General features: G+C 34.7%; 7 protein-coding genes across 14 annotated transcripts; 5 read left to right on the forward strand and 2 right to left on the reverse strand.

Moving 5' to 3' along the window:
- Window positions 1-7184: 7184 nt before the first annotated feature.
- Window positions 7185-17749, reverse strand: LOC128235018 (peroxidasin homolog). 4 transcript variants are annotated; one of them, XM_052949701.1, is made up of 12 exons: window positions 17601-17749; window positions 15839-15961; window positions 14711-14995; window positions 13312-13481; window positions 12284-12392; window positions 12098-12139; window positions 11811-12011; window positions 11453-11504; window positions 11134-11216; window positions 9945-9998; window positions 9722-9759; window positions 7185-9427 (listed from the first exon to the last, which is right to left on the reverse strand). In XM_052949701.1, the coding sequence occupies exons 1-11, from the start codon at window positions 17659-17661 to the stop codon at window positions 9752-9754; spliced, it is 1188 nt and encodes a 395-aa protein (XP_052805661.1). In that variant the 5' UTR covers window positions 17662-17749; the 3' UTR covers window positions 7185-9427; window positions 9722-9751. The 4 variants fall into 4 exon arrangements, with proteins under 4 accessions (XP_052805661.1, XP_052805659.1, XP_052805658.1 ...); XM_052949699.1 differs by having other exon boundaries at window positions 15839-16132; XM_052949698.1 differs by lacking the exon at window positions 17601-17749 and adding an exon at window positions 17222-17335 and having other exon boundaries at window positions 15839-16132.
- Window positions 17750-19752: 2003 nt separating this feature from the next.
- On the forward strand, window positions 19753-24397 carry LOC128233370 (uncharacterized). Its single transcript, XM_052947017.1, has 3 exons — window positions 19753-21023; window positions 22346-22516; window positions 22928-24397. The coding sequence occupies exons 1-3, from the start codon at window positions 20732-20734 to the stop codon at window positions 23596-23598; spliced, it is 1134 nt and encodes a 377-aa protein (XP_052802977.1). The 5' UTR covers window positions 19753-20731; the 3' UTR covers window positions 23599-24397.
- An 85-nt stretch (window positions 24398-24482) lies between these two features.
- On the forward strand, window positions 24483-37889 carry LOC128233368 (BTB/POZ domain-containing protein 6-like). The gene is made up of 5 exons (XM_052947015.1): window positions 24483-24608; window positions 32410-32548; window positions 32944-33062; window positions 33439-33625; window positions 36790-37889. Exons 1-5 carry the CDS (start codon window positions 24490-24492, stop codon window positions 37618-37620), a joined length of 1395 nt encoding a protein of 464 aa, XP_052802975.1. The 5' UTR covers window positions 24483-24489; the 3' UTR covers window positions 37621-37889.
- On the forward strand, window positions 26747-29031 carry LOC128233367 (uncharacterized). Its single transcript, XM_052947014.1, has one exon. The coding sequence runs from the start codon at window positions 26763-26765 to the stop codon at window positions 28806-28808; it is 2046 nt and encodes a 681-aa protein (XP_052802974.1). The 5' UTR covers window positions 26747-26762; the 3' UTR covers window positions 28809-29031.
- On the forward strand, window positions 34734-36560 carry LOC128233369 (leucine-rich repeat-containing G-protein coupled receptor 5A-like). Its single transcript, XM_052947016.1, has 2 exons — window positions 34734-34785; window positions 35149-36560. Exons 1-2 carry the CDS (start codon window positions 34776-34778, stop codon window positions 36516-36518), a joined length of 1380 nt encoding a protein of 459 aa, XP_052802976.1. The 5' UTR covers window positions 34734-34775; the 3' UTR covers window positions 36519-36560.
- A 2250-nt stretch (window positions 37890-40139) lies between the features above and the next one.
- On the reverse strand, window positions 40140-83286 carry LOC128234172 (protein Aster-B-like). Of its 4 annotated transcripts, none has more exons than XM_052948215.1 (17): window positions 82824-82948; window positions 77039-77061; window positions 74865-74957; window positions 70130-70541; window positions 69360-69444; window positions 67971-68074; window positions 64333-64509; window positions 63597-63746; window positions 58609-58795; window positions 57886-58029; window positions 55573-55890; window positions 51972-52025; window positions 49115-49309; window positions 47747-47819; window positions 46994-47110; window positions 45350-45470; window positions 40140-43939 (listed from the first exon to the last, which is right to left on the reverse strand). In XM_052948215.1, exons 3-17 carry the CDS (start codon window positions 74873-74875, stop codon window positions 43835-43837), a joined length of 2253 nt encoding a protein of 750 aa, XP_052804175.1. In that variant the 5' UTR covers window positions 74876-74957; window positions 77039-77061; window positions 82824-82948; the 3' UTR covers window positions 40140-43834. The 4 variants fall into 4 exon arrangements, with proteins under 4 accessions (XP_052804175.1, XP_052804173.1, XP_052804172.1 ...); XM_052948213.1 differs by lacking the exon at window positions 82824-82948 and adding an exon at window positions 79978-80001; XM_052948212.1 differs by lacking the exon at window positions 77039-77061 and having other exon boundaries at window positions 82824-83286.
- A 1612-nt stretch (window positions 83287-84898) lies between these two features.
- Window positions 84899-117336, forward strand: LOC128234805 (leishmanolysin-like peptidase). Of its 2 annotated transcripts, XM_052949325.1 has the most exons (15): window positions 84899-84919; window positions 95405-96855; window positions 99410-99550; window positions 103173-103252; window positions 104066-104177; window positions 104599-104774; window positions 105243-105348; window positions 108134-108234; window positions 108525-108642; window positions 109181-109288; window positions 111600-111676; window positions 112854-112964; window positions 113184-113316; window positions 113903-114346; window positions 114843-117336. In XM_052949325.1, exons 2-15 carry the CDS (start codon window positions 96748-96750, stop codon window positions 115020-115022), a joined length of 1995 nt encoding a protein of 664 aa, XP_052805285.1. In that variant the 5' UTR covers window positions 84899-84919; window positions 95405-96747; the 3' UTR covers window positions 115023-117336. The 2 variants fall into 2 exon arrangements, with proteins under 2 accessions (XP_052805285.1, XP_052805286.1); XM_052949326.1 differs by lacking the exon at window positions 84899-84919 and having other exon boundaries at window positions 94329-96855.
- Window positions 117337-118239: the final 903 nt, after the last annotated feature.

Raw genomic sequence — 118239 nt, forward strand, 5'->3', positions numbered from 1 at the left:
ATAGTAAACTTTTACAACTACTTTACTAAGGGGCCTATAATGATAGTCACATGAAGATGACACTATTTAGGAATAAAATCTCACAATCAAATGCCATATGTTCAGCAGAAGCTTAAAATTTAAATATGTTTTTATTTTATGGATATACAATACTTTTAAAATTGCTACAATATATACTGAAGGTCGACATTGCATCACGTTAAACACTGCAGATCTTGGTGCAATAACAATATACGTACCTCTAACTACCTTTAGGTTTGAATTAATTATTGTATAACATTGTAGGCTTAAACGAGTGTAGTTCCGGTGTAACAAAACATAACACCAAACGCATAGAATAATGACAGGGGGCCATGTTTTCTTTATTAAAACAAGTCACATCTAAAATTACTCCCCAACTCAATCGCATAGAACACTAAACCCCATGCCATGGGGACCAAATGCTCATAGACGTAAATATTGAATAAATGAAATAGAACTTGCATAATGACATTACTCTGATGAATATGATCAATGAGCATGGACTTTGTTTTATTTATAATGCATATTGTGTTTCGTATAAAAATATATTTGTACAACAAGTTACACTATATAGTAATTTAAAGTAACATTTATACGTATAAAACAATTGGCGAGCTGACAAGCTGTTTTAAATTGACAGGATGATATACAACTATTACCAAATAGTGTCTCTGATATTTCTGAAACAAATGTCATCCGATTATTAAAAAATATTAAATAATGTTAGCCATGCGTTTGTATAACAATATAGCACTTAAACTTATTTTAATTATATTTATGTATTAAGTGTATTATCTGTTGAAAATGTGCGGCTCTTTACGTGGTGTATATTGTATATAAATTTATGGTTATTTAGTGCCAAATTAACGGTTTTTGTTACACATATGACATCATGTCGTATTAGCATCATATATTTTGTGATCAAAATAATATGTCAATGTATGAACGGACTGTCTGTTTCGTCTGTGATCTTTTTTGAGTTACTTTACAGAAATGACAGTTTTTTAAACAAAATAACTGGTAATGTTGGAAATACACTAAATGCCAATATTGGCGTTTTTATTTGATCAACGAACAGACTTAAAATATCTGTCATGTGTTCCCGTTCCGGATAGTAAAATCCGACCCGAGTGCACCTAAATTGCCAGGTAACGAGGCATGCAGAGTTACAGGAAACACAGCGTGCTCGAAGGTCGGATTTTACTATACGGAACGGACACACAATGTGGAAAATGCATAGAAAAGCGCATTTTTTACATTTCACCAAAAGCGCATGCTTTTTTGACGTCATGTTTTAAAGATATATTTTTGTAGAGTTAATGTTTATTGAACTCATCTAATAAAATCTTATAATTATGTTTTCATTAAGAGTATAATAAAAGAAATAAACGAGGTGCCAGATGGAGTTATCCAGCACGGCTGAATTCACCGGATATGCCTATCCGGTGTGCTAGAAAAAATAATTTCATTTCTAACGTTTATTCACACACTTTGATTTAATTATATTCGTACACTTCATTTCAAAGGTAAATGAGTGTAGTTCCACAACAGCGAGATGTGTCGACTAAGGTGACCTTTTGCAATTTCCCTCATGGCGGTCTTGTTCTACAATAAACCCAGTTATGCAAGTTTAGCTTGTTTGAATGTTTAGATCGTTATTTTGGAAGAAAGTTTCCTGGTTTGGCTAATACGACTTTATTGGCTCAAGACTAAATGCAAGTCATCGTAATTCAATATAAACTTTTAAGTACGTAAATTGCCGAAATCAATGACAAGTTGATCAAATTCCACATCTTGCTGCTGTTTTGATTATTTATCATATTTTTTTTCCCTCCACATTTTCTCTTAATGTTGAGCATTGGCTACCAATAATGGTCTTTGCATTAATACAGTGCCCATCATTCAATGCACAATTAATGCCTTATGTATATGCAGTAAACCTGTAATTTATTTTTTAAAGATAATGTGGGGTATGTATTGTTTGTCTTTGTTTTCTGCGATATGTTTTCAGTAACATCACCAACAATGTATTTGGTAGAGTAAAATTGAACACATACAACTGTTTTCCTATGAAAATGAAGTATATGCTATCCTAGCGTGTGCTTTAAAAAAACAACACCGAAAACGACAGACAATATAAATCTACCTAAAACGCTTATCTACACAGTTTGATTTAACCATATTTACACTTTTCATTCCAGACGTAAATGAATGTAGTTCCGGCACAGCGAGATGTACTCACACATGTACCAACACACAAGGCTCGTTCACATGTTCCTGTAATAGCGGATATATGTTATTGAGCAACGGCAGAACGTGTTCCGGTTTGTTCCCTAAAATATCAAAATGTGAATTGAATAGGAATGAAATACTAGTAGTCATGCTATGTTGTGGCTTTTGATCATAGGCTTGGTTAGTGAACACGATGGACAATCTTTATCTGTTCACTGGTCATTTAAGCATTTTTAACATGTAGTGTATTACGGATGGAAGGCAACATACCTTATTGATGAAGACAGCTTGATGTGTATATAGTATGTCTGTGTTTACTGCAATATTGTTTCAGTAACGTCACATAATAGGTATTTTTATAAAACAAAATTGACCATAAAACACTAATTACACTCAAAACGAAATTTAAAGCCATCCTAACGCGGGTGCTTTTATTTGATAAGACGACTGATTTTTTTCATTTTCCTAATGTTTATCCAGACTGTTTGATCAAACAATATTCACATATTTTATTCTAGATGTAAATGAGTGTAGTTTCGGCACAGCGAGATGTAGTCACATGTGCACCAACACACCAGGCTCATTCATATGTTTCTGTAGAAGCGTCTATATTCTATCTAGCGACAGCAGATCATGTTCTGGTTTGTTATCATTTAGTATCACAATCTTTATTTGTATTATTAACTAAGGTTGTCATCCTAGACTTGGACTGTTTTAGAACTGAGTGTTTTAAGGAAGCTCAACTTGATTATCCAAAGCAATTCTAAATAACTTCTAAATTATACGTTTGTCCACAGAATTTGATCTAACCATATGCAAACATTTTATTCTAGATGTAAATGAGTGAAGTTCGGGCACAGCAGGATGTAGTCACATATGCACCAACACAGCAGGCTCTTTCACATGTTCATGTAGAAGCGGCTATACTTTATCGGGCGACGGCAGATCATGTTCTGGTTTGTTCTCAATTACTGTCACAATATGTATGCAAAAAGCTGCAGAAACAAGCTCAGTAGCAAACAGTTTAAACATAAACCCGGTTGAATGACACTGGGTAAACACCAAAGACATAGAACATAAAATCACAAACAAGCTGTACTTGTATTGTCTTAACTTAAGTTGAGATCTTTACAGACGCCTGCCTCACAACTGACATACAGAAAGAACATCAAAAAGAAGTATTCCAATCACTAATACATTAAGTTAATTCTTACATACATCAGCAATTCAAATCCTGTGAAGTGTGGCTGACACTTTTAACAAAACACTCTTCAAATTGACAGTATAACGTTTGAACTCGAACACAAATGGATGGTCACAAAACAAAGCAGTATGTTTTAACATTCCTTTTTGACTGAGGTATGTTTGGCGAAATATTGTTATGCTCTTGTTCTACAATTAGTGCAGTTATGAAAGATAAGATCGTCTGAATTGTTAGCTCGCCATTTTTTGAAGAAAACGTCCTCAGCAGGCTATTAGTATTATTTTTGCTCAAACGTTATGTCCGTTTTAGTAGAACAGAACAGAACAGAACATTTATTTCCAAGAAGGTTATAGACCCATCTGGCAAAACATGTACATATACAATGGCGACAAAAGCAGCAATAACACAATAAACACAAATTTATGAAATAGAATTCATATAGATAAATAATATAAATACATAATTATACACGTATAGAGAGGTACACTAACATTGTGTACCTATTAACAAACAAATAGACGACAATTACAACAAACCTTTACTCATTACATGGAATACAACGTAGTGTTTCTGAATTCAAATGCTTTAAAAATATAAACACTTACATTTTTCAGAATAGCTTCATTTTCGATATTAAAGAGTTCCATTAATTTATACATACTGGGACGTTGTCTGTAATACCTAGGAAGATATCTAACTCTGAGTTCAGTATACAATGTGCACTCTAAAACAAAATGATACTCGTCTTCTAATAAATTACAAATGGTACATATACGTTCGTTTAATGGTGTTGATTGCGGTCTATTCCATCTACCTGTTCCAATGCTTAATATGTGTGAGGATAGCCGCAATTTAGACATAGACTTACGGAACTTTGTAACATTTGATATTTTGAGGTATGGCTGAAGTCTAAAACTTGATACATTAATATAAAATCGAGCTCTACTCGATGCATTAAGTCTACCATGCCAATCCTGGATGTAATCTTTTAGCCGCTGTTTCACTTATGACAAAAATAATTCAACATTGCCTATTTTTTGATAAAACCATGCATCAAATAAACCTAAACTACAAAGAAGGTCTTTAGTAAGTGAACTTCAATTCGGCTTGTTTGCATTTCGCTCCATGTCATTTTTAAGCATAATATAAACCTTTCTTATGTATTTCTGATTATCTGTATACAATAGTTTTACCCAGTATTTAATTATATTCATATATCGAATTGTTTTAAAACTTAACCTTCCTAATTCTCCGTAAATAAAATCATTTTGGGTTGTCTTTTTGACACCGAGTATACGTTTACAGAACTGTAGATCAACTCTTTCAACTGCATTACCTTGGACAAAACCCCAAACTTCTCCTGCATAATTTAAAATTGGGGCAATAAGTTTGTCAAATAGATCAAGTCTATGCTTTACTGATAGACAAGTGAACTTATAAAGATATTTATTCATTTGGAAAATGGCTTTAAGCGCTTGGCCTGCTAATGTAGTTTGGGCATCCGAAAAAGATCCTCCTTTACTAAACACAATACCAAGATATGAAAACCCATTGGTGATTCCTAATTCCTCGTTATTGTAATAAAACTTTAAATCATTTCTCAATCTTCCTGCCTTACTAAATATCATAATTTTTGTTTTAACGGTATTAACAACTAATTTCCATTTATTGCAATATTCTAGTAGAGCATCTAAACTTAACTGAAGCTCATTTGCTGAGTTGGCAAATATAACAATATCATCAGCATATAAAATAAGGAATATCTTAAACATATCGACATCAATCCCATCTAAACCTTTATGTATAAAAATATCTTCTATGTCATTCAGAAACATCGAGAAAAGAAAAGGAGACAAACGTTTTCCTTGTCTCACACCAAGAGTACAATTAAATCCATCGCCTAAAACATTATTATGTTTAACCTTTGATTTGACCAATTCGTACATGGATTTAATTATATTCAACATATTACCCCTAATTCTAAGCTTTATCAATTTATACCACAGATTGTCTCTCACTACATAATCAAAGGCTTTTGTATAATCTATAAAAGCGCAGTATAAACGTTTGTTTTGATTCAACATATGAGTTATAATGCCATGCAGGACGAAAATATTATCAACAGTTCCCATACGTGATCTAAATCCCGCCTGAGCTTCTATATATACATTATATGTTTCTGCCCAATCAGTCAATTTATTATTTAATATTCTCGTAAAAAGTTTACCAACAGTACTCAGCAATGTGTTTCCTCGGTAGTTATTCTCATCATTGATATTACCCTTTTTATGCAACGGTATAACAAAACCCTCAGACCATGCCGGTGGAAAATACCCTATTTCAAAAAGCTTATTAAACAAAGTAAGAAGATGTGGCAACAAGACGGATTTCCCATGAATGAAAAATTCATTTATATGCATATCTGGACCCCCACTTTTGTTAGTATTCAATTGTGTTAAAGCATTTAGTAAACAATCAGAGCTGATGGGCATATTCAATTCTGCAATCATAACATCAAACTCATGTTTCTCATATCTATCTATAACATCAACAACATCCTCGTCTACGCAGAAAAAGGGATCAGTAGGATTATTCACACTCTTAAAATAGCGTTCAAATGTATCTATTGAAATATTAGTACTCTTGATATAAGCACAACCTTTTAACATATTCCAGTATGTTTTTTTCATTTTTAAATCTTGACTCGTTTAATCTCTTTGTTTGTAATTTATCATGATTTAACTTTTTTGACGAACACATATTTTATATTGAGATCTAGCAATTACCATAGTTTTTCGATTTCCCTCTGATTTATCTAATTTATACAGACTTAACATGCTATAGAAACTCCTTCTTTTTATATAACAATCCTCATCAAACCATGGCTTGTCAGAAGTAATAGTGGCATATTCATTATGACTTGTATCTGAATGCACATAACATTTGCGCTTAAAGGGTTTTGCTGAATCATATAAAATTGACGAAAAGTCAGAAATACATAAATCAATTTCATTTGCCGAGTTAGCCTCTTGTATCCTTTGATTACACGATTGTAATTTATCTAGTGTTTCCTGGTTTGATAAATTTTGCAAGAATGCATCTCTTTTATCACAATCCCAAACGAATTTACTATTAACTGAGCTACGAGTTCTATCTTCAATGATGTTAACTGAGATAGGTTTGTTAAATAGCAAAGACAATTTAACAGCACAATGATCAGAGAGTATGTTCGGTGATTCAACTACAAAACTCGATACATGCTTAAATAAATTCTGTGTTGTCAAAACAAAGTCTACAACACTTGAACCCCGACTTCCAATGTGCGTAAAATTGCCCTCTTTATCTCTATCAAATCGACCATTTAAAATACTTAATCCGGTTTCTTTACATAAATCTAACAGCATTAATCCATAATTATTTAGCCTCCCTTTATCTTTTGAACATCGTGTGAACGGTACATCAGTTATATAATTATTTGGTAACAAATCATTAAAGTGAATATAATTATCGTCTGTGACAAAATCCGGCCTATCTGAAGTATGAGCATTTAAATCACCACAAAGCACAAAATAAAAAGAGTTGACATTCTTAGCTTCAAGATCCGTTATAAATGAAAGTAACCGATCGAATGTGTGAGTTTCAATCAAACTCTGGCGACTATTATTTTCTGGTACAACATATGTTAAACAGAAATATAGATCCTTATCTAAACCCAACGACACACTTCTGATTTTTATACATAAAATATCGTCAATACTCGTAAATATTAATGTTTCATTTGTAACATAAGTGTTTCTCAAAAAAACAATTATGCCCCCTGAAGAACGTTTAGTATTTTGCTTATGTTCATGCCTATTTAAAACATAACATTCAAAATTGTCAATATGTAAATCAGAAAAGTCATTAGTCCAGGTTTCCGTCAAAAGAATTATATCATTTGATTGAAAAATATTTATCAACTCAGTAGAGTGTAACTTATTCGTTCGTCTGCTAGTGAGACCCTGTACATTTAACAGCGTACATCTCAGCGTGACCTTCTCGTCAGTACACTATGCGGTGATCGGCTGATCACGTTCCGCTGGTTGACCACCGCTGTCAACACCGGGTGTATTTTTAGAAGTGGGTAAAACCTGGCTATTGTCATTATCTCGAGATCTACTGACACTTAGCTTTTTATAAGGTTTCGCAGATTAAGACCATTTTTCGGACCTAGCTACAGCACGGGGGTACGGGATCTGCCTCGCGTAGGGGTGTCTATGTCACTATTTAATAATGGATTTCCTTCGTCACAATGCACAGTTTTTAGTTCAGTTTCACAAGTGGATTTCCTTACCGGTGCTGGAATCTGTGGTGCGGCCATGCCATGACCAACAGGCTTTGGTACAACAAACTTAGCTGGTGTGATGACGGTCTCCATGGGTACCCTGAGCTGCTGTCTGGTGGCCACACTCGCCTGTGTGTCCGTGGTGATGGTGTCTGTCTGCTGTGAATCGCACGATTGGGAGCTGTCTTGAGACGTAATTATCATGGGTTCGACACTAGAAGGTTCGTGCGTAGATACCGGAAGTAGAGACCCAACTTGAGCGGGGGTATCACTATCACTATCAACAGGATGGGCCGCCACCGGACAGTCGGAAGTGTCATTTAGTGCCGACCGATTTATGCGCGGGTTACTTATGTGACCAATATCATTCAATGACACTATCCGGTTTGCCCCAACTAAGCGATTCCAATCAGGAAACTCGTCACGTACGATCTGCCCATCATGAATTAGTTTTGCAGGATATACGATCTGCGCCCTAGATCTTGGATATTCCCTCTTGGTATCTTTAAGATGAGGCCACAGGCGGCTGCGCGCTTCCTGTATCTCGCGGGGAAAATCCATGTCTATGGAAAAGGGAGTGCCTTTAAGAAGACGAACATTGCCCATCACATGGTCAATATCCCCATAGTCTCGGAAATTTGCTATAACGGGCCTACTCTGGAAACGCCTGTTTTGGGCGCGTGCGATGTAGATATTCCTCGCGTCTATAGACAGTCTATTGTGAAGAAAATCTCGGACGATTTGGACACAATTCTCACCAGGATTTTCTACAAAGCCACGGAATATAAGATTATTTCTCCTAGACCTTGCCTCTAGGTCGATAGATTTGTAGGCTAAAGTTTTCAAAACGTCCGTTTGTGAATTTGTCGCACGAATCACTTGATTAAGTTTATCATTTACACCTGTAATGTTTTGTTGGAAGGAATGTAGTGTTATACTAGTGTGTACTTGCTCGTTCCTGATGAACCTCAGCTCATCGAACATATGTAACAACTTGCTGTCCAATGACCCATGAACAAAGTCTTCCCTTGAAGTGCTTGAACTTATTGATGTCTCTTTGTTTGGACATTCCCGCGTATCTAATACTTCAAACCGGTTATGAGTGACAATGTTCTCCATTTTTAAAGATCCAAAAACAATAAAACACTCCAAAATACTAGCTCTAGTTACTTAATAAATTGTAAATCCGTTTTATCCTCAAATAATGAGCAAACTGTTAAGATTATCACTAAAACTTGAATTTTTCAGCCCAGGTAGAAAAAGGTCTGACCACCTGCCGCCATTTTTAATCCCTTATTAATAAAGATAGTGCGTAAAAAAGCATGAAATAAAATATGATTTCAGTGCAAGTTCGTATTGTCATTAGTTGTCATAGAAAAAAGTATATTTTCATGAATGGCTGCCACTCGCGAAAATAGTTTTTTTACGATGGACTGGGGTGAAATAAAATACGATACTTTCACTGAAATCAACAAACATACTGTATATATATCACTGAAAACTTTAACGGAACACTTTCAATGGACTTTCAGAAGATAGTCCTTTCATATTCTTGTTCAATATGTTCATGCTCACAAATATTTGAATCAATTATCAATATCGAAAGACTCTTGCTCAGTTGACTGTCCAGACGAAGAATCAAGGCACTGAAATTGAAATGACATGATACATCATTATCATTAAAGCAGATGCCTCAAGAGTGCTTGTTTTGTGTTAAATAGGTCTCGTCATATTTTCAGGAAAAGTTATCACAGCGGTGAAAACAATTTAAGTTGGGACATCTTTTGCATGATACATTATCTGACTTTGATCAGAACTATTATTATTTTAATTCATACAAGTGAGTATTGGAAACGTAATTGATATAAGAATTTGTCATTATTATTTGATTGACGTTACGCTATTATGCCTTATACGTTTATAGTCTCGAAAATACTTACGAGAGGAACATAAGTACGTAATTTCTGTCGTTACACACCTGGATATAAAAAATGTTTTAACATTAACATGTTGTCTACCTCAGTAAGATATACTTAAACCAAAAGCATTTTACTTCACTTTTTATAGTCCAAAAACACAATGGTTTTAAAAGGATAACAGTGAGATTGTTTTCTTACACTAATTTTTTACTTTGTTATCGTATATTTTTTTAAGTTTGCATACTCGTGAGGTAGTCTGGACTGTTCTGATCAGAGATCGGCTCAGTGTAGTGGTCCGCTGTGGACGAAAGAAACACTTAAAAAATATTGTTTAAAAGTCAATAACATAAAATAATATTCGATATAAATAGCAGCACAACACTTTTGTTGTCTTACTGATAGTATGCTTATAATACCTCTATTTACAGTTTACGAAAAGAAAGCCTTTCTTCTTTTTGGCATATTTTAAAGACATGAACTTGTTTATTGCAATATTTATAGTTTAATACCATTCTTTCATAGCAACCATACAGGTTTCTCACTTTTAGTTTAATGTGTCTGAGTATTCGTGGAAAGTGCTTGCTTTGAACCCATATATAATGTTTTGGTTTCACTCGTGAATATTCTTGGAAAGTTTATAAAGAATGGCAAGATCATTGAGTAATTTTCATGATTACCTTATATTTAAAATCCAAGCCATACCAACCTATTGTATAATAGTTGCAGATGTATATTATGAATGTCAATAAAATGTCTGTCGGTCTATATTGAACAAAAAATCTTTACGCCAGTACCAATTAGCTGCTATAAGACACCAAGGTTACGGTCACATTATACTTTGATTTCCTTGTAGTCGACGACTTTTTAGTACGCTCGTTTCTAAAACACTCTTTAAATCACCCAATCAAATATTCCGTATATCTAGTAAACTGACAAGGTACCCACGGTTATCCTTGGATATTCCTTCTTCTATGTAAACTATATTTGTCAGATATGTAAATAGATATTTATGCCATGGGAATCAGTAAAATTGATCAATACATTTTATTCAGCATTACTTATCAGAATGAGGGCATTTTGAATAGGTGCGACATACACACTGCAGAATCATGAGGACTATGTTTTCATTTTGTTGTTATGGTTGTGTTGTTGTTGTTGTTGTTGTTGTTGTTGTTGTTGTTGTTGTTGTTGTTGTGTTGGTGGTGCTTGTGTTTGCGGTGATGATGATGATGATATTGTTGTTGTTGTTGTGGCGATGGTGTTTGTGGTGGTGATTTTGATATTGCCATTGTTGGTGGTAGTGATGGTGGTGTTTGTGGAGGTTGTGGTGGTCATGGTTGTGATGATAGTCTAATCATTAAAAAAATATATAATTATGAGAGCATACAGTGCGTGTTAATTGAGCATATAATTTAATTGTCATCCAAATTTACCATATAACTCTGTATAAGGTGAGTCTGCGACCATTTCCGGCTCCATGCGATTGTAGGGCGGGACAGGAAGCTGTCTATCCATGCTAATAATCCATAAAATGAACAATGTTTATGTATATTTAGAACTGTATTTTGCAGTGGACAGGTTGCCAAAATAGTTACAAAATACATGTTATGGTCATAACGCTTACAGGTATAATACGTAATAACGTAATATTTCTAAAAGACATGGTTTGCGGACGGTCTTGGACAAAATAACATTTTTTTCACATATAACCTAACAGACTTCATCCTCTCGAAATATGCATAAGTAGTTTACCTTGGGTGAGCCAACGAATGAATGTCATTCTTCGCATGTGCTTTTGACGATTCTGTAAAGGTGAATTCGACGGATCTTCTTTTATGTTATTAGGTGCATACAAACTATATTAAAGTTAACATCAATATTGGATCTTAGCATAATAACATGGCAGCGTTCTTGAAAAGGCTTTGCTTGTGTTCACCAAAATTATTTTGTTTTATTTGAGGGAACATGCATGTGCATGTAATATCAGTAGACTAAACATTGTAGGCCATATCTCAAACTTAAAATGAGAAATCCAAATATATTATTGTTTTGAGAAAATATATTTCAATTGCATCACTTAGTTACTATACTTTGAAGGCAATATTTTTACCTTGCTCAGCTGTCTTTGTAATAGTTGACGACTGCCGATAACGTAGGAAGAACAAAAGACCGATAGCAAACAGGGTTGCAGCAAGCAGCCAGCCAATTACAGTAGCAACTATTAGTCCTTGGTTTGCAACAGAGGGACAAGCAACTGTCGCCGAGGTGACAGTGTTTGATGGTGTCGTCGTAGTTATTTTGAAAGTCAGGTCTAAAATTAAATTGAAATTGTATTACTTCGAAGGAAATTTATAAAATTTATCATGCAAAAGAGTAAATCAAGGTTAACAAAAATACCTGGATTGAAACATTCCGCGCAGTCACCCGGAAAGACTGGATCTGAAAACGCAAACATATTTCTTTAAAGTGAAAATGAAAGTGAAATGTATCTAAATTGAGAGTATTTAGCGGAAGAAGACAGAAAAATTATCATATACAGTTAACTGAGATGCAATGATAAACCATAGGTAATATAGAACATACTTTCCACATTTAGTACAAAATCTCTGGAGTCCCTGGTATCGCGACTTTCCTGACCAGAAGGCGTCATTGTATTTTGGGCATTGCAAGTATACATACCAGCATCGTATGCCTGAAATGTTAAATTTTCAAAACAATTTATATTTGAGTATAGGGTTGGGATGAACCTATCTTACACGACCGGCCATGGTAGATGCTTTCTCTCCCACCTCAATTAAACAAAATAAAGTTAACATATATTTTTTCCGCTGGAACTCTTTTGGCATAGGGGGGTGCCAGATGAAATTTTCCAGCACGGCTGAATTCAACGGAAATGCCTATCCGGTGTGCTAGAATATAAGTATTTTCCATGGCCGAGAGTGTAAGATAGGTTCATTCCGACCCGAGCGTAGGGTGTTTTGCGGATACAAGGTTTACCGAGTTTCCGCAAAACACCCTGCTCGAGGGTCGGGATGAACCTATCTTACACGAGCGGCTACGGCAGATGCTTTTTCTCCCACCTCAGTTAAACAAAATTAAGAAAAAAATGTATTTTTTTGCTGGAACTCTTTTGTGCTAAGTGAAAATAAAAGCGTATGGATATGTGATAATTCGTGGTTGTCATGGATATGCGCGCAGTTTTTCGGGTTATGTTAACAGTCAAATCGATATTTAAATAGTTCTGAACAGAGTGAGGCATTACTTCTTGAAATGTGCGCGAAAACTGTTTTATAGTGACATTTGAAGCGAGAAATAATCAATTAGCGACCTAAATATTGCCACAAAGCAAGGTTTCCATGATGCTACCTACGACAGTCTTCAACAAGGGAGGTAATTACAATGTGGCGACCATTAAAAGGAGTTCCATACGAGCATTTTATCTTCGCCCGTGGGCAAGATAAGAATTTCTAGCATGGTTAAATTATTGGATCTACCTATCTGAGGTGGGAGAAAAGGATTTCCAGCATGGTCATATATTTGGATATTCTTATCTGGAGTGGGAGATATGTTTGTCTTATTTGTATGGTGTATATATTTCTCCCTCAATGTACCTGAACGTTCTGTATGAAGAGCCTCCCACCCTGGTATGCAAAACTTGAGTTCCCTGCCTTTGTCCACCAAACTTGAGGTGCAGGGGCACCAGCTACCTTGCATTCGACATCTACGGTCTTACCGACAACTGACCGCACGTCCTCCGGTAGAGACCAGATGCCGGTTTTCTCTGTTTGTTTATTGAGAGCACAACATAAATGAAAGATAACCTTTAGCTCAAAAAATTATCGACAAAGAAAATATAACGTGTTTTTTTTCAAAAACTGAAAATCTCATGGAAATTTATTCACATTTCTTTATTGTCGTTTACACAACGGATTGGACTTGATCAGGGGTTGTATTCAAAATGCAACTTAATTTATTATTATGGTCATACATCACTAACTGCATTCATTGTATAGGTCCATCATCTATATCACGCAATCCGATTAGCTACATCGTTCTTATATCAAATTAAAAACAAAATCGAATTCCACCCAAGGATAATGCCAGTAATTTTTATGTATAAATCAATGTAAGACGTTTATTTATCACTTCATGTTTATATATGTTATGTGTAAAGGAATAATAATTCAAACTTTATTTTTATTAAAGTGAATTCGGTTTGATTATAGAAATGTGTACCAAAACTATTACTTTTTGAAACGCCCGCCAAACCGATAGACTGGCCGAATAATGGATCGGTAATACCCCCTTAAACTTGGCGTGTGCTCGGTCGTGACAATGTTATGTGTAACGATCGTTTATTTTCACATACGCTCATATATAAATATTGACTGCCTTGAGGGTGACAGTGCATATTGTCAACCTGAGGTAAATACTGTCGACCGAGGCGAAGCCGAGGTTGACAGTGTTTTCCGAAGGTTGACAATATGCACTGTCACCCTCAAGGCAGTCAATATCTATTTTATTATACCGAACAAAAACTGTAGTATTTTAAAGACTAAAAATACCATTTTCACTGACAGCTGCGAATCTTGCTGCCATTTTGGCAAGAATTGTCGGCTGGTAAACAAAGCGCTCAGGTGATACAGACTTTAAGTAAAATACTATCACTAAATCCCGTATTCGTACCGTATTGCCAATGTCATATGTTCTATAGAAGTGAGGTTTTATAATTAGTGTATTTTAAGGTTGCAACGCCATTTTTATATTAATCATATTTTTTCACATACAAATCCAACATGGCGGCGTATTTGTAGCGTATTTTCAATTTCATGACGTCAGAGGGTGACAGTGCGGCAGAGGGTGATAGTGCGGGGTGATAGTCGAAAATATTGCCCTGGCGTTTTAACTATATGTTCTATAGAAGTGAGGTATAATAATAGACTATATCATTGCAACAGTTAACAATTAAACATATCTTATACGTTATACATTTACGGACGAGACAAATACCTTGAACAATCATATTCTTTTTTTCAAAGATGGAATGGTGTTGCTGTGCTCCAACGGTGGGGAAAAGTGTCACCTCTGCGTAACAAACTCGCCAAATGGAATAAGTACTAGCAGACTGTGTGTACTTATAAACCCGTCCTCTCGCCTCTATGACGTCCACGGTATGGGTCGCTACCTTCCAGTAGTAGTTTGGTAAAGGAATACTGTCTGCATAGCAGAATAAGGTAAACGACTCTCCCAAAACGACAATATCTGGACCGGAGATAACTGGTCTCGAGGGTGGATCTTAAGTAACAAATTCGGGTTTATTAATTTAATGATATCGTATCTATTTTTAGCAAATACATAGCTTGTCACAGGCTAAAAATGTTATGCGGCCAGTTCGGGGATCGAACCCGGGACAGCCTGATTGCAAGTCAGGACATCTACCAACGTAGCTAACCGGCCTTGATAACTGCATACTGTGATTTGTATGAGACAGTTCTGTGACATGCATCCCCTCTGTGGTGGATTTGACACCGAGTTCCAAAAAAGAAACATACATGACCAGGGTGTGTTTCGATATCACCCAGGTCGTAAGTCCCTCTCATGTACTGGACACTTGTCAATGCAACATGTTGGGCGCCCAATGCCACAGGTTCAGAAAAATATGTGACCAGTCAGGGGGTTGCTTGCAATTCAGACGCTTTACCAACTGAGCTTCACGTACAGTGATAACTTTTTTGCGACAAAAACAATTCCACCACCAAAAAATTGCTTGAATTAAACTTATTTCGTCAGTTGGAGATTAATTTACAAGAATGTTTTGTAAGAGTTATACTTACACGCCATATGATCATTTAACGTGTAAACCAATTAATTTATTGAATTACATAAATATTTTATAACATATTCAATTTATTTTACGATAATATCAATGTTTTGACTTTAAAAGTCCTTTAACTTTGTATCAGTGTCTAAAATATCGTAGATTAAATATACGTGATGCAAATAGTGGTATATAATGTTCCGTATTCATTTATTTGCAAGCGCACTGTGGATATGAAATACTTTGTTTGTTTGTTCTTCATGCGATCGCCAATAAATGGGCCCAAAACCATTGCATATTCTGGTATACGTGTTACTTACATATAACACTGAGGTCGACTGAGATTGTGGCGCTTTCAGCTGTGCCGATGTTGCGTGCAGTACACGTATACCGACCATTAAACCGACGTTGTATGCTCGTAAACACGAGAAAGGCTCCGTCAACTGTAAATAAAGGATCGCCGTCTTTTGCCAAAGAGTACTTGATTTGGTCAAGGGGTGAATGGCAACTCAAATTCACCGCCGTACCTTCTATCACGTTAACGGTACTAGGAGCCTCGTTGCCATTTTCGAGATAAATCGCAAGGTTGTCTTGTAGCACGATTGCTTGTATGACTAAAATTATATAATACAACTAGTGTTGATATTTTTTTAATAGAATAGCATGTTTTATGGAAATATTGAAGATATCGAATAGGGCAATATTGAATTGTTGGTAGGTAGAACCCAGATGTCCGTTCCGTCATCAACTTGGGAGGGGGTGAAACACGAGGTTTAAGTGAACTTGTAAGTGTTGATACATGTGCATGTACATGTAAAGGTTGCAGTGCAGTTTAAGGCAGTCCACAGTGCAGAAGTCGATTAAAGGACCAAAACATAAATATTCTAAATGTTTCATGGTTTAATTAGTTTTAGATTACATATTCAGCAAGCAGAACACATACATGTAGTGCGTCATGTATAGGCGAAGTAAGAAATTTAAACTTACAAAATAGTATTTTATCAGATTTTCAATAAAAAAGCATTGGCATTTTTTCTTTATACAAAATGAATATGTTTACAAATAGTTAATACTTCCGAATCAACAATGTCGTTTAGCTTTTTGGTGTTGCAGCTAGCCTATTTTAAAAAGTAAATATAATCAACTATTTTCAGTACTTTATTGAATATCTTTCCACTTATCACCAAGAAGCCACAATACATTGTTGATTGGGTAGTCTTGGACATTTTGACACAAAAAACATAATTATATTGTCGACATACTTTTCTGGAAAAAAATGCAAATGATTTTTTTATCCCAAATCTCATATCCTTATTGCCCCAAAACACGTTACAAAGGATGTATGTTCGACTCCTGAAAAAATTGTTCCTCAAAACTAGATAAAACATAAACTTTTAAAACATTTAAATTTTGGACTTCCCCACCCACTTCGGCACTGTGAAAGGCCTTTAAACGCGTTTGCATTTATATTTGAACTTGTGCTTGTTTATCCCTGTTGTCGCAAAATTCACTTTCGTCATGCTATTATACATGTAATTCTAAACTTTTACAATGTACACACGACTGCGTGACGTAGAACACACACACTAGTGTACACGTACACCTCTCGAATATTAAGCGGTTTTCTTCTTTCATTTGATAAGGCAAGGGATCGTACGCATTTATTACACATCAAATAGCAATAAATTAATACGTGGACAAACCTGATAAATACGTAATCCAGAAACAAACACCTGTCATAAATATACAAATATATAGATAAAACATAAACTTTTAAAACATTTAAATTTCGGACTTCCCCACCCACTTCGGCACTGTGAAAGGCCTTTAAACGCGTTTGCATTTATATTTGAACTTGTGCTTGTTTATCCCTGTTGTCGCAAAATTCACTTTCGTCATGCTATTATACATGTAATTCTAAACTTTTACAATGTACACACGACTGCGTAACGTAGAACACACACACTAGTGTACACGTACACCTCTCGAATATTAAGCGGTTTTCTTCTTTCATTTTATAAGGCAAGCGATTGTACGTATTTATTACACATCAAATAGCAATAAATTAATACGTGGACAAACCTGATAAATACGTAATCCAGAAACAAACACCTGTCATAAATATACAAATAGAAGGAACCATTTTTAAGTTTGTAGTATAATTTAGTAAACGCGAACACTAATTTCACTATATACACACATGAAAGGATAAAAGTTTAAATTTAAGTAAGGTTACCCGTCACCATTGACTGAATATTTAGATCAAGTCATACTAAACGGGTAAACAAGTAAAAGTAATCATTTCTCATCATGTTGTATTAAAGAGCGTGGTGCGATTCATAAATATGATGTACATAGCATTTTTTAATACCAAACCGTTTACAAATATGCTAACTGACAGTTGGAGAACAGATCATTCTAAAGAAGTTCGAGAATCTTTACAGTCGAATACTTCATTTTAAGCCACGAAAGGCGGTTGAAAAAAGACAATATGAACTTAAAGCTGCACTCTAACAGATTTTGACACTTTTTTTTTTTTTTTTGAAAGAGCATTTTTTTGCGTTTATATCTGCAAGCCAGTGATTTAAGATTGTTGACAGGATAATCAGATCGTGAATTTAAGAAAATGCATAAAACATCAATTTTTGAATCTGCGATCTAATTTTTGTCAACATCCTTATATCTCTGGTCTCCATGAATTTTCGCTAAGTTTTGCTCGTTCCAAGACAAAAAATAAAAAAGTTGTCAAAACGTTCAATCTGTGAGAGTGCAGCTTTAAAGAAAACGAAATGTTGCAATGCTAACAGCATGATCAGCAGCTTGCGAGATACCTTCGGCCTCATACAATAATATCCATGGCATCCCCTTATAAAGTACAGAAAACATTGTATCTGAATCATCTTTTCCCTGCTGAATTTACATCATGGTTCTCCCATAGCTTCAGACAATGTTTGTATAATTAGCAAATTTATGTTTGAGGGTTATATAGTACACGATAGGAATTTTGGTTCAGTTAAAATATTAATAGATGATATGTGTATTTTGCTTTTAATACTTTGTTGTTATTATATGTAGGTGTATGAACTGTTTTATTTGCTCCCTGATGTCTATATGAGTCTTAAGCTGTTGCTAGCTAATCTTTGAAACATTTATTTATTAAGTTGTTTCGATGTATTTGTTAATAAAGAAACATCCTTGCATGCAACTGTGTTTTTTTTGTGGGTTTTTTTGTATTTGTTTTTGTTTGCTTTACTATTGCCTCGGCATCGTGCATGTACTTATACAAACATGGAATGACACAATGACTTACATACTAGTTTTCCCTACATCTTCTCTATGAACATTTAACTTTCATGCAATGGAATGAATTAAATTTCCATATTGAACATAGTACAGAACAGAGCAGAAATATTTTGTTACCCGTAAACTTAAAGCTGCACTCTCACAGATTGAACGTTTTGACAACTTTTTTTATGTTTTGTCTTTTTGCCATTTTTGCGAAAATCCATGGCCACCATTAATGTAAGACTGCTGACAAAAAATAAGATCGCGGATTTCTATATTTAAGTTCAAATATTGATGTTTCATGTATATTTCTTAAATCGTTAGTAACGGTTTAAGCCATAAAACATTAATTTTCGAACGGAAATGTAATAATCTACGATCTGATTTTTCGTCAGCAATCTTGTATCATTGGTTTTCAGATATTTACGCAAAAATTTGCTCTTTCCAAGACAAAAAATTAAAAAGTTGTAAAATGGTATATCTGTGAGAGTGCAGCTTTAACAGTTGCTGGTATTACATTTACATATAAATATATCAACATTACAATTATACAATCCAGTGAGCAACTTATATGCTTGAAATATAAAGGATGAACTGGAAATATTACTATTGAAAATCATCCAAGAATAAGAATATATTGTCGTATACATTCACATGTAAGAACATTCACTTTCAATATATCAAACTTTTGGGGCCTATAAGTTCTACGGTTTACCATAATTACAGAATTTACATAATTCAAAACTTTACTTCAATCTACATATGATATGTGCATATCTCAGTCGTATCATTTTTTTAAAAAATGACAGTTAACACACTTTCAAATCTGATTGTTTCTGAAATAAGAAGTATCATACAGCCAACTAATTAACATAAGCTCGTGAAACGCATAAATTAAGTGATATCTTATCAAGCAGTCATATTTGGAGGGAAATGGAGAAGTGTCGTATTACATTTTCACTTTCCAATCTTCGTTGTTTGTCAGTAAACAATTGTTTGAACTACGCATGTATTGGTAATCAAAAAGCTCGCTTAAGTTTAATGCGACTCACATAAAAGCTGGACTACACTGTTTTAATTTGGATTTAATGGACACTTAACATGTGCTTTCATAGCTTTGTTTGTTTGCTACTGTTTGTGCTTTCCCTTGATCTTCGGTTTGGACCTTGGTGAAATAATGAAATATTCGGAAGCCATAAAGGCGTTGTGTTTGATGCTGCTTCAAGAACAGAAAACATAGGAGAGTATGACTTCTGTAAATATTTTTTGGGGGTTTGTTCAAACTTGACACAAAGCGTCATTTGCAATCGAATGTTAATAACAAGAAAATGTTTCCCGTATCTTGAAACGTGACAAGCTACATATTGACAGGTTATTGAAGGCAGTGTAATTTAGTCATCAAATTTCTTCATTATTGGATTAAATGTATCAAGCTTCGTACAAACAGAACATCGTTCCATTGTTGTATACACTTGGATGTTTACGAACGAAAGTATTACATTAAACCAACGACATAAAAAAACTCAAAATTGCATTCTTTTGCGTTAGATACAAATTGGTTATGCCATAACAATTGTCGACTTTCTTAAAATGAAAAAGAACAGAACTTGGTGAATAGTAATGTGTTCGGAGGAAAATGAATGAAATAATTAGTATATTTTGTGTTTAAGAAAAAATATGGCATTAAATGGGAAAGCGGGTGTTTCTACGATTTTGCGACTCTCTGCCAGTATCTAAGAATTGCTTTATAATAATAATAATAATAATAATAATAATAATAATAATAATAATAATCATATAAAAATACGAACAATCCAAGGAAAGAGCGCGGTTAATACGCAGACAAAGGTATCGTAGAGAGTCTTTCCAAATATCGCAGAAATATTCGAAATTGTACTTGGCGCCCGACTTTGGTCGCATATAGCGAGATGTCTACAGACGACGCGAGAAGACACGACGGTGGCCCACTAGAAAGAAGCCACATCAAAGATATGGTGCTCCGGAACGCGCTCGAAAACGCCGCGCTTGTCAAGACATCCAGACGCTTAGAGAACCAGAGACGTGCGTTCGTGCGACAAAGCACGCGGGATGAGGAGGAGATGCGCACGCTGCTCACGCGCCTTAGCATCGAGCAGTCCGGTCACCATGGCAACGCGGGGGAGGCGGGAGAACATGGCGGTTTTCATGAGACATATACTTGTTTTGGGGAAAATGGACGAGGTAAGTAAATAAGTTTAATTGTAACTTAACACCTTTTTGCCATGATGGCTGTGTGACGAATGGCTTATTGTCAATGAGTAACATGAACGACAATTGTAGTTGTGCTTTATTTTATCTATAAGTTTATACACATGAATTACCGTAGCGTCCAGGCGTTGTGTGAACTTTTCTATATCATCGCCACGACTTATTACTTGTAGCTTAAAAGAATGACCATAAATAGTTTTAAATGCAATTTGCACAACCAAGAACAAATGGAAATATTTAAAGGAACATTTATGTTAAAGACCATTTGATAACAGTTGTGAAGATATCTTGTAGATCTACAAAGGTTAATTCTAGCCTCTAATTACATATTGAAACACTCTTTCCTCTAGTTTACTAATTAAAAATTGGCACATGGGTATGAATGTTACAGAAAGAAATGTAAAACATTCAAATTAAATGTAAATGTAACTTAATACATTAAACTTATCTTTGATTATAAGATAACAAAATAACAAAGAGACCAATATCGGTCTATTAGAAACGCGATACTTTTAATTGTAGATCGATTTGATCAATTTAGTCATTTGATCTAACGTGAACTTTTATGGCAAAGGTCTTAAAACTGAAAGTATTTATGTTTACAGCCTTATACGATTGTACCAGCACAGTTATTACAAATAGTGAAGAATTGACCAGATTCCATTAAAACCTTTAGTAATGGATCACTAGCGGGTCCAAGGGAGGGTGAGCATACGCCCCCCCCCCCATCCACGCCCAAAATGCACCTTTCCGGACCAGAAATTGACAAAATTTTCAATTAGCGAGTACTCCCCCCCCCCCAACGCCCCTGCAAACACCTATGAATTTCTGTTCGGAGAGAGGGGCGCTCATCAAAATGTGCGTCCCTAAGTTACGTCCCCTCTAACGTCAAATCCTGTATTCGCCCCTGTATATAAAGGGTGTTGCTTATACTTGATAAATGAGTACTTATAACCTTTGAACTAACTTGTATTATCCAGCATCTGTTAAAATGTACCGATTAACCTAATTAAAATCAATAATCTCTCACTGTTTACGAAAATAAATGTACGGTGAATTTGAAATATATATATATATATATATCTCATCGGACAGAGCATAATTTTTAGTGTCTAGCACAGACATAAAATCAAATTCATGTACTCACATATGATCTGCAAATCCGGGCAATTTTGTCGACTCGATGTACTTATTTATATACGGGTAGCTCGCCTAAGTATGCAAAGCAGTGTTTGGTAAGTTTTAGATTTGCCCATTATGATATAATTCTATATTTGATTCTTCTAATACCACAGACTCACAATATTTTGATGAGGTGGATGGCGGGTTTCGGGCCGGCGGGGAGACGGAAGTTGAACATGAGGTGGAGGTGGTCGCCAACCCTTATCCCGTCACTATCATACCACGATTCGGAGGCCCGCCGACAAGAAAACAGTCCGGAATTTCTGGAAGACCGGTATCACACAGTACGTATGACCTCTTGTCAAGCTAAAGTATACTGAACTTGGTAGTGTGTGTAGATGTTGCTGTTTTGTTGTTGCTGATGATGCAGCTTCTGCTGCTGCTTCTGCTGCGTCTGAATATGGTGAAGATGATGATGTTGCAGATGATGATGATGATGATGATGATGATGATGATGATGATGATGATGTTGATGATAATGATGATGATGATGATGATGATGATGATATAATGATGATGATGATGATGATGTTGCAGATGGTGATGATGATGATGATGATGATGATGATGATGATGATGATGATGATGATGATTTTGATGATTATGATTGTTAACTATTTTTATTTATATTTTGAACTAATCAAACACTAGATACGAACTATGCCGAAAACAAGTTGTGTTTTAATTTTTCACAGGTTCAAGTTGGTCACGACGAAAGTCTATTGAATATGAAGACGTTCAAGACTCATTACTTACAGTGAGAACTTCCGGAAACCCAGCTTCCAATATATCCGAACAACAGATATCCGCGTCTACGTCAAGTATATCACGTGATCAACACGCTATCGGCAATTGGCTTGCAAGTCCTGACGCAATATCGTCAGTGCGGCGCATGCGCAGATCAGTAAATGAACAATCTCACCGGAAGTTGATGCGAAAAGCTAGTTGTGAGTCGCGAGTTTCCGATGATTCTCCAATTAATTCTGGAAGCTCGTCGCCGATTCTACATTCGAGAAACAATTCACTGAAAGAACGAAAAAGAAACACTTCCGGGGATGACAGCGCATTGTCACCTAGAATTCGAAAGTGGTCCCGTCGTGGCGGTTCCTTAAAGGAGCGAAAAACGAGCAAAGGCGAAGATAATGAGAGTCTTAAACCTCTCGCGAAATCATATTCCATCCTTTCAAAAGATACAACGAGCTTGGGCGACATTACTGAAAAAGAAGACACTCCGGCATTTAGACCCAAATCTGAAAGTGTTAGCGGTAAACCGACTAGAAAGAATTCAAAGAAGGGACAGAAGCAGCCTCTTCGTAGAAAGTCTAGCACCGACTCTGTCGCTTCCGGGCCAGTGAGCGTTCCTTAGAAAGCACGAAAAGCGGATGTATAGTTGGTGCAGTAAACTACTGCTTGACTCTTGATATCATGACACTTTGATGACTTTGAACACTGTACACAATTCTTGTTTGAACGCTTGCATTCGTAGAATCGGGTTTGGGCATTCGGAATGGAATAAAGCATTCGGCTTGCTCCACCGCATGACCCCACCTGAACATTGGACCTACCATAGAAACTAAACACAATTGCAAAAATGAATGTTGTATTGGTACCACTATCTATTTTCATTCTTTTTTCTCATGGTATTCGTAAAAATGTATATTTTTTTAATTAATTAATTACATCAATTAACATATAAATGTAATTTGTCCTGCTCCCGGTTAGATTTCTACTTTCCCAACTACATTTGGGTGGTTGCATTACGTCTGTATTTGTTGAATATAATATGTTTATAGTGTAGGTGACAAGATTACCTCTCTATGTTATGTTAACTCAAACAATTGAATTAATTACCAATAAGTATACGTCTCCCTCTGTCGGCGAATGTAATTTGAATACAATTGCAACGATCCATGAGTGGTTTTGTCACCGTTCCAGACTGTTTTACGTTTAAAACTGCAAGCATATATCAATATTTGGTGGTTTAAGCTATTAATGAAAAACAATTACTGAAAATGACACTTTTCGCCTAAATATTTATACATAATGGTTTGTAAATAAAATCATTATTGTATGTGATAATGGTCACAATCAAATTCAAATACTTTTTAGTGTGTGCCAAAGAATTACCTCATTTCCAGGATATTTTAAAATTCTTACTCTGGATTTTCCGCATTGATAACTGTTAATTCTAAGAGAAATACTTACATCGAAACTAAATTAAAAATTCTCAAAAAAAGAAGAAGTCAAGACTGTCCATATGTCTCGGAACAACTCATTTTACACGCCGAGGTCGAAACCGGAAGTACAAAATTCATTCCGGAAGCCAACTGGCCGGCCACCAACCAATAAATCGAACAAGACGACAAAGTCGGTCGGGTGCGTATGTTTTAATTCATTGTTTTACTATGAAAGTGTTCCATAATAGTGGTATTTTGTTTCGAACATAAACCGTTCCGACTGAGTTGATGTCCCGATGATGTAAACTGTATGTATGGTATGTCATTGAACTCGTAGATGTGTACGGTCGACCGTATTTAGCGTACCGTGTATGTTTCTATTACCTGTTTTCGCAGGTCTTAGAATTAAATAAAGAAAATATACTAGGCGAAGTCAAGGGGTGTAGTTACCCTGTTATTTTTTGAAAGCCTTTTGAAGCGTTTTCTCACATATCTAATCCCCGACTAAAGGGCACATTTTCTGAAAAAGAAGTGATGCCCAGGGCGTGGAGTGCTTACTTGGAGCTACGCCAGTGAGTTCAATGCGTGTTTTTTCGAGCGCTAATCCTTGCGTTGAACGTAGAATCAGTATAGTCTCACAACTGACACCACGCCGATAGCGATAAGGCTACGCCTACAGTGTCACGTGAAGCCTTAGTAGAGGCCCTCCCTCAAGTACGCAGAAGCAGACGATAATAAAACAGATGTCATACTAAACACTCAGATAAAAATAGCATGGAAAGTGGTAATTCGTATGATTAAAAACAAGAAAAAAAATTGGTCATAATTACTAAATGAATGCAATGAATATTTCAGATAGAAATAATATAATGTCCAAACTTGAGAATAATTTATTTCTATTTTATTACATAGGAATTTTGATACTGTAGAAAGGCTATAAGTTTACTTTAAACTAGTTAATTTTACAACGATTGTGAAGTATTGAGAGTATTTATTACTCTCGTTGGCACGGTGTTACGCGAGAGAGTGGTCTTATGCTGTGGGGAAACCGGAGGAAACCTACTTCTCAGGTTTAGTGACCACAAACCAACTTCACATGCACCCAGACCGGGAATCGAACCCGGGTCGCCTTGGGTAGGGAAACAAAACGTGTATTAATTTCCTTGACGAAAGCCAGCAAAAAACGAGGTTTGTATAGATCAAATGTCAAATCTCAATGGATCTCGCTGTTTGCCTTCCTTTCTCCATTTACAAGTTTAATGAATTATTATTATCGATAAAATTACCTTAATGTTTCTCTCAATGAATGAATATATTAACTGAAATCATTTTAACTGTGTTGTCTTTTCCGCTAAAAGTATGTCTAAACGATCAATTGTATATGCATCGGATTTAAGACTTTAGGCTACAGACCTATTTATGGTTTATAGGTCGGTGATACTAACAATGGTATTACCTATTTTAAGACTTATGGAAAAACAGTTGAAAAACACAGCAGTCAAAATAGCGATATAAAGCACTTTCATGAAAGAAGTATAAATCAACAAGTTACGAGATTGTTAGGAAAGTTGTACACACCAAATATCCCGCGTTTTATGTTATCTTGTGCGGACTGTTTTTGTAGGCATTTGTGAAACATTCAACATAAATATGTGAGATAACATTTGAATATATTTTGAAAGAGTTAAACTTTAGCATATCATAAGATCTGAAGAGTATTCAAAGTAAACGTTAAATATCCAATGTAAACTCCATGGACAGTCGGCAAAATTTAACAATACCATGTTTACGGGCGCAAGATTAAAGTCCGAACAGGCCTAACGGACAATAAGCGTCATAAAGAAATAAAGACGGACTAGATATTCCATTATGAGATCCCCTTTTAAATGGTTTAGTTTTAAATTCAAGTTTAACGTAGATCTGTAATATAAAAGTAAATTGTATACAGTACAGTAGCTCCAATGTTATACAAGTCACTATTATAAATATTATATGATATTATTTTCTTCAGAGCATTGTTTAAACAACTATTTTGTGCCTTCTCCTTATCATGTATTTGTTTTTATCATCGTAAATATTTGTAAATATTGTGTTTGTCCTCATGGGCCGTTTGGCTCATCGGGTGTGAAATAAATCTTCTTTTATAACGTTAGATATTTACAAAAAATGTGTATGTGTGTGTGTTTTAAATACGGACACGTAATCACTTCTCGAGCAAGTGGCGAGCTTATCTCTGTAAGCGAAGTCCTTGTTAGCGTTATCAGTCGATTATAATGGGCTACAGCATGTGTCCTTTAAATGTCTAGGTCACAGTTATATCAGGTGCTCTTACGATTCACATTTGTAAGTCGACATGGAGAGCAACAAGTGTTCTGAGGAATTGTCCGTCCAGCCGTGTGACCCTTGTAACTACGACAACACGCCGCGGGATTCTAGAGGATACTGTTTCGATTGCAACGAATACCTTTGTAATGAGTGCATTCAGTTTCACCGGAAGTTTCAGGCCACGCGAGGGCATCCGATTGCTACAGAGGAGTCCATGCCAAAGACGAGGTTGGCCTCTGACGGCGAAAAGCTTTCCATATTATTATGCGATGATCACAGAATGAAACAGTGCGAGTTTTATTGCAAATGTCACGATGTTGTCTTTTGTGGACTTTGTAAAGCCATGAAACACAATGAATGCAGTATAGAGACGATTAATGACATCTGCAGTGAAGAAGATACGATTCGCAAACAATTTACAGAACATTGCGACCAGCTTAAGAAACAAACGGAGGTGTTAAAGATGAATAAATTGAGCATTTCTGACAAAATAGATCAAGCAAAACAGTCTATCAAAGAATGCAAAGAATCTGTACAAGAGAAAAAAACTAAGGTTTTGGAGCTTTTCTCCTGCTTGGAAACTGTTATACAAGAGTCGGAGGAAGAACTGCTTGAACATTGTCTAAAAACTCGACAAAGCATACAACTATACGATGATATGATGAATCATGTTAATGACACAAATGATAAAATACAGCAAGCCGAGAAACAAAAGTCTCTCGCAGCGTTATTCATCATGAAGATAAAAAGTCAGAATGTCCTCAAAGAATGTAAATACGCCGCCTGTCTATTACAGGGGCAGAAAGACCAATTGTTCACGATATCCTTCGAAATAACTTCAGATTTGACGACTGTTCTTGAAAAGGCAATAAATCCAGGAAAAATCATAAAAACAAATCTAAAAACGCAAAGTGAAATAACGGAGACTAACAATGAAAATGCGAAAAGACCCAGTAATGATTCACCGGATAATACACGACAATCACTTGTTGTACAGAAGGAGGAAACCAAAGTTGAAGCTACATTGGAAGTGGCCGCGGCTAAAACAGATATTCCGGGGACAAATTCGCGTGATACGAGTAATCAGCCACGCCCAACGTCAGTTCTTGAACTTAAGTGGAGAGATAAGTTGATATTTATGGATAAACACTTTCGAGATAACACGGCGTTGCAGCAAAGAAAATTTCAAAACAAAAAATACGTTTTCGATCAGATGACACCAGAAATAACAAAAAAACTTGATGTGAATGTCAGTTCTGATAAAGACAAAAGCTACATCACCGGAGTTGTTGTACTCCCGTCTGGCCGTGCAGTGCTATGTGATAACAGTAATGGAAAACTTAAATTGTTAAACAATCAGTTTCAAGTTGTATATGTTCTTAAGGTTTCGAGCAAACCATTTGATGTATCAAAACGAAATGCAGAGGAGGTAATTATTACAGTGAGTAACGACCGAGTGTTAATGTTCGTATGCGTTTCAGAAAATGGTTTAAGTTTTCACAAGAAACTTGCTACAAAGCGTTTTAACTGGGGCATTGAAGTCTTACATGAGAATATATTTGTCACCCAACACAATAATCCTGGACAAGGTAGCCTACAGGTCAGAAAGATGGACGGTCAAGTTTTGTTTGAAATAAACTTTAGTGACTGGTATGGATCGGACGTTTTGCAGGCGCCATGCTATATTTCAATTCATTTCTCAAGAGAGGCATTTCTAGTATACGTGACCGGAAGTTACGAAGATGGGATGGTGAAAGTAGATTTAATGAAGGGCAATATTGCATATATTGACTGTAAAGGGTTTTCTTGGCCTAAAGATATGATAACAGATGCGAATGGCAAATGTCTTCTGGCAGCCCGATTTTGCCATAAACTTATACTGCTGGAAAATGATCACCGCGAAGTAGGCAAGAGCACCAATGAAACATCACTCCGTTCGCGCTTGCTGTCAAGGACTGTGACTACTTGGTTATCTGAAATAAAGGACCCACAATCAATTGATATAAGACCATGTGATAAGACAGTTCTAGTTGGAACCAAAAACTCCGGTGTTTATGTTATACAGGCGGTATGAACCGCAGTTTTGATGATAACATTCAGAAAATTGTGTAAAAAATATAAATAATATGTTTGTGTCTTTATTTATATAATGTTTGCTTACATTGGTTATGAGTTCGATTGTCGTTTGCAAAACACCTGTTCCTTGTTTACTCACACTAGGGCACTGGAGCATTGGCAATTTCAATGTCAAATAATCATAGGAAAACGCATGCGTTTACGTGTAGTCGATAAACTCACAGGGCTATGATGCTTTTGTTATTTTTTCCCCTGTTGGTCCAAATACATCAACGGTCATCGAACGCATTTAAGAATAAGTGACCATTTTTGGCATGTTAATGCTAGATATCATGAATTATGCATATAGGTGCTAGATCTTAAAACTAGTCAATCCATGTTTGTTTGTAAGAGTTTATGAAGGTCTGCCCGCGCCCATTGGCTATATTATGATTTCATCCAACCATGACGCCAATACCACCCTAATTGTGATAAAATGTTATAGATGACATAAGACAGAAAAGATGCAATTCCTAGTCAACTCCAGATATTAGAAAATTTTAAGAAACTGAGTGGGATCGAAGAAAGTTCTTTTCGACACTCTTGCTATATGTCAATATATCTATTGGTTCCGGTGAAAAGCACTAGCACATGGGGCACAACTTTACTGGGCTTAAACAAGTACTGACTACATCATTTCCCAGTACTATCCTTTTAGTCGAGTTCCAGGAAAGGGAGCTACTGGTACCATATATAGCATAGTTAACGTTTTCCGGTATGATACGGCCGGTGTGTTAAGTTGCGATGCTTCATAACCATGCGAGTACTCTACCACTAGCCAAGGAGACAAAATGTGATGCGCTAATTGGTTGTATGACGTCGTAATTATCAGATCAAAACATAATGCTTATTCAAACAATACTCATCGACGTTCTTTCATTTTTTTAACATTTATACAGGTATGTTGTTTGTACATGATCTAGCTGCATCAATTTTTTGTTGTTTGTTCTTATTACAGATTGTAAAATCGTGTATTCGTTCACAATAAAATAAAATGATTTCTTCTCTCGAAAAATGGACGACTTCAAGTGATCTTAATTAGGGAACGGAATGACCCACTTTACTAGCAATGCACATTGTGAATGGGGTCCCCGATAAGATTGACAAAATAGATTCCGTTCGCGATTATCTAATTGATCGTTGCTCACATGATCGTTCCGTAACGGTTCGGAACCTAAGATATATTACTGAAATGAGCCCCAGTTTGTGTTTAGGTATACTTCCTGAGAAACTATGATTCATCCCCCCACAGGAACCGATAAAATGGAGTGTTGGCCTATTCGTGTATTTCGTGCATAGTTTGTCCTAAAATGAGCTGAGCAGTTTTATGGAAAGTGTTTAACGTAACAAGACTGGATGAAACGTGTAAATGAGGCAAGACAATCTGTTTTGAAATGCAAAGAACCAAAAGAGGAATAGTGAAAAGATTCTAAGAAATTTAAAAAAACAAACTAAAAAAACAACGAAGTGAATGTTAACGAAAAAGATAAGTAATCACGGGAAGTTCACGAGCGTACACATGTGATGACATGATGAGGCTAAATGACTGACTGCCAGTTGTATATCGCTCGAAGCAGATGATGAAATCTTTGAAATATTTGAGCATTACGCCTTTTTGCATCCTCGGCACTCCAGCGTATCATAACTTATTATTAAAAACCAATGCTTTCCAACCAACATTAATTACATTGCTAGATTTGCATCTCCGCCCGCCCTCTCTCATTTCCGCCGCCCCTAAAATAGTAATGACTCAAATAAAATGTAGAACTAGAGTCTGTATTTGTGTACCGGTCTGGTTCTGTCCGGAAACGGCATTTTTTCATACCTACGCCTACGGTGTCGATGTAGAATTTCACATATTAAAAAAACTGAGATAATTGTCACGATTGTGTTTGTGGTCGTTTAACACATGCATATTTTCCCTTATGCAAAACGAAAGAGCATGAACACATATTCAACGGTGAAACAGTCGTCTAAGAAAAATAGAAATATCACCCGCGTCCTCATAAAAAATAGATGAAAATCTAGTAATTAAAATTGACCTTTATGCACCAGTCGATTGTAACCACGCCCCCCCCCCGGTCCGGGAGTATACCGGAGAAAGCTGGGGATATGGGCCGTGTTTTTACCTTTCAGTGCCGGTTGAATGCGGTGGTTTTTTATTCGCTTTAAAAATAGCGGGGAATGGGTCTTACCTAGGGTCCCTGGGGTGCAGGGGCATTTGGCAGGGATTTTACCATCTGTTCGTCCCCGCAGGGCGGGGATTTTAGGCGGGGTTGGCTGGGCCGAAAGTCAAAGTCCCCGCTGTTCCCCAGACCTGGGGGGGATTTGGTTACAATTGACTGGTGCATAAGTAGTAGACTATTACAATACTTACCATTGTACTTGTCCTTTGTCTGTAATTTTAAAGTATGGTATTCATTACGTGTGTTTTGAGACTGTAGTTGGCTAACAAATGGTAGAGTATGGTGTCATAGAGGATTCATGTCGATCACCTGGCTACTTGACTCGAATATAGAATAAGCTTTTGTTTCCTCTAAATGTGGAGATTATAACATACATACGGGAGAATGAACAATTTCAACGAAAAATAGAGAGGTGAACTTTGTTTGGTGTATGTTATTCCGCGTACAAAAGACTGATGGACCTTTTCGATCTCACTCAGTATTTCATTTCCCAAACTTCAGAAGCGTAGCAAAAAAAAATATATAGAATTACTGTAATTGTAGGTCACCTGGTGAATCAAGATTTTTTATTGTTCTGGATAGTAGATGTAGAGCTTTATTTGCTTGTTCTATAATGTGATTTTGGATAAAACTTCCTGAGCTTCTAAAACAATATCTAGGTATTTACATTTAGTTGTAGTTTCTATTCGTTCATCTCCTAAATAGAATGTTTATTGTGAGTGTTTATTTTTACCAAATATAACTACATGTAGTTTAGCTTCATCTGCAATATGTATTAAAGATAGTTAATGTTGGCTGTGCAGCTCATTTCCATTCTCTGCTTACATAACCGGGTCATCAGTGTAAAGTTGTATTCATAAAAAAACGTTAATGTCTGCATCTTCTAAATTAAGTTCAATTCCCATACTACCATGTGATAGTTTGATGAGATGAAGTAATATCTTAATAGTTAAAAATGCGCATAGAGAGCAATCAGGTCATCTAACTGACATTGAATACAAAAATTGGCTGACACATTGTCAACGCCAAATCTAACACGGGGGGGGGGGGGGGGGTAAATGAGTGGCAGTAGACCCGCGAAAGTCTTATTGCTTCAGCCTAGTACTCGACCTGTGCCTATATGCAAGATCATTGGCAGAAAATGTAGGTTGTATTCTTACGTGAGTTTGCATATCTGACCTTGTGACCTACTTCATTCAAATATTTTAAAGAGAGGCATACAAGTTTCATAGAAATTGCGTAGAACATTGTGCCTATAGAGTGTTATGAGTTACGTGGGTTCGTGTACCTATGCCCGTATGGCGTAATGTTATGGATGCAAACACCGGGTTATACCCATATTTGTTCACTCCAATAATTATGTTTTCCGCACAGATTTCGGCTGGACCACGACTGGCAGTCGGAGAAGACGCAGGGCCAATGCCTGAACGAGATGTTACAGCACGAGGTTCTCGCGGATGTGGAGTTTGTCGTCGGTGGAGGGAAAAAGACAGAGGTCATCAAGGCACATAAGGTTAAAAGGTTTTATTTTGAAACCGTTTAGTGCCAGAAACAGACGTCACGCGGCGGTCAATTTAATGTGTAAAATACAAAAATGTGAAAAGATCTTTGTGTGGTCTGTTAAAAAAATCCATAAGTTTTCGGGGTTTGTTTTGGCTCCCCTTTTCTTCAATGAAAGAAGGCGAGGTATCCTCATATCCTTGGTGTGGTCGTTGGCATGCAAAAACTTAACGGAGTTCAATGTATCCAAATAACATTAGTAAAACACATGTTGCAAGAGACAATAGACACATATATAGTAAGGCCACTAAATCTGACATTGATATGTTTTGGGTAAACCCCCTTTAAGACTGAAAAACAACAGACGAGTGTTTGGGTTCGCTCGGCGACGCTCTTGTTATTCTTCAGGTCATCCTAGCCAGTCGAAGTGCGGCGTTTTTTACCATGTTTATGCGAGATGAGAGGAAGGATTGTGGACAGATCATCGTAGATGATATAGAACCAACTGCCTTCAAAACCATTCTGAGGTACATTTTACTGTTCGCTTACGTACATATGATTTATGGTGACCGCCTGACTGATGCATTGCCGACGTTCCTGACGAAACAAGAAATACTTCTAAATCGTAGGTGGCAGTATTAGTCAGTGATTATTATTTTCGTCATTTAACCATGTACATAGTAAGGTCTCCACGACTGTTTCACTACTCACCGAACAAACCTGAATAGTATTAAACAAAAATGGTGGGAATATTTAAGTCAATGTGCCTTGAAAAGCTTGAAATTTACGAACACTTTTTACAGCATCTGACTGATACGGCCACTTATATTCTAAAATAGTTTACTAGCTAAGTAAACGATTTACGTCTGTACGGATTAAAAAGTGCATTACATCTCACATTAGGTACATATACACGGACCAAGCGGAAGTGACGACAAAGACGGCGACGGCATTGCTGCATGCGGCCCGGAAATACCAGCTTGGCGCCCTAACGAGGCTCTGCAGCCAGAAGCTGGCGGCCGGGGTCGCCACAGATACCGTGTGCGCGTTGCTTGAACAGGCACACCACTTCCGGGACGAAGAACTGAAGGTGATTTTGATTGAGATTATCGATAAGAGAAAAACGATTTAGTATATGCTTTCCGCAGAACATCAGTGACGTGAAATAATATTTCACTATTTCAACCTTTGAAATAACATTTTGATAGTTTTAACTGTTTGTAATTTTAGCGAGCCCTCATTCCAAATCAAACTTAAGCCCCCACAGGGCTTAAGTCATTTTCGAAATCACACTATGTTCACATAGAATTTAGCGCGCTTTTCTGAAAATCTGCAGTTAAATGCCATTTTATAAATTTTAGCCATTAAATTAAAATAAAGAATATCTTGGTTACTTGTAACATTGCAATATAATTCTGATGAATCCCCCAGATAAATATTTCACTCGTTGCTACGCCACTCTGAGCGCTCACTCAGTGAAACATATTACCATCTAACAAACAGTTATCTCTGTGCCCTTGGCATACGAATCACGTTATGTAGTTCTAATGATTCAACAATGAAAGACCCTTTTTCTCCCTACCAAGACAGTGGGGGCGACAGCGAAACGATGATAACTAATGACAACTAAGCGATAAAGATGTCGTTATGATCTGTTTGGTGGTAGTGGTGGTGGTACTGGTGGTGGTGAGGACAGTGATGTCGATGATGTTGGTCATATTAGTGATGATGATATCCTATTCAAGAGCAGTTTTACGTGAACTCCCTAGATACAGTTTTGCCAAACGCAGAAAATGTTGGATTCCCGTCGACTTCGGGATAGAAAACGTATGCTAGGACTTCACGGTGTCCGTTCATGTGACACACTATCATGTTGGTGTCAGGGATAAAAAGAGTAGAGCAAGAATATGTAATGAAATACAGAAAAATATTTTTGCCTTGACCGAATGTAAAATAGGTCATTTCACGTTCGATTTCGGTTGAATTAAAGAACAAAATCATAAACTGCTATTAGTCTATATTTTATTGTTATATTATCTATATTTATTTTACATGTTAGCCATCAGTAACAAATCCCCTTTCAAATGGCACCACAAATTAGATGGGTTCACTAAAATATTTGTATTTCAGACATTTTTTGATAACGAATTTAAGTGTGCACCTCGGCCTTTGACCTTCATAGATAAGATTTCGCCTTACATTGGAGAAATAAAAACGAGATATTTTCGAATTGTACGAAAATGCTCAAAAGTAAGTTCACACTTTAAGTTATTATTTAGTTTTACTTTTCTGAAATGTTACTTTCATTTACATATGTTGATATTCCTTAAAATAAATCATGCATATATAACAAACATAAATGTCGTTTCTATATAAAGGGAACTAACACGCGTTCTGCATAATACTTAAGCATGGCCAACAAATTTCGTAAAACGAGTTGAATTGTTTCTTTTGTTTAGTTTTGTGTTTTTTTTAAGAGATTTAAATATATAGTATTGTCTGTTTCAATATGTACATCAATAATATGAAGTATACAAAAAGCAAATCGGTTTATACTGATTCAAGCAGCTACCTGCAAGATATATAAAACAAAGGTCTTCATTTTATTTTCAGTTCTGATATTCACAATATTGACTGCCACCCTGGGGCGTGGTTTCATCTTTAACGACCCTTGTCCTGCCCCACCCCCTTGCCGTTGCTATGGCACCGTGGTGAACTGTGTATACAAGCATCTGACAACCGTACCCCTGTTCAACTTCACAGCGCTAAATCACCGGGAGCTGACATTAGATCTCCGGACGAATAAATTCACGAGCGTTCCTGCGCATGCGCTTGGAAATATCAATGAAACCAACATAGATCGAATCACAATATTTCTACAAGAGAACCGCATTGCTTCAATCAACGATGACGCCTTTGATGGATTTGGTAACAGTTCTGTAGAAATCAATCTGTCAAATAATAATTTGACCTCGTTACCAAGAGCTTTGATGAAAATAGCAAACCTGGATAGTCTTTGGCTGCTTGACAACCACGTGGCTTACCTGAGTGACGGAATAATGACCCACATCGGCCGGACGTTAAAGACGTTTCACATTGATATGAGCGCTCTGGCGATATGGCCGCGGGCCATGAACCATCTCACAGAAGTGACTGAACTTCATCTCACTAACATCCCCTTCCGAACGCTTCCTGATACTGCCTTCGGCGGGATGCTCAAAATTGAGCGTTTTGAAATCGAGAAGTCCAAGCTGAACGGAATACCCGCTGCAATTTGCCAGCTGCGTAGTCTAATTCACCTTGAGTTTCAGTTTAACACTCACATTCCGAATACCGCAACTCATCTAATGTCGACGTGCGCCGTACCTTTGAGTAACGTAGGGTATGTTAGTCTGAATTATAACAATCTGTTCTTCTTTCCTTCAAATGTGTTTAAAGTGTTCCCTAACACGACGACATTAGGCCTGAGTAATAATTTCATTTCGGAGATTCCTGCTGATGCCGTGCCTACCGGAGCCCCTCTGTATTATTTCTACATCGGACACAATCAGTTCACACGATTGCCGTCCGTTATATCAAAAATGCCGGAACTTTTAACGCTTATAGCCAGTGGCAATAAAATGACATCTATAGATGGGACCACCTTATCAAATCTAAAAAAGCTACGTCAGGTGACATTAAACGACATTCCGTTGGCGTATATTGATCCACACGCGTTCAGCACTAGTTACACGCTGCGAGACCTCCACTTAGAACGTACTAATCTGACGTCAGTCCCCGCGGCCATCATGCACACTGCCGACCGGTTTTCCGCGAGTCTTGTCGGATCTCCGGTCGTTTGCACGTGCAGTAACCTAGCGTTCATCCGTGCATGGCCAGCGTCCAGTTTCCAGTCACACGAGAAAAGAATCAGGGGAGATTGTGTTAACATCAACTCTAGTATACAGGACTTCATTATCAATATGGAAGTTTCATGTCCATAGACGTGCTCATTCCTTGCTGTTTTAATGAATCAAAATTTTAATAAAAAACACATCAAATTACAGATACCTTGTGTTGTGGTTTTCTTCTTCTCTTTCGAATCAAAAGGCAAAGAATAACCAGCTGGCAACGCTTGATTAGATAGCATCAATATCTTTCGTACGGACCTTATGTTCAATATGACCTTGGCCTTTTAATTTGAAAGAATACCGATTAACAAACCCTGTGAGTTATTGTGTGAATAGTAACTTCGCATTTCGTATTGATTTCCAGAAAACCTGCTTGAACTATATATACGAGAACGCCAATGCTGTCCTTACATCACCAGAGTTCGAGAAAATTTGTGACCGTTGCCTAGCCACTGTGTTGGCTGCAGACGAACTGCGAGCAGACGAATCTGTCGTCTACAAAGCCGCCGTTACCTGGGCAACGAAGGCATGCAAGAAGCAGCGACTACCGGTGAACGGGGATAATTTGAATAGGGTACTAGGAAATAACAAGTTCCTAATAAGATTCCCCGTTCTTGATATCGATTTCTTTTCTAAAAATGTTGCCAATCAAGGTCTACTTTCGAAGGACGAGACAATAGCTGTCTTTCAATACCTACATAGTAGAACATCACCTAATGTTGCTAACTTCATAACGAGGCGACGAGCAATGACACGCGCCTATCGATTTGACATCACTTCCGGTGCCTGGAACGTGGGAAATTATTACTGTGACGCAATTCAGTTTCAGTGTTCCAATCAGGTGGTACTAGATGGCGTGGTAGTTTACAGTTGTTACGTCGGCGAGGCGTCTTATGACGTCTCGGTGAGAGTTCTAAGCGAAAAACTTGAGCTCATTATCAAACATGACGTAACCATAGAAACCATGTCTCAAGTGGAAACTTATGACGTATTGTTTCACAACGGATTAACCCTTAAACCAATGACGTGGTACACAATAGCACTGTACATGGACGGGCCTCAGACTAAACGAGGAGTTTGTGGGAAATCGATGGTTTATTGCGAAAAAGTGCAGTTTTTCTTTAAGACGAGTATTGTGGCACAAAACTGTACCACAGAACGCGAGGGCCAGATACCCGGCATTATATTTCACTAAACAACTTTTTTTTTATCCTCCATAATGATGCAATGACATGTGCATGGACAATGCCAGCAGCCCAGTCTGATCTTATACCACATGGGCAAATGGTCAAATGTTGTTGTTGTTGTTGTTTTTATATAAATTACTTTAAACTGTTTTTTGTCATATGGAATGTAAGTATTATATTATACATCGGAAAGGACAACCCAGTATCAAACATTCCCTTATAACCTGTTCGAGGTACACCTCACGTAACAAAAATGCAATAAAGTGGTGTCAGTTTTCATCTTTTGCATACGGTTCGAACATTTTACCATACGGCGCCGAACACCCGACATCGTCGAGAGTGTCCATTATTATTTTAGTTAACGTCACTATGACCTTGACCTTTGACCCCAATGCAATAGGGGTCATTTAATGACCAGGACCAATGTGCTTACCAAGTTTAAAGACACTACACAATGCCACTCAGAGTTGTTGATCTGAAACGGCGGAGAAAGTAATCCCTCTTTCTGCAAAAAGAACAAGATGTGACAATGGCCTTTAGCTTTGAAATTGTTATACCCAAACCCTTAGACCTGATGTATCAAATCACATAGTAATGGCTTAATGTATTGTTAAAAAATCACTGTTGGGCTGCCCACCAAGCATGACCTTGATTATTAAGCCAAATTGCAATGATATGCCAAAGCAAACTTACTATGGTCCTCTTACTATACTTACTTTTGGTCCTCTACATCTATACTAAGTTTGACTAAATTCCATATAAAGGAAGAATTTTGACAAAATCCATATAGAGGAACACGTTTGACTGAACTCCATAAAAAGGAACAAGTTGGACTGAACTCCATATAAAGGAACAAGTTTGACTGAACTCCATATGAAGGAACAAGTTTGACTGAACTCCATATGAAGGAACAAGTTAAACTGAACTCCATATGAAGGAACACGTTTGACTGAACTCCATATAAAGGAACAAGTTTGACTGAACTCCATATAAAGGAACAAGTTTGACTGAACTCCATAAAAAGGAACACGTTTGACTGAACTCCATATAAAGGAACACGTTTGACTGAACTCCATATGAAGGAACAAGTTTGACTTAACTCCATATGAGGAATCAAGTTTGACTGAAATTCCTATAGAGGAACAAGTTTGACTGAACTCCATATGAAGGAACAAGTTTGACTGAACTCCCTATAAAGGAACAAGTTTGACTGAACTCCCTATAAAGGTCAAGTTTGACTGAATTCCATATGAGGAATCAAGTTTGACTGAAATTCCTATAGAGGAACAAGTTTGACTGGACTCCATATAAAGGAACAAGTTAAACTGAACTCCATATGAAGGAACAAGTTTGACTGAACTCCCTATAAAGGAACAAGTTTGACTGAACTCCCTATAGAGGAACAAGTTTGACTGAATTCCATATGAGGAATCAAGTTTGACTGAAATTCCTATAGAGGAACAAGTTTGACTGAAGGACAAGTTTTACTGGACTCCATATAAAGGAACAAGTTTGACTGGACTCCATATAAAGGAACAAGTTTGACTGAACTCCATATAAAGGAACAAGTTTGACTGAACTCCATAAAAAGGAACACGTTTGACTGAACTCCATATGAAGGAACAAGTTTGACTGAACTCCCTATAAAGGAACAAGTTTGACTGAACTCCCTATAAAGGAACAAGTTTGACTGAATTCCATATGAGGAATCAAGTTTGACTGAAATTCCTATAGAGGAACAAGTTTGACTGAACTCCCTATAAAGGAACAAGTTAAACTGAACTCCCTATAAAGGAACAAGTTTGACTGGACTCCATATAAAGGAACAAGTTTGACTGAACTCCATATAAAGGAACAAGTTTGACTGAACTCCATAATTATAAAGGAACAAGTTTGCCTGAACTCCATATAAAGGAACAAGTTTGACTGAACTCCATAATGATAAAGGAACAAGTTTGACTGAACTCCATAATTATAAAGGAACAAGTTTGACTGAACTCCATAATTATAAAGGAACAAGTTTGACTGAACTCCATATAAAGGAACAAGTTTGACCGAACTCCATAATTATAAAGGAACAAGTTTGACTGAACTCCATAATTATAAAGGAACAAGTTTGACTGAACTCCATAATTATAAAGAAACAAGTTTGACTGAACTCCATAATAATAAAGGAACAAGTTTGACTGAACTCCATAATTATAAAGGAACAAGTTTGACTGAACTCCATATAAAGGAACAAGTTTGACTGAACTCCATAATTATAAAGGAACAAGTTTGACAGAAATCCCTATAAAGGAACAAGTTTGACAGAAATCCCTATAAAAGAACAATTCCGAAATTAGTGAGAATGGTTTGCATGCCTGTCTAAACATCATGTTTTATCCCAAATATACAAATGTGATTAAATGTGAGATGTGACATACATGTAGGCAATACACATATAGGCCTCAAATACTTATAACTACATCAGTGGGTCTGTGATAGTTCATGTTCAGGACGTATAAACAATTCAAACAGTATAACCTATTTTTGAAGTTTTTAATAATATGCTTTAAATCTTTCAATAACCTCCCTACTCATGATTCATAACAGAACAGTTGAAAATAAATATAAACTAACATTAACAACACAATGAGTCAACAGTCGTCTGTATCATAATGGACACCAAAAATGAGATAAAACATGTAAGTTTGTTCAATAAATATCTCATAACATCCAATTTTTCTGAAAGGTTACATATTATTATGGATGGTATGTTGAGGGAAAATGCCTTGGGTTTCTGAGCAAAACCTCCTGGGAAGCCTTCCAGGAAGTGGCATGTATGAAATATTGGCATGTGTTTTAGAAGTGTTGCAATTCTATTGAGATAATGATACAAGTCCATGGGGTGGTCTCAGAAATATGGCATGCATGTTATCTTATAACCAAAACGCTTCAACACATTCATGGTACTGTTTTAGATGAACTATTTTATTTGTCCATAGTATTTATTCTAAATTTCAAAGGACAGCGAGACATGTTCTGTCAGAAATCAACATCAAGGAGTGAAGGCAAAAAGGTTCTAAATGACATTAAGTAAAGAAGCAACTATAACCTTTTAGCTGTCAACCCTCATGTAGGAACATGCCCATTATATATCCTCGACATCATTCAAGAAGTTCTTTGTGCACTTTAAAGACATCATACAGTTCATAAACAATGTATAACAGGTGATAACAGTCTAGTGTATTGCACCAACACATAAACAATTCATCTAACAACAAGAGCATGCATGGAATATAACAGCTGTATTATGACTTAGAGTATAACAAACATGATGTAGAAATAAATAAATCAAGGGAGATATTCAACATCAATCTATGATTTCTCACAGAAATTATAGTACTATAGAGCAAGAGACAATTAACCTGGAAAATACATTTCAAACTTAAATCGGATTTTATCGATAAAACTGTCTTTTTTTCACCTTTCTAAACAAAGGCTGCTACTTGTTACAATGTCACAAATGTTTCAAATGAATAAGTTGAACAAAGTTTTTGAAAACACGTACAGTACAGTTGTTCAACGTTGTAACATCGGCTTATAAATAACTGACTTTGTCAGTAACAATGACAATGTCATGCATTATCTATTAGTTATAATTTGTATGATTTTAGAAGAAGATAAGGATATTACATTGATAATGTTCAATTCATTTTCCATAACATGAAGAAACATAAATTATTCAACAACTAATATGCTTACAGTATACTCAATGTTTCATCTATCGGTGTATACCGTCTATCGATGTAATCCGAAACATGCCGAATATCGATCACGTGAACGGGGTACCTGCACTTCATATTGTTTATATTCATTCGAGAGAACTGTCAGCTACAAACAAAAAAAGATCATGTCGTTTCTACGCGTAAGTATTCCCCCAAAATCAAAAAAAATATACGTAATTACATTTTTTCTATATTCTAATTCAACTTTCTAAATGTAAGCCATTGCTATTGCTAGAATCTCGCAAATCCCAGATCGGATTTTCCCGATTTCATCTATTTATATATGCTGATGACGTCACAGACAGGTGCTTCTTAACAATGTGCATATTCGCGGTCACGTTACCTCCATGTTTGGTATTGTTATCTACTGAAAATGTCATATACACCGGTTGATTGTACATACGTCACAAAATAAAATGGCCGACCCCTATGTCAACAAATAGGTCAGGTGTCGGACATTTACTATAGAAATACTTTTATGGCCACATAATTTTAAAGGTAATTAAATCCTCAACATATATGTATTAAAAATTATACATTTATATCAACTTTGATTTTACAATAAGCAAAGGAAATCTTAGTACACCGATAGATGAAACACACAGGCTATATAGTTTATAACACATAAAAAGAAATCACTTTATAAAGTGCGACTGCAAAATCAAGTCAAGATATTATACTTTTTGAGACATTATGGTTGTCATGATACTTCCATAAGCATTACATTATACATGTAGAGGTCATATTCTCTTCAAACTGTTTTTGCTATCAAGTTATCAAATGCAAAATCTCATTTTTTAAAACAACATAATTTATCATAGTAACATTCATACAGCCTTGACATTCAAGGTGAAATCATTTCATTTCAACAATAGAACGCAGCTCTGATAATGGAATGATTTAAATGGAATATGGAAAACATGTATGGAAAGAAGTATATATGGCAAATGGTCAGGGAGAAGGCACTTGGGACATACAGTGACCATACGTCCGAATTGGTGTCCTTAAAAGATTTATCTATTGGTAGTATATGTAAAACCTTCAGCACTTTGTGCAAAATAATTTAAAATCAAATCTCTGTATCAAATCAGTGGTACTAAAGGACAACAAATGAATAAATAGCCAGCTGAAGCAGTATTCATCTATTGGTAACAAAATACACCCCAAATGTTTGTTTTACTTTTTAAATATTCACACAAAATTCATAATAACTATCAAAATCTCGAGGCACTTAAGTGCTTTTATACATCTGCAAGCCCCATCAGGAATAAATCATTAAAATATGCTCATGAACTGTTTGCATAAATCCACTTTATGATGCAGTATCAAAAACCACCTCAGATATAATCACTAATAATAGAATTCCAATGTTAACTTAAATATACATCTCATTACGAATTATTTTGAGCATTGGACAAAAAGCAACAGTAATACAGTTGAAATATGGTATAGAAAGAAAGTGAATGCCCTGGGTGTGAATATGTATTACATTTATATGAAAATACACCTTTGAGGTTATACTGTTGTTTTGCTTTTACTCCCTTGGATATAAGAGTTATATCATATTTGAAACATTTATTGTATGAAAAGATGCCAACTTGCCATTGGTTTAGTATCTGTGCATTACAAAACTGAATCACAGATAAACAAGCACAATCATGAGTTCAACACAGTATTTATCAACGCATCAAGAATCACAGTACTGGGTACTACATTTGTTCCTTAAATATAAACATGTAACACAGAACTATTGAAAAATAACAGAAAGCGAAATTGTATTACATGTACTTATTAATAACATCTAAGGTATGCTTTTCAACTTTGCATTATTAAAACATTCAAGATAATGAATATTATGCATCATTGCACAATGCCCGTCATGTAATATAGTCATTCATTTCCAGGTCTTAAGATATAGTAAGTCTGAAACTCTGTATTGTAATCACTAATGTCCAGTAATTTCAATAAAGCTTTAAGTCTAAGAGCAAAACAACATGTTCCATCAGTTGATTCCTACTCCTACTGATAGCAACGTCCGATCTTACAAGCTGCTCCAATAAGGCTGCAACAATTCAGCACTGCACACTAAATCTTGCACCAAGAAAGAAGGTTACCAATGCATCATCCCCATGGTAACCAAAGGTAAAGGTTACTAATGGTAAGGAATGAGATTTATATCTCGGTAGCAACTATTTCAAGGTTAAGGTCACTGCAATGTGCAAGGTCATCTTCATTTCAGGATTCCAGCACCAAAGCTTTAGTTCTGTACTTATGTAGATTTGTATCACTTTAGTGACCAAGGTTGATTGTTAAATGTTTGATGGCTGCCATGGAAACTTTAACCAATCTATCTGCAATAATCATGGGGCAGCCCATTATCAGTAAGTTATGTTTATTGCCCCAACAGACTAGTTCATTAACCCAGTCATCTATCCTACAGCCAAGGTTGTTGCTATTCTTCAGAAGTAGCTTCAGAACTCATGGATGGATCACTGGAGGGAAAGGCAGACACAGACAGTGCCACATGTTCTTTAAGATTGACTAGAGTCTGCTTCATCTGTAAAAGAAGATATGTAACGTTAGGCATTATATCATCATAAGGTTATCCTTAACGAATTGTTTGAGTGGCCCGAATCAGACTTGTTTAAGTGGGTCAGTAGGTCAGAAATTATCACTCATTAGATTGAGTGGTGACTTGGAATAAAACAAGACAACATCTTTGCTAATTCCAGGTAAAAAAACAACTTAAAAGTCAACCAAGCCACTTCATATAAAAAAAATACAGAACTGATGATAAATTTGGATTATTTTGAAGTATGTTTTACAGGTTATAAAGCAGTCATTTTTCCCTCAAACAAGCAGTCAAAATGGTAAAAACTTTCAGGGATAATCATGATCGATAGAGAAATATATTACTTACTTCAACTTTTTTTAATAACGTTTCTTGGCTTTGAGGGAAAATTATTTCATTTTTCTCAAAAAAAAATATCCACACCAAGAGAACCTCAAGGGAAAATGACAGAGACTTACCAGAAGATAAAACCCCACAAATGTAAAACTCTTTTCCAAATATGAGAGGATAAGAGGTTTTTAAATGGAATAAAAAAAAAATCATTTCACATAAACAACTCCCTGGTTTTGAAGATAAAAATAGTACTAAAAGTGCATTACAAAGTTCATCTGTTTTTCTTCAGTCCAATAAGTGGAACAACTAAACAAATACTAGAGCCAGGGTATTTTGGGACTTGCTACATAAATATTATGAGCATTGTGAAATTAAACATGTGTACCAAGTAACATTTCAATATCTTAAAACTATTTTGATGATTTTGCAGCCAAACAAAGACACAAGGCAATACAGTGAAGAACAGATGAGTTAAAAGAGTGGTCTGGTGTTATGGCTGTAATCGCCTCCCTGCCATGAGATCGTGGGTCCAAGTCCCACTAAGGGATCATTCTTGTAGCTCCTCACAATGGACACCAGACCCCAATATCACGAAAAAAACTTGAGTCAAATCTCAATCTCTGACTGAACTCATTTTACCACATAAAATCATATCATATTAATTTAAAATTCTGCATAATTCTGCATGTCTTTATACTTTTTGAAAACATACTTTTTATTGTAATGTGTCGATAAAAGAATTGTCAATATTTCGAAGAAAAAATGTTTCTAGAGCATAAGAATATGCAAGAGTAATAGTTCAAAAATAAAGGATTGTACACAACTACTTTTTCAGCTGTTTCATATTTTACCTTTAGAACCTTGACCAAATGTTTAAATCAACATATTCTATGATAGAATGCGCTCTTAAAAGGTGTAAAAACAAATATGATGTTATTTTCGTGATATTGGGGCCGGATATGGTTTCTACCCAGGAAATGGACTATAGATTGATTTATATCAGCTTACAGCTATCTTCACAACTGAACTAAAATCAATATGTCTGATCTAAACTACTCCCACCTGATCAACCATGGATATAGAAGCAGCAAGCAGGTCCTGCCACTTGTGCATCTCAGCCTCATGTAGGTGTTGTTGTTGCTGTAGTAACCGCACCCATTCTTCCTGACTCTGGGGCGGATGTCTGCAATAGTGACAAACATAGACATGAGTGCCTGGTGGAAATAAAATGTCTCTTCCACATGTTATTGAGTTTCAAAAGCCTGATCGGTCATAATACTTAGCTATTTTAATTTAAATAACAACACTCTTTACCTGTGGTAATTGGCTTATTACCAAATCCAATGGGGACATGCACAAAACGTTAGGTAATCGTAATGGCTTATTAATTGTTTGTTGGACATAAATCATCCTCTTTCTGTTTAACTGTATTGAGTATTTATCTTGAGGCATAATAATTCATCATGAATGTGAGCATATTTGCAAATGAACAACTATGGCTCTAGGGGTTGTACAGCAATATTGATTGCTTCCTTCTTACGGAAATGATATAACTGTGCATATCAACTTTTTTGCAATGAAATCTAACATGATAATGGATTTACTGCAATTTTTTCCGCACAATTCACACTGACAGATATCAAAAACTTCTCAACAGCTAAATAGAATTTCAACCCCATACAAGAACTCGGTTAATTATTCAAATTAGGCAGTTCATAATAGAAAAAAACACAAAAAAAACGCAGATTTCTGTAATTAATGGCCTCATTATACCACTGTAAATGTCAAAAACCTGGTTACAATGCATGCGTTGAGTTACTTAATAAGAGGCATGTGAATGATCTTGCGTATTAATCTCAATTATTACCAGTAAAAAAATCAGTGATATATTTGATCAGTCACACAGTTCTATATTTCCGGGAATCTACTGACAAATAAAATACAGAACTGTTCAATTACATCCCAAACAATTCTTCACATATACACAATCAGCTCCATCTAGCCGACACATGAAAAATGGCGTTCTTGGAAACAGGCATCAAATTAGTGCTAACTGACTCTCAGGTTTGCCCTTATGAATAGGATTATGTCAACAGCAGTAAGGTTTTGGTTATAGTTTAGTTTTTCTGTTTTCAGGATAATGCAGTAACCTGATTTATATCATTGATATAAATCAGGTTACTGCATTATCCTGAAAACAGAAAAAAATAAACTATAATCATTGAATGAACTTAATGATGAATTTTGTTAAAAAGTAGCAAGATATGAAAACATGTAGTCCGGTTTTTTAACACAATTATATTCTCCTATCCTGTTTTATAGCTGCACTCTCACAGATTGAACGTTTTGACAACTTTTGTATTTTTTGTCTTGGAACAAGCCAATTTATGCGCAAATGCATGGAAGCTAGTGATATAAGACTACTGACAAAAAATCAGATCGCAGATTTCATATTTAAGTTCAAAAATTGATGTTTGATGCATTTTTCAAAAACCGTTAGTAACGCTTTTAGCCATTAAATATTAATTTTCGAACGGAAATATGAAAATCTGCGATCTGATCTTTTGTCAGCAGTCTTATATCACTGGTTTGCAGATATTTACGCCAAAATTGGCTCATTCCAAGACAAAAATTTAAAAAGTTGTCAAAACGGTAAATCTGTGAGAGTGCAGCTTTAATAACATCTGAGCTGGTACAAACCCATACTTGTGGAGGGATGAGAAGGTGGCCCCAGAGTCAGGGAAGTACAGAAGGTTAGCGGCTGTCTCCAGGGACCAGAGTTTGTAGAACAGCAGTGCGTTGAACATGACCAGTAGCACCAGACTGAAAAACAACATAGAGCTTATTAAAGGAAGTGTTTCTGAACATTGTAGGCAGAATATAATCTAGAGTGCTAGGCTTTGTACACCAGGGGGACACTATTGTGTAACACTTTGGGTCCAGGACAAAGCCCTCGCCATGAGCTGAGGAGTCTGAAACAGCCCTTGGACACTTCCAAGAAAACAGAATTTCAATACACGCCATTCATTTTGCACCCGTAAACTTGCAAATATTTTTCTCTCATTTTTAAATAAAAATATAGGGATAAAGCGTAGTTGTTCTTCATTATAAAGTGAATTTATGCCCTTTTAAGGCTGGAGACAAACATTATTTCTCCCTTGGCTCTGACAAATTTATGAGCATTCACCATTAAACAATAACACCATGCTGATTTTTGTCTTCCAAAAATGCCCTCAGTTGGAGACATTTTTATTATCTTCACATTCTATGAGAGACATTGTAACAGTAAATTGCCAACCTTTATTGATTGCACCACATTGCAGTTAAACTGACAACCTTGAATTTGTTTTATCGCACAGACAAAGTAATATTGCATGTCCTTTCATTTCAACTAATGTTATTTATAAGACAATGTGCCGGTGTTTATTGTGCAGACAGAGTAACAAATTGCAGACTCACATGCAGCAGACAATGCGAACCAAAGTGTCAGCATTTAGGTTCAGCAATTTCTCCTCTTTTTGGACAGAAAGTGCTGAAAATAGAGGAAGATAAAACATTGAGATAATGTTGCAGTGTTTTGTTTATCTAATAATGCCAACCAAGCTTAAGTCCATTAAACATTAGGCCAAATAAAAAGCAAGCGTGGTTCCTGTACCAAGCCTGAAAAAAGGAGGGTATGTAGGATAGATTATTAGTAAAATCTTGTACAATTCTTTTTTATGCATCTCTGTTCCATGTATGCATTAGTTTTTTATTTGACACAACTTGTTCTGAATAACGCACATTCATACACCATATATAATTCATTTGTACACTTTGCTTTTTCTTTTTTTAAAAAATAAGGGTCAGCCATTACTTTTTAGTCAGGCCAGGCCATCAAAACTAGACTCTCTTTTGTTTGGGCGTTAGTATTGTTTTCATCTACAGTATACCATATAGTTCACTGAAGTGTTGTTTATGTCTATGTTAACAAAAACATGACAAACACGTACTTTGATAGATCATTAAAGCCTGTTTTATTTCAAGAAGACAACTGCAATCATAAAACATCACTTAAACATCACTCAACTTTGAGAAGCAGACTGATTTTACTATCAAGCGTGATCAGAATTAATATCAAATAATACACAGAAGATTTCAGGCACAAAACCATGTTCAAAGTCGTTAAACAAGAGAGATGTGCTCAATTTGATAGAGATCTACCTTCAGTGTCAACACATTCCCACTTTAGGTTTTATCTTAATAAGGCAAAGAAATCATTTCCCATTGTGTCAAACAATGCTCAGGTTGATTTACATATTGGCGCTGCTATCGAGGACGATCAATATTCTAATTTCGACATAAAAATGATACCTATAATACACAGCTAGGGCATGTTGAACAATGAATATAAACTACTGATGGGGACATGAAGGGATTCATTCACATTTGATATGGTTTGACACTGAAAACATTACTTTCATGAAAAATGTGAAGAAATTGCTTGTTTGAATGATATTGTTTCAATGATATATAACCATCAAAAGTGCTCTGTTTTGTAGAAGATCATTAATAATGCTATTGAAGATTAACTATTTTAGGTTTGTAGTTACAAAATTCTGTTCAAACAAGAATTTGCCAGTTGATGTTGGTTAAAATGTTCATAACAGTTACATGTAAAGTAACTCAATTTAATTTTGATAAAATAATGTTTCCAACATTTAACCTGTCAAAAAGTTCCTTTAAGCATCAAACTGAGTATTGAACTTATTATTTGATTTAGTTCCATAAATTCATTTTACTTATACAGTAACAGAGTAGAATGTATTTTTAACAGCTCAGACTCACTTCTGCTAGGTGCAGCAGGAGGCGCCATTTTATCTGCCTGAGATCGTGACATTTGTCGTGATGTCGAGGAAATATCCCCCGGTGTGAGTGTTCCTCGCACGCCATGGGAACGACGTTTCCGTAACTTCCGTTTTGACGCCAACGGGAGTCCTTGATTTTTCTGGTGTTTTTCAGACTCTTTCCGTAAGTGGATGCCTGGAATTCCATCATAAAAGTAACTCATGGTTGCACATGTATATCAGTACACTAATTGGTTCAAGTACTTCACATTTTATCAAATATAATTGTAGTTCAAAGCTCATAATAATCTAACTTTAATTCAAATTATTTTTTTACAGTTTAAGAAGGGTTTTTTCTCTGGATATCAACAAGAATATTAAGTCAAAGCTGTTTTTCTTTTTTTCAGATTTAAATATTTAAGTATAGGCCATTTTTTTTTGCTTTTGATGCCAATAGGATAAAGTTAAGCTCAGATTGAAAGGGTTTATCTTGTTTGTGAGATTTAAAATTTATTGAAGTTTCAAATCACAACTTTAATAAATATAGACAGACAGTTAAACTAGCATGTTGAAATCCATTTTTGATTATAGAACAGACAGGAATGTTGGCATGTTATATCTCAAAATGCTATTTTCTTTCCAAATTTGAAACAAACACAGACCATTTTCATTTACCCTGGTGCATAAACTTTATTCAATGGTGAATTATACAAAATCTTTATCTAGTTAACATGTAAAGAGCTGACGTAACAATGCTAAATTAGAAAAAAAAATGTATTTCCACCCGAAAGCACTTGGGAATACTTCATTAATCAGCAGATAAGAAATAACAGGGAAAGTTGAACTATACATCCTTGGGTAATTAAAGATTGTATCTTGTTTAGATTGCAAACCCTAGGATAAACACAATCCTGAAACTTCAAATTGTCTGCAAATTTTGAGAAGTTTGTGTAATGTCTTGGCCAAAGTAACAATGGGACATAACTCAAGAAATGTCTTGGCCAGAGTAACAATGGGACATAACTCAAGAAATGTCTTGGCCAGAGTAACCATGGGACATAACTCAAGAAATGTATTGGCAAGATAATCAATGGGACATAACTCAAGAAATGTCTTGGCAAGAGAATCAATGGGACATAACTCAAGAAATGTCCTGGCAAGAGAATCAATGGGACATAACTCAAGAAATGTCTTGGCAAGAGAATCAATGGGACATAACTCAAGAAATGTCTTGGCAAGAGAATCATTGGGACATAACTCAAGAAATGTCTTGGCCAGAGTTAAAATGGGACTTAGCTTAAGATATTTCTTAGCCAGGGTGACAAGGGTGATGACTTAAGAAATGCCTTGATCTAATCTGACACTTTTTCACACAAAAAAACACAAGGAAACAGAAGTTGAAAAAATGAAATCTTAATGCTAAAAGAAACCATGAATACAATCATTCATACGATCCTAAAAAAATATGTAAGATACCTCCAAGACAAAAGTTCCATGACACTTTAATTCAAAGAAATTCTTGTACCCTGTGAACAATTTTCATTGTAAGTCAAGTCATTAACATGATTGCTATACTCTCTGGTTTTAGAAAATGAAAAATAGGCCACTTTCATATTATCCATAAAACCAAGCTTTTGGTTGAACTATGTGAGAATTGTTTATTTTATTTTTATTATTATTTCAATCTTAAAAATGGGAAACAATATTAAAGGTTTATAGCTAACAATACAAATGCATTTGAATCAAACTTATTTAATCAAAAAAGAGTTTCAAAACAATCACAGCCCAATCACTCATCTAGTTCTTTATGACAATTTCAAGGGGCATCTAATTAATTTCATAAATGTGAAAACATGTTTATGATCCATGATATCTGTGAATATCATGTCGGTTTTTAAGTAAAAAAAATATATTGTTGCTATGTAATGCATGAATGTTTTGTTTTGCTTGATAGACCAATTAATCCTGTTAATAAATAAAACCGGTTTTGTTTTTGTTTTTTGTTTTTAAAAAACTAGCAAGCTAAAAAAAAAATATCACTGACTGAGACACTGAAAGTAGTTGAGTACTCACTGGACAATGACAACTGAGTACTTACCAAGACACTGAAAGTAGTTGAGTACTCACTGGACAATGACAACTGAGCACTAACGAAGACACTGAAAGTAGTTGAGTACTCAATGGACAATGACAACTGAGTACTAACAAAGACATTGAAAATAGTTGAGTACTCACTGGACAATAACAACTGAGTACTTACCAAGACACTGAAAGTAGTTGAGTACTCACTGGACAATAACAACTGAGTACTTACCAAGACACTGAAAGTAGTTGAGTACTCACTGGAAAATAACAACTGAGCACTAACAAAGACATTGAAAGTAGTTGAGTACTCACTGGAAAATGACAACTGAGTACTAACGAAGACACTGAAAGTAGTAAAGTACTCCCTGCAACTGACTACTGAGTACTTACCAAGACACTGAAAGTAGTTGAGTACTCACTGGACAATGACAACTGAGCACTAACGAAGACACTGAAAGTAGTTGAGTACTCAATGGACAATGACAACTGAGTACTAACAAAGACATTGAAAGTAGTTGAGTACTCACTGGACAATAACAACTGAGTACTTACCAAGACACTGAAAGTAGTTGAGTACCGGTACTCACTGGAAAATGACAACTGAGTACTAACAAAGACATTGAAAGTAGATGAGTACTCACTGGACAATAACAACTGAGTACTAACAAAGACATTGAAAGTAGTTGAGTACTCACTGGAAAATGACAACTGAGTACTAACAAAGACACTGAAAGTAGTAAAGTACTCCCTGCAACTGACTACTGAGTACTTACCAAGACACTGGAAGTAGTCAAGTACTCCCTGGACACTGTTCCGCTCTATCATATCTGAGGAATAAACGGTAGACACCATCATGAATTATATCACATCATATCCCATCCACAAATATGAAAGATATCACTTCCACAAATAACGTATTCCTCAATCTCTATAAATAATAACACTCGTCCTTCACAAATAAGTGTTTAAAACATTAAATCATGAAGTACTCAATCACTGTGATGTGTAGGTGTTTTCCATGATTCACTTTATCACGAAGATGTAACATATTTTTTTGGCAATGATGCGTTTTTCAACAGTTTTATGTCTCTTTCAACTATCACTGATTAAATATAATTACATGTGTATGATCGGAAGTGTATGTACCATTCATACAGTTAGTCATCACTTAATAAAGAGTATAAAACTACAATTATATCACACTTAAGTGTATCATCATTTCTGCCTATAAACCACTGTTTAAGTACTTAGAATAGCTTACAGTCTTCGTGCAAAAGTTTCTCATTAAAACTTTAAAGTCACTGCGACAATTCTCAGTGTTTTTTTTTGTATTCTCAATAGCGTGTTTTCCTCGTCATTGAGAGAGACCAAGTGAAATTCCAATTAAACATGTGGGAGGGTTTCCATATTTTACGCAGATTTGAAACATCACAGAAATTATCTCACTGAATATTGAAACATTACAGCCATTAGCGTTTTTTTGTCATGGTACATGTCAATATTCCTCTAGAAACATTTTTTTTTATGTGCGATTAAATGACACTTTTTTTGCTATAAAAATGCTTGCGTCATATTTCCTGGTGGGTTTAAAGTGCTGGCAATGATAACATTTTGTAACCCATAGATTCTAAATGATTAATTGCACAATTAATTCCAAATTCATTGACACAATATCAAATTTTTATCAGTTTACTGTTTAAACACTTAAATTTATAACACATGGCACGTTTTATGAAATTCTTCTAACACCCACACCGTAATCTTACTTCTAACTTAATTTTGTTTCTGTATTAAATGTTGATCTCGCCCACGACAAGCCGAGCTGGTATGTATATGGTAAACTTCATTTGCAATTCATCACTTACACATTACACAACAATCTAAATAAGAATCGCAAAACAACCCTTAAGGCAAATAAACCACTTGTCTTCATTTATTATGAAGTAAACCATTTAATTTGTAAACACAATGAATCTATTCATTCAATATTCATTTTCAATTAATTTTGTTTTGTAGAAGAATTTTTTTTTTAATATAATAATACGCAAAATTAATTAAACCAACTAAAACATGTATCAGGAGGTGAAATGCTAATTTTAATCCAATTTCCAGTTTTTCAGAACTTTTATATCCCTGGTTGAGTGGCATCCAGCTCAACTGGCGCAAATCAATAAAGAAGACGTTATTGGCTGTCTGTTGTCCAAAAGTACTGGTGATGCGACATTTCTCCCCTCAAATAGAAGACATTACTCCCTTGTAATGAAATGCAAATGAATTCTTCACCAAGACTGTCATGGTCATATTGATGTATTACCCCGTTTTCTAAAGATGTGTGATGCCATATTGGTTTCCATTCCAAGCTTATTGTTATATTACGAAAGGAAAATCAGTCATGTGAATATAGATTTCTTTCATATATTGTTTCGTAAACAACTAATATCTAACAATGCACTGTTTACGTGAACCATTAAAAATGCAAATTAAGGGTGTCACATAACACTTTTCATTAAATTATGCAAAATTTAATTGTGGCAGGCATAATTTCAATCAATTCCAAAGTAATGTTTCCTTTATTTCCTTAAATTTATCACAATACACAGATTTCATCTTGAATGCACAGCATTGATTATTTATCATTTATATCTGATGTTGTCATGCTAAACTACACTTAGTTTAAACCAGTAGGAAGCAATGCTGGTTTATTTATATCTCACAGCTATTGAGTTTTTTACATCTCACTTGCTTTTAATTAATACACAAATATAAATAAACACTTATTCTGAGTTTTCCCAGTAAATTGACTCTTTTTTATGCTATTGAAACTACTTAGGTCTATCTGTTAACTATCAAAGGCAAACAAAAAAGCTCCCATATCTATGGAAACTGATACAAAAGTCTTAAGTGCTTTTCCATTAAATACATTTAAGGCCAAAGAAAACATATTATAATCCTCATCCCCTACTGGACAGTTCATGTTTAACATATAATCAGCTTTAGCAAATCAGGAAAATGGACACAAAATTTAAATGTAACAGCCGCTTTTTTATATAAAAAAATCTGCAGATCTGCCACATTTTTTCAAACAAAAATTTAAATGAGAATCTAAAAACAATTTTTGCCTTAGACCGCATTTTTATCTTCCTCATTTCATTATTGTTTAACATTTATTCACAAATCAGTTTGAATTTTTAGCATTTACATTGTTAGACTGAATATTCAGGCTATAAATTTTCATTCATTTTATGAACATGCTTTCATGCACAATATTTTCGCTAGCCTGAACCATGGTTACCAGCAATGAATTAGTTATGATCCTGACATCTTAAACAAGCTGACTTCATGTTGTATTGCATAATCATGAATTAACATCAGAATAGGCTCCTAGCACATTATGAACATGCAGTTGGTGGCATAATGGATTAATCACCATTATAATATACAAGGCTTTGGTACGGTGTAGCGTTGATCCCATCTCTTTTTATTTAAATCTTCAGTCAGTTCTTACATCATCAATAAACTATTCTTATTTTCTTTGATTTTGCATACATCAAAAGGGTCTGATGTTAAGAACATTTTAAATAAACACAAAATTTCCGTTAATGCTTATGCACTTCAACCTCCCACGTTCTGTTATCAAGTTTAATGAGAATGAACAAAATTTGAATAATGACAACCTGAATTCAAAACTGCAGTTTGATATTGTTGGTGAACAAAATTTGAATAATGACAACCTGAATTCAAAACTGCAGTTTGATATTGTTGAAAATGTGAAGTACAAATAATAATTTCTCCTGAATAATCAATCAAGATTTATGCTTCTCAACAAATTCTATTATCATTTATGCATGAAAGATTTTAAAATTTTGAAGTCATAAAACATTTACACGATAAACTACAAATTATATACTATATTTATACATAAATAAGTGGTGCCTTTTTTGTAAAAAATGTTTTTAAAGGCAACAAATAACCAGCAGCCAATTGTTAAAAGCTGGTCAAGTCTTTGATTTTGTCAAGGATAGCTGAAACGGTTATCAATCAGTCAACATTTATTAAAAAAACAAAACAATAAAATAAACTAGCCTTCAGATAACCTGTGGACAACTGATCAGTCAGCTGCTGGTGGATATCTAGTCATTTTTTATGGTAAATTTCATTGGGATTCAGTTAACAATTCATACACTGACTTTGGATTAATTAAAAAAGAATCAGTTTATGCATTTCAAATAAATATACCTAAATTTGGCAATTATGATAATGCTTTTGCTGATGCTAATGCTGTGGCAGGTAGCAGAAATGATACTGCTACTGATGATGGATGATGATCACTAAATTAACTTTCAAAGATAACACCTGGATTAAAAACATACTTACTTTTGACAACTCCCCACAGCGATTTACGGTATTTCACTTCACTAGTTACTCGTAACCGACATTTTCCCTTGGACACACGAGTGAGACAGTACCGATTCATAACATAGAAAGCGTCTGAGTAAGGAATTCCTAGGGGAGTACATTCTGCGTCTATCAAATACATAACACCAGGTTGACTCTGTTTATAGCACATGTGTTTTTCTATAGTGTTTGAAGTCTTTGGTCCGAAGGGTGCGTTGAGGGGTATGATATAGTTTGCCTCCCGTACACGACCTATATTCTCCCCTTGTTCGTCTCGCCATGGTGATAATGTCACATCTGTAAAAAAAAGAAAAGTTGTTTACAGTAATTAAAGCTTATTTACAGTGTCACTGTGGTTGTCAATTGACACTAACCTTTCATTCTTTTGAATTACAAGAAACATGCAATAAAATTTGCACAAGGGACACAATTCAAATATGATGGTAGAAATTGACATTGTAGAGTTATCTTTAATATACATACACATCCTGCTAAGAAAAGTGGGAAAAAAACCTGCATTTCAATTTAATAATTTTAAGTGCTGTATTTATCCTGACATATTTTTATCAAATCTTCTAATCAAGTTTCTACATCAGAAGATAAATTATTCTAACCTTTGATTTTTAAGGGTCTGATGTTAAGAACATTTGAAACAAACGCAAAACTTTCATGAATCCTTATACTTTCCGACCTCCAACATTTTGTTATTAAGTTTTATGAGACATTTTTGTTTAATAATGACAACACAAATTCAAAACTGCTGTTTGATATTGTTGGAAATTACTCCCTGAATAATCAATTGAGATTTATGCTACTCAAGAAAATCTAATATCATTTATGCATGTAAGTTTTTGACAGTTTAAATAAATTGCTATAGATGACTGATGTTATTGTAAAGAAAGCTCAATTTTGACTTTTTACTAGTTATGGCAACTGTTTTTGAACGACTACCACCATAACAATACCAAGGTTACAAAAATGTCTGGATGTCTTTTCTTTAAATACATTCGATAGATATCACTCATAAGTACACAATACATGCAACATCTGAAACAGAAGTCCAGGTTTGATTGAGAGCGTTAATCTACAGCAATGGTATTTGAAATTCTTCCTCATTTTCCAAGAATTATATTTTTATTTCATGTCTGATTTCAAAGGACCAAGAAATATGACCTACATTGTCAACAAAGTACAAACACTTGACAAGTCTAAATAACAAGCATTGAACAACCGTCAGACAGACAGGGGCATTTTTTTGCAGCGCCAGACAGACAGATGTACAGTCAGATGGAAGGACACAAGACTTGCAACCAGGGTGGTTATTATAGTAAAAAGAACTGTATAATAAATAGCGAATACTAGGTTAGTACCGTGGATGGAGGAAGTTTATCTGGCAAGGTGGAGGAATTTATAATTTATAAATTCTGCAGCCGAGCTAGATAAACTTTCTTCATACACGGCACTAACCTAGTATTCTATTTATCCTGTTACTTTGTTTATTTAAACACTATAAATAACCTTAAAATTATTAAGTAACTTTAAAAATAAGGGGGACAACTGTTTTTCCCCTGCACACTCAGTATCCATGTTTAAATCTCCCCCAAAATAGTTCTCAAAACTGTTCAACTTTTTCCATATATGTTTATAGTCAAAGTCACTGCATTTTAATATGTCAATATCAATTCAAAACAAAAAAGCTTTAAAAAGTGCATGAACACGGATCAGTCATCAAACATTATCAGATGATGTAACAATTTCTCCGCAAGTCACAGAGTACAGTAAACAGGTCATGGTTCAAGATCATGAGTGTTCACAAGCAATCACCACATGTTAATGGATTTCATTCGTGTTGATACTGTTGGATGTTCAGTACTGCATCGGCAAAGAGATAATTCATTTCTGTTGTAAGTGAGATTTTTTCATTTACCACAGAAATGGAATTAACTATCGTTGAATGCTGCACAGTTTCCAGCAATTGTGGGTGGGGTAAGATTTTCACATCACATGTAGATTTTCTGGTCGATTGTTTTGCCTGTGTCATTTGTATGCAGAGTTATGGGATGTTATCGGTGAGTGATTGTTGAGGTCCGTTGTTGGCCTACTATTAATAAGATACTGAAACATAATTCATGCTTTTCCTCCGACATTTTAAAATAGAAAAGTCCGTTTTCGCGGTCACATGACCAACTGACTGTAGATAAACATCACATGGTCTACTGTCCTAATAAACTAAAAGTTACACGGCACCTTGTTATTGGACCGATCTGTATGGGAGTGACAGGATAAACCAACCTGTATATTTCCTGGCACTAATGAATGCTCGGAAGAATTCACAATCGGTGAATAGCAGTTCAAACATGGTATCAACAGGTATATGGTAGACTTCGTTATGGGCCAGCTTGGATAGGTGGTCATGTTCCGAGCACACAATTTCTCCTGGGAAAAGAAAGCCAGGTGAAGTTCAAAGCTATAAGACTTATCAGAATGCATGTAAAACATGAAACCAAAAGGCTTCTTCATTATTCATTAAGCAATAATCACTGTTAATTTTTGCTTTAATAAAGTTTTTATGTTTAAGTTTTTAAGCAACAATAAACAATAACCATTTAAGTCTAAGTGTCTCTATATTAACATATAAGCATGCACTGACTAAATGGTATTTCACGTGTCATTTTGCCACAATCATTCTGATTAAATCAGAATCAGGCTTTCTCGTTCGCAGAGGTATGAGTTAAACACTAAAATTGCTCATTCCTAACAGTTGCAGCCAATTTTGTTCTCCATTAATGTTCAGCTAGATATGGTTGTTAAACACACAGCAATTTAGAGAGATAATCATTTTGAGCAAATTTCAGGAAAAGCAAAAAAATTATTCTTTTGTTAGAAAGACTTGAACAGCATTATTTTGCATAGTCACAGATTTGTTTGAAGCAGTAACACGTATGGTAAAAACTGTATTCCGCTGTTTGCAGCAGCTGCTGTATCCTACTGTGCAATTCATTGGACATTCCCTACCTTCACTCATGTCATCCTCCGTGGTATCACTGAGGTCGGTGGGCTGCTGTTCTTCAGGGTCTTCAGGCGACCCAGAGAGGAGTGGGGCGGAGCAGGAGTCCTCAAGGCTCAGGTCAGCCTGGGTGGAGTCCCCATCATCCATGTCAGCCCCTAGCTCTGAGGTGCCTAAGAGCTCTGAGGAATCACCCTAGGAAACAGAAATTATTTAATTAAGTGTTTTGTGGATGAAATTTGAAATGATCAGAGAAATTGGTTTGGTTAAACTTATGCAATACTTGTGACGAAAAAATTACAAGAATAGTATAACATACGATATAACTATTCCTCATTAAATACATGGCAACACTCTTTGAAAGTTACTTTTTAACTTGTTTTAATCCTAATATTCAACAAAAACAAATTATAAATAGAAATAAGATTGTGCTTTGAAGTATACTAATGCTGAAGTCACAGTAAACATGAAATAATGGTGATAACAGCCCTAAAATGAAAATAACAGTTTGCAAAAAGCCCCTTCCGATACAATAACAAGAGCATTTTGGCAAGTACTGAATTCAAACCTAACGCAAAAAACTATATATATTATTTCTGAAATAAATTGCATTGTTACAAAAACATTCAAGTAATATAAACAAGTTGATTTGTGTTGCTGGCAAGATTCGTGTTCAAATGCGGTAAGTTGTCTTACATCAACATACATGTATAATGTACTGCATGTCAATGGTAACCCAATGAAATGTCAAAGAAAATCAAACTTAGAAACAGTCATGTAACTAATAAAACAACAAGAAGTACCGCAACTGTCCTATTAGATGTACCGCATGTCTTTTTAAGATCGCTCTGTGCTAAATAAAAAACATTTTCCCCATTCTAAAAAGATCTTAAAATCTGTTAACTGTGATAATTAGTCATGTTTGGAGTCATGAATATTTAATACTGACAACACTTGTCCAATATCCACTGTTTAGAAGTATACACCAAATGTGTGATAAATAAAAACAAGAGCTGTCTCAGAGACAGCGCACTTGACTATTCCGCCGCTTTTCAGTGTAAGGATTGAAAAAATTTGGCGAAACATGCATGGATCACTGTTAGACTAGATTTCAACGCAATACATGATGTGCTGAGAGTAGAGATAACTAGAGGTATCTTACTTGGCTAATTAAGTAGGTTGGATGGTTGTGTACCATTGTATCAAGTCTAAATGCAATTCCTCAAGTAGTTGTTGAGATATTAACCTGTGTGTGCTTGCATGCAAAACCTTAACCAGAATTTCTAAGTCGAATAATAAAGGGCAATTATTTGCATTAAATGCAAACTAGAGTTATCTAACTTGGTTAATTAAGTAGGTTGGATGGTTGAGTACCATTGTATCAAGTCTCAATGCAGTACCTCAAGTAGTTGCTGAGATATTAACCTGTGTGTGCTTGCATGCAAAACCTTAACCAGAATTTCTAAGGCGAATAATAAAGGCGTATTATTTGCATTAAATGCAAATTAGAGTTTCCATCTTGGTAAATTAAGTAGGTTGGATGGTTGAGAACCACTGTATCAAGTCTCAATGCAATACCTCAAGCAGTTGCTGAGATATTAACCTATGTGTGCTTGCATGCAAAACCTTAACCAGAATTTCTAAGGCGAATAATAAAGGCGTATTATTTGCATTAAATGCAAATTAGAGTTTCCATCTTGGTAAATTAAGTAGGTTGGATGGTTGAGAACCACTGTATCAAGTCTCAATGCAATATCTCAAGTAGTTGCTGAGATATTAACCTATGTGTGCTTGCATGCAAAACCTTAACCAAGGTGTGACGCCGACGCCAACGCTTGGGTGAGTAGTATAGCTTAAAATAGTCGAGCTGAAAAAACGGTCCATTGAACATGTGGCTTTGATAGATCAATACAATACCTTCAGCAAGAATGACAAATGGTTTAATCTGTTATCAATGTAGGTTGTGTGTAGCCTAAATTATATGATAGGGTATTCAGGTGCGCTGGAAACAAATGGCGCCAATGTTATGCTTTTTAAGGGAACAAAAAAAGTTTCAAGTTTAGTGTTAAAGTGAGCATTGTTCAAGTGGCAGAATTGGAAAATAGAGCAACGAAAAGATAATGAGACCCATGAAAGACTCTGTCTAACAGGACATTTACGGTACATGTAACGATTGCAGTTAAACATTAAAGCCTCCTTTTGCAGCCTTGTCAATAACAAATGTGCAATACTATCGACTGACAGTCAAATCTTCCTTTGCAAAGCCAAAAGGGGCATAAAACTAGCGGCACCATTCTTACATCACTCTGGCTTCTCTTGTGTTTTTTCCTCAACTTGGAGAAAGAATTGCTGATTTTCAAGTTTGCTTTCCCCGTATAGTTCCTCCCAAATGAAATCTGCTTTATCTTTTTCCAGCGGCTTTTCTGAGTTACATGGTTCATAATTCAAAATAACAGACACTTTCAAACATTGTTTTGTTTGTATATATATATATATATATATATATATATATATATATATAACTCACATCATCAAATAAAAAGTACTCATATTTCAACACAACCTGGAGGATTACACTTTAACACACATATACACAGTAATATATATATTCTCATAAATCCAAGTTAAATCCTGCACTAGTTCACATTCCTATTTTGCTTACTAACTGACTCCTAACAAAACAGAAAGTAATGAACATGTAGGGTTCATGACCTGTTAAGTAATGGGGAAATTTAGGAAAAACAAAAACAATCATGGGGTGATATCATTGTTCAATGAGATTTACTGGTTATGTTTCAGGTATGGTGTGAGCAGTCATGATTAGATAATACAGTTTGAAACCACAGTATGGTGATCATTTGTGGGTACGGGTAACACGACCCATATGTGAACTGCAGTGTTGTCCACAGTGACTCAAAATTTGGAAATAAAATGTAAATATTGACAATAAATGTGTTGTAACCACAATTATTTTGTTAACTTCTTTAATTATCACTTCCATTGTAACCACAAACAAAGTCATTGAGTATTTTGTTAAGATTTAAGTGTTCAAATAATACAAGCTCTCTACTGGTTTTGGAATGGCTTGCTTCTTCACATGAGACATGTATAACTACTAGTATCAGGTACACCTTTATAGTGGTTTTGTTTTTGCGCCAAAAATAGCGCGGAATAGGCCATTGCTTTGTGCTGGGAAATCTCGTTCCTTTAAGGAGATTTGTCAGCGTTTAAGCCAAGCTTTTCCCAGAGTTTAATGATATCAAAACATATGCTTTAGATAAGCACATTATAATAGGCCTTACATGTCTTCGGGGTGTGGGGGCATTTGGCGGGGATTTTACCTGGGATTGGCTGGACCAAAAGTCAAAGTCCCCGCTAATCTTAAGACCTTAAAGGGCCGTGGTTACAATTGACTGGTGCATTACATACACACTGACAGATTTATAACATATCCAGTGATTCCTGTACACAATATTGTTCATCAAACAAATATAAAACAATATGGTACTTCTTACATTTATCGTTATAAGAAAAAAACAGTGATCAACCACAAAACAAGAATACCATAGACGCACAGCAAAAGTCCATTTCCTCACACTTTTTACAAACTTAAGCCCTGTTTAGAAGCACAAGGCAATGGCCCAAACGACAATGAACTAGAGACACAAACGACAATGAACTAGAGACACAAACGACAATGAACTAGAGACACAAACGACAATGAACTAGAGACACAAACGACAATGAACTAGAGACACAAACGACAATGAACTAGAGACACAAGCGACAATGAACTAGAGACACAAACGACAATGAACTAGAGACACAAACAAGCCAAAAATCAGAGACAAATATGAGTGTCATATAAAAAAACTGCTCCAGATGGCTTCGATATGACATCTTAATCCCTTACCTTTCTTCTAGCTCTGTCAGCGTACAAGACCAGGTACTGAGAACCCTCCATTTCTTTTAATTATTGTTTTAACTGACAATTTGTTTTCCATTAAATCCATATACAATGCATTTAAAATTCAGCACAATGATTCACAAGATAACATAGAGATAAAGCATAGACTCCACTGACCTAAATTTTCAATCCATTGTTAAATTATCATGTTATTAGGTTTAAGGGTTGTTGAACTATTGATTGAACACTTTTTTCATGTACTACCTTGACAGAGAACACCGAAACATGGGTACTTACAAACTGATGTTATCCATACTATAATCAATCAAAATGGACATTTGAAATAAACCCCTTCATTTTTTTTACATTAATATAAAAAAATTCATGTCAAATCTAAAAGAAAAGGTATCCCATTTTCACAGTTAACCTTATTTTGTAACAGAAACTTAAATTGATGTTTTTGTGCCTCAATTATTTGGTGATTGTATGTAAAGAGAACTGTTTATGGAAACATGAATGATATGATCATGCATAAGTCCAGATAAAGTCAAAGTTAACGCATGTAGTTTAAAGGGAAGTTACTCATACCTTTGTTTCTTAATTTTTTGCTACATGATTATTTCCTTCCACGAGACAAACAAGTGAAGCTGTCAACTAAATGGATATCATCTTTCAGCTTTTTGTTTTATAATGAAGCTTGATTTTGAGGACACCATGTTTTTGCAAGGAACTGTATCTAGGACTTGAATAAAAAAATATTCTTTTTGAGACAAACCAAGGCCATCATCACAGCAGCAATGAAACAAGATTGCAACGGTGATATTCTTCGACTTAGATAAAATAGTTTCAAAATTTACAATGTTTGTAAAAGGCATTCGTATTCATCAGAGGTTTGCTAATGATATATACCAATAGCATCAACGCTCTGGTGTATGATAATAGTATTAAGCCTCTTGGTTGATAAGAAGTCCTTTCCTTCACCATTACACAGGGCTGGTTAATAGCCATCATCACATGAGTTCAGGCCAGGGTCATCACCATAGCAACTGTGATATCCTTAAAATCAATTGAAATAGCTGAAAAATCTACCTTGCTAGTATTAGCACTCTTGATTGATAAGAAGTCCTTTCCTTCACTGTTACTGAGGGGAGGTACATAGTCATCATCACTTGAAGTCAGACCAAGGTCGTCACCATAGCAACTGTGAACCCAGTTCCACATTTCTTGAGGAGGGAGTGGCTGAAAGAGAGAGTTCAAAATCCAAGTGGTCCCAATAGAGTATAACATGCATGGGATAATAACTCAACCTACTAAGTCAATATACAAAAGCAAGAGCATCATTCAGCAAACACATGGGGCATAACTCCATTTAATACAGCGGGGGTCATGGGCCTTGATGTACATGTATGTATTGTCTATGGCAACTGAATTTGAATATCTTGAACAGTAAATGAGTTTTGGCCAAGGTTAACTTTTCTGCATTACGAAGTGGAGGACGCCAATGCACTAAGGCTATCATAATACCCCTATGATTTTTTTCATCGAAGATAAGAGCAGCTGAAGTTTAACAGAGGTGTTTCAGCTGCATATTGCAATATGCTTCATCTTTTTACCAAAAATATTATAAAGAAAATATTAATATCAAACTCAATAATCTTATTTCAGCTCAATTGAGCTGTCCCAAAACTTACCTTCCCTAGAAAAAGCACACAAAAAAGTTCATTTTACAGCTTAACAAATGACCAAATATGATGTAAAAATGATCTTCATAGAGGTGCAAAATATTTTAAGCCACATGTAACCATGTCACCATAGTAACAAGTACCTGTTCCATGAGTGCATTCTGCCACAGACGGAAGAGCATGAGGAATGTTTTGTCTCGAGCCGTGAACGACGTAAAGAAGTACTTCTCGCGATCTGTGGTCACCTGAAGGGCGTTTGGAATCACGCGTGCTGTCTTTTCCTTGGTGAGTGCGGACACGTCCTTGATGGGGATGGTAACCTGGTATGATGGAGAAAAAAAAAACAGAAAAACTTTGAGTTAAAACTGTATTTTTGATTTGATTGACAAACTTAATTCCAATAGGTATGAATTACTGTAAGTGAATGTCAGTCTTATTTTTGATGTTTGTTCTTTTTCTGCAATTTTATTGCTAACTGGTGTAGTGCTTATAGATATATATAAGATAATATGTCATTTATTCATTTTCTTAGGCCTAATATGAATAAACAAAACAACATCATTTTATTAATTAATCAGTGATCAATATTAACAATTGGCTGATGTAATTGATATGCCTGTTCTTTTTTTTTAACCCCATTGATTTTCAGTACGTCTGATTTTTGTGGCATTTTTTGTTTCAAAATGATTCGAGGGAAACGACATGAGGGGACATATATCAGAGAGGGAGAGAGAGAGAGAGCAAACCAGTCCTAAGTGACATTAAATACACAAGTAGATAAAACTATTTTGCTTTCACTCTCCATAATAACACTGTGGCAGAATTCCAAGAATGGAAAGCAACTTACAGCTGTGACACAGACGTACACATACATGACAATCATATGAATGTGTACGTAGGATTTAACATTGGCTTAAAGGCAATGAGGCAGTTATGCACCAGTCAATTGTAACCACGCCCCCCCCCCCCCCCCCCCAGGTCCGGGGGTATGCCGGGGATATGGTAGAACAATTATGCACACATTACAGCAAAAAGCAAATTTTTGGACTAAAATTTACAATGATGTCATACTTACTAATGGGATCCTTGAACCAATTCAGATAAACAATTCAGACGGTCTCTGATGAAAAATAGTCAACAAATTCCATATATGATTATTTTAGTCATTCAAGGGATTGAATTTAGTGGGTGTTTCAGTCACTGAGATTAATAGTTTCTAGAACAAGTGTGAATACTATAATGTTCATATTATTTTAGGATTATAACCCACCAGCCCAAATGTAACAAAACACAGATATTTCACATCAGCCTGTACTGGTCTAGGTTGGGGCTTGTGTAAATGTTCAATCACTGGTGGTTTAGAAGTTGTGCATGAGTAAAGGCTTAATTAAAAGCTATTGCAAAAATACTAAATATTAAAAATAACAGTAACAGTTTTTATTAAGTATACTACTAACTTTCGTAGTGTCAGCACAGGGCTTTTTTCTATAGTACCCACGGGTCCGACTATCAGACCCATTCCCAAAGCAAAATATAAGATATTTTTCCCAATCTTCAGAAACAAATCCAAATCAAATTTTTTTTTTTTTTTTTTTTTTAGTAAGTCTTTTTATCTGTTCTGGTTCATTTTCAACATCCTTATACATTATGTGATGTAAAGTTTAATTGATAATTGAACTCGGAAATCATTGATTTTCATCCCATTCAGAGATCAGTATGAAATATTATCTGTCATGTTTATTGCAATAGATATTTACACCCCAAGAATTTTGGGTCTTTTAAAGGGAAAATAAACTAATATTAAATCATTTCTTAATTTGCAGGGGACTAGACAGCTTTTTTTTTCACTGTAAAATTTCCCACTTTCGGCATTTTCATGACGCAAAATTTCACAAAATGTCTAGGGTCTTTTTCCCAAAATGGGCAGAAAAAGCCCTGCAGCACAAAAATATCTCCTTACTTATTACTGGCATTGTGCATAGATCAGTAAATTACAAAACCCATTTGGGCAATGGTTTTTCTTCAAAGATGCCGTTTTTAGAAATAATATTTTTGTCTGACGATCCCGCTGGATTATAGATGAGGTGCACTAAGAAGCAATAAGAAAGATGTTTATTTAAGGTCCAGTAAGCAATTAAGCTGACAGCTGTTCTTGGACATGCAACGCCCACTGAATATTTTGGAAAAACAAAAATAAATACTAAGTATTACTTCTTTCATTGCTATGAAACTCTCAACATATGCTGCCTATCAAAACCGTATCTAATATGACATATTCTTCATTCATTCAGTGTACATGTCCGTATTCTACTTCCAGGGAACGTCACCATAAAATTGTGACATAATAATCTCATAAACAGAGCATTATACAGTGAATGACATAAATTGTATAACAAGATAATTTTCATTGAACCAGCATACAAGATAATATTTCAATGCAGCCGATAATGTATTTTTACTGTGCAACACATGTCATGGTTCATTATTTGCGTATATTTTTGTCCGTCATCAATGTAAAAAATGTCAGACTTATATAGCAGTCTCTTGATAGGCACAGCATAATTTTCAATACAGGTCTGATGAAAGAAAAATGTTCAAGTACATCTGTGGTAGCTTAAAGGCACACTATATAGGTTGAATTTTTTTTTTTTAATTTTAATGCATTATCATGATTAATTCATTTGCCTTTTATAGTGATAAAAACCAAAAGAACATATGACTTAGGAACAGTTAAAAAATATTAAAGCATCTATAAAAGTTTTTTTTTTTTTTTAATTTAAAGCTATGTAACCCTAAATTCCTTAGATAAAAAAGGGCGAAAACATTGCTAATATTTTTTTATCTGTACCTTAATCATAAGCATATTTTTGTTTTAATAAAGGCAGTCAAAGAGTTAAACATGGTAATATAATAAAAACCCAGACATCAACCGATATTGTGCCCCTTTTATTCACTTCAGTGCCACATTTGGTTTGGATGTAATTCTTACAAACCTCTGTAAATACAGACAGACAACTGTCGATTGAAGGTATCCAATGTACACTAATGGGAATATAAGCTGCTTGGTAAACCAATTTTATTTTGATATCATTTCTTCAGGGTTTCATATGCAGGGAATGAATATGTTAAAACATATACTTTTATTTCAAGCAAGCTTTTCTGGCCAGTACAAAAACGCAATATACAGCATCTAGTGACTGTTAAGTTGAAATGAAGTGCAAATATCTTTATCTGGGGCGAGTTTTATCAATAATCCCCTTTCAAATGAAACCCAAAATTTATTGGGGTCACCAGGCAACAAAATGTAACAGTATCACCAATTGTTCGAGAAAATGACAAGCTTAATTGTACACCTGATACCTTAAGTCAGGGAAAGTCAGAGATTGTATGAACTTTCATTGGAAATCCAGAATCCATATTATGCTGGGAAAATCAGTGATATTTAGTAAAACGTCTCAGACATTTCAGCTTTTAGAAATGGGCTTTTATCAGACCAACAATGGTGAATTTAAGCTTTCTTAAGAGATGTCAGCAAGGAATACCAGCTATAAATTCTATGAAAAACTGTATCATTTTATCTTAATCATCTATGTACATAAGACTCTGTCATTCAAGTTGTGGTGTTTTATTTTGCTATATAAGTCTATAGTTTAATGTCCTAACAATTCAGAAAAGGACATATCACTTAAAAGACAGACAACTGTTATAATTTACATCTTATGATCCCCAAAAAATTCTGCTGTTCAACTTAATAAAAATGATAAATAATAAATACACTTACAATTGTTTCCCATCTGAAGATATTCGCATAAAAACAAATCCAGTTTTGAGTGACGAACATCCTACCATGCACCAAAATCTCCTTTTGAAGAGCGCAAGAATAATCTGCAATAAAAGAAAAATTGATAAAGTACATTTTTTCCCCAAATTATGTATTTATGGAAACAAAACTTTGTAATTCATTCATCATGATATGATAAGGTAAGCTATCTTTAAACAACTAGGACTAAACAAATATTCACTCAAACTCGTCCAATCCCACTAAACTAGAAAAGGCCAATCAAAATACTTATAGATATAACAGGTGATAATAGTGGCTATTACTTACTAACTCACAGTTGTTTATATTTTAAAGCAGGAAAGTCTGAGGTCTTTGAGATAATGAAGTCCTGAATCCTCTTCGTAATAAACAAATCATTATAATTCTAAAGAAGAGCACCACAAGCACATGTCAGCGCCTTTTTTGTCCCACTGCTCAATAAGGGCATACAATAGGAGTTATAGGTCTTGCCACACATATGAATTGTTCGAAAACTTTTATAGGGGACATCTTCTTGTCATGACCAACTGGCATACCAAGTATGAATTTTCTGGGTGCATGCAATCTTAAGTTATTGTGAAGGACCCATTTTTTCACCAGGACCTTGACCTTTGACCTACTGATCTCAAAATCAATAGGGGTCATCTACTGGTCATGACCAACCTGCATACCAAGTATTGGGGGGAAACGAAGTTGATGTACAGACTGACCGACTGACGGACATACAGACAAGGCGTAATCAATATGTCTCCCCCAACCAATGAGCAAGATTTTTGGGACTTACCGCACATTTGAACAATGTCAATGAAATTCTAAGCTCTATGTGAGTATCATTGATTGAAATTTACCTAGCCTTTTGTGTCATATTGTATGAACCGCAAGAATTTATGACATCTTTGTTTATTTTAACACTGTGCTATGACCGGATAATTGGGGTCATTTAACCAATTGAACACAATGCAACAGTTGTCAGGTGTTTTTTTTATACTAATGTATATTGTTGGAAAGCTTTCTCGAACAACCAACACTCAACTACAGAAGATTTCACTCCTTTTAAATTGTGATGAATAAGTACTTAAAATGTAAATATAATGATTGATCACATTTTTAATGTGTTCATGCAGTTATTGAATGCAGGAATGCTTGCTTGCAAATTCTTCAAAAGCACTAGTGCACTTCATGGTACTTGCTCACATGCCCTCCTGACTTCATAGACCGTGAACAAATGGGATCAAACCTTATTACTTTTATCTAATATGACACTACCACAAATTATCTAAGAAACCACAAGAAAGCTAAATTGTATATATTGAGGGAGTGTTATTATATGATGGCGGTTGATTTTCTCACCACAGATCAATCGCTCATCTGGGGGAATTTCCTTAAACTGTCGCTTGAAATCCTCGCTCCGCGATTTGTAGGTGGGACTTAACATCTGCAACAGAGAATACAATCATGTATTTTGAGGGGTGTGTTGAAATCTGCAATTCAGAATGAAATTAACAAAGAACGGAATTTTAAAAAATGTCAATATAATTCAGAGTAAAATTGAATGAAAAGTTATCTTTTAACTGCATCATTTCAATATTCTATAATAGAAGCAAATAAATTAATTTTGCCGTAAGCTAACCATTATAACCATAACCCTATCAAAGCAGTATGTTTGTTTATTATTTTGCCTAGCAGCAAATCAAAACTATAAAAAGTAAAGAAGATAAAACAAATGACATTAAAAGGTAAACTGATATATAGTTATATGTATGATGCTATACTAATAATAATGAAATGCATGAAACAAACAATGATTTTTTCATTACAGAAAGGGACATTGTACTCAAAAATATTAAAGCCAGAGTAATGGGCATTGCTGTACATGTGCATATTCTTTCTGGCAACTTTTGTTTTGCTGGAATATCAAGAACAGTTTACGAATTAGACCATGGTTAGTAAGAATTTGGACAACAAAGACACAAACGTTATAACAATACATGTACCTCATTTTTCTTGGAAAATCAGACAAGCTAAAAATGATTTCATTTGTACATTTTCAAATATTTTATCAGTTTATAAGAACTATATATACATGTATTATAGTCAAGAAATCATTTTGTTAAACTTACGCTATACCACGGAGTACTTTTCTTCTTCCTGTCAGATCCCGACTTTTTCCCATCTTCCCTCCCATCACTGATGACCTCCAGTGATGTCTCCGAACATTTGTTCAAAATCATGTTGAGTGATGACTCGAAACTTTTCTCCCCAAGGTCAATACTCCCATCCCGCCCTTCCCCGCCTTTCTGACTATCACTACTATCAGTTGATTTCCGGGACGGCGTTTTTTGCAGACCAGATCCCCCTGGTAAGGAGTCTGTAATACTGGATGAATCGTCTGCGAACATGAACGTCACATTTGGAGAAGATTCCCGCTTAAAAGAAGAGCTGGATGCTTTGCGGCCAAGTAAAGCTTTGCCTACTTCCGGTGAACTTTCTTTGGATTTTGCAGAATCCGTGCGAGATAATCCACTACTTCTTCTGAAAATTATTCAACAGTTTGAATTATCGCATTAACAAAACCAAGTTTGATAACAAATTTCATATTGCAAGGAAATGAATTGATCCTCTTCGCCCTTTATGTATGCGCAATGAAACAGATTGAGAATGGTGACGTAAAATATTGATACTATAAATATATTATATATCCAACACATATTTTGTTTGTAATTATAGACACTGCTTTCTGGCAACAGGTGAATGAATGCCTTGAAACTAGTTACCATGCTTTATAGTGACATTCATCATCCTCTCCTTAGTTTATTGTCTCCAACATGAACAGCTGGTGTTCAATTATTATACTTCTAATTATATATTTTATATGTTTATTTGATTTTGTTGGATATAAAATATCAGTGGAGAATACTTAGTACATTACTAAATTCAGCCACACATGATATCTGCTTTTAAAGTAACTCTCAGTATCTCTAAATATCTCTTTGAAGTTCTTAGTAGCTTTTATTGGCTTTTAGCAGGACAGCAAGATAATGTTTATTGGCTTTTAGCAGGACAGCAAGATAATGTAATGCTGAATGCTACATTCATGTAATTAACGACATGCATGTCCTAACTCTATCTTCACAGTTTCACAATCCAGCACAATTATGATTTATAGTTTTCTAAAAGGAAAAAAACATGAATTCATTTATTTGTAAAGATTTGGCAATCTCAGCAATATCACATAAAAAAAAATTCTAGATTAATTTCCCTGGAATATTTTCATGTAAAGAGCTTTTGTTATAAATATAGCTTGCAACTCAGTGTAAAAAAACTATATCATGAAAGTGTATGCATTTGAAATGCAGACATGATATGTAAAGCAATGGGGAGAATATAAAACATGTATGTGAATATTTGCCAATACTCGGGCCCTGCCCATTGTATAAGTCTGAGCCTGCCAATAATTGCTTTTATCAATTGCTACATATAAACACTACATTTCTAAATTAGGTAGCAGTTATATGGCAACTTTTTCTATCCTTTCTCTTTGAAGCGAATAACTCAGTTTTAAGGCATGTTCTTCTTTAATCTGTACACTATCATTAAATACCTGTATGAAGATTGAAATTAACATTAGACACTGACATAATAACCTCAACAACTGATGTACTTTTTTTAATTCTTCAATGGCTATATAAACAATACCATTTAGTTGTTCTTTTTCAGATAATATTTATTATACATAAAATTATAGACCAATTACAATGACTTTGTGGTATTTTAATCATTTTAATAGATTTTTTTATTCATTGTCTTAAACAGTAATTTAAACCCATTCTTCTGTTTGAAAATAAACCTAGCAAAAGTGCTTGTCAATCAGTTTAACAAAACACAATCACCATACCATTTAGCACCGAAACAGTCCATTTGTGCCATCCCCAATGGCAGCTAACACTCAATTTCAACTCTTTTAAAGTGTATCATTTTTCATTCTTGTGAGTGTAATAAATAGATGTCATTTAATTGGTCAATGGAGACGAAACAAATGCAAAAGAAGCATGTATGGATATGTGCCCGCCTCTTCAGTCACTGAGTGTATGTAAAAGAATATGCCAATTCGCTGATGGCAGCAAATGTGTTTCTTTATGTGTGATTAAGTTGATTGACAGATTAAAGAATTACCACTTGATTCACAATTCATTGAGTGGTTTAGGGCTGAGCATGATCATTCAATGCTTCTTGGAAATGTTAAGTACATTTGCAAACAATAGTTCATAATTTCAGAACACAGAGAACTTTATTAAATAAAACAAAGGTGTACAAATTTACACTTTATAAAATAACATAAGGGATTACTAGTGATGGGCCGATTAGCGGGTATAATCAATTAACGGCTAGAAAAGCCCAACCGATTCCGATAATCGATTGTGTTTTCTCCGAGTCGATAGCGGGTACGAATACTCACGGGTACGAATACTCACGGGTACGAACGAAGATTTCCGAATGGGAAATAACTCTGAAAGCGCGCAAAATGGCCGCTCTAGCAGATGGCAATAGAGAGTCGGAGATATTTAATCACCCAGGATCCAAAACTAAGTCTAATGTATGGAAAGTCTTTGGATTTCAAAAGATCGCCCTGAATTTGCCACCAACGAAGGACAATTTGAATATGAACATCGCCATTTGTCGTCTTTGTAAAAAGACTTACAAAAACACCGGTTAGTTGAATCTTTTGAAATTTCCCGTCCGGTATTTTAATGTCAGGCTTCAGCATTATATTTTGGAACTCAAGAGCTGTGTTTGTGTAATCATCATTAATGTTTTGCTAATATATTGTCCCCACTTTAATAGAAAGAACGCGTGCCTGTCCGAAAGTTTAAAGCATCCGAAATATCAGACATGATTAATGCTTAACGGTTAAAACCGAAGTATGCCGGCAAATGGTCAGCCAATGAAGCGTTAGTATTTCGTTGCAGTTATCCAATGAAAATTGATTTAACATCGTACAGTTAGGCACAACTGTCAATATGGCAGCGCCCATAGCGTCAAAAAATAAGTTCGAAAGAATTAGCAAAACTTTGATAGATTTTCGTATTTTATAACGGTATGTCCGATTGAATCTATCTGTCGACAAGAGACAAAAATCAGGGCTTTTTCTATAGTACCCACGGGTCCGACTATCGGACCCATTCCCAAAGCAAAATATAAGATATTTTTCCCAATCTTCAGAAAAAAATCCCAATCCAAAAAAAAAAAAAAAAATTTTTTTTTTTTTTTAGAAATTCTTTTTACCTGTACTGGTTCATTTTCAACATCCTAATAAATTATGTGATTGTAAGTTTTTTTGGTAATTGAACCCAGAAATCATTGATTTTCATTACATTCAGACATATGAACTATTATATGTCATGATTTATTGCAATAGATATTTACACCCCAAGGATTGATATTTCAGCCATTGTGGGTCTTTTAAAGGGAAAATAAACTAATATTAAATCATTTCCTTATTCACAGGAGACTAGACAGCTTTTTCTTTTCACTGTAAAATTTCCCAATTTCCGCATTTTCACGACGCAAAATTTCCAAAAATGTCTAGGGTCTTTTTCCCAAAATGGGCAGAAAAAGCCCTGAAAATGCTGTGACATTTCTATATCCATTATTATGTAATATCGGTGGAAAGAACTTAGTTTTTTATGCAACTTGATTTTTTCAGTGACTTTCAATGTACATGTTAAAGGGTAAAACAGTTTTTTATGTGAATAATGCTGATGTTTGTACTAAATATCTAGAAAAAAATTATTATAAATAAGTTGTAAACTGTCTTTGTGTTTAAATTTGTTGTTTGTTTTAAATGTTTTTCATAAATAAAAAGTATCAAACTTGAGATGTAAGGGTGTAAATAGAGCATGTATATAAAGCAGAATCAAGTTTGTAAAGGCCTTGTAAAGTTACGGCATAAACAATAAAGAATGTAAACATAAACAATAAACAAAGTTTTACTTTGTAATGTTTCTAAGTTTTGCAAGTTAAGTGAAAATGTGTTAATTACTTTGAAGTAGTTTGCCAAGCTTGAAATGTTTTGTATTTTGCCAAACAATTCAGTTTGTTGCGTTTGTACAGAGATATTTACTTCTAGTCTGTTGCAAAGTTCTAGTTTTAGTAGTTTAAGCTGTAGCTGTTATGTTACTGAATTCCTAATAAATTAAAAGAAATGTGTCATTTCTAAAAGATGTCAGTTGATTCATTCTAGCTTCTCTTAAAATCAATTAGTAATTTTTTGGTAGTAATATTATAATGTCTGCCTAGCAACAAGCAGTAGTAACATGGTGCAACTTATCACTAACGTAACCATTACAATAATATTACCAAAAAATGACTATTTTCTTCCAGACGATCACAGTTTTATCATCCAAAGAAACTAAATATTTGTACTTCCTTGCTGTATGCTAGATATGTACATTGTTACAGAGGTATATACCACTATAATACCAGTCAGTTCTCACAAATGCCAGCTTTGTATACACCAGATTGTAATTTAAGTTCTTTACTTTTTCAAAAGATCATTAGAATTTAAGTAAAACAGTCACTTTTAAGACATAAATATCTGAATAGAAAATTATTAAAATAAATAACATTTAACCGATTATTATTCCGATATATCGCATCGGTTTGCTAACCGATTCCAACCGATAATCAGTTGCAGTTCTCCAACCGATATCCCATCACTAGGGATTACAATACATGTCAAGTAAGAAGTGATCTGTAACTCTGGTTCTATATCAATATTTTAACCATTGTAACATGACCCTTGATTATTTCAGTTGAGTGTAGATGTGTTAATACTGATACAAGAAATAGCCTTACCGATTACTCATATTTGAAGGGTCTGTGTGCAACACGGACACAGAATCCTGGTTAGAAGCTCGGTCCAGAGAGTCGAACGAACGAGCCTTCTGGCTGCAATACACACAAAACATTAACATTGCCCATGTTAAAATAATTGTTAGCACTGCATAAATGAATAATGAATAGCATATTTTATAAGCAAAATATGTTTGCACAGTTACCATTTCATCAATATTGGATAACAAAACATTTCAGATTTTATGAAAATATCATATTTTCAAGACTGAAAAGAGAAGTATATTTTTTTAAATTATTGTAAATTACATCTTTCATATAAAATCTCAAGCGAGGCTATTTATTTTAGAGAGTTTCTGTTAAAGGGACTGGACACCAGATGATATAGTTGCAAGTAAAAAAGAAAATTATCAAAAACGTACAAAAAATTGATAACGTTCAGTTACTGATGTCTATCACATCGCTAACAACACATTTATCTTCGCAGTTTTTGCATATTTTTCCTTTGGAAATTTACTAGGCTTATGTACCATGTTAATCCTAGTAAATTTAAAAATAGTGTCGGTAAATGTATCATGTGACTCTTACATGCTAAATATACACTCTATAAATTTGGAAACCGTTACACGCTACTTTTAAACGGGTAAACTCAGCTGAGACAGCGACAAAAGACTCTTTTAATCATGTAAAGTGATGTATTATTTGGCTCATTCTAGCTTGTATTGACAATTCTAGGACTGTTTTGAGGAAATACTGTAATTGCCAATTTTGGGACCATCTGGTGTCATTTGTCCCTTTCACAAGTTAGTACAACTTTTGTCTATATAAGTTAGATCCTATTTTATGTGCAGGAATAATAACAAAATAGTGGAAGCCCTCAAGTCATGCAATGGTAAAGTGTTTTCCAGACTGACCCAAAAGTTGAACAGCTTATTGTATCTTCTTAACATATTAAAGCATTCACTTACGGTGAATATCTAGATTTGTTGTTACAAGTTTGATGGCCATTTATCAGTGAAAGTCAATCTTCCTTTAAGATGACTGTTACATGCTGGTTACCAGGACTCGCTCATGTTTTTGTTAAATGCACTTTTTTATATATATGACCAAATCAAGTGTGGCAAACAATCATTAGTAGTGGTATAACTAAATTACTGACAGCTGGAACGCTTCAACAAATGTTGATATATGCTCAAATATTGTCTTTGAAGTTCGCATTTTTGAATTTTGAGCGTAAGTAATGTATGTGATTCAACAGAAGGCTTAAAGGATAAGTTTTGTGTACTTGTGGGTGTGTGGTTTTGTTGTCAGTTTTCCCATTTTTCATTGCCTGTATACCGGCATGCCTTCACTACTCATTAAAACATTTTTTTTTACTTAATGTGTATTTCTTTCTACAATTTCAGTATCAAAGAGTAAAATAGTTTTCTGATGCATTACCTGGAAAAAAAATTGGCGCCAAAACATGAACGAGTCCCAAAACTAGACTACATTCCTAGGCATACATGGATTTTTATGTTGTTGTTTTTGGACTGGATAAAATATATAATCTCATATATTGTGGAGTACAACATGTTGGGTACTAAATTTTCAAACAGCAAAATGACTAAACTAAGGGGAAAATTACATTGCAAGATATAACTTCAGTGAGGATATTTTTAAGTGCATTTTTTGGCAAAATATACAACTGTGATTAACTAGCAGCCTATACAACTATAATAAATATGATTTCAAGGCAGCCTTTTTCTTGGAAAGCAAAATGCGAAATTACTACCAAATTCACAGACAAAATCTGCATAAATTCTAGAATTTGTGTTGAATCAAAACATTATTGAACAGATGCTTGCCAACATGTTTTGAACAAATCCTCTATAATCAACCAAAATATTACCCAGAGTTCTCAATAAGTTTCAGTTGAATTGTCTCAAATACTGAAGTGATCAAATCAACATGAAATTCAATTAATTTGCCAAATTTAAACCAGCCCAATTGCAATTTGAACGGTACATTTTGGCCAGCAGCCCGTTCTTATTGAGAACACTGTTACCATTATTCACATGTTAGTTCACAACATTATCATTCTAATATTTGCCAAATACTTGACAAAATGAAAGGAATGGCAAAACATTGTTCCAAGAAAACATGGAAGTTAAGTAAATATCGCAAGGCACCATTACCAATTCCTCACAGCTCTGAGCACCTGTAATGCAATTAAAATCTCATTATCAAATACAACTTATCACTAATGAATGTGTTTTAATGACAATACACTTGGGGCAGCTTCACCTAATACTGAACTGTTGCATTTTTTCCAAACAGCATTGGCATATTTATAACTAATATTAATGTAAATTTAAAAAATACTACGGTTTTGCTCTATTGTGATTGAAGACTGATTATACTATTTTAAGCTTATTGAATCATGAAGGTCAGTCTTTTCCCTGTAAAGGATGAATTAGATTCAGTATCGGTGTCAAAGTTTGGAAGGTCAAGAGAATGTGAGCCCCTAGTAAGCATCCAACCCACCACCTCTTGGGTGGACACCTATTGGAGGAGGGAGGGTAAAGAAGGGGAAGTGTAAGAGCTATTAGCATGCAGTCTAACATAATTTGGCAGAGATTTACTTTATTTAAAAGAGATGATTAAATGTAACTAAATGAAATGGTCTCCTCCTTTGTCACTTTTTCCACCTGATGTTTTAAAGAGAATGTAGAGCTTCATAAATAATACCATAAACTGTTCAGTTATTTTTAGAAAGTTCTTTCATTGTCTCATTTAACATGGTATTATTCACAACTGTAAATTACTTATATTAAAAAAAAAGTTAAAATTGAAAATGTTAAAGAAGTTCTGCAATTAAAAATAGTATTTAACATTGTAAGTCTGTCTGACATCTAAAAAAAATAATTCAACTTAACTATCGGAGACTGTCTATCTACTATTTTAAATAAAACTGCTACCAGTAAGTATAGAAATCAGTGTATATGTAACAGGATACTGTCAGATTGACTTCTCCATACACTTCAATTCACTAAGCACACAATAAAGTTTACACAATATCACACAAATTTACACAATTATAGTAATATAAACATACCATAATTATGTTCACATCAATTTGAGTTTCTAGACAAATTATTAATTAAGGCAAATAATGTTAAAATGAGTTTAAAATCAAACTATAAATGATAGCTTATTTCTTCTTAACAAAGCTTTTAATAAAAAAAAATAAGCAACCCAGACATCAAATCTTTTGTACATGCTGATCCTGTATGATTGTTGACATGTTAACACTAAATGAATGAAGATGATCGTTTATGTGTTTAAACTAAATGAACAAAGAATTAGAATTAACATATAAATCTTATACTTAGTTAGGCAGTAATTTCTGTTTTTATAAACATTTTAATGAAAATTACTGAAAATTGGTAAAATAATACTGAAACGGAAAAATACCCCCCAAAAAATCTTACCGCATGATTTTTCTCCATAAACTCATTTTAACTGACAATGTTTAACTTTAACAGGAACTCCTGTTTTAGCTTGCAAACTTTGATTGTTAAAATCAGAAACTAGATCAGATAACAATAGTTAGTACTATCCTGGGCATTAAAAGCTTGACATAGCACTTAAAAAACTATAAATATTGTAAGAATTTAGAACATTCTAAATTGCTTGTATGCGTATATAGTAAAATATTTCAAAATGTTCTTTTCATGAATTTATTAATGCCTATGAAATGATGTTTAACACTTTGAAGTCAGGAACCATTAAAGTCCCAGTGTGTTTAAGAGATGTAAACTTTTTTTTGTATGAATTATATATCTAAATGACTTGTCATAACCTTGTTTCACAAAATATGACCCAGAATGATAAAAAATGCATTAATGGCAATAACAAAATGCAACATTACAAAAAGTATGACTCACACCATGTTTGTAAAATCTGCACATCACACCTTTATTGATGTTGCTTATATACTTATGATTTCCACTTTTTAAGTAAGAAGTTATTGGTTTAAATATAATTTAATACAAAATAATCTTACTTACACTAACATGTTCTTAAATATTGCAATTGAAAGCTAGATTATATTTAACCAAGGAAAAGGGAGGTAATAAGACAATAAGCATTCACACCATTTAATTTGCAATGGTTCACTAAACCAGATTAATAATTTTTCAATTGTAAATCTTTGCATCCCATTGATTTAAGAAGCTTATTTTTTTTTAAATGAAATTTCTCTAGTTATTTCTCCTGTCTAAAACTGCAAAGAGTACGGTATCTGCTCAGGTACTGTTTGCAAAGCCCCTATGCTCTGCCCCCTTATCTACCTCATAAGCATTTATTGAGTCACTGGTCTAGTTTCCCTTGTTAACATCCACCAATTTCTGTTTAATGCGCATAGAATGACGCGTCAAAATTAAAGATGACATTAAATGCAGTGCAAAAAGCATAGTAACCAAGGATGGAAAGACTCATTAATCTAAGCAAGAGAATCTGTCTTGTTTTTTATTTAACATAAAATCAGTAAAACATTTTAAATTTGAAGCCTTTTATCTTAATTGGGTCTTGTCATAACTTGAGCTGTTCTATTTCTTTGGAAATTCATTTTTTAAGCGAAAATGCATATTTCCAAGAAATTTTAAGAGTCACAGACTGTGAAAAACAACCGCTGCTATGTCAAGAGAAATAGATGCAATCAATTTAAATCTTCAGTTTAAGTCTACAGTTTTATATCATTTGATCAGATTTTCAACGTGATTTGAATAAAAACAAAATCCCCACCTACTGCCTCATCTTTTTTTTCAACATGTTACAAGAAACAGACAGTCTTTATTGGCATTTAGATCTATTTTCAGCTTGCCATTATATACTTATATTAAAATTGGGTTGGGAAAAGTTATAAAGGTTTTTCAAAACTTCTTTAAAAAAAAATCAGGGTTAGGTTTTTAGGGCGATTTTTATAGCCCGTATTCGTTCATCTTTCCAATGACAGAAAGGACCTTTTTTCCAATAAAAATTCCCTACCAGAAGCTCGAGAAAATTTGAAAGAAAGACGACAAAATTTTTGGAACAAAATAGTTATTTGCCTTCCATGCCAAGCATCTCTTACCAGAGACATACAATGCTGGTAATATATCCAGGTCCTAGTTCAATAGTAAATATGCAGGTCCCGATACCTTAGTAGACCATCTTTCAGTCTTCGACGTAACCCACTCGACCATCGACCGAGTCGAGCTGTTTTCCGCTCGGTCGACTGAAAAAATCAAGTCACTAGCCCGCCCTGTCGAGTGATTTTTTCCCGAAAAATAATTATCCGAAAAAATACGGTATCCGTATCTGTTACAACAGGCTACCTAGACGCTTATTGAAATGCGCTTAATAGACGCTTGCACTATGACTGGTTTACCGCGATTCGCATCAGATCGATAAATGCTTATTCAAAATGTAACATTTCGTGTACTTGAGGGACGCTTGAAAAATTGAGAATGGGATACAGTCTATTCGTGTAGCTGTCATTTCTTCACACTGAACGATGTCGCTTCTACGTTAATTCTAAGGAGCTACCCCGAAAAGAAAGGCTCCTGGTGACAAGCCTGATGCTAAAATGGAGGTAACTAAGGTTTACGAAAAGGCAAGAAAACGAAAGTTCCAGTCAAGACCAAGAGAAGAGGACGACTTGGAAACACTCGACTGAATGATTTGATGGCTATCAAGATCATGTCTCCAACCATCGAAGAGTTCGACCCTAAAGCAGCCATCGCTGAATGGATGGTAGGTTAAATACAGCAGGAATTAATATAGTCATTAAAAAGTATATGAAACTTTATGAATTCAAAAGCATGACAAACAATAATTGAATAATCTAGATATGTTTTAATAATACAATGTACATGTTCACAATGAGTAGGAGAGCGTATAAAGCAGCCTGCCAGACCCAAGGAGGTCATCACCCATGCAGACTCTGATCTCGACCAGGCAGATGAGATGGACCAGGCAGACGAGATGGCAGACACAAGCTCTCAAAGTACCAGTGAAATCCAGGTATCACAATCAAACAAAAGATCTCAGTTACAATATAACTGTTTGTACTGAATTTTACAATAATTAGTAAATACTATTTTCGGTTGAACAGTTATTTTGACAAATCAATTTTATGCCATTTCATGCATTACTTTCAGTCAACTACGACATCGCTGGTGCAAGAGAAGATGATGTATGATGGAGACGATAGTGACGGAGAAAGCGACTGCGAGATGTCAGGAGACCTTGTGTTTTCATTGTTGATGGAATACAGTAGAGATTAAAATAAGAAAACAGTTTACTGGTGTTATAGCTTTATTACCTTACACATATATTAAAATATCTCTGTTAAAAAGTTATTTTGGTTCGGGCTAGTGAAACTTGATTCGGGCTAGTGCTTTTTCCAGGCTGCTAGCCCGACTGGGCTAGTGCTTGAAAAAAAATAGTGCGAAGACTGATCTTTGGCAGTTTTCTTGTCTACTCTATAATACCACTTTAACATCTATTTTATATAAATAACAAACAACTAAATCATAATGTATTAACATGACTTCACTGGTGTTGAAATAAATTTTCAAGTTTTCGGCCGGACAATATGTTGTTTTTTCATATTATAAAAAAAGGAAGATGGGAAGTAAACTTTACTGAAAGATAGCATCTATTGAATTTGATCACTTCCTATAAATGTTGCACAATGAAAAATACTATAGGAAAAAAGGGGAAAAAGACTGCTCAATAGTTTCTTTAAGCAGTCAGCAATTAGGATGCATTATCAAGTGCAACATTCTCTGAGCCCAGATCTTGTTGATCTAACATTATTGACTTCCTCAAAGGGTTAAAACAATGGGATTTAGCTCTGTATGGTATTAACTGAGTCAGTGCATATTACGTTGCAAAAATATAAAATTCTTTATAATTATTGATGAAGAAATACCCAAATTTGCCAAAGTGTTTATCATATTCCTAAAATACCAGAAAAAACAACGGAAATTAGTTGACACATTTTCGTTTGTTCCTGTGCTAAGCTTTCATGGAACATATCCTTATGCCTAATAATGGGTGTCTAAATATATATATATATATATATATATACCTATACAGTTGAACACCGCTATTCCAAACACCGTTTATCCGAAATTATTGCTATTTCGAAATTATTTTTCAGTCCCGATTTAATTCCTTCTTAATTAAACTAAATTTTCAATCTATAATCCGAAAAAATCGCTAATTCGAAGTAAAATTTACGTTCCCGTTTTTACAACTATTTATCAATCCTGAATTTGAACTTGGATCGTCTCATAGTTTTTCACACCATACTGCAATTGCACTCGGGCATTGGCTTGAAGTGACAATGGAGCACAATTAATTGATGCCGCATAACTCACTTGAACTGCTACCAAACAATCTGGAGCCGGGCCATGTAACCAACTGTGCTATGTTCCGAATGCATACATGTGCTGTCATTTTGTGTTGAGTGTTTAATATTGTTTTTAGTAGTATTAAAATAATTATTTCTCATTTATTTAACAATAATTCAACAAACACGTATACCAAAGATCACTCAAACCGAATGTATCATATTGGTAACATACAACTGACATGGCAATCTTCAGGACTTAATTTTTCACGCCATGTATAATTAGTGAATGCTGTCATTTTCTGGAAATTGTTAATCCGAAATATCGCTATTTCGAAATATTTTTTGGGGTCCCTACGATTTTGGATTAACAGAGTTCAAAAGAGTTCAACTGTATATGGGTTTCTTAGTTCATGTCAGAATTTAAGGCTTTTTCCAAGAAAGCTGACACCTGCAATAAGACGACATGTGTATATATTATTATATATTTAGCGTATATATATAACATTGCAGTAAGGAAACTCAACATCTTTTTTCAGATAAAAAGCAAAGAAAATAATAAGAGACAAAATATTTACTCTTTAGTCAATGGAGAGGTTGACCATTTAAAGAAGCTATTAATAGCACCGGTAACTGTGTTGACAGCTTTGAGTCCATTGGAATGTTCGGCCTTGGTTTCCAAATCACTAGCTGTACGATTGTGCCTTAGTCTTATACTTGATGAACGTTTTGGTTCCTGATCAGCACTCATAATGGATGCCTAGGTTATAATGGCAATCCTCCTTAACTAGTCATTATATATTATAAAATGTCATCCATACGATGAGTGTCACATTTACGAAGTATAAAATAACACAAAATATACTAATTCCACAATATCGGATGACAGTTGAAGACAGTGCTCATTTTCGAATTAAATACGTTTTAGAAGCATTTCTATTATAGATGTAATTGTTAATAATAAATCCATGTAATTAGTGGGAATTTAAGTGCATGAAATAAAAGCAGGATATTAGAGGCGGTAAATGGGTGCGAGGGGAGTATGCGAATCTGCGCCTAAACTGATTATTCTGCGTTCGATTTGTTAGTCTTTTACAACCGAAAAAGGCTACAGACCACTATTACACTAAAGCGAAAGATTTCGCAATGTCCAATTTTTATTAAATGATCTTAGAGCAATAACATTTTTAAAATCGATTTGATAATTTTAACGATTTTTCTCATTTTCTAGGAATAAGATAAACTACCCTTTTATGGAAAGTTAATGGTCTTTAAAAGCTCTTTCAATTGTAATATATGATTGTGTACGCAAAGGCGCAGAACAAACAATTCGCAATTCGAGCAATATTTGGGGAGGGTGTGAGCTATTGAAATAACATAAGTACATACTATGTCAATAAAATTAATATATCTTCGCTGATGTAAATCTAGGACCTACTCCCAGTGCTAATTAATCGACTGTAAAACTATCATATGGATCCAATGTATATAATATGAGCTAGTCTGTTGGTAATCATGGCAGTACTTAATACAAAAAATGTATGTGAAAAACTACAGAAACAAGCTCATAGCCAAAAGTTTAAACATAACAGGCCCGCATGTACAAATATAAAAATGTGAATATCCCAAATACCTCGATCAATGCTGTTAGAACGCCCTTAAACTCAAATGGACGTTTTTAATCATTTTAAGTCAAAGCTAGGTTACTAGTAGAACACCATGTATATGTTGATATGTAGCTGACAATACTCGTTCTGAATTATCAACTAGTAATATTTACAAATAGTAACAGCTAGAAGTTACTTTTCATTAAAAACATACTAAATTAGATAAAAACGATTAAAATCCAACCACAACTTCAAAAAACAACTCGTGTCCTTACGTAAGGTCATCCAACAAGACAAAGCATTTTACATCTATAACGAACAAGTCTTAATAATTTGAACGTATTTCTATGATATACTGTATGGCTTAAGCCAATTTAATCCAAAAGTCTCTTTGTTTGTTTGGCATCAATAAGTTGAAAGAAATATATTTTTCCCCATATAAATTTACGAATGCGCCCATTTTCACAGCAGTATCATATCTTACTCTTCAAATACACTCACATTTTGGACGTTTACAAATGTTCTCGAAAAGATGCGCGTTGCCTGGTTTCTACATAAAGGAGATGACTGAGGACATTTTTTTCGATTGAGTCCGTAACGTGCTCGGTTGGCCTCCTTTAACAGTAAACCAGTCAATGACATTTCTTTATTTGAAACTTTTTCAAGAAAAGCAAGTCTACTTTTGCCAATTTGTTTTCTTTGCCTAATATATCGACCATGCTGTATTCCTGTGAGATGTGGTATATACCTTGGATAAATCTTTTCACAAATCACAATTCAGGTGACAGAATAGTGAGGTGTGTTAAAACTAGTCTTTGCAATGGCCCCTATACCAAAACATTCAAATAAATGGAATCACTTCTCCAAATTGACTTCTACAAGTGAAACCACCGGGTTTGCTCACAACAGGTGTATTTCTTTTTCATGTGCTTTAATAGATTTGCCATTTAGTTCACTCTTGATAAAATTGTAATGGCTTGTGGTCGTCGTCAGTAGCTTATTTATATCGTTTGTCTGTTATAATAGTGTGATGTAACCCACATAATTTCAATCGAGGAAACCATAAGGTAACTGTCAATTAATATTATTAAACTGAATTTAGTTATGTATTTATGAATAGTGAAAACAGTAATTGATTTTAAAAAAGGAAATTATTTCACAAACTCTTTATGTTAATATTTACTCCAAACTTATTACTTCAATACTTGTTGCTATTTTCTTAAAAGTTTACCTACTTTCGGATATTTCGTTTTGGACACATTAGTGATGTCCATTTCATCATTGATTGGTTTTATTAAATGAGTTGTTTAAAAACTCTTCCATGTGCATGCTAATATTAAGGCAACTGCGGGACATTTTCTGCTGTACATTCAAAAGTAAGCATAGAATTCTTGGTCATACTAAAATTCAATGAACGACACTCAGGTCTGTGATTTTGTTCCGACTTTATTTAAAATCATGTCATTATTCATTGATTATTCATAAAATTAAGGGCTGACAATTATCTTAAATATCCAAAAATTATGTTGTTTTTAAAGGAGACTAACTCCTCTGTATGTACTTGATAACCACACACTGCAGAGAGCGTCAACCTGGAATACATTCAATGACGTCACACCAGGCAGTGCACGTCTATACATGAGGAAATTGTCTATTTATTGATAAAGCAAAGTTTTGTATTTAGTTTTGTTTTTAATTGGACAAAAAATTGATTAATATATATATGATATTACCACAGTGGCAGTGTTTTTATCTGGTGACCCAGCGGGCTCCCTAGCAAATTGGCTGTGGTAATCCTGTCACTGGGTTACCATTTGTGTCCACCCTGCATTAGGCATAATAAATAACCTTTGATAATTGTGGATTAATTAATGTAACTCTTAATGAAATGTGTATTAAAAAACCTGCAATAAAGGCTGTACATCATCCACTTGTATATACTCAGCCTGATTTTAAGAAAAAAGTAGGTTTTTATTTTTTATTTGAGAACAAGAAAAAAATGAAAGGCAAACAATGTCCAAAATATTTGCATTATATAGTCAGCAAAATTTGAGCTGTATTGTAAATAAACAGGAATTGTCAGCCCTTTTATAACTGTATGATTTAAATTTAACAGTTTGATAATTGACAATCATCATTTAATGATCAGCAGCAAAGCAGTTTGTTATGGGACTTACTGAACCAGTTTCAACAGTTCTTTAATGGATAGCTGAATGCACTTTGTTTAATTATGTGTCTCTCATGAGTTTGGAAAGATTACAAGCGTCTGACTATTAAAAGAATTTATTTATCATACCCCAACAAATTAAAGCAGCTGGTTGCATTGCTTGTCATTCTTATTGGGGGTATTTTGGGGATATGTCAATGACAAACTAGGTTCCTGAATTACAATTATTACATATTTTACTGACTTGGCCATTTTTTACTAAAATTATAAAAGAGGAACAAATTTCAGACCATTTTTTTTTAACCATTTTCTGTTACTGAAATCAGTCCAAAGTTGTCAAAATCAGTCCAAACCTGCAAATTGTTGAATTTTCGAAGCCGTAAGTATAAAATATGAAAATAAAATTTCATAAACATAAACTTTAATAACAATAAACTCAAGTTTTCTACATAAAGAATTGAGGTTTGGGAAAGGAAACTTCTTAAAATCCAAAACACGTTCAATTTTCTCAGTAGGAGTTAAATCAGGTTTAACTTCGTTTATCAATAAAGTGAAAATCAATACATGCTCTTTAAGCTCATGTAGAATTATTTGTTTTAGCGACAAGTTTCTTTGGATTTTGGCGCCTTTAAAAGCATTCTTATTTCAATGAATGCCTGATTGTGTTATATGTTATAAACCTATATTATCAACATTGTAATGATATTACTCACAATTGTACAGACAGAACATGAATTATGGTAATTGTAACTAAATTTCAGCATATTTGAACTTTAATATTCATGTATTAGCTCGACTATTCTTATTTATTTATTATTTTTTTAATAAAAAAACTTCTATACCTTTCATTCAATGCACTTCATAAAATGCTAAATTATTGACGACCATCTTACAACAAGAAACATAACTCCATTTTAACCCTAAATACAAATTATGGCCCTTGATTTTATTTTAATTTCTTTTGAAAGGCACTTTTTATATTTTTAACCACATTTTCATAAAGGGAAAACAAGTTATTTGAATGACTTGCGTCCTTGTTCGGGCGGGCTGGTGGGAGGGCAGCATCAAAGTCACCTTATATTGTATGGAATGATTTTAGCTAGGTTTGAAATAAAGAGACCAAACATGGTATATATGAAGAGTTTATGGAGACCTTTTATGGGAATGCGTTTGAGGCCCCTACAATCAAGGTCAAGGTTACTTTTAATAGAAAAAGGGTTGGTTAATTGAATAATTTAAGTAAGGGTCTACATATTGTGACCAACTTGGTATATAGAAAGAGTTTATAGAGACCTTTCCTGTGATTGTGTTTTTGGGCCCCGAGAATTATGGTATAGGTCAAGGACACTGTTGCTAAAAAAGAAATATGGTTAGTACTGAATAACTCAAGTAAGGGTTGACATAGTGTGACCAAACTTTGAATTTTAGACAAGTTTATGCAGAGCTTTCATGGATTGCCTTTTTGCCCATAGGGTCAAGGTCACTGTTACTAAAAATAGATTACTGTTTCAGTTATGGTTTACATACTGTGACCAAACTTGATAAGGCCAAAAAAAAAATACCTGTGTTTCCGGTGACCCGACCGACCCTATTTTTTCCTCACCGACCATAATCTTTTTTTCGACATAAAAGTAAAAAAAAAAAAATCCTGATTATGTATTACAGAGACGGGAAAACAAAATGGCGGAGGGCGGCGAACCCTGTCCGATATCTTAAAATTGGCAAACGCACGTGGTTGATCACCGGAGACATATTTTGCTGTCTTTTTAATGAAAATATTTTGAATTATAGTTCGCGGTGTTATTTATCCATACCCATGTCCAAAATAAAACTTACTTTTTTTACAATTAGGCTTTGCGTATATCATGCAGGCTTCTTACGATTAGGCTTTGCGAATTCATGCAGGCTAACTGCCAGGTTCCAATACACATTTCATTAATTGTTCTATTATTTATCCGCAATTATCAATGGTTATTTATTTCGCCTTACTTAAGTCCCATTAACTGAAATCCAAACAAAAACCTGCGAAAGTTAACAACACATTTATTGGAATGTGTCGGCTGCAGATCAAACGGTACAATTTGTGACGTCAGAAGAAAATACCATACGATCGAAAAAAACAATAATCAATAATCGTCGTCTGGGAATCTTAAAACAATGACCGAAATGTTATAATTCACTATAAATATGAATGAAACTTTGATTGTACGAAAATAAGATAAGTAAAATAAATCCATATCCGCGTTTACTTGTTCTATTTTTAACCACTTATCTCCACTTGAAGGCCTAGTTTAAGGAGCTCACAGTTGACAAGAAAATCGGCGATTTTCCTCAAGCAAATTAACAAATTAGTTGATAATTGACTGTTTGGGTAGAACATTATCACAGATTTGTAGAAATTGAAGTGCTGTATTTGTTTTCTAAAAATCGACTTATAAACGAGTATTGTATACAAAAAACACCAGATTTCATGGGCAAAATTGGCGGGAAAATACGGTAGTCGACCTACCGACCCTATTTTTAGCTCGACTATTCAAAGAATAAAGAGAGCTATCCTACTCACCCTGGCGTCAGCGGTAGCGTCGGCGTTGGCATCACACCTTGGTTAAGGTTTTGCATGTAAGCACCTTTAAGTCATTATCTCAGTAAATACATCAGTTATTGCATTGAAACTTTGGATATGTATTCCCAACTATCTTGCATACTAAATTAATGAAGTTAGATAACAATTTTTTTAATATAATGCAAATAATAGGCCTTTATTATTCGACTTAGAAATTCTGGTTAAGGTTTTGCGTGTAAGCACACATAGGTTAATATAGCAACTACTTGAGGTATTGCATTGATACTTTATACAATGGTACTCAACCATCCAACCTACTAAATTAACCAAGTTAGATAACTCTTCTTTGCATTTAATGCAAATAATTGCCCTTTATTATTCGACTCAGAAATTCTGGTTAAGGTTTTGCATGTAAGCACACATAGGTTAATATCTCAGCAACTACTTGAGGTATTGCATTGAGACTTGATACAATGGTACTCAACCATCCAACCTAATAAATTAACCAAGTTAGATAACTCTACTTTGCATTTAATGCAAATAATTGCCCTTTATTATTCGACTTAAAAATTCTGGTTAAGGTTTTGCGTGTAAGCACACATAGGTTGATATCTCAGCAACTACTTGAGGTATTGCATTGAGACTTTATACAATGGTAGTCAACCATCCAATCTACGTAATTAACCAAGTTAGATTACTCTAGTTTGCATTTAATGCAAATAATTGCCCTTTATTATTCGACTTAGAAATTCTGGTTAAGGTTTTGCATGTTACCACATTTAAGTCAATATCTCAGCAAATATATCATGTATTGCATTGAAACATTAGATATGTATTCCCAGATAACACTTTTTTGAATATAATGCAAATTATGGGCCTTTATTATTTGACTTAGAAATTCTGGTTAAGGTTTTTCATGTAAGCACCTTTAAGTCATTATCTCAGTAAATACATCAGTTATTGCATTGAAACTTTGGATATGTATTCCCAACTATCTTGCATACTAAATTAATGAAGTTAGATAACAATTTTTTTAATATAATGCAAATAATAGGCCTTTATTATTCAACTTAGAAATTCTGGTTAAGGTTTTGCGTGTAAGCACACATAGGTTAATATAGCAACTACTTGAGGTATTGCATTGATACTTTATACAATGGTACTCAACCATCCAACCTACTAAATTAACCAAGTTAGATAACTCTTCTTTGCATTTAATGCAAATAATTGCCCTTTATTATTCGACTCAGAAATTCTGGTTAAGGTTTTGCATGTAAGCACACATAGGTTAATATCTCAGCAACTACTTGAGGTATTGCATTGAGACTTGATACAATGGTACTCAACCATCCAACCTAATAAATTAACCAAGTTAGATAACTCTACTTTGCATTTAATGCAAATAATTGCCCTTTATTATTCGACTTAAAAATTCTGGTTAAGGTTTTGCGTGTAAGCACACATAGGTTGATATCTCAGCAACTACTTGAGGTATTGCATTGAGACTTTATACAATGGTAGTCAACCATCCAATCTACTTAATTAACCAAGTTAGATAACTCTAGTTTGCATTTAATGCAAATAATTGCCCTTTATTATTCGACTTAGAAATTCTGGTTAAGGTTTTGCATGTAACCACATTTAAGTCAATATCTCAGCAAATATATCATGTATTGCATTGAAACATTAGATATGTATTCCCAGATAACACTTTTTTGAATATAATGCAAATTATGGGCCTTTATTATTTGACTTAGAAATTCTGGTTAAGGTTTTTCATGTAAGCACACATAGGTTAATATCTCAGCAATTACTTGATGGATTGCATTGAGACTTTATACAATGGTACTCAACCATCTACTTTATAAAATAATGGCCCCTTTTTCATTCAACATAGAAATTCTGGTTAAGGTTTTGCATGTAACCACTTTTAAGTCAATACCACAGCGAATACATCATGTATTGCATTGAAACTTCACACACAGGCTCCCATCTATTTAACCTTCTTATTTAATCAAGTAAGATAACTCTTATCTTTTATTATATATAATTTTTGCCCCTTTATTATGCGACTTAGAAATTCTGGTTAAGGTCTTGCATGTAAGCACACATAGGATAATATCTCAGCAACTATTTGATGTATTGCATTGAGACTTTATACAATGGTATTCAACCACCCAACTTAATATAATAATTACCAAGTTAGATAACTGTATTTTGCAAATAATGGCCCTTTATTATTAGACTTAGAAATTCTTGTTAATAGTTTGAATGGAACCACATTTATGTTTATATCTCAGCACACCATGTATTGTATTGAAATCTAATCTAACAGTGATCCGTGCATGTTTCGCCAAAACTTTTCAATACTTACATTGAAAAGCGGCGGAATAGTCGAGCGCGCTGTCTCTGTGACAGCTCTTGTTTTTCGCCATTTCACCGGAAACACAGGTATTTTTTTTTTGGCCTTAGTAGGAAGAGTTTATGGAAGATTTTCATGGGATTGTGTTGGGGGCCCTTAGGATCAAGGTCACTGTTACAAAAAATAGAAGAAAGCAGTTAAAACTGAATCTCTTCTGCCTGTCATTAAAAACCTGGTTTTGTCACATCGCGATTCTTGTTCACTTTTTAATTTGATTGTTTTATTGCTTTTGACAGGCACATATTACATCGTTATTGTATTTACTTCTAAGTCAAAGCGGCATAGTCAAGTGCGCTGTCTTACGACAGCTCTTGTTGATCATTATTGCCAGGTTTTTTATTTATTTATATTGTTCCAGTTATTTTACAAAAAACATTTTTCCTCTTTAAAATGACTATATCAGTTTAAACAAGATTTCATTATTTTACTATATACATTTTCATTGTTTTAAACTGTTAATCATCTCAAACATTTAGCATAAAACACAGTTTCTCACCAAATAGTGATTCTGGTTTTTCTCAGTCCCATTTTCCCATCCTGCATATTTGACAAAGAAGATTGGGGTCCATCTAAGTTTGTAACACAGCTTTCCTCTCTGTCAACGTATTGTCTGAGACTTGTTAAGTGGTTTACATCCTCACAGCTTCCCCTGCTGTGAGGTCTGAGCTTTGATGATGGGTTTACGTCCTCGTTGATCCTGTGCTCCTGTTTCTGTATTTTATGTAAATCATCCATTCTTTTTTCTTACCTTGTTTCATTTAAAACTCCCTTTTGTTTTTAACTTTTTTATTAAATTTTCAAATATTTTGTGATTTTTTTGGTTCAAACAATTAAACTTTGACAATAATTTATGTACAAATTATCATTACTAGTACACAGATAATAACATACATATAACAATTAAATTTTTCTGATATTTTGCTAGAAAACTTTTCTGAATTTCTCGCAGCTCACAGTTTTTCAAGGCAAGGATGATGCATATTATCAGTTGAATCTGAGGGATATTGATTTATAAGTCTTGTATATTTTTGCATCTTCATTTTTTGATAACAAGGGAATTGTTTTGTATTGAGTTAGGCTCTTCCCTGTAAGAAGCTATTAGCAGGTTACTTTGCAGTGACTCTACATGTATAGTCTTTGACTGGGTTCATAGACTGGTATATAGTAACCAATCCCAAAGAAGTAGTACTAAATATCACCCCTCCACAAACAAATCTCAAAAATATGTTGAAATTTATCTCCTAGTGAATGCTGTTCCCTAATAGAAACGGCAGGGGTCTTTTTCTGGGTCTATTTTCCAACTCTGCAACATAAACAAAGCATCCCATTAGCGTATAAAACTATGAATTAGAACAAACTGGTCGTTGATTGGTCATTTGCTGGCTTTAGACTCGAGGTGATGTGACAAATCCTGATTGTGTAATTCAATATTTAAATGTTTTACACTTTATAATACCTGACCTGTCAGGTTTTAATAAGTTGCTGAATGGGGAACAATGGTTCTTATTTAGCAAGCAGAAACAGCTGCACGGTGCCTTTAATTTGTCATTTACAGAATCTAGCTGTTAGGCTTTTATATCATTTTATATGCTTGCTCCTTAATAAGCATGTTTCTAGTGTTTCCTTCATGATTTTTTTCTTGTGTTTAAGTGAGATAATCGTGTAGTCTAAATTTGTCGCCATGTATTTCAGTACTTTAAAAAGTATTGCAATTCTAACGAAATGTTTATTTTAACTTGTGTATAACAGATAGAAACTCAGACCACCAAATATTGCAATACTAGAGGGCATTTAGTGTTGTGAAGGCCTTGACACCATAACTATTGTATCATGTATAACAAAACTTTAAAAAAAAATCATAGAATTAAATCACAGAACTAATCCTTATGTTCCGTTTACATGTAAGTTACATGTTTTTAAATAAAAGTTCAGAGGCCTATGGTATTGTCAAAGCCCAGATGTTGTAATCATCCATGCTTATAAATCTTTGTGCTGGCAATGACTGGGAAACCAATTTAAATAATGATATGTAACTTGGTACACATGTTAATTTGAAAATTTGAGTCTTTGTACACATGGGCCTGGTTCTACATAAAAATCCACATTGGATTGTTACTACATGTATTACTGTTTAATTGGATTATGAGAGTATTTCAGAAGGGAAATGAGGTTGTGGTGAAGCTAGCTCCAGTTCACTAAGACACTTTCCTAGAAATATGTGTGGGAAGTCTAATCACTCTGGCTTATATACTTGTGGAGTTATCTCCCTGGATTAACTGAGACAAACAGAGGAGCATTGATACCTGCCTGCAGTGCTCTTGTTCCTTTTTTATTGATTATTGTGGAAAAAAATATACAGTAGGATTAATTCCATGAGTACAGTATACAAATACAAGGGTAAATACATTCATATGGTTGGCGATGAGTATTATGTACTAGTAAGATACAGTGAAAGGAGAGTAACTTGCAATACAATAAATAATTTGTTCAGGCAAAACTCAATGTTTAAGTTTTAGGAAAGCACCTATATACATATGCTCATATATTACTAATTGTAAAACAGTAAGTTTCTTGTAGCAAATGTTTTATGACAAAATGTTGTTAATTTTTTTCAAAACAACACAACTTTCTGATTGCAAAAAATCTTTGAACTTAATAAACATTAGTGTTGATACAGTAATATCTATTTATTATAGTGTTTGTCTTAGTTCTATGAAACATTCACATTCAAAAATAAAGTGAAGTTTATCTTCTAAAGAGTTACAAAATAAACAGACTCTTTCATTAACTGGAATAGGTGTAGGTTTGTTCCATCGACCTGTTTCTATACAAAGTCTATGTGACGTAACACATAATTTAGTTAATGAGATTCTATACTTTTCAATGTTAACAACATCTAAATATATGGTTGACATTTAAATTCAGCAAACAGTCTATACGTTCATGCTCTATTTGAACTTTGTATACCTGCATTCCATTCTTGCTTATATTGGTCACTTATTCTTTGTTTAACATGATATAAAAAAAATCACCTTTCCTACGGTCTGGAATAACCAAGCAGCGTTAAGTTCTAATTGTTGTAATATATTTCTAACATGCTTTGCCCAAGATGACTTATTTGGATTTATATCTAAGTCATTTTAAATAACCTCATATTATGTACAAGTTTAGCATACTTTATATCTGATGTACATAATTATAATCTTAGTTCAATATCTAATGACATTGTACATAGTTCTATTTTTAAATGGCATCTTGCCCAATTCACCATAAACAAAAACATTTTGTTTTATTAAACACAGTTATAGTTGTTGTTTTTTTATGCCCCCTTTTGAAAAAAGTGGGGTATATTGTTTTGCACATGTCGGTCGGTCTGTCTGTCTGTCTGTCTGTCGGTCGGTCGGAATACCAAATGGTTTCCGATCAATAACTTGAGAACGCTTTGACCGAGGGACCTCATACTTGGTATGTGTATTGGTCATCACCAGCAGATGAACCCTATTGATTTTGAGGTCAGTGGGTCAAAGGTCAAGGTCAGTGTGACCTTAACATGAAAAACGGTTTCCGATCAATAACTTGAGAACGCTTTGACCGAGGGACCTCATACTTGGTATGTGTATTGGTCATCACCAGCAGATGAACCCTATTGATTTTGAGGTCAGTGGGTCAAAGGTCAAGGTCAGTGTGACCTTTACATGAAAAACGGTTTCCGATCAATAACTTGAGAACGCTTTGACCCAGGGACCTCATACTAGGTAGGTGTATTGGTCATGACCAGCAGATGAACCCTATTGATTTTGAGGTCAGTGGGTCAAAGGTCAAGGTCAGTGTGACCTTAACATGAAAAACGGTTTCCGATCAATAACTTGAGAACGCTTTGACCCAGGGACCTCATACTAGGTAGGCTTATTGGTCATGACCAGCAGATGAACCCTATTGATTTTGAGGTCAGTGGGTCAAAGGTCAAGGTCAGTGTGACTGTAAGCTGAAAAAAGGTTTTCTGATTGTCCATATTTTATTTTCTTATATAGTAGACAGTAGAAATTTATATGTCACTAAATGCATGAGTTGAAGTATCAGTTTTCAGTTAACATCTAGTTTAATTATGCCCCCCTTCGAAGCAGAGGGGTTATATAATTGCTTTGCACATGTCGGTCGGTCTGTTGGAAGACCAAAGCTTGTCCGAGTGATAACTCAACAATTCCCGGACCTATGGTCATCAAACTTGACATGAAGATTAGGTATGACCAGTAGATGACCTGCCTCATATGCATCCAATGACAAATCAGCTGTCATTTCAGTCCATGCATATTTCATTCAATTGTCCAAATATTTCTGGCAACTTGGCGCTCAGGGGGCATAATGTTTGACAAACATCTCTTGTTTATTTCATTTTTCAGAGGGAAGCGTGAGAGTCCTGGGGAGGACATCCTGGCCTGGAGACATTTTGGCAGCTAGACCACTTGACACAAATTTGATCATACAAGTCGTGCTGGGGGAGAGGGGACCTTCTTGGCTTACCATGGATTGAATGTGCCTTTTCTTTGGCTCCTACAAGGATGCCAAGAGTTTTTAACTTTATATTGATCACACCCCACCTGTGGTGGACATTTGACATTGGAAAACAAACCACATAACGAAAACATTAATGAGCTTACTATCCTATAAGGGATTGATATACTGGCATGAAACTGCTAACCTGGATTCAGAGCATAATTAGAGCACAGTTAGAGCATAATCATGCTTCTTTGTATTATTGACATTTGATTTGGAAGTTAGAAGTCTTGGATGTCATACAGTGGCAGTTTTCCTTTTTCAGCTACAAAATGAACAAGTAAATGTTAAGCATTTTTCATATGGTCTTTAAATAGTTTTAATACTGGATTAAATGATATTTTCCTGCTAAGATCATTATGTGAGGAAATCAGAAAGAATTAAACTTAAGGATCATGACTGATTATCCTCATAAATGGGAAATGTGCGTGAAAGAATATGAGACTTTTCCATTGGCACTTGAGACAGGCTTGATATATATACAAAAAAGTGTGAGTTCTCTTTGATGTTTTCTAAGAGAGCCTTGTTTTATGTTAGTGATAAAACTTAAGATAATCGAGATATTTTTACAAAAGTGGACACACCTAGTCTGGATGTGGTTTAAAGTGGTTGTTGTTTTGTGGTTTTTTTAATAGAAAAGCCAGTCACTTGAGAACAATGTAACTACCTGTAATTGTGAAATATTTCGGGAGAACAGTAATCTCTTATTCCTGCTTGTTGTTTACATCTGATAAGATTGTTAATTGCTTGTTGATTTTTCATGATATAGACAATGGTAAAACATTTCCATGAAAATACCATAGGTACTGGTTTATTAAATCAGTTCTGTATTTGAAGGATTTTCCAGAAGAGGAGGAAATTGGATTCATTAAACCTAAAAGAAATGTATTTATAAACAATGTGTTGCAAGAAAGTTCAGTCACACATTACAAAAGTGCATATTTATCTGAACTCTGAAGGAAACAATATTGGAATGAAATTGGAATCTAGTGAAAAAGTGATTACCTGTAGGCAAGTGGCAGACTGAATGAGACACCTGCTAGAATCATTGCCACATTGGAACATGTTTACTCTTACAACTTGTTAGTGATTATACAACAGTACAATATTACATTCTGATACTGTTATATATGATGTTTATCTGGTGATATTGTTAAGGATAACAGTGGTTAAATAGAATCTCTAAAAAATGATATTACTGGCGTGGTCAGTTTTGGGGATACTTGGGACTGGTTGCTATGGAAACACCCCTGTTGAAGATGGTGGACGAAGTTACACTCTACCAGATGATCAGAAGGTGAAAGGTTTTATAATGAATTTTTAAATTGTCTACTTTTTCCAAAAAAAAGGACATTGAAGGTAATGTTCTAGCCTTGGTGTTGTCAGCATCATCATGAAAATTAAACATATTACCTTGGCCATAACATACAAAACAAATTCAAGATATCCAAATGAAACTTGGTACACATATTACTTGAGACAATATTCACACACATATCAAGGTCCATAACTCTGACTTTAATAATTGTTGTGTTATGACTATTGTTTTACAGGAGAAAACACAACAGACATTCTCAGGGGTGCTTTGTTTTTGCCCTTATACAGAGTTTGTTTCTTTTTTCTTTTATATGTTCTTTTTGACAGTTGAGGTATTTAAAGTTTTATGAGATACAAACGACTTTGATGTGACATATCCACCAAGAAGAGTATCTTAGTGTTCAACAGTATAAACTGTTCTGCCTTCGTTAACATGCCCAGAGCTACACTTCAGCCATTCTGTATGATGTCTGATTATAAGCATTAGCTTTTAGATCTTTTGAAAATGTGTACTGTTTTCAATATCAGTGTGTGTATACCACGTGATAAATAATGTCATATATGCCATTTCAGAAGGCAGTATTTTGCTTAAGATGAAGACTTAAATCAAAGATAACTTTTCTTTTACAACACCATTTTAAATGAAACAAAGGGCAGTCTATGGCGCTTAAAAAGCCCCGCCTTCGATTTATTACCAGAGTTTGATAAGGTAACTCTGGTAAAAGACAGAAGGCGGTGCTACATAAGCAGCATAGACTGCGCTTTTTAGCTCGACTATTCGAAGAATAAGGAGAGCTATACTACTCACCCAAGTGTCGGCGTCACCCCTTGGTTAAGGTTTTGCGTGCAAGCACACATAGGTTAATATCTCAGCAACTGCTTAAGGTATTGCATTGAGACTTGATACAATGGTACTCAACCATCCAACCTACTCAATTAACCAAGTTAGATATCTCTAGTTTGCATTTAATGCAAATAATAGGCCTTTATTTTTTTACTAAGAAATTCTGGTTAAGGTTTTGCGTGCAAGCACACATAGGTTAATATCTCAGCAACTACTTAAGGTATTGCATTGAGACTCGATACAATGGTACTCAACCATCCAACCTACTCAATTAACCAAGTTAGATAACCCTAGTTTGCATTTAATGCAAATAATAGGCCTTTATTATTTGATTTAGAAATTCTGGTTAAGGTTTTGCGTGCAAGCACACATAGGTCAATATCACAGCAACTGCTTGAGGTATTGCATTGAGACTTGATACAATGGTACTCCACCATCCAAGCTACTTAATTTACCAAGTTAGATAACTCTAGTTTGTTTTTAATGCAAATAATTGCCCTTTATTATTCGACTCAGAAATTCTGGTTAAGGTTTTGCATGTAACCACTTTTAAGTCAATGCTTCAGCAAATACATCATGTATTGCATTGAAACTTTACACACAGGCTCCCAACCATTTAACCTCCTTATTAAATCAAGTAAGATAACTTTATCTTTCATATTTTATAATTTTTGCCCCTTTATTATGCAACTTAGAAATTCTGGTAAAGGTCTTGCATGTTAGCACACATAGGATAATATCTCAGCAACTACTTGATGTATTGCATTGAGACTTTATACAATGGTATTCAACCACCCAACCTAATTGAATAATCAAGTTAGATAACTGTGTTTTGCAAATAATGGCCCTTTATTTTTACACTTAAAAATTCTGGTTAAAATTTTGCATGTAACCACATTTATGTTAATATCTCCGCACATCATGTATTGCATTGAAATCTAATCTAACAGTGATCCATGCATGTTTCACCAAAACTTTTCAATCCTTACACTGAAAAGCGGCGTAATAGTCGAGCGCGCTGTCTCTGTGACAGTTCTTGTTTCATTTAAAATGGTGAAGAAATAAAAAAAGTTATCTCTGTTTAAAGTCTTGATTGATTGCAAAATATTGCCTTTAGACGAAGCATTTATGACGCAATTTATCACGTGGTGTACACACACTGAAAATGGTTAAAATCACTTATCATGTGAAAATATCAACCCCACTAATGAAGGTGAATTTTCACTGTTAAAGTTAAGAACTAAAAAAAGAAGGTTTTAAGTTTAAACAGTGCATGTATATAAAGATACATTCAATATATGTATTTCAAATTCGTTTTACTTTCTAAGGCACATTTTAGGGTACAGGTGGATATAGCAGGGGCCCATCCCCAGTTTGCTGGCAAATGAAGTTTATTTTAACACTTATATGATAAAATGATACCTTAACAATTAAAACATCGATACATATTTATATACATGTATACAGAGTAAAATATGCTGACTTTATAAGATGAATAAAAGTAATCTTAAATGATGGGTTAAAAATGCATCGACAATTTAAACACCTCAGTGAAATCAAGGTGTTCAGAGGGTTTGACAGTTGTGGCCAATTTATGAATTCCTGAATCCAACACCGAATGACACTGATGAAATATTTGCCTGACGATTTACTTAACCAATGCTCTAATCCCATCATCCTGTCTTATCAGGTAGTGTACGATGTTCGGCTGGGAGGAACACCACCAGGTCAGCATGACATACAGAAGCGAAGCCCAAGCCCGCTGAGGATCCATCTGCACTATGACACTAGTGTTCACCAGCTGCCCAGTGACAAACAGGCTCTTGTCAAGGTGATAATAGATATTATAAGCCCATCTGCTTTTCTTCGAAAACATGGTAACGCTAGGGCTAGATCTTTTCAAAAACAGGTAGGGTTTTCTTATTAGGCTTTATGTAAGAATGTTATTGTCACCATTAGAGAATGGTGTTAAAGTTATCTTCTGTATAAAGCTTTAAAGGTTTTAAATACATATTAAAACATACAGTGAAAAAAAATCTCTTTTCTTTTTAGCTCAACTATTCAAAGAATAGGTGGGCTATACTACTCGCCCCAGCGTCGGCGTCCGGTTAAAGTTTTAGGGCAAGTTGGGATTTTCACTTATAAGTCCAATACACTACATTCAATTGACTTAATACTTCACACAGTTGTTCAGGGCCATCACATGATGAGGTTAGATAACTCCATATTATTCTTTACACAGATTATGGCCCCTGATTGACTATGAAACTTAGGTTAAAGATTTAGGGCATGTTGGAATATTAATTAATAACTTCTATATCCTTTGTTCAATTGACTTAATACTTCACACAGTTGTTCAGGACCATTACACAATGAGGTTACATAACTCCATATTATCCTTAATACAAGTTATGGCCCCTGATTGACTTAGGTTAAAGTTTTAGAGCAGGTTAAAGTTTTAGGGCATTTTCACTTAAAACTCCAATACCATTCATTCAATTGACTTCGTACTTCACACAGATGTTCAGAGCCATCACATAATGAGGTTAGATAACTCCATATTATTCTTTACACAGATTATGGCCCCTGATTGACTATGGAACTTAGGTTAAAGTTTTAGGGCAGGTTGGGATATTGTTTAATAACTTCTATACCCTTCATTCAATTGACTTAATACTTAACACAATTGTTCAGGACCATCACCCAATGAGGTTACATCACTCCATATCCTTAATACAAGTTATGGCCCCTGATTGACTTAGGTTAAAGTTTTAGGCAAGTAAAAGTTAAGGGCAAGTTGGGATTTTAATAAAAAAACTTCTACACCATTTATTAAATGCACTTAATAAAATTCAAAATTATTTACGACCATCTTACAGCAAGAAACATAACTCCGTTTTAAGCTTAAATACAAATTATGGCCCTTGATTTTTTTTTTAATTTCCTTTGAAAGGCATATTTGAATAATCTTAACCACATTTTCATAATGGGAAATCAAGTTATTTGAACGACTTGCGTCATTGTTTGGGCGGGCTGGTGGGAGGGCAGCATCAAAGTCACCTTATGTATCAAATAATTTTAGTTAGGTTTGACATAAAGAGACTGTTGTTATTGTATTCATAGTGGCGTAGTTGAGCGTGCTGTCTTATGACGGCTCTTGTTTTATACCAACTGACTATAAAAACTGTAGGGTCAGCGCCTATTCCGTAGGTAGGGTCGGGTAACCCCAACCAAATGTTGCTGTTTTTTAGGCCTAAGAAACTTAGTACACAGTCATGTTACTTTGTTACTCAGTTACTTTGCACTTGTGTGGCAAGGCTTATAACTCTGACTTTACAAATGAGTGTTGGTGTTCGCTATTGGCAGATTTGTCATTTTAATGATTATTTATAAGGCCTAAAAAAATTAATTGTTTGGTTAGGGTAACATCCTTTTCAAAAATAGGTAGGGTAGGTAGGCTTTTTTTTTTTTTTATAAGGCTTTATATAAGAATGTAATTTTCATCATTGGAGAATGGTGTTAAAGTTATCTTCTGTATAAGCATTTAAGTTTTTAAACTACATATTGAAAAGTAATTAAAAAAGGAATAATATTTTATTTTTTCTATATTTTTTTTAAATTGACTATAAAAACGGTAGGGTCGGCGCCTATTCCGTAGGTAGGGTCGGGTTACCCAAACCAAATGTATTTTTTTTTGTAGGCCTAACTATTATTTTTAATTAAGGCAGCAAGTTCAGAACAGTACAACATACACTCGACCAACAATATGTCAGATAGGGAGTGGTTGTTACTGCATGGAATATTATTAAGTCGTATGTGAGATTTACACTTAAAATAGGTTCTTTCCCATTAATATCATTATTATTAACAAACTTCTAATTCAAATAGCAAGTGTATTCAATAGCTGAAACAAATATCAGCTTTCAAGACATTTTTTACACTAATATATAACCATTCTGTTTGTTTTAAGATTTAACAGCAGAGATGTGTTATAAGTAATTTTTGTAATGTAATTTAATTCAAAATGGCAAAGGAACAGTACAAGAATGAATTGTAAGTACACAGTCATATTAAGTCATGACATCCTGTATGTTCTTGAAGAAAGTCAAAGCCATGTCAAGTACAGGAAACCTTTAGCCTCATTTGAACTTTGAAGTGTTTACATATTTGTCAAATATCAGCCCTAGTTCATGATATTTATTTGGTTCACTGATCATTGTTTTAACAGCAACTCAATCAGGGTCTTTTTCTTACCATTATTCCTTTACCTTTCTTATTAGGAAAATGCTTCATTTTGTCTGAGATTGTGAAATCTTATTTTGCGTAGAAATGAACAAGAATGCTTTAAAAAATAGATGGAAATGATAAAGTTTGTTTATTTAAGAATAGATCAACTATTTCATATGAAAAAAGAAATTCACCTGAGCGCAAAGTGCTCAAGGTGAGCTGTTGTAATCGGTCTATATCCTGGATGCGTTGTCAACAATTGCTTAAAACAACATCACGGAAACCGCTTCATAACTTTTGATGAACCTTTAAATGGATGTTCATTGGTTGGTGCATATTCAAAGAAATGAAATCCATGCAAAACTCTGGTTGCCATGGCAACTGAAGGGAATTTAAATTTAAAAATTTTCTTGACAAAAGATATAAGGCCTACAGATTAGATATTTGGTGTGTAGCATTGTCTAGTGGTTCTCTACCAAAATTGACAATTATACTCAATCATAGTTTAATCCCTAGTTGTTTTTCCATAAATTAACACACTCATTCATTCTCATAAAAGAAAGGAAAAAAAGGTTTAATTTTTTCACTAAGGTGAACGATTTAGGGCCATCATGGCTGTCTTGTTAAAAATAAAAACATTTTTTTTTTCAAAACATGACAATAGAAATTTTATTTTCACACCTGAGAATTTAAGTATATTTTTAAGCATTGGGCCCCAGATTTAGCAGAAAAAAACAACAACACTTGTCAGTAACTGTCATTATTAAAACTTGAATTGCTTGTCTTGCCATTCTAGGACCTTCACATTGCTTTATTCATGTACCGGGGGGTACTAGTTTTCTACAATATTTCAGAAACCTCTCCTTCATCAATATTGACATGTACACCATTTATCAGCATTTATCTAAGGGAACTCTTGTGTTTTAAATTATCTGAATGATGTCCTTCTTGCATGGTATGTAATTCCCATTAATATATTTGATAATGAGTTTGGATGATTACAGGTCGGTCATGTTACCTAATGGTTTGATTGATTACACTGTTCTTTATAAGTGATTTGTCCAGGATTGATAAAACGTATGGTAGTTTCGGACACAACAGAAATGCAGCTTTATTTATAGTTTGCTGAAAGGGTGCCTTGATCACACTTCTGTACACACTTACCCACTGGTTGTTAAGTATAGAAACCCTGGTACAATTACATATGCGTGTTTAATATATTACAGGCAAAGGTAGAGCAAGCAGTGACATATTGGGAGAATACACTACAAGTCCTTCAACAGCATGGCACCATCTGGCTCGATAAGTATGTCATTGTCATGGGTTGTTGATTTTTCAGCTTGTTTTTCTTTTAAGGAAACAATTTGAGGTGATGTGATAGTCTTTAGTTCAAACATTTTATATTTTACAATGGTTGTAAAAAATAATGATAACTTATACCATGTCACTCTTGGGGAAACCAGAGTACCTGGAAAAACCCCACTTGTCCAGCTTAGTGACCACTAACCAAACCCACATGTGCTCAGGCCTGGAATTGAACCCAGGTCACCATGGTGAGAAGCGTGTGTGCTAACCACTGCTCTAACCAGACAGACATCATAGTCTTTGTGGTATTTGGGCTGACGCATAACTAAAAAAGCATGAAAGATAATAACATGAAACTGAGAACAGATTTTATTAGTGTATGCACTTGTGTGTGGACTAGCGAGAATTAAGTATTACTTTAAGTTTTGTCAGTTCATATTCCATAGAACACTTTGTCACTGATAACATTCGTAGATCAAATTCACTGAAGAAGTGGTTTTTTAAGGTAGTGTAAATGATAAGTGTGTACAGATTATGTAGTGAGTTTCAAACCTACAATGATGTGTCAATTGTGACTTGTAACCAGGCATTGAACCTGGAAAGACTTGGTATAAAAGAATAAACATGCTGTTTGTGACATTTCAAGCAGTGTTTATTACATTGCTGCATGTTTGCTACTACAGGTGTACATCATTGCACGGGCAGCTGGCAAAGTGTAAGTTTTTGCTGGGTTCTCAAGATTCCTTTAGAAAATGTATGTGTTAGGTGTATAATTTATAAAATACTGCAAATAAATATTTGGAATACATTTCAGGAAGTGTGTATCGAATGAGGTTCGCTACTACGAGGGTGTCCGCTACTGCAAGGATGGATGTCAGAGTGTCAGTTTCTGTGGAGATGTCAAGATTCCAATAGAACACCTAAGGGTAAAGACTTTGAGATATACATACATGTGTACTTTGACTTCACTTTAAATGCCATCTGATAAAGTAGCATGAATTATTTTATTTTTTTAAGGCAGTTGATCCGGGTGTGAAGTTTTCACAGATAATAAATAAGAATACTAGTAGTACTTCACTCATTGTACCAGTATAGACTAAATAATTAGTTGAGTGTTATTGAAATGAGTCATGTTAATTAAATGCCCGTAGATATCAAATTATAACTAATTATTATTTAATGTTGTTTGCTACCTTGTAGAATTATCTCTGTAGATATTGAAATCAATGGTGTGTGTGGTGTGACAACCACACTTATGTGTACCACTATCTGATAGAGTTGGCCTAAGGGGTAGCAGACTAGGATTGTATCCTCTACCTGGCATTATCTTCAAGTTATCTATTCCAGTGGTGTGTATGGTGGGACAGTCATGCCAACGTGTACCACAACCCCCTTGAGTCTGCCCCAGGGGTAGCTGGCTCAGATTTTATTCTCTACGTGGCGGCTCTACATTCAGACAAGTGTGAGAGACAGAAGACGGTTGCGTTTGCAGCTCATTGTCAGATGGAACAGGCCCTGGACAGGTTCTGACTTTATTTAAGCTTGTGTTTTACACAGCTGTTGAAAATAATTATTAATTTTTCAGTGAATTACAGGCCTATTGTAAGATCTAAGAACAGTTATGTCGGATTGTAATATGGACTGAGAGGCATGGAATTATTATCAATATCTGACATTTTGATAATTTTATCTCAATTATTTTTGAAAGAAAAAAGTTGAGGTATTGTTGTAGCGTTGGTTTCACTTACATCATAGAGGAATAACTTCAATCTTGAAACTAACTAAAAATACATTTAAGATATTCAAATGAAACTTTTTATACCTGCTACTAGAGACTTATGCCGATAACTCTGGCTTTAATAATTGTTGAGTTATGTCCCTTGTTTGATGGAAAAAAAATACACAAGCTATGGCATTCACTCTATGGTACTCTTGTTAGGAGTAAGATTATCTTGTTAGAAAAAAGCATTGCTATAAACATTACATTTCAGGCCGATAGCTGGCTACATCAGCATTTGTCCCCACAGCATCCAGACCAGCATACACAAACACACTGAGCTGCTGTACACCATCAAACATGAGATTCTACATGCACTGGTAAGGGTTGGGAAAATCTTTCCATATAATAACTAGTAAATTTATCCATATTTTATCCAGACTAGCATACACAAGATTCTACATGCACTGGTAAGGGTTGGGAAAATCTTTCCATATAATAACTAGTAGATTTATCCATATTTTATCCAGACTAGCATACACAAGATTCTTCATGCACTGGTAAGGGTTGGGAAAATCTTTCCTTATAGTTGCTAGTAGATTTATCCATATTTTATCCAGACTAGCATACACAAGATTCTTCATGCACTGGTCAGGGTTGGGAAAATCTTTCCATATAATAACTAGTAGATTTATCCATATTTTATCCAGACTAGCATACACAAGATTCTTCATGCACTGGTCAGGGTTGGGAAAATCTTTCCATATAATAACTAGTAGATTTATCCATATTTTATCCAGACTAGCATACACAAGATTCTACATGCACTGGTCAGGGTTGGGAAAATCTTTCCATATAATAACTAGTAGATTTATCCATATTTTATCCAGACTAGCATACACAAGATTCTTCATGCACTGGTCAGGGTTGGGAAAATCTTTCCATATAATAACTAGTAGATTTATCCATATTTTATCCAGACTAGCATACACAAGATTCTTCATGCACTGGTCAGGGTTGGGAAAATCTTTCCATATAATAACTAGTAGATTTATCCATATTTTATCCAGACTAGCATACACAAGATTCTTCATGCACTGGTCAGGGTTGGGAAAATCTTTCCATATAATAACTAGTAGATTTATCCATATTTTATCCAGACTAGCATACACAAGATTCTACATGCACTGGTAAGGGTTGGGAAAATCTTTCCATATAATAACTAGTAGATTTATCCATATTTTATCCAGACTAGCATACACAAGATTCTTCATGCACTGGTCAGGGTTGGGAAAATCTTTCCATATAATAACTAGTAGATTTATCCATATTTTATCCAGACTAGCATACACAAGATTCTTCATGCACTGGTCAGGGTTGGGAAAATCTTTCCATATAATAACTAGTAGATTTATCCATATTTTATCCAGACTAGCATACACAAGATTCTTCATGCACTGGTCAGGGTTGGGAAAATCTTTCCATATAATAACTAGTAGATTTATCCATATTTTATCCAGACTAGCATACACAAGATTCTTCATGCACTGGTCAGGGTTGGGAAAATCTTTCCATATAATAACTAGTAGATTTATCCATATTTTATCCAGACTAGCATACACAAGATTCTTCATGCACTGGTCAGGGTTGGGAAAATCTTTCCATATAATAACTAGTAGATTTATCCATATTTTATCCAGACTAGCATACACAAGATTCTTCATGCACTGGTCAGGGTTGGGAAAATCTTTCCATATAATAACTAGTAGATTTATCCATATTTTATCCAGACTAGCATACACAAGATTCTTCATGCACTGGTCAGGGTTGGGAAAATCTTTCCATATAATAACTAGTAGATTTATCCATATTTTATCCAGACTAGCATACACAAGATTCTTCATGCACTGGTCAGGGTTGGGAAAATCTTTCCATATAATAACTAGTAGATTTATCCATATTTTATCCAGACTAGCATACACAAGATTCTGCATGCACTGGTCAGGGTTGGGAAAATCTTTCCATATAATAACTAGTAGATTTATCCATATTTTATCCAGACTAGCATACACAAGATTCTTCATGCACTGGTCAGGGTTGGGAAAATCTTTCCATATAATAACTAGTAGATTTATCCATATTTTATCCAGACTAGCATACACAAGATTCTTCATGCACTGGTCAGGGTTGGGAAAATCTTTCCATATAATAACTAGTAGATTTATCCATATTTTATCCAGACTAGCATACACAAGATTCTTCATGCACTGGTCAGGGTTGGGAAAATCTTTCCATATAATAACTAGTAGATTTATCCATATTTTATCCAGACTAGCATACACAAGATTCTTCATGCACTGGTCAGGGTTGGGAAAATCTTTCCATATAATAACTAGTAGATTTATCCATATTTTATCCAGACTAGCATACACAAGATTCTTCATGCACTGGTCAGGGTTGGGAAAATCTTTCCATATAATAACTAGTAGATTTATCCATATTTTATCCAGACTAGCATACACAAGATTCTTCATGCACTGGTCAGGGTTGGGAAAATCTTTCCATATAATAACTAGTAGATTTATCCATATTTTATCGAGACTAGCATACACAAGATTCTTCATGCACTGGTCAGGGTTGGGAAAATCTTTCCATATAATAACTAGTAGATTTATCCATATTTTATCCAGACTAGCATACACAAGATTCTTCATGCACTGGTCAGGGTTGGGAAAATCTTTCCATATAATAACTAGTAGATTTATCCATATTTTATCGAGACTAGCATACACAAGATTCTTCATGCACTGGTCAGGGTTGGGAAAATCTTTCCATATAATAACTAGTAGATTTATCCATATTTTATCCAGACTAGCATACACAAGATTCTTCATGCACTGGTCAGGGTTGGGAAAATCTTTCCTTATAGTTGCTAGTAGGTGTGTCCATATTTCATCCAGACTAGCATACTCGAGATTCTCCATGCACTGATTAGGGTTGGGACTATCTTGCCTTTCAGTTACAAGCAGACATGTCAAAATTTTATCCTAACTAGCATTCACTGGTTCTTTAAATGAATGCTCCCAACCTCCCTGTACAGCATCATTATTCCAAGAAGACTTGATATTTTCAGCGTGATACATTAAAGTCTTTAATTTTCACCAGGGTTTCACAGCAAGTCTGTATGCATTTTACCGTGACCAGTTTGGACATCCACTGACTGAGAGAGACCAGTACACAGGAAAACCCCTGGTGTTTGATGCTGGGTAAGAATTACTGAGTGTAATTTTGTATTCAATATTTAGCACCTCTTTTAATGTCTCCCTATTTTGTACAGTCAAGTTAAATAGTGAAAAAAATATTTCAATAATTAAAGTTCAAGAAATGGAGCAAATTAAAACAGAATTGAAGGCTATTACCAAATTCAGTAAGTAACTTTTTAAATGACATGAATATCAATATATAAGCTCATTCCTGGAAAAGAAACAAATGTATATGTTCCGCAAAACTTATTTAGTTTGGAGAACACCGATCATGTCCTTTTTTTTTTTTACAGGTTGTTGATGTACAAATGGAGTGATCGAGTCGTATCGCAGGTTACACGTCCCTCCTGGAGGCTCAAGGGGCAGACAATCAGGAAAACTGTTAACATGATTATTACCCCTAATGTTGTGGTTAGTGAAAATTATTACATAAAACAGGAAAAATGAAAGGCAAGGGTACAAATTAAAAGAATCTTCGAGACATTTTAATAGCCTTGTTTTTGTCAGCTTTGTGCTAAAACTTAAACCTTTAATAGCCATAAATAAAGAACTGATACAGAATTTATTAATGGAATACATGTAACAACTGACAATACACAAAGTTTGAAGTAAGGTTCACAACTCTAGCAAAAATAATGTTCAAAGTTATGCACTGTGATTGACTAAGAAAAAGATACAAGCAGTACACTTGTTAATGTCATATGGTAAAGTTAATTCTATTCCACCCATATGTTCTCAGCCTCTGGTAATGAAAAGAAATTTGCTAAGGTCAATCTTCAGCACAGCAGAAACATACCATACAAGCTTACAAATGCATAAGCTGCATCACATACTGTCAGCTCAGGTTTTATCAATTTTGGGGAACCTTTAAAGGGCTATGCCTGTTTTCCATCCTTCTAGGGGTTTGATAAGTAACAATTTAACTAACATAGATTTATTATAATTGTAGCGCGAGGTTCGTGCCCACTTTGGCTGCCCTAATCTGGAGGGTGGGGAACTTGAGGACCAGGGTATCAACGGGACGGCAATAACACACTGGGAAAAGAGAGTATTTGAGGTAGGAATGTAATTCGAGGTGAAAAGAATGAAATTAATTTATTTTAAAAAAACAACAACAACAATATTAGTTTAATAAGCAGGGTTGTCAATAAGAACTCAAATTCGGAAGAAAAAATAAATTGATCGCTAGTTTTTTTGGTAATAAATGTTCCTTACCGCTAAAAACGGCCCTTTTCTCCTATAACATCTTTTTTAGCTCCACTTGCCGTTTTACTTTAAACGACATCTCCTCTGAAACTGATAAGCGGATTTTGACAAAACTTCACAGGAATGTTCCTTTGGTGGTCCTTTACCAAAATTGCTCAAATGGTTCCGGTCCATTGCACAATATGGCCGCCAGAGCTAAAAATAGCAAAATCTTTAAACGACATCTCCTCTGAAACGGTTCGGCAGATTTTGATGAAACTTGACAGTAATGTTCCTTGGGTGGTCCTTTATTAAAATTGCTCAAATGGTTCTGGTCCATTGCACAATATGGCCGCCACAGCTAAAAATAGCAAAATCTTTAAACGCCATCTCCTCTGAAACGGATTGGCAGATTTTGATGAAACTTGACAAAATTGTTCCATGGGTGGTCCTTAACCAAAATTGCTCAAATGGTTCCGGTCCGCTGCACAACATGGCTGCCAGGGCAAAAAAATAGAAAAACCTTTAAAGAACATCTTCTCAGAAACCGATGATCAGATTTTGATGAAACTTAACAGAAATGTTCCTTGGATGGTCCTTTATCAAATTTGCTTCAATGGTTTCGGTCCACTGCACAAGATGGCCTCCAGAGGTAAAAATAGAAAAACCTTTAAACGACTTCTCCTCAGAAACCGATGATCGTATTGCAATGAAACTTGACAGAAATGTTACTTGGGTAGTCCTTAACCAAAATAGCCCAAACAGTTCTGGTCTGCTGCACAACATGGGCACCAGAGCTAAGAATAGAAAAAAACGTTAAACTACATCTTCTCAGAAACCGATTATCAGATTTTGATGAAACTTTACATAAATGTTCATCCGGATGCCCTTTAACCAAAATTCCCCAAATGGTTCGGGTCCACTGCACAACATGGCTGCGAGAGTTAAAAAAAACAAAAACTTTATACGACTTGTCGTCGAAACCGATGACCTTTTTTCGATAAAACTTGACAGAAATGTTTGTTTGGTGCTCCTTTACTCAAATTGCCCAAATCATTTCGGTCCACTGCACAACATGGCAGCCAGAGCTATTAAAGTAAAAAATTTTTTAAATAACTTCTCCTCAAAAATTGATGATTGTATTTCTATGAAACTTGACGAAAATGTTCGTTAGGTGGTCTTTGCTTGAACCTTTTGGCCAGTGGAGCACAGGCACTGATGTGCCTCTTGTTTGATATTTAGAGCATCGCCTTGACTGGTGATCAATAAAATTGTATTTAGTTGTAATAGTTGTATTATTTGTAGTTAATTATTACTTGCAGCATTGTGTAAATTTCCACGAGGAAAACGAGACATGAATGCCCACAAACCTGCGCAATCAACGTTTTACGCATCATTGATACCAATGACCTTATTTCGCTATTTTCATATATTCTTAAAATAGTAACATAGTGTTGTTTTTTAGTGCATTGTATTTATCGATGTTTATACTTCATGGAAATGAATTTATAGCAAATAAACAAGCAACATATATGAAAATAAATGACCCTACATTACGAGTACTTAGAATTACGTATCTATGAAGCTATCGATTAAGCGTGGATCTCTGTATGAAGGATTACCGTGCTGTTTGTAGAGTTTTGTGCTGTTCTATGTTTCTTGTTTGTGATTTTGTGTTCTATGTCTTTGGCGTTTGCTCATTGCCACTAAACCGGGCTTATGTTTTAACTTTTTGGTACTGAGCATGTTTCTGTAGCTTTTTGCATAAATATTGAAGCTATGGATAGATAAGTTAAATTGCGTATCTATGAAGTAAAGGGTTAAATACTCCCAAAATGCCCCAGTATGCAGGAAATGAAGCGCTGAATTTCAAAATTTTCAAAGGGGGGGGGGGCATGCCCACGGATCCCCCTAGCTGGCCGTCTACTTTTCTGTTTCAGTCGGTTCAACAAAAACTTATTGACAACCCTGAATAAGTGAAACACCATGTGTTCAAATATTGATAATAATCCTGAAAGTTTTAATTTAAAAGAATTCTTTAATTTTTGTTCACTTTCCAAAACATAAAAAAATAAAATTAAAATTATTTGAAAAAGAATACCCCTAAACTGACCTTAAACTGCACAAAACTTACTTCCATGGATGATATTACTTGGGCAATACAAGATTGACATTTCTTTCAGAATGAGTTTATGACCGGGACATACACCCAGAACCCTGTGATTTCCCGCATTAGCCTGGCACTAATGGAGGACACAGGGTATGTACCAATGAAGGCTGAATACTTAAGATGTGAGCTGTTAATGATATATTGCAATATGGAATGGTAGTGACATGAATTTATCAATACAAAGGGGCAATATAAAAAAACAAATGATGTGTTCTATGACATACATGTTGCTCATTTGGAATTAATTAAAATTGAAATGTCTTCTTTAATGCACAAAGTGACCGTTTTTGAGAGGTTTAGAGTGGTCTTGTGGTATAGGTGTCTGCCTCTCACTCGAGGGGTTGTGGGTTCAATTCTCACCAGGGATGCCTTCTCATGACCTCTAAATACTGACACCAGTGCTAGTTTCTGCTTAGGCCACGGACTGGAGTGTGTTTCTATTACCTGTCACAATCAAGCTAAAGTAAAATTTGTGTAAACTAGATAAACAATGTAATAATTTTGTCTATAGATAATGATTTCAGCTAAACCTTTTTCTTATAATGCTTTTCACCATTAAAGCATTATTGTAGACAAACCTGTCACACAACATAGATGCAAAACAAGAAATGTGAGAGAATACATCACTAATATAATATCATTATCATCTTATTAACAAGGTTATCAAAACAGAAAAAAATATATTAACATTTTTTTTCTTTACAACTGAGTCACTATATAAACGATGATAATCAGTGAATCACTTTCTAACGAATTGCATCTGTTCCATATGATCTCAGAATTTTAAAAACTAAAAGTTACTAAGTTTTAGGGCACATTGTGCCAGGTTAGAGTTTAAGGGCAAGTCGGGATTTTCACTAATAACTCCTAGACCCTTCATTCAATGGACTATATACTTTATTCAATTGTTGACGGCAATCAAACAATTAGGTTTCATAACTCCATGTTATCCTTTACACAAATTATGACCTTTGATTGACTTATGACCTTTGATTGACTTAAAAAATTTGGTTCAAGTCTTAGGGAAACTTGGGGATTTAAATCAGATCTTACATAACTTTCTTTCAATGGACTTCGTACTTCACACAGTCATTCACTGCCATCACACCATTAGGTTGCATAACTCCATAATGTCCTGATTACAAATTATTGCCCTTGATCCACTTAGATAGTTTGGTTAAAGGGCAACTAAATGAACTTCATACTACCATTCCGATGTAAAAACAAAAGGAAATAATCTCAAATATTATTGATTGTATTTTTTCAGCTGGTACAGTGTGCAGTATGAAAACGCTGGGAATCTGGAGTGGGGGCAGGGCATGGGGTGTGACTTTGTCATGAAGAGCTGCTACCACTGGATGGAAACCAAAATTAACAAGTAAGAAAGGCTTGTTTATCAGTATTAATTACGTCACAGTTTTTGCAATCGTCTATTTCAGAAGAAAAACTTATTTGGTATTGTTATGAATTTTGTTTCTTCATTTGGATCATTATATGCAATCTTATCAAGCATTTTTGTTTAAACTTCAAGAAAAATAAAAGAATATTAGCAAGCATACTATTATTTATCCTGATTTACCAGTATTCATTATTTCAGCAACGAAGACATCCACCCATTCTGTATTCATGCAAACCGAGGTCAGCTAAAAACTGACTGTACTCGCAATAGGAAGGCAGTGGCCATTTGTAACCTGTCTGAGTTCACTGGACCTCTACCACCTCAATACCAGGTAAAACATTTTGTGTCATGTCCAAATACAATTTACAAAATAACCAGATCTATACCTCTAAGGGTCAAGCTTACCATTAGATGTTAAAGGTTGATAAGACCCATGTCTGGGCTGTATCTTGACTATGCATTATATGATTTTAAAAAAGCTTGCCATGAATGTTCACCATGATGAGGTGGCGTGTCGCACACAAGTCCGAGGTCTCTACCTCAAGAGTCTAGGTTGTCCTTAGAGGTCAAAGGTTGAATTGACTCTCGTCCGGGCTGTATCTTGACTATGCATTATCGGATTTTCAAAAAACTTATCATAAATGTTCACCATATTGAGGTGGCTTATTTGAACAGGACTTGGGTCTGTACCTGAAAGGTCAAAGTCTTAATAAGAGGTTTGAAATACTTCTGTGTCAAAGGCTGTTATGATTGGCTTGACATGTTGATTTTTAGTGTCTAGTTTGATACACTTTTTTATACTGCTGTTGGATATTACAACAGGTATCTGTTAAAAATTACAACTGGTAACTGTTTAAAAAAGTTTAAATTGTTTTGCTCAATATTGTTAAGATTTCTAACCACAATGTAATGCTCAGTATTTCAGAACAGTGGAAGGTGTACCAGCCAGTGATGTAAACCGATATGGAGGAAGTGTGTCATTGGCCGATTACTGTCCCTACCTGCAAGAATTTGTCTGGAAACAAGAAGACAGTCTTGTTCGAGGCTCTCGCTGCGCTCTGACACAAAATCGTGTAGACCCCACACAGAACTACTTACTGGAGACATACGGGCCACAGTCTGCATGCTTTCACCATGGCTCAGAATGGAGCCTCCTCCAATGTGATAGTCAGTTTAAGCCTCATTACGGGAGCGGGTGTTACGAATATCGATGTGATGTTACTCAGGGACTACAGGTTATTGTGATGGGACAGGCGTACACATGTTACTATGCAGGACAGCAGGTACTCATAGGATATGTGGATCCGCGGTGGCTACATCAGGGAAATATAACATGTCCGCCTTGCCAAGAATTGTGCCAGGTGAGATCATAATCATATTTCTGATTTTTTTATTTGTCCTGCATAGCATGGTAGTTATATATCGTGATAATGTTGTCTGGCATGGTGGTGTTCACAGTCACAGCTTTAAAGGGCATAATATTTCAAACAAGTTTAATCGACAGCCTGATCAGACTAGTAACTTTGATGTTATAATCACCCTCGAATTGTCAAACAGATTAAATTCACTTAGTCCACTCTCTAATGCTATGATTTCTTATCCAATATTTACCAAACTTGTTTACAAGATTTAAGCTTACTATCTTGATCAAATTTGACTTTTGTAGTTGTGGCCCTTGAATTCATTGGACATTCTCATGACTTCTTGTAAAACACAATAGTAATAGTATTTACAATAGTAATATTAACCCATGAAATGGATTCGAGCTTGAAACTGTTTCTATCAAGGAGGTTCCATGTAAAGAAATATAGCATACATTTATTCAACTAAATGCCACTCATATTTTGTCTTCTGCAGAGCCAGGGTATAACATGCCCACCAGAAAGAAGAGACATTTATGATGTTCATCCCAACGCCAACACCAACGAGCGGATACCCTGTGCAGCATCCTTCATATATAGCTGGAATCTCACTACACTCAGTGCTTTATGTATAAGTTTTAAGCTTGTTTTAGATATTTTGTATTGTTATAGATGACCTTTATTTTAGTATAATGTTTGTAGGTATAAGGTTGTATAGGATTTTTACACAAAATAACCAGTTATACATTGTTTTGTTAAATATATGATAGTTATTACATGTATACACTAGTCAATGACATGTAGATAGTTACTGATTATAACCATGAATATAGGACACAATTTAGAGAGCTTGACAAATACTCCACACACAAAGTGCCCCATGCCATTTTTGACAGGGTAGACACAACACCCCACATCATATTGTAGACAAAATACCTCACATCATATTGTAGACAAAATACCCCGCATTATATTGTGGACAAAATACCCCACATCATATTTGTAGACAAAATACCTCACATTATATTGTGGACAAAATACCCCGCATTATATTGTGGACAAAATACCCCGCATTATATTGTGGACAAAATACCCCACATCATATTGTGGACAAAATACCCTGCATTATATTGTGGACAAAATACCCCATATTATATTGTAGACAAAATACCCCGCATTATATTGTGGACAAAATACCCCGCATTATATTGTGGACAAAATACCCCGCATCATATTGTGGACAAAATACCCCGCATCATATTGTGGACAAAATACCCCGCATTATATTGTGGACAAAATACCCCATATTATATTGTGGACAAAATACCCCGCATTATATTGTGGACAAAATACCCCGCATTATATTGTGGACAAAATACCCCGCATTATATTGTGGACAAAATTTCCCACATTATATTATGTTCAAAATATCACACATAAGTTTGCCACTATCACAAACATTTTCTGTCTACCTGGCCAGTATATTTCATTATTTTCAAAATGCCCCATTCTTTACAATAAACCAAGTTGTAATATACGTTGTAATTAAGACATCACTGTATTTTCTGTATTTGACATCTAAATGTCGATTTTGCTATTGTGAAACCTTAGATTCCATTGTTAAAGTCCTGTAAAATCTTTAATGTTGCCATAACTGTTCAAGCTTTTCTCATGAAACTTGATACACATGTTGCCAAAGACAATGTGCGCTTGTATAGCAACATTTTGAATTTCTTATTTTTGCTTGTTTTTGGATTCCTTTCCAGCTTCTTGTATATTTTTGCAATAATTTAAGACATGTTTTCTTTCATCTATCCGTTTGGAGATATTATTGTTTTATATAAAGGAGATATGAGCCATGTGCAGTGATTTTGGGTCATGTTGACAACCCTTTACTTTTAACTTGTTTTCATAAATGAACAAAAGAAATAAATATGAAAAAGCATTTTATTCAGAGGATTGAAGTTTTTACTTGCCATAATGCTGAGTCTCTGTAAGATGATTAAAATAAATTAAGATGTTTCTTATTATTAAAGTTAAATACAACTGATTCATCAGTTTTTAAATAAATTGTGATATTTGATAGATGGTGATATTTGTTGTCATTCCTTCCTACTTGAATGTAGACAGTAATGTTCTTATTCATTTATGCAAGTAGAAAGATCAAAATCACAAACCTGTAGTTTTATTAAGTAATTATGCGTGTCAGCAAGACCCATTTCCTTGGACATAAGGTTCACATTGGCACATAGGTTATCTTGCTTCTAGATTGAAGATCTAAAGAGTTCGTTATTTTCTTACAAACAACATATTATTGCCAGGCATTCCCAGGTATTGCTTTCAAACTGATGGAATTAGGAATACAATATTGTCCTAACAGGTAAAAAGCAATGAATAACTTATAGTACCGGTAGTTATTTACCTCACAGCAGAATGATACATGTAGAATTGAAACATTCCAGAACCTACTTTCAACCTGATTTTAACATATCATCATATTTTATCAATGAAAAGTTGTTAAAGATTTTAATAGAATGTTAAAGAATATGTGCTGTTATTTTTTAAGGATGTCTCAAATTGCAATTAAATAATACACACAATGTATTTTAAGTTGTAAAAGTAAGCAAGGGAGTAAGTAAAACAAAACATCCCTGATCAGTTTCACTGTTTGACATGGTGGACAAAACAACCCATTATGAAATATCCCACTTGACTTTTGTCAACATGTACAAAGCATCCAAAATATTTTATTAATTAGTTAAAACATTCAATCCAAATTACAATGCATCAATAACCAGTCAAATACAGCATTGTGTGTATTAAACGGCAATTTACATTTAGTTCTTGACATTCGAGAACCGAGAATCGTGATTTGGTGTTTATCAAGAGAGCAGATATAGGCATTATAGTGTTGCTTGTTATGATTTTGTGTGTATGTTAGCTGGTCTTTCATTCTGTCTGAAAATGTGCAATAAAATACTGAAATTCTACCGCTTCATCCGCTTGTCATTACTTACGGTATTGTTCTATAGTTCGGGTTCATAATTTAAGAGTACCAAGCAATTGCTCAGCAAGCCTTTGTTCCATATATCATGCACAAGCTCAGAACTATTTTTGATCAACAAAAATGTGTGTGCAGTTGTAATCAATCAAACGTCCCAATTCTGCCGACAACATTTCGCTTTTACACCTGGACAAACAGTGAAATATTCATAAGTATGACGACATATTGTTTTCACTCTTTAACAAAGTGGGAACATTTTAAGATAGCGCAAAAAAATCATTTCTCACGCGATAATTAGACATGCCGACAACAGACTTTAAAGGCTACCAGACAAATCGGTCCCTGGTTGAAATGGTAACCTTTTTGACCCCTTACCAAAAAAAACATAAAAAAAATATATTCATATAAAAAGAGGAGTAAGTCAAACGTATACAAGACCTCAAAGACGCGGCAGAATAGGTTTAAGTGTGAATATATGTTTTCAGCATAATTCGAATAAGGATAAACATGCATAAGTTTTAACACTTAATATACATTGTATATAAGTGATTGAAAAAAGCGGGCATGACATGCGTCATATTGTCAGAAACACATTCAAGAGTAAACAATTGTTAACATTCCGAATAAACACCGACATATGCGAACTAAAACGGTTTAATCAACGTTCTAGATCGAAGTTACTCGGTCGTCTCCGGCATTCGTAAATTATTTAGACTGGTACCTTGCATTATCACCGATAAAATTATTGGTGTCGGGTCGATTCGGCAGAGATATCATTTCGGCCTGATCCTTTTCGGCCTACTTTTAGTCATTAATGTTTGTTTTAAATCGTGTGAATTACGCTTTGAACTTTCATTTTATATCAGTTAAATTTAAATTGTGTTAATTT

This window comes from Mya arenaria, chromosome 5 (assembly GCF_026914265.1).
Source record: "Mya arenaria isolate MELC-2E11 chromosome 5, ASM2691426v1".
NCBI classification, from domain to species: Eukaryota; Metazoa; Mollusca; class Bivalvia; order Myida; family Myidae; genus Mya; species Mya arenaria.

Bases quoted from the DNA above. Each gene is read 5' to 3' on its own strand.
- LOC128235018 (XM_052949698.1), bottom strand. From the start codon at position 17,285: ATGTTTTATCTATATATTTGTATATTTATGACAGGTGTTTGTTTCTGG. The intron at 11,217-11,452 runs GTAAACTACTTA...ATGGATTATTAG, and splicing joins CATTCGTTGGCTCACCCAAG to CATGGATAGACAGCTTCCTG. The intron at 9,999-11,133 runs GTAAATTTGGAT...TTTCGTCCACAG, and splicing joins ACCTTATACAGAGTTATATG to CGGACCACTACACTGAGCCG.
- LOC128233370 (XM_052947017.1), top strand. From the start codon at position 20,732: ATGTCTACAGACGACGCGAGAAGACACGACGGTGGCCCACTAGAAAGA. The intron at 21,024-22,345 runs GTAAGTAAATAA...CTAATACCACAG, and splicing joins TTTTGGGGAAAATGGACGAG to ACTCACAATATTTTGATGAG. The intron at 22,517-22,927 runs GTACGTATGACC...AATTTTTCACAG, and splicing joins TGGAAGACCGGTATCACACA to GTTCAAGTTGGTCACGACGA.
- LOC128233368 (XM_052947015.1), top strand. From the start codon at position 24,490: ATGTCTCGGAACAACTCATTTTACACGCCGAGGTCGAAACCGGAAGTA. The intron at 24,609-32,409 runs GTGCGTATGTTT...TTTTCCGCACAG, and splicing joins AAGACGACAAAGTCGGTCGG to ATTTCGGCTGGACCACGACT. The intron at 32,549-32,943 runs GTTAAAAGGTTT...GTTATTCTTCAG, and splicing joins AGGTCATCAAGGCACATAAG to GTCATCCTAGCCAGTCGAAG.
- LOC128233367 (XM_052947014.1), top strand. From the start codon at position 26,763: ATGGAGAGCAACAAGTGTTCTGAGGAATTGTCCGTCCAGCCGTGTGAC.
- LOC128234172 (XM_052948212.1), bottom strand. From the start codon at position 82,996: ATGAGTGCTGATCAGGAACCAAAACGTTCATCAAGTATAAGACTAAGG. The intron at 64,510-67,970 runs GTAAGTGTATTT...CCATCATACCAG, and splicing joins TCTTCAGATGGGAAACAATT to GTTACCATCCCCATCAAGGA. The intron at 47,111-47,746 runs GTGAGTCTGCAA...GTTGTTTTTCAG, and splicing joins GTTCGCATTGTCTGCTGCAT to TCTGGTGCTACTGGTCATGT.
- LOC128234805 (XM_052949325.1), top strand. From the start codon at position 96,748: ATGATATTACTGGCGTGGTCAGTTTTGGGGATACTTGGGACTGGTTGC. The intron at 99,551-103,172 runs GTGATAATAGAT...AATATATTACAG, and splicing joins ACAAACAGGCTCTTGTCAAG to GCAAAGGTAGAGCAAGCAGT. The intron at 112,965-113,183 runs GTAAGAAAGGCT...TCATTATTTCAG, and splicing joins ATGGAAACCAAAATTAACAA to CAACGAAGACATCCACCCAT.